This window comes from Conger conger, chromosome 17 (assembly GCF_963514075.1).
Source record: "Conger conger chromosome 17, fConCon1.1, whole genome shotgun sequence".
NCBI classification, from domain to species: Eukaryota; Metazoa; Chordata; class Actinopteri; order Anguilliformes; family Congridae; genus Conger; species Conger conger.
The window spans coordinates 19,738,915-19,860,810 of record NC_083776.1 but is presented as its reverse complement, the minus strand read 5'-3'; the positions used below and the strand labels follow the sequence as shown (position 1 = coordinate 19,860,810).

Genomic DNA, 121,896 nt, shown 5'->3' with positions numbered 1-121,896 from the left:
ACTGCTAGTGTACAAGGAGGCTCACCGTATCAGTGGCGTTGCTGTAAAAGCTTTAATAAATGAGTACTCTGCAGAGGTATTTGCCAGTGTGTGCGTGCGCGCATGTGTGTGTATGTTTAGTGAAGCTGCTGGGGCTTCTTGAGCAGCAAAAAACAAACAAACAATGTCTGGTAGGTTCTGGAGTAAGGTTGTAACATCATAATCATTCTTGTGCAGTGTTAACTAAGCTTCAACGTACACAATCATGTGATAGCCCTGTATCCAATAAGGGGTCGATGCATCACAATGGAAATAGGGTGATACTGTATATCTCAGCCAAACCACAAATCTCCACCACACCGGGCGAAACCGCTTCAAGGTACTTTTTCATTATTTTTTATTTTCATAATGCATTGATATTTAAAGTTCAGCGCAATGCAAAATGCGAAAACATCAAAGATATATGATGGCTGTTAAAAGGACACCCCGTCACTGCGTCATGCCACAATAAGATCCGCACAGCGGTTGGGCCATTGAGCCCTTAACCCTGCATTGCTCCAGGGGAGGATTGTCTCCTGCTTAGTCTAATCAACTGTAGCTCGCTTTGGATAAAAGTGTCAGCCAAATGACATGTAATGTAATGTAATGGTAATTTGCCCCAGCTGAACAAAGTATATTCTCTAAACAAAATGTGTTCTCTAAAACTTAACTGTCCTGAATTCAGGACTATATCAGTAACCGTGAATTTGCGGTAAATTCAAATGCTTTGTATTTGTGATGCTAGTACCATGGTAAGCACATGTGAGCACAAGTTCTAGTGAAGGACAGTGCCCATTATAAAGCGCTGCGTGACCGGGACCAACAAAATTGACCGCACTCTCCCCCGAGAAAGAACCATGACCGCGAACACTGATGCCTTCTGGGATTGACCATTGCACAAGCACCAGCGCAGCTGTCCATATTAAAAGTGAAAAGTAAATGTGAAAGATGAAAGGCAGAGTGGTGACTTGGAACAGAATACACCTGAATGTTTACAGTTACCGTAGAGATCAAGTTATGGCAGATTTGAGATTCCACTGCTCTGGCAGTTTATCAGTTGGTCTCTCAGAGTGTGTGACACCCTGAGTGTGTGTGTGTGTCCGTCCTGAGAGTATGTGAGTATAACACTGAGAGTGTGTAACACCCTGAGTGTGTGTGTATGTATGTGTATGTGTGTGTCACCCTGAGTGTGTGTGAAACCCTGAGAGTGTGTGAAACCCTGAGAGAGTGCGTGTCCTCTGTGGTGAAACCCATAGATCCTAGAGTTTCTGCTTTTCCACAAAGCTCACACACAGGTCACACTTTTCCATTGCAGCTTCCATGCTGGCTTTAGCAGCTCCGTCAGCACAATCTGTCTTTCTCTCTCTCCTCCCTCTCTCCCTTTTGTTTTTCTCCTATCCTCCCTGCCTCTCTTTCTCTCTCGCATCTTTGTGCGTGCTTATGCGTGTGCATGCCTGTGTCTGGGTCCGCATGTGTTTGTGAGCATGCGTCTGTGTGTCCGGACACATCTTACATGACTGTGTGCATTTGTTGTGCATTGTTTGCACGTGGGAAAAGTACACTGTAAGATTAACACAGGCATACAGCATTAACCAAATCATATAATCCCAAAAGTCCCATACATGGATTAAAAAACCCCAGCTGTAACGTTATGTACCCAAGACCTCAGAGTTTCAAATGAGTATACTGAGTCACAGTGGAGGCTAAAGCATTGTACAGCACTGCACACTGCACGCCCTGTGTGTGATGGAGGAGTTCCAGGCCTTCAGTCAGGGAAGCTTGTGCCATCCCCACGGATGAGCAGGTGTTCCTGGAGTCTGCCATCCTGGAGGCTCTCCATTAGAGTGCTTTCAGTACAGACATTCCACCATCTCTTCTGTGGACAAGGGCCTGGCTGCAGCTGGTATGAGGCCAAGCTACAACGCAAGTCTCACACACACACACACACACACACACACGTGCAGACACAAACACACACGCGCACACAAACACACACATATACACACGTGCATGCACGCACACACACGCGCATAGCTGGGCTGCTAAGTGGAACTATCTTGGTTATTCTTTAGCTTCACACAACTGCAAAATCATTATATTCCCTAAAATATAAAATGCTTGTGAAAAAAAGTTGCATGTCTTCTGAGATGGCTATTCCCAATTTCTGTTTACTTTACAGTATGAGGTGTAAATGCTATTCAGTGACATATTAAAGCCTTTTACAATTTTATGCCCATAATAATTTATTTTACTGTAGACTATTTAAAGGTAAGGAAACTCATTCTTCTTGACAGAGCACTATTAGTTAAATTGTGCAAATTACTACGTCTTGCATCAGCCATACATAACATTTTATCACTGTATTGCACCGCAAAAACCAAACTCTTAAGTCCAATCTCAACAACCATTTTAGTCTTATTTAGACTTTAAAGCTTATTTCTATAAAATTTTATTTTTGCAAAATAAGACAAACACATTATTGACTTCATTCAAAAGTAATCACAAGGCACAAGTTCATTTCCATCCATTTTATTTAGTGCTGACAGCAGATGGCGCCATCATCACATCTATCATGGGTGGTGGTTTCTCAGAAAAGTACTGCATCCTGACCCGGGTCAAATTGTTTTGGATTCAAGTACTTTTCTAGTCTTTACTGCGATGGTCAGGTGTATTGAAACCTACTAAATACTGTACTCTAAAAAGTCTAACCACCCACCTTCTAGTCTTCAGCTGCACCAAGCAAGATCACTCAACCACAGAAAAGTATTTTAATCCAAAACAATTGCGTATTTGACTCAGGTCTGAGGCGGCACGGATGGTGCAGTGGGTAGCACTGCCGCCTCACAGCAAGGAGGTCCTGGGTTCGAATCCCCGTCGGCCGGGGCCTCTGTGCGGAGTTTGCATGTTCTCCCCGTGTCTGCGTGGGTTTCCTCCGGGTACTCCGGTTTCCTCCCACAGTCCAAAGACATGCAGGTTAGGCTGATTGGAGAATCTAAAATTGCCCGTAGGTATGAGTGTGTGAGTGAATGGTGTGTGTGCCCTGAGATAGACTGGCGACCTGTCCAGGGTGTATTCCTGCCTTTCGCCCAATGTATGCTGGGATAGGCTCCAGCCCCCCTGCGACCCTGATCAGGATAAGCGGGTTCAGATAATGGATGGATGGATGGATGGATGGACTCAGGTCTGACTGCCCGTAGGGTAGAATTTACTTATACAATAAATGCCCATAGAGAGATGTGTAAAACAGCAATTCAGGCTAAAATAATTACACATTTTTATTTTGTAACACTTTAAAGGGATAAAAGTGACAAGTAAATAATACAATGCTTGATGGATGGATTTGCAACTTGAAGATTTTATTACTGTATTATTTAAATGTGTAATTGGTCTTTATCTCATATTGACCAAAGAAGCGCTGAAGCAGTAATTCCACATTTACAGTGAAAGAATAAATACACAATGAATTTGGTTTAAATTCATTTCACCAAAATGTTAAGACACATAATGCAACAGAATATAAATATAGTGCAAATTATTTGGACAGTGAACAAATTTCCTGAGCAACTGAACTTGAGCATGCAAGATGCTTCTGTACATTTCAGAAATCAGAACGCTAGTAATTGGCTCTGAAGGCAATCAAAAGCGTAGAATCAAGACCAGATACCAAAAGCTTCATGCCTGCAATAAGAAAGCGGCTGAGAATCCAATTGTCCAATTACTTTTGGTCACCCAAAAATTACCTCCGATTAAAGGCGACACTTTAACCTCCTTTTCATGGTTTTGTTTCACATCCAATGTGCAGGAGTACAGAGCCAAAAGAAGCTAAATTGTGTCACTGTCCAAATACTGTAATGCAGATGCTGTTCATATGCTCATCAAAACATGCATCCAAAAGACAGACAACTACAGAGCTTGTCCCTAAATATAGTTATTATTCAACTACTGTAGTCTAGAAGAAAGAGCTGTAGTATTGTTTTAACCCTCCCATTATGTTTTAGGTCAATCTGACCCCATTCAGTGTTTGACATCTCTTAAAAACCAATTAACCATTTTATCATCTTGATACAGTATGATTAAAAAACTATTTTTAAATAGTAAACATGCAATAAACATAATGCTAGGTTTTCAGATGTCCGGTACCAACTTTGCATGTGTTGTATGGATTTATTTTGGCCCTCTAACTGTATAAAAAGGTGCCAAACGTTCACTTCCTGTACCTCAGGCTCTGAAATGACAGGAATTGTTTTTTTCATATTTATGGATAAAAGGCTAGTCATTTGGGAGATAAGACAGAGTAAATTTTGTTTTACAATAATTTTGCATCAATTTGACCCCAAACATAATGGCGGTCATTAACTCTAACATAATAGAAGGGTTAATATCTAAATCAGTATTCATAGAAAATAGACGCTGAGCATCCCTTAAATGAATTTAGAAAATGTCTGGACTATAAATGAATATAAACATGTTGCATAAAATGAATAACACTAAGCAGTAATAAGACTAGTGAGATTAAATAAAATGCTGTATTTCATTCAAGATCTGCAAACTCAAATTCAACCTAGTACTATACATTCAGTGATCACTTTATTAGGTAGACCTGTACACCAGCTCACTAATGCAGATGTCTAATCAGCCAATCACGTGGCAGCAATTCAGTGCATAAAAGCATGCAGACATGGTCAAGAGGTTCAGTTGTTGTCCAGCCTAAACAATAGAATGGGCAAGAAGTGTGAGCGATTTTGACCATTGAATGATTGTTGGTGCCAGACAGGGTGGTTTGAGTATTTCAAATTTCAGAAACTGCCAATCTCCTGAGATTTTCCACACACAACACTGTCCAGAGTTTACTCAGAATGGTGTGAAAAACTAAATAAATTCAGTGAGCAGCTGTTCTGTGGGCAACGATGCCTTGTTGATAAGAGGTCAGAGGAAAAGGGCCACAGTCTTGCCATCTTCTGACCGCTACTTCCAGCAGGATAACCGCTCCAGATCACATACCACACATGCCACAAACATGACAATGCGTTCTCCCAGAGCCTCCAGTCACCAGATCTCAATCCAATAGGAGTACCTTTGGGATGTGGTGGAATGTGCAGCAACTACATGACGGATCATGTCAACATGGACCAGAGTCTCTAAAGAATGTTTCCAGCACCATGTCAAATCCACGCCACAAAGAATTAGGGCTTTTCTGAAGGCAATAATGAGGTCCAACCCATTACTAGAAAGGTGTACCTAATGAAGTGGTCACTGGATGTAACTTGACAATTTCTAGTACTTGCATCTATAAACCAATAGGAAGGAATGCACAGACCACATCAATGTCGATCAAGTTATTGTATAGATGGCAGTAGTTGATAAATAATTAGCCATTTCCACCCCACATTTCAAATCAGTGCGAATAAACACAAATAAAACATTCTACGTGAAGTCATGCATACAATAAAATAACATACAACATCCATGTACAAACACACGAGCTAAAGCTAAATCCAATTAGCACTTGTTCAACTGACAGCAGCAGCTGTAGAAACGTGTGATTAAGCGTGACATACTTGTGAATATGCGCCTTCAGTTTACTTCTGCTAAAAATACCTTGTTTTGGACACTTGTAGGGTGCCTTGTTGTCACATTCAAAAAAGAACCACACTTTTTAGCAAAAGAAAAAAAGCTACAACCCAAAAGATGTACCCTCCTGTAGGTTCACACCAATCCTAATTTGGCACACCCAATTCTACTTAGCTGTTGAGTGAGGAGCGTTGTTAAGAGTTGGAGTGAAGGAACAGGATTGAGCAGCCATGCTCTACCCATGTACCAACACCCCAGACCCAGATTAGCACTTCCTGTCCTGAGATTCCTGTAGCCCTCTCTCTTCACCGACATTAGCGAGCCATGGTCTCTGCTCAGAGCTGGGCCTTATCCTTTCACCACAGGCAGGGTCCTTCTGCCCCACGTCTCTCTTAATTTAAATAGGCATGATGCATTCTCTGCAGGTTTGAACCAAAACTATAAAGCTGAACTAATGTCAAATTGAAAAGTGAAATAAGTAACATTCAGGGGGTCCATTCAAGGGATTCAAAATCCAATTCAAAATAAATCTTTACCCAGGCCCAGGTATCTTAAAATAAAAAGTAATAATAATTTGAAGAATGAGGAGAACTGGAGTACACAGAGCTGGTCCTGATATTTAACACATTTAACCACCAAAACGAACAAGAGAAGACTGACATTTGTCATCTACAATGCCGGGTAGATAACTGATTTTATATATATATATATATATATATATATATATATATATATATATATATATATATATGAATGATCGATCTGTTGATCTGCCTGTTCAGCACCAGTCTACCCAGTATGATTGAAGTGTATCTGCTGCGATTTTTGGCCTTCAGCAGTTTTCCAGTGTCCCCTGGGAGCATGTCCTGCTGGGAGCAAATGCAGATATTATTTTACACATACAGTAATGAGACAATGGGCCCCAAGCGAGAACATTTTCATATTCTCATCTTAAATTTCTCTTACTCATATGTGCGTGCCAGATCAAACAAAATGAATGTGTCTGTAATAATACAGTATATACTGGTTCTGTAGCTGGGTTCCGTTGGATAGATGGCCCATAGGATTAACAGGAACAAGGGACGACTTGAGTGGGTAGACTGCGGTCATGTGTTTTTAGCAAAAGATAATATAAGATCAAATTTTTTTCGCTTCCAAAGCACTCCACTAAAATGTATTAAAATATTTGACGTGAAAAATAAGCAGTGCAGTTGCAGAATCTTGATTCATATTTGATCTGCAAGGCCTAGTTTGAAAGTTTGATTGGAGTTTGGTGTGCCAGGCGAGCTGCGCTGACATGCACTGCAAGGCTCTTGGTTACATGAGTTGTACGACAGGTATATAAATGTTGTTCCTACCCAAGAAAAAAAAAAATCTAAATGGTTCTCTTAAGAGATTTAAGCGTTTTAAGAACAAATCTGTTCTTAAAGAGTGGTTCTTGCAGGAGGCCCAATGATTTGGTCTTTACAAACATTCAAACTCAGCAATTGAAATGTTAGGCATCTTAAATGAAGCTAAAAAAAGTGATACACTTCTCTGAGGACCAGTCACAGGAGTGGATTATTAAGCAGCTTTCATATTCTACCAAAACTCTGCCTGGTTTCGATGGACTTCACTAGGAATTACTGTATAAACTTCAACATACTGTAGAATATTGCCATCCATTAATGTAATAATCCAACAGAAATAGCTGATCTAAAGACAATAAATAAAAAAACATATTCTTAGAATGTAAGATTATTACTTAGATTAAGATTTTGGCACCCAAAGTGAAGTTTAAGATAACCAGTTGTCCAATTAGCCTTTGTTAACCACAGCTGCATCCAGGTGCGATCCCTCACATGGATGCGGGAGAGTTCAGACGTCAGTGGATCTCCTCACAAACACATTGCGACCTCGCAATTATGAGGCTCTATCTGCGTTCTGAGTCGTTTTGTGATATAGAGCTTCAAAGCTTTCACATCCTAACACAGCAAAACTGAAATGCAGGGCAGTTCTTCATAAATCAAAATGGCAGACACCCAAAACGTATTCAGAATGGACAATTTCAAAATCCTATCAAATTGGCCTATAAACAACATATTTATGACACTAATATGTAATTATGTTATGACAATTATTAGTTAGATTTAACACCCGTAAGCAGCCATTGGTGCAATGACAAAGCTTTAGCATGAGCGATAAAAGTGTGTTCCTCATTCATGAGAAGATGTGTGGAGGGGAAGGAAGTCTTTATGTCTTCCGTAGAAAGATAGCAAATCGTACCAAAGTAACTGACTGGTAGAAAAGTAACAAATGATTCAGTATTTGATGGGTGATTTATAGCTTATCTGGGAAGATAAATCTGTGTCAGGTGAAATAAACTGCATTCACACTTCAGACATGAAATGTACTCATTTCTATCACTCCATGCAAACAGTGTTGCTCATTTTCTACTTGAAAATGCTGGATGACATTCTAATTTGTTGAAGTAGAGGAGAAAGTATAGTTTTACCTTGTTACTAGTTTTCATAGGGGTTATCTCCAGCATCAGCACCTAAAGGGTAAACCGGGTCATGATAATGTTCAATACATGTTTTTCTTCTGCAAGCTGTGAGAATATGCATGAGGTACAACTTGTCCACAGATCATTTCCCATTTACAGTAGTTCTGCCTTTTTTGCCAAATTCTTTATGATGTGTATAGGCTGCTCTGTCATAAAAGGTCAGGGGTGTTCGGTCTCAACCAAAAAGAGCCGGCTCGAGTGCAGGTTTGGTACAGGCCGGCACTACAATTCCTGATTATAATTATCAAGATATTGATTGAAGACCAGGATTAGAACCTGCATACATTACATTACATTACATGGCATTTAGCAGACGCTCTTATCCAGAGCGACGTACAACGAAGTGCAAATCAAACACAAGTATAGGTGTGAAGAGGACCTGAGAGGACAGTACAGTTCCCGAGTCCTAGTGTAAACATTCAGATAATCAGAACCCTTGAAGAGTACAATCAACTTCCAAACTAGCATACCACAGTTGGCAGCTAGAATACCCTGAGTACAACAATACAACAGCCAAAAAAAACCAAAAAAAAAACTATTGGCACAGTACTTACTACCACTACAGACTAACAATATCAGTCATTTACTACTTGATCAGTGCTGGATGACACTAGTTTCATGAGTTGATATACGTGTAAAAAGAAGACTTACCATTATTTGCTTTTTCAGGGTCAGCTTGATTATGAGGAGGATAAAGAGTAAAATGGGTCATGATCACACTTGCATGAAAGGTAACCACCAATTTACAGTAGTTCTGCCTTTTTAATGTTAATATAAAGTCATCTTATTCACATGAACAGTAAAAATAAAAATTTCACTTTCAGACTTTCATTTGCATTCTGAAAAATACATCGCAATATTTATTCATGTAAAATATTTCTTTTACAACTAGTCCACAAATAATCACCATATTTATAGTGAAATAAACAGCATTCTAATTTCAGACTTGCATTGTTTCAACTTGCTATCACCACAGACTAACAATATCAGTCAATTGCGACTTGAATAGTGCTGGATCACACTTATTTCTTTGGAATTTAAAAAGAGGATTTACCTTTTGACTCCTCTGCACGCCCATCTTTCGCTCCTGTATTTTCATCTAAAGAGTAAAAGGGTCATGATCATTTAAATATGACTTTGCCATTTTCCTTCTGCAAGCTGTCAGAACACTAGCATGAAAGGTACAACTAGTCCACAATCCAGTTTTGAATCTTGCCAAGCTGATTTACAGATTGGGCATTCATTACACATGCTATGGGACAAAGGTACAGTTAGCCTGCTATTGTGGGGTAAACATGGCTCTGTATGCTGCATCTGACTGGTGGAGATCAAAAGTAGTCATTTACTGTACAACTATAGCCAGAACAGTAAAATACTTATTCTGCATCATGAAACTGAAATGTCATATGAAACATGCCACTGATGCTTTCCCTGTAAAAATTGCATTCGTCTGTGACCGTTATCATTGTGGGTGTCTGCCTGAATACTCCAGGAGTATGAAGAGTACACTGAATAAATAATGATTTATCAATACATGAATCTGCACTGCATCATGCAGCCACTGTAATGTCTGGAGGGCTTTACCTCCAGTCTTCTTTATGCACGCTGCAGGAAAAAAATAACGTCATTACACGACAATGTCGATGCATGCATTTCATAAAATTTAAGCTGATCTCCCAAATGGGTTTCTAGGCAATTCAATTTGACCTTTCATGTTACAAATACAGTAAGATATGTAATGTATGCAAGTTTGAAGCCCCTCACCTAAAAGAAGTCACAGGGAACAATGTACAACTCACATACCCTTTCTGATAAGGTCTAGGAAACCGAAATCTATGAATTATTTGCTGATGTGTCGTTTTCTTTTTTTTTTTTTTTTACTTCATTTCTTATTTTCATAAATTTGTTTTCTGATTTTTTCCCTTTTTTCTCCCAAGTATTCTCCCAAGTATTCTCCCAAGTATTCTCCCAAGTATTCTCCCAAGTATTGGAATGGTCCAATACTTTTGCATTCATAAATATTTTTGTCATTATGGTCATAACTAACCGAGTTATTTGTTTAAACTAAAAGTAAAAGATGAAAGATGACATTCTCATAGAGAATTGTCACATCACACCAACAGCAGCAACAGAGAAACTGGCCAATACTCAATAAATTAGCACTTTGATCTAACATTCTAATATATCTTCTGACAGTACATACAGTGGGCTCAAAAATGATTGGCACCCCTGACAGAAAATGAACAAACAATACTCAAAAAAATTACAAATATATTTATAGACAAACTTGAAATACCAACATGTGATAGATACTGTGCTATATTAATGTTTCAATGGAACCAACAAAAATCATTTACTGATTTAATTAAAAATCAATTTCCTCCAAATAGGACGACTTTTCATTGGCAACAGTATTAAACCAACCAACAATATAAAATATTAAGAAGAGCTCTTTTATTTCAATGAGTTAAATTGAAACAATGTCTTCTAGTGCTCATGGACTGATAGCCCTACTGGTAGGCAATATTACCCCGGCTTGTATTTGGGGGCCGGCCTTTATTTGTCCGAATCGGCCACGCCCCCGGCTATTATCCGAGGCCCGGCTTCAAATAGAATCCCGGACACAATTTGAGGATTTACTGTATGTTGAAATAAACAACATTAGAATTTCAGACTTGCATTGTTTCTACTTGCTACCACCACATACTAACAATATCAGTCAATTGTGAGTTGAATAGTGCTGGATCACACTTATTTCTTTGGAATTTAAAAAGAGGATTTACCTTTTGACTCCTCTGCACGCCCATCTTTCGCTCCTGTATTTTCATCTAAAGAGTAAAAGGGTCATGATCATTTAAATATGACTTTGCCATTTTCCTTCTGCAAGCTGTCAGAACACTAGCATGAAAGGTACAACTAGTCCACAATCCAGTTTTGAATCTTGCCAAGCTGATTTACAGATTGGGCATTCATTACACATGCTATGGGACAAAGGTACAGTTAGCCTGCTATTGTGGGGTAAACATGGCTCTGTATGCTGCATCTGACTGGTGGAGATCAAAAGTAGTCATTTACTGTACAACTATAGCCAGAACAGTAAAATACTTATTCTGCATCATGAAACTGAAATGTCATATGAAACATGCCACTGATGCTTTCCCTGTAAAAATTGCATTCGTCTGTGACCGTTATCATTGTGGGTGTCTGCCTGAATACTCCAGGAGTATGAAGAGTACACTGAATAAATAATGATTTATCAATACATGAATCTGCACTGCATCATGCAGCCACTGTAATGTCTGGAGGGCTTTACCTCCAGTCTTCTTTATGCACGCTGCAGGAAAAAAATAACGTCATTACACGACAATGTCGATGCATGCATTTCATAAAATTTAAGCTGATCTCCCAAATGGGTTTCTAGGCAATTCAATTTGACCTTTCATGTTACAAATACAGTAAGATATGTAATGTATGCAAGTTTGAAGCCCCTCACCTAAAAGAAGTCACAGGGAACAATGTACAACTCACATACCCTTTCTGATAAGGTCTAGGAAACCGAAATCTATGAATTATTTGCTGATGTGTCGTTTTCTTTTTTTTTTTTTACTTCATTTCTTATTTTCATAAATTTGTTTTCTGATTTTTTCCCTTTTTTCTCCCAAGTATTCTCCCAAGTATTCTCCCAAGTATTCTCCCAAGTATTGGAATGGTCCAATACTTTTGCATTCATAAATATTTTTGTCATTATGGTCATAACTAACCGAGTTATTTGTTTAAACTAAAAGTAAAAGATGAAAGATGACATTCTCATAGAGAATTGTCACATCACACCAACAGCAGCAACAGAGAAACTGGCCAATACTCAATAAATTAGCACTTTGATCTAACATTCTAATATATCTTCTGACAGTACATACAGTGGGCTCAAAAATGATTGGCACCCCTGACAGAAAATGAACAAACAATACTCAAAAAAATTACAAATATATTTATAGACAAACTTGAAATACCAACATGTGATAGATACTGTGCTATATTAATGTTTCAATGGAACCAACAAAAATCATTTACTGATTTAATTAAAAATCAATTTCCTCCAAATAGGACGACTTTTCATTGGCAACAGTATTAAACCAACCAACAATATAAAATATTAAGAAGAGCTCTTTTATTTCAATGAGTTAAATCGAAACAATGTCTTCTAGTGCTCATGGACTGATAGCCCTACTGGTAGGCAATATTACCCCGGCTTGTATTTGGGGGCCGGCCTTTATTTGTCCGAATCGGCCACGCCCCCGGCTATTATCCGAGGCCCGGCTTCAAATAGAATCCCGGACACAATTTGAGGATTTACTGTATGTTGAAATAAACAACATTAGAATTTCAGACTTGCATTGTTTCTACTTGCTACCACCACATACTAACAATATCAGTCAATTGTGAGTTGAATAGTGCTGGATCACACTTATTTCTTTGGAATTTAAAAAGAGGATTTACCTTTTGACTCCTCTGCACGCCCATCTTTCGCTCCTGTATTTTCATCTAAAGAGTAAAAGGGTCATGATCATTTAAATATGACTTTGCCATTTTCCTTCTGCAAGCTGTCAGAACACTAGCATGAAAGGTACAACTAGTCCACAATCCAGTTTTGAATCTTGCCAAGCTGATTTACAGATTGGGCATTCATTACACATGCTATGGGACAAAGGTACAGTTAGCCTGCTATTGTGGGGTAAACATGGCTCTGTATGCTGCATCTGACTGGTGGAGATCAAAAGTAGTCATTTACTGTACAACTATAGCCAGAACAGTAAAATACTTATTCTGCATCATGAAACTGAAATGTCATATGAAACATGCCACTGATGCTTTCCCTGTAAAAATTGCATTCGTCTGTGACCGTTATCATTGTGGGTGTCTGCCTGAATACTCCAGGAGTATGAAGAGTACACTGAATAAATAATGATTTATCAATACATGAATCTGCACTGCATCATGCAGCCACTGTAATGTCTGGAGGGCTTTACCTCCAGTCTTCTTTATGCACGCTGCAGGAAAAAAATAACGTCATTACACGACAATGTCGATGCATGCATTTCATAAAATTTAAGCTGATCTCCCAAATGGGTTTTTAGGCAATTCAATTTGACCTTTCATGTTACAAATACAGTAAGATATGTAATGTATGCAAGTTTGAAGCCCCTCACCTAAAAGAAGTCACAGGGAACAATGTACAACTCACATACCCTTTCTGATAAGGTCTAGGAAACCGAAATCTATGAATTATTTGCTGATGTGTCGTTTTCTTTTTTTTTTTTTTACTTCATTTCTTATTTTCATAAATTTGTTTTCTGATTTTTTCCCTTTTTTCTCCCAAGTATTCTCCCAAGTATTCTCCCAAGTATTGGAATGGTCCAATACTTTTGCATTCATAAATATTTTTGTCATTATGGTCATAACTAACCGAGTTATTTGTTTAAACTAAAAGTAAAAGATGAAAGATGACATTCTCATAGAGAATTGTCACATCACACCAACAGCAGCAACAGAGAAACTGGCCAATACTCAATAAATTAGCACTTTGATCTAACATTCTAATATATCTTCTGACAGTACATACAGTGGGCTCAAAAATGATTGGCACCCCTGACAGAAAATGAACAAACAATACTCAAAAAAATTACAAATATATTTATAGACAAACTTGAAATACCAACATGTGATAGATACTGTGCTATATTAATGTTTCAATGGAACCAACAAAAATCATTTACTGATTTAATTAAAAATCAATTTCCTCCAAATAGGACGACTTTTCATTGGCAACAGTATTAAACCAACCAACAATATAAAATATTAAGAAGAGCTCTTTTATTTCAATGAGTTAAATCGAAACAATGTCTTCTAGTGCTCATGGACTGATAGCCCTACTGGTAGGCAATATTACCCCGGCTTGTATTTGGGGGCCGGCCTTTATTTGTCCGAATCGGCCACGCCCCCGGCTATTATCCGAGGCCCGGCTTCAAATAGAATCCCGGACACAATTTGAGGATTTACTGTATGTTGAAATAAACAACATTAGAATTTCAGACTTGCATTGTTTCTACTTGCTACCACCACATACTAACAATATCAGTCAATTGTGAGTTGAATAGTGCTGGATCACACTTATTTCTTTGGAATTTAAAAAGAGGATTTACCTTTTGACTCCTCTGCACGCCCATCTTTCGCTCCTGTATTTTCATCTAAAGAGTAAAAGGGTCATGATCATTTAAATATGACTTTGCCATTTTCCTTCTGCAAGCTGTCAGAACACTAGCATGAAAGGTACAACTAGTCCACAATCCAGTTTTGAATCTTGCCAAGCTGATTTACAGATTGGGCATTCATTACACATGCTATGGGACAAAGGTACAGTTAGCCTGCTATTGTGGGGTAAACATGGCTCTGTATGCTGCATCTGACTGGTGGAGATCAAAAGTAGTCATTTACTGTACAACTATAGCCAGAACAGTAAAATACTTATTCTGCATCATGAAACTGAAATGTCATATGAAACATGCCACTGATGCTTTCCCTGTAAAAATTGCATTCGTCTGTGACCGTTATCATTGTGGGTGTCTGCCTGAATACTCCAGGAGTATGAAGAGTACACTGAATAAATAATGATTTATCAATACATGAATCTGCACTGCATCATGCAGCCACTGTAATGTCTGGAGGGCTTTACCTCCAGTCTTCTTTATGCACGCTGCAGGAAAAAAATAACGTCATTACACGACAATGTCGATGCATGCATTTCATAAAATTTAAGCTGATCTCCCAAATGGGTTTCTAGGCAATTCAATTTGACCTTTCATGTTACAAATACAGTAAGATATGTAATGTATGCAAGTTTGAAGCCCCTCACCTAAAATAAGTCACAGGGAACAATGTACAACTCACATACCCTTTCTGATAAGGTCTAGGAAACCGAAATCTATGAATTACTTGCTGATGTGTCGTTTTCTTTTTTTTTTTTTTTACTTCATTTCTTATTTTCATAAATTTGTTTTCTGATTTTTTCCCTTTTTTCTCCCAAGTATTCTCCCAAGTATTCTCCCAAGTATTCTCCCAAGTATTCTCCCAAGTATTGGAATGGTCCAATACTTTTGCATTCATAAATATTTTTGTCATTATGGTCATAACTAACCGAGTTATTTGTTTAAACTAAAAGTAAAAGATGAAAGATGACATTCTCATAGAGAATTGTCACATCACACCAACAGCAGCAACAGAGAAACTGGCCAATACTCAATAAATTAGCACTTTGATCTAACATTCTAATATATCTTCTGACAGTACATACAGTGGGCTCAAAAATGATTGGCACCCCTGACAGAAAATGAACAAACAATACTCAAAAAAATTACAAATATATTTATAGACAAACTTGAAATACCAACATGTGATAGATACTGTGCTATATTAATGTTTCAATGGAACCAACAAAAATCATTTACTGATTTAATTAAAAATCAATTTCCTCCAAATAGGACGACTTTTCATTGGCAACAGTATTAAACCAACCAACAATATAAAATATTAAGAAGAGCTCTTTTATTTCAATGAGTTAAATCGAAACAATGTCTTCTAGTGCTCATGGACTGATAGCCCTACTGGTAGGCAATATTACCCCGGCTTGTATTTGGGGGCCGGCCTTTATTTGTCCGAATCGGCCACGCCCCCGGCTATTATCCGAGGCCCGGCTTCAAATAGAATCCCGGACACAATTTGAGGATTTACTGTATGTTGAAATAAACAACATTAGAATTTCAGACTTGCATTGTTTCTACTTGCTACCACCACATACTAACAATATCAGTCAATTGTGAGTTGAATAGTGCTGGATCACACTTATTTCTTTGGAATTTAAAAAGAGGATTTACCTTTTGACTCCTCTGCACGCCCATCTTTCGCTCCTGTATTTTCATCTAAAGAGTAAAAGGGTCATGATCATTTAAATATGACTTTGCCATTTTCCTTCTGCAAGCTGTCAGAACACTAGCATGAAAGGTACAACTAGTCCACAATCCAGTTTTGAATCTTGCCAAGCTGATTTACAGATTGGGCATTCATTACACATGCTATGGGACAAAGGTACAGTTAGCCTGCTATTGTGGGGTAAACATGGCTCTGTATGCTGCATCTGACTGGTGGAGATCAAAAGTAGTCATTTACTGTACAACTATAGCCAGAACAGTAAAATACTTATTCTTCATCATGAAACTGAAATGTCATATGAAACATGCCACTGATGCTTTCCCTGTAAAAATTGCATTCGTCTGTGACCGTTATCATTGTGGGTGTCTGCCTGAATACTCCAGGAGTATGAAGAGTACACTGAATAAATAATGATTTATCAATACATGAATCTGCACTGCATCATGCAGCCACTGTAATGTCTGGAGGGCTTTACCTCCAGTCTTCTTTATGCACGCTGCAGGAAAAAAATAACGTCATTACACGACAATGTCGATGCATGCATTTCATAAAATTTAAGCTGATCTCCCAAATGGGTTTCTAGGCAATTCAATTTGACCTTTCATGTTACAAATACAGTAAGATATGTAATGTATGCAAGTTTGAAGCCCCTCACCTAAAAGAAGTCACAGGGAACAATGTACAACTCACATACCCTTTCTGATAAGGTCTAGGAAACCGAAATCTATGAATTATTTGCTGATGTGTCGTTTTCTTTTTTTTTTTTTTACTTCATTTCTTATTTTCATAAATTTGTTTTCTGATTTTTTCCCTTTTTTCTCCCAAGTATTCTCCCAAGTATTCTCCCAAGTATTCTCCCAAGTATTGGAATGGTCCAATACTTTTGCATTCATAAATATTTTTGTCATTATGGTCATAACTAACCGAGTTATTTGTTTAAACTAAAAGTAAAAGATGAAAGATGACATTCTCATAGAGAATTGTCACATCACACCAACAGCAGCAACAGAGAAACTGGCCAATACTCAATAAATTAGCACTTTGATCTAACATTCTAATATATCTTCTGACAGTACATACAGTGGGCTCAAAAATGATTGGCACCCCTGACAGAAAATGAACAAACAATACTCAAAAAAATTACAAATATATTTATAGACAAACTTGAAATACCAACATGTGATAGATACTGTGCTATATTAATGTTTCAATGGAACCAACAAAAATCATTTACTGATTTAATTAAAAATCAATTTCCTCCAAATAGGACGACTTTTCATTGGCAACAGTATTAAACCAACCAACAATATAAAATATTAAGAAGAGCTCTTTTATTTCAATGAGTTAAATCGAAACAATGTCTTCTAGTGCTCATGGACTGATAGCCCTACTGGTAGGCAATATTACCCCGGCTTGTATTTGGGGGCCGGCCTTTATTTGTCCGAATCGGCCACGCCCCCGGCTATTATCCGAGGCCCGGCTTCAAATAGAATCCCGGACACAATTTGAGGATTTACTGTATGTTGAAATAAACAACATTAGAATTTCAGACTTGCATTGTTTCTACTTGCTACCACCACATACTAACAATATCAGTCAATTGTGAGTTGAATAGTGCTGGATCACACTTATTTCTTTGGAATTTAAAAAGAGGATTTACCTTTTGACTCCTCTGCACGCCCATCTTTCGCTCCTGTATTTTCATCTAAAGAGTAAAAGGGTCATGATCATTTAAATATGACTTTGCCATTTTCCTTCTGCAAGCTGTCAGAACACTAGCATGAAAGGTACAACTAGTCCACAATCCAGTTTTGAATCTTGCCAAGCTGATTTACAGATTGGGCATTCATTACACATGCTATGGGACAAAGGTACAGTTAGCCTGCTATTGTGGGGTAAACATGGCTCTGTATGCTGCATCTGACTGGTGGAGATCAAAAGTAGTCATTTACTGTACAACTATAGCCAGAACAGTAAAATACTTATTCTGCATCATGAAACTGAAATGTCATATGAAACATGCCACTGATGCTTTCCCTGTAAAAATTGCATTCGTCTGTGACCGTTATCATTGTGGGTGTCTGCCTGAATACTCCAGGAGTATGAAGAGTACACTGAATAAATAATGATTTATCAATACATGAATCTGCACTGCATCATGCAGCCACTGTAATGTCTGGAGGGCTTTACCTCCAGTCTTCTTTATGCACGCTGCAGGAAAAAAATAACGTCATTACACGACAATGTCGATGCATGCATTTCATAAAATTTAAGCTGATCTCCCAAATGGGTTTCTAGGCAATTCAATTTGACCTTTCATGTTACAAATACAGTAAGATATGTAATGTATGCAAGTTTGAAGCCCCTCACCTAAAAGAAGTCACAGGGAACAATGTACAACTCACATACCCTTTCTGATAAGGTCTAGGAAACCGAAATCTATGAATTATTTGCTGATGTGTCGTTTTCTTTTTTTTTTTTTTTTACTTCATTTCTTATTTTCATAAATTTGTTTTCTGATTTTTTCCCTTTTTTCTCCCAAGTATTCTCCCAAGTATTCTCCCAAGTATTCTCCCAAGTATTCTCCCAAGTATTGGAATGGTCCAATACTTTTGCATTCATAAATATTTTTGTCATTATGGTCATAACTAACCGAGTTATTTGTTTAAACTAAAAGTAAAAGATGAAAGATGACATTCTCATAGAGAATTGTCACATCACACCAACAGCAGCAACAGAGAAACTGGCCAATACTCAATAAATTAGCACTTTGATCTAACATTCTAATATATCTTCTGACAGTACATACAGTGGGCTCAAAAATGATTGGCACCCCTGACAGAAAATGAACAAACAATACTCAAAAAAATTACAAATATATTTATAGACAAACTTGAAATACCAACATGTGATAGATACTGTGCTATATTAATGTTTCAATGGAACCAACAAAAATCATTTACTGATTTAATTAAAAATCAATTTCCTCCAAATAGGACGACTTTTCATTGGCAACAGTATTAAACCAACCAACAATATAAAATATTAAGAAGAGCTCTTTTATTTCAATGAGTTAAATCGAAACAATGTCTTCTAGTGCTCATGGACTGATAGCCCTACTGGTAGGCAATATTACCCCGGCTTGTATTTGGGGGCCGGCCTTTATTTGTCCGAATCGGCCACGCCCCCGGCTATTATCCGAGGCCCGGCTTCAAATAGAATCCCGGACACAATTTGAGGATTTACTGTATGTTGAAATAAACAACATTAGAATTTCAGACTTGCATTGTTTCTACTTGCTACCACCACATACTAACAATATCAGTCAATTGTGAGTTGAATAGTGCTGGATCACACTTATTTCTTTGGAATTTAAAAAGAGGATTTACCTTTTGACTCCTCTGCACGCCCATCTTTCGCTCCTGTATTTTCATCTAAAGAGTAAAAGGGTCATGATCATTTAAATATGACTTTGCCATTTTCCTTCTGCAAGCTGTCAGAACACTAGCATGAAAGGTACAACTAGTCCACAATCCAGTTTTGAATCTTGCCAAGCTGATTTACAGATTGGGCATTCATTGCACATGCTATGGGACAAAGGTACAGTTAGCCTGCTATTGTGGGGTAAACATGGCTCTGTATGCTGCATCTGACTGGTGGAGATCAAAAGTAGTCATTTACTGTACAACTATAGCCAGAACAGTAAAATACTTATTCTGCATCATGAAACTGAAATGTCATATGAAACATGCCACTGATGCTTTCCCTGTAAAAATTGCATTCGTCTGTGACCGTTATCATTGTGGGTGTCTGCCTGAATACTCCAGGAGTATGAAGAGTACACTGAATAAATAATGATTTATCAATACATGAATCTGCACTGCATCATGCAGCCACTGTAATGTCTGGAGGGCTTTACCTCCAGTCTTCTTTATGCACGCTGCAGGAAAAAAATAACGTCATTACACGACAATGTCGATGCATGCATTTCATAAAATTTAAGCTGATCTCCCAAATGGGTTTCTAGGCAATTCAATTTGACCTTTCATGTTACAAATACAGTAAGATATGTAATGTATGCAAGTTTGAAGCCCCTCACCTAAAAGAAGTCACAGGGAACAATGTACAACTCACATACCCTTTCTGATAAGGTCTAGGAAACCGAAATCTATGAATTATTTGCTGATGTGTCGTTTTCTTTTTTTTTTTTTTACTTCATTTCTTATTTTCATAAATTTGTTTTCTGATTTTTTCCCTTTTTTCTCCCAAGTATTCTCCCAAGTATTCTCCCAAGTATTCTCCCAAGTATTCTCCCAAGTATTCTCCCAAGTATTGGAATGGTCCAATACTTTTGCATTCATAAATATTTTTGTCATTATGGTCATAACTAACCGAGTTATTTGTTTAAACTAAAAGTAAAAGATGAAAGATGACATTCTCATAGAGAATTGTCACATCACACCAACAGCAGCAACAGAGAAACTGGCCAATACTCAATAAATTAGCACTTTGATCTAACATTCTAATATATCTTCTGACAGTACATACAGTGGGCTCAAAAATGATTGGCACCCCTGACAGAAAATGAACAAACAATACTCAAAAAAATTACAAATATATTTATAGACAAACTTGAAATACCAACATGTGATAGATACTGTGCTATATTAATGTTTCAATGGAACCAACAAAAATCATTTACTGATTTAATTAAAAATCAATTTCCTCCAAATAGGACGACTTTTCATTGGCAACAGTATTAAACCAACCAACAATATAAAATATTAAGAAGAGCTCTTTTATTTCAATGAGTTAAATCGAAACAATGTCTTCTAGTGCTCATGGACTGATAGCCCTACTGGTAGGCAATATTACCCCGGCTTGTATTTGGGGGCCGGCCTTTATTTGTCCGAATCGGCCACGCCCCCGGCTATTATCCGAGGCCCGGCTTCAAATAGAATCCCGGACACAATTTGAGGATTTACTGTATGTTGAAATAAACAACATTAGAATTTCAGACTTGCATTGTTTCTACTTGCTACCACCACATACTAACAATATCAGTCAATTGTGAGTTGATTGGTGCTGGATCACACTTATTTCTTTGGAATTTAAAAAGAGGATTTACCTTTTGACTCCTCTGCACGCCCATCTTTCGCTCCTGTATTTTCATCTAAAGAGTAAAAGGGTCATGATCATTTAAATATGACTTTGCCATTTTCCTTCTGCAAGCTGTCAGAACACTAGCATGAAAGGTACAACTAGTCCACAATCCAGTTTTGAATCTTGCCAAGCTGATTTACAGATTGGGCATTCATTACACATGCTATGGGACAAAGGTACAGTTAGCCTGCTATTGTGGGGTAAACATGGCTCTGTATGCTGCATCTGACTGGTGGAGATCAAAAGTAGTCATTTACTGTACAACTATAGCCAGAACAGTAAAATACTTATTCTGCATCATGAAACTGAAATGTCATATGAAACATGCCACTGATGCTTTCCCTGTAAAAATTGCATTCGTCTGTGACCGTTATTATTGTGGGTGTCTGCCTGACTACTCCAGGAGTATGAAGAGTACACTGAATACATAATGATTTATCAATACATGAATCTGCACTGCATCATGCAGCCACTGTAATGTCTGGAGGGCTTTACCTCCAGTCTTCTTTATGCACGCTGCAGGAAAAAAATAACGTCATTACACGACAATGTCGATGCATGCATTTCATAAAATTTAAGCTGATCTCCCAAATGGGTTTCTAGGCAATTCAATTTGACCTTTCATGTTACAAATACAGTAAGATATGTAATGTATGCAAGTTTGAAGCCCCTCACCTAAAAGAAGTCACAGGGAACAATGTACAACTCACATACCCTTTCTGATAAGGTCTAGGAAACCGAAATCTATGAATTATTTGCTGATCGTTTTCTTTTTTTTTTTTCTACTTCATTTCTTATTTTCATAAATTTGTTTTCTGATTTTTTCCCTTTTTTCTCCCAAGTATTCTCCCAAGTATTCTCCCAAGTATTCTCCCAAGTATTGGAATGGTCCAATACTTTTGCATTCATAAATATTTTTGTCATTATGGTCATAACTAACCGAGTTATTTGTTTAAACTAAAAGTAAAAGATGAAAGATGACATTCTCATAGAGAATTGTCACATCACACCAACAGCAGCAACAGAGAAACTGGCCAATACTCAATACATTAGCACTTTGATCTAACATTCTAATATGTCTTCTGACAGTACATACAGTGGGCTCAAAAATGATTGGCACCCCTGACAGAAAATGAACAAACAATACTCAAAAAATATATATATATTTTTAAAGACAAACTTGAAATACCAACATGTGATAGATACTGTGCTATATTAATGTTTCAATGGAACCAACAAAAATCATTTACTGATTTAATTAAAAATCAATTTCCTCCAAATCAATGTTTCACAATTATTGGCACCCTTAAAGATTATTGTAAATAACACCTACCACAATTAAACCAGGTATTAAATTCCACTTATTTAAGTTTATCTATGTGTTAAGGAACTGTATTGAGTGATTACATCACTTCCTGTTTCACTAGGGTATAAAAATGAGGTAACACAAATGCAATATCCCTTTGTCATCCAACACCATGAAGAAAACTAAATAATTGGCAGTTCAAAAGAGGTGATGGTCGTAGACCTTCATAAACGTGGTAATGGCTACAAGAAAATTCACAAACGATTGAATATACCACTGAGCACTGTCAGAGCAATTATAAAAAAGTTCAAAAGATATGGAACTGTTGAAAATCTCATGCGTAGAGGATGCAACTGCATCTTGCCCCCCAGGATACTGAGGAGAATGGTGAGAGAAGCAACAAAATCCCCAAGGATCACAGTGAAAGAATTGCAGGCCTTGGTGACATCTTGGGGTGACCAGGTTTCAAAAAGCACCATCAGACGCCACCTCCATAACCACAGCCTCATTGGAAGGGTTGCCAGAAGAAAGCCTTTTCTGAGCACAAGACTCAGATGAAAGTGCTTGGAGTTTGCCAAACGTCATTTACATTATGACTGGAACAAGGTTCTCTGGTCAGATGAGACCAAAATTGAACGTTTTGGTCAGATACAGCATCGGTATGTTTGCGTAGGAACAGAGATGCATACAAGGAGAAGCACCTCATACCCACAGTGAAATATGGTCGTGGGTCAGTCATGTTTTGGGGCTGTTTTAATTCCAGAGGTCCAGGGGCACTGGTTAGGATTGATGGCATAATGAATTCCAGCAAGTATCAGGCAATTTTGGCTGAAAATCTGGTCCCCTCAAGATCCACACAGAAATGGTTCTGTGACAACAAAATCAACGTTCTGCAATGGCCATCTCAGTCACCAGACCTCAATCCAATCGAAAACCCGTGGGCTGAGTTGAAGACGTCAGTTGATAAGCACAAACCCAAGAATGTGAAGGATCTTGAAAGGATATTTAAAGAGGAATGGTCCAAAATCCGTCCAAATGTGTTCCTTAATCTTTTTTTTTTGATATTTTTTAGGCCTTTTTTCAGCTTTATTGGACAGTATAGTATAGAGAGACAGGAAGAATGGGAGCGAGAGAGAGGGGAAGACATGCGACAAATGTCAGACGGTCGGATTCGAACCGCCGACGTCGCAGCTCGCAATGAGCATGCGGTCAGTGCTCTACAGGCTGCGCCACCGAGACACCCATGTGTTCCTTAATCTTGTCAAAAATTACAGGAAGAGACTCCATGCTGTTATCCTTGCCAGAGGTGGTTGCACTAAGTACTGGGTGAAGGGTGCCAATAATTCTGAAACCTTGATTTTGTTGAAATTTATTTTTTATTAAATGATTGTTGTGATTTTGGTTGTTTCCATTGAAACATTAATAAAGTACAGTATTTGGCACATGTTGGTGTATTACCTTTCTCTATAATTACATTATTCTTTTTTTTTCTTTTTTTGTTTGTGCATTGCTGGTGAGGGGTGCCAATAATTCTTGAGCCCACTGTATCATTCCCACTGTGCATGTTGATTTATCGGGGGAGAAAAATACGTACGTGGTTTGTACTTCAATTTGTAAGCAAGTCCACCACACACAGCAGCAGCCAGCAGCAGTGCAGCACCACATATAATACCAGCTATAGTTCCAGGTGAATGTGTAGCTAAAAAATAAAAAAAATAATAAAAAAAACAATGTTCTGGGTACAATTCTCAATTATAAATAATCTAGTAGTAATCACAATGACTGATAGACAAAACGCATGATATTACTCCATATAAAAGCAAAAGGGGGGGGGGGTAAAAAATGGTATTTCATCTACTTACATGGAAATGGGATTAGTGGCTCACCCAGAGCAGAGGACACGGGGTTGCTATATTTACAGGTGTAACTGCTATCATACACTCCATCGAGCTGAACGGTCAGGCTGCTACTGGAGGACGGCAATTCAACAACATCCTTTATCCATGCATAACGACCATCAGTGGTGTTCTCACCCTTACAGTGCAAAGTGCACTCGGTTTTGGTATCGCACTCTTTAGCAGTGTTCGGTGGGGAAACACGTCCTGTTGGTCAAGCAAAGCACAATTTAATAGTGGATTATCAAAGTGATCGTCTTCACCCCATTACCTTTTATTGCGCTAATCCTTAGAAGGCTACCGATTTAAGCATGTACATATTCAGTGTATGAATTTTGTACTTGATTTACAGAGCTGACGTTGAATAGAATGATGATACGCAGGTTCAGAAGGTGTACTTACCGATTACGCGGAGCTCTGATGTCTTTGAAGCTTGTTTGCCATTTATTTCAGCCAAATATATTCCACTGAAACTTGCTGTTAAGTCTTTCAATGTCATTGTTCCGGTTCCTGTATCCAGTGTTGTGCGACCTTTGAATTCGCGATAACATTCAATGGGGCCCTCCTCCCATTCGGCTGCTTTGTCATCCCCCTGTTTCCATACGACCCGTTTGAGTGTCCCAGAGAATGGCTCTGGGAATAAAACTATTTCTCCTCCAAGCAGTGCATAGATCGTCTTATCTAAAGAAAGGGGTTATATCAGGTAACATTAAAAACATTTTGGTAACAGGAAATACATGTCGCTATACATTTGCAGCAGTCCTCCAATTTCTTTAAAGGTGAAGCGCTTCAAAACCTCATTGTCAAATCTTAATACTTTTCCTTTTCCACCGTGTGAAGAACTGTGTCATGGGAGACACTTCCACAAACAGATTAAGCTGTCAGAGAGTGAGTTCTTGTGTATAGCTGATTTTGGCTATATATTTTAAACAGACATTAATTAGTAGGCCTATTATCAGGATTCCAAAAAAAGTACCCCAACGTACCTCAAGTGATCTACAAGTGATACAACTCAATTTGAGGTAATATTAGATTCTAATTTCAGATTTTTCCTCCATCTTCCATCACAAGCCACACTCGCATGCAAGGGGTCAGACAAATATAATACAGCTAAATAAGACAACGGGTTATAGGCAAGCACATTTCATTAGGCCAATGGATCATTATAAAGCATACATGTACACAGGTGACTATCTTAATTGCACTAGCCCCAGAGTCCATGGCCACAATTCAATGGCACTGGATTTGCCCATGGCATAACCTGAGCCATTTTCGTTCAGCCGCTTTATAGACCGAGGAATGAATAATAAGTTCCACAGCCTGTTGCATCTAATCTGTGAGACCCAGCAAGTAGAACAAGCTCTGGCTAATGACGTATTAGGATATAGGTTGAGGATGTATGAGGGAAGGAGGCATAAGCTAGGCCTACATCGTGCCCAGATGAGCACAGAACACATCCTGTCATGAAGAACCAATGAACCTCAAAACTCAAGACACAATTCAGCATCAAATTAAAGCAAGGTCAAAAATGTATTTTAGGAATTGTGTCATATCGGGCAGCTATATTAAATGAAGCTCTAATCTTTCAATTCTAATCTTCTTACTATAAAGGACAGTTGCACGCTTATAAATTACCACCATTGTACTTTTTTGTCATGATACATGCACCATTGTAAGTAGGCTACTGTAGTTAAAGTGGCTGCTTATCCTGGTGCTGCTGTCACGAATTAAATGTGGTATTAAATATGTTTGGCTGTTTTTCAGATTGGCCCAGTTACCGCTATATGTCCGCACGAAACGGTCAAATCACTGGAGTGTTTGTACGTTATCGCAAAAACAACCCCAGTAGCCTAACCTAAACCATACCTCAAGCGACCTACGCTATGGTGTTTCCGATGAGAGATTCGCATGTCTCTCGTGGCACAACCCCGATATAATCCATTACTAGGGAGGACAACCGAAAAATGTATTTCCGGAAATCAACATGAATATTATGATTATCTCAGTTTAACCTTAAATTAACGTGTGGTGGACAATAATTCTGCTTAGGTTGAGACAAAATGACTGTTTTTGTGGCTTTTAAGCGCTCATTTTACCAGCATTCCATCAATGTTAAATGCTGGACCCCGACGGCACCGAAAAACAGGCAGATTTCACTGCCATTCCATTCTTTACGTATATGGAGCTCGAAAATGGTGACACAACAATAGCTTTTGCTGGTTTACTTCACGCGCTCATACATGGCAGTTGGTGGCAGTTCGAACTGTCAAAAGTGTGACTGGAGCCAGGTCAATATTTTTGCTGGGTACTCGGTATGTCCAGCCTTATAAGTCTAAAGTCCCTGGTTACTTTTTCATAGTTTCAATGGATTTTGACAATAGACATGTCAGACTTCAATCATGTTAACGCTCTCGAGCGTGCGTCAAAGTTTAGGTAGCAAATAACAGTGCTGTATCCTTCTGACGTCATTTACATAGCTACAGAACTGTCCGATCACGCCGAATCACTGATAGAAACAAGATGAATTAATGACGATTCAGAAAATGTATAACTTTTAAAGATTTAAATAAATCCTATGGTGGGACTCTTGCCAATTATGGACGGTACGACAGAAAATTCCGGTGCCGTCGAACTTAATCGAATGCTTTTATTTATATCGTTCGAATGACCAAGTGCCGTTAAAAAGCAAATTGTATGGCTTTGTGCTATTCGCGTATGCTAGCTACATCATGCTAACATCGTACAGGGACCAGTAAAGGCTTAGAACACACTAGCACTTAGTTATTGTAAGTTTGATCACCTCTACTGTAAAGTAAAAAAGTGGACAAATTACGTTTTCTGTGAGAAACCTATTGGCGAGCTCACGTGCACACACAGCGGTCTACATTCTAAAGCTCCACTTTGCCCTCCCTTACCATTACTGCTTAAGATAATGCGAAACCATTTCCCTGTGAATAATGAATTTGACTCGTTCCCCGTGCGAGGGAGAAGTACACTGGTGTGTTTTTCAAAACGTAGCCTATGTTTTGACATACTACAACCAAACAAATTAGCACATTATCAACTGCGAATTTAGCTAAATTAAAGAGCCTCGTTGCTCGATGGCTAGAAACAAGCAGGGAACGCCAGGATAGCTACCCAAACTCAAAGTTTGCCTCTATTGTTTGACTATTTTACATACAACAAGTTACAGTATGTCGGGAAAGGGAGTGTCCTCCATTGTCAACCTATTGCTAATTTAGCTAGCATTGCTACATAGTTATGCCTTACTGCATTACTTTACATTCTGCCTTATATCGTTTTAAAAGCTACAACATTACAGATGTGCTTTTTGTTCGCTGATATTTAAAAAATGTTTTAATTAAAAACGAGTGAACCTTGATGGTTATTCGCAGCATGAGCTACGTTCTGTAGCTTCAACACTAACGTTAGCTCGGCAAGCTACATTGGCAGTACAACTCACCTTCTGCTAGAATCGGTGATGTCAAAACACTCGTCAAGAGAACGACTTTCAGAAGTACATTAAACATCGCAGTTATTTCCCTCATTCACACTGCGAATTGATGTTATTATTAATACAATAAGCCAAGCCGATAGCCGTAGCTTTTCCACCCAGCGAACTAACTTCCTCTCAAGACCGATCGAGATCGAAACCGAAACTTAAAGCTTGCGGGGCTAAAAGTTGCCACGCAGTTAGAGCTAGGCAAATTGCTTCTTTATCTGTGAAAATTAAAATGAAAACTTTCGCTCGCTCAAATTGTTAAAGTTCCAGCTATTTAACATTGTATAAAAAGGATAAATTCTTCAATACGTGCCTAATTACATTCGGCGCAATCCCGCATTGCGAATAAACAAACGGTAGTTTTGAGTTCAGCCTATGTCACAGACATGCGTATTTTTAGGTAGAGGTACATCTCCTTCTTCTTGTTTTTTTGTAGGCTCTAACCCAATTTTATGTGCATACCGCCACCTACCGTACCGGAGTATGTGGAACAGGACTCCAGGTTTTTATTAAAAGCATACGGGGAGAACGTGTAAAGTCCACACAGAGAGGCCCCGGCCGACCGGGATTCGAACTCAGGCCTAAAAATCAAACCTCCATCTTAAAATTTCCGCGGAGGGGTAAATATCCTTTAAATATTTTGCGTTTAAAATGAAAAATGAATTTCCTTAGCCTTAGGAAAGACGGGGAAAAGCCACCTGTAAATCGGCTTTCTTTCATGTGGAGTGAGATGCTGTGACATCCTATGTTTTATTTAGATACATCATTTACTTAGCCTACTGTACATTTGTCTGAAAAAGCAAGCATATTTTCACAACCAACTTTTATTATGAATTCCAACTATCATTAACTGAGTTTCAAAATGATTTTGGAACAACCCTGGCAATGTTTATTGATAACAAAGCCACAGAACATGAATCCACTTCCCCCGTGCAGCCTGCCTCGAGCTGAGCTGATTGGTGGGATGCCACTGGAATGGATAGCACAAAGGGCGTTCCCTTTTAAATACATGCATCGTATAGCTGCATTTATGTAAGAAAGGCGCCTCTACTGATTACTGCAATGTCACAAGAACCTCCTAGTAACATACATTGGCATATGGTTATGTAACAGCTTTGTAAAAAAGGAAGGTTGACAAAATATTTGTTTACAGTCCCTTATCTGTTATTTACGTAAAAACAGCAATAACATGCAACTCACAACTCACCACCTTTTAATCCATTTTTGTATTATTAAAATAGACGATTCAAATTGGCCCAGTTTGGTTATTCCAAGGGAAAATTGACACTTTTAAACATTTTTGTTATTATACGCCCATAATGAAACCATAAAAATGTCAGAAAAAAACGTAATCCATTTTTAAGAAATTAAGGACAAAGTGTCTCCAGTCACCATATCTTGCTCTGATTGGCACAATACACTGACACGCTACAAATTCAGCCTATGTAACCTGGGGAGTGAATGGGTTGAAATAAAATGAGGGTAATGGCACAGTGACTGTACCGTCTTAGGCACTTAAGACATACCCAAAACCGTGTGATTTTTGCTGCATTCTTGTAACTTCTGAATAACCAGTCTGCTCAGCACAAGGTCTATTGTCACAGTTTGGTAGTCGGGATTTAGCTGCACTGAATCTGTGCAAAACGTCTGCTCTTCATCTGATGCGGATCACATCTGGGATGACCTCTCCAGGTGATTTCCAAGCTAGTGAATCTGTGTAGATCTGAGGCAAATTTGATCAATCAGGAAGTGATCCGTGTCTGACACTAGAATCTACACATAGGCCCGCATTGGGAGGCTTCTCAATAATATGAGAAATATGAGTAAAAATGGTCAATTTCACTTTCTCTTTAAAAAAATTCAGTTTTCATACATATTGCTTGAAGTTTGCCCACTTGGACCCAGAGATCAAGCAAAACCTCATTATTACACCCAAACTGTCCAAAGTCCATGTGACAATGACACAGCCAATTACTGACAGGTCCTCTTCCACGATTCTCTCCATCCACCTCCCGTCCAAGCACTGTGATCGGTATTGGTACAACAAGGCTTGATACATTGAAGAATTATGACAGGAGTAACATGGGATTTGTATAGCACAATTGTGTGTATAGACAATTTGTGATATCTACAAATTGTACAAATGTTAAATTACTGGTGTCATGTCTTCCCTCCTCCTGGGTGTTTAATTCAGATTGTTACCAGTTGCATGGCTTCTAGCTGAGGCTGCACACATGGTCTGACATAATTTACAAGGCTCTTCTTTTACCGCCATTGCTTTGTGTTAAATGAACATTTTGTCAAATTCACATTTAACCTACAGTAATTTATTTATCTGAATTACATTTCTGTGGAGTATAAGCAATAGCATAAGCAACAGCAGTTTGCAAAATTCATGAAAAAAAACCCAAAACATTCCAATACAAAGAATTGTAACAAGGAACTAGCAAGCATGGTAGTATGCTCCTCGTGATAATTCAAAGCATCGAACAGAACATGAAAGAAAGCTTCAATTCACACATACGCACAACTGGTTAAAACCATGTCCAGATTCCAAGGACATTGGGTTTGTTTGTTGCCTGCTTCAGAACACTGAGGAAGAGAAGATCATTTCACCTGATTGAGCTGCTCATGGGAAAGTGGGACCATTCCCACAGTAATACAGGTGATTCCAGGAATCTGTCTTCAGACAGCATCCAAAGAGGATAATATCAGGACGTAGCGCCACAGAACATTTGGGACCTGTTTCAAGGACGCAGATTAAGCTTTAGTCCTCGACGAAATTGAGCTTGTATCTAGAATCTCCATTCAAAAGATTATTTTGTCAAGGACCAGGCTTAATCGGTGTCTGCAAAACTCGCCCATCCTGCAAGAGCAGGCGACTTGCATATTGTACCATGATACCAAGTCACTTTAGATCAGAGCACCTGCTAAATAAATACAATAAACAATAACAATTATAAACATTATGGTGCCATTAACCCCTTATGGGCGGATGCGACCTGCACGTTTAACCCTTGTGTTGTCTTAAGGGTCAAAAATGACCCGCCACTATGTTTCACAGCAGAGTAAACCCCCTAAATAATCTTTTTTCAACTTGAAATTTGATGACAAAGTTTGTGATGAGTGACAGGTTGTCTCGTCAAGCAAAATAGATTTAAAATTCAATAAGTTGCTTTATTTTAGGGGTTTAGTGAAAGCTGGTCATACAAGGGGAGTATACAGAATGTTAAGACTAGACAAAGGTTAACAGACGGATGCAACAGCAGCATTGTATTTCATAATATGACCGCATTTCAAGACACATGACCAGTGATTCCTAGGCCTTTCTATGTGTTTTCTATAGGGTGCCTTATTCCATAATTGGTTAATGAATTGCCTCAGAGTAAGCTATTTAAGGCATGTTTACATCCCAATATTTCCTCAATGACCTTAAAGCTGTGGTGAGTATTCCTGTCGCAGTGTTGCTTTCCATAGCTTCTTCCACCATACTATAGTTTTGTGTAGTGTCTGTGTCATTTTCTGTGCTCTAGTCTCCAGAGCTTCTTCTGCCATAGTGTTGTTTTGTGTAGTGTCTGTGTCGTTAGTTGTGTTCTCCAGTCTCCATAGCTTCTATCTGTGGACTGTGGTGCTTTCCATAAGTTCTTGTGTTGTAGTGTTATTCCATTAAGTGTCTTTGCCGTCGGTGTGTCCTCGTGTAGTGTCTGTCATCATGCTATTTTGTGAAGAGTCTTTACTGTCAGGGGATTTTTGGTTATTTGTGTTATTTTTGGTACTGCCCTTGCTGTTACTGTTGCTTCCTGTAGTGGCTCTGACTCACCCTGCTTATGTACTGTCAACACGGAAACTGGGAGGAACTGGGTGTTTTTGTTTCTGAACACTTCAAGGTCTCAAGCATTCGACCTTGCCTGTGACCTCACTAGTCCCCCCTGGGCTAAGAGGAGGCTAGTGTAAGGCAGGACAATATTATATCGTTTTTTTAAATATTTTTTTGACAGAATCTTGACCCACAGTTTTTGGAGTTAAATTCTTACTCATTTTTTGCATTGTGGCTCTTTGCTTCACCGTTCAGGTTGTCCTCCATTTTGTCTGCCTCAGTCCCTGGGGTGTGAAACGTGATCATGCGATTCAGTGTTGGATTGTTCTTCCTGTACTTCGCTCCCTCTCCGTGCACTTTCAACCTCTCTCTCTCCCTCCTCTTCCTGCTCTGCCCCATCGAAGGTACTGGGGTTTTCCAGGGGGGTTTTGGCAGATTTCCCCCTTGGCATTTGGCTACCCCCTCTTTGACTTTTTCTTCCTCTTGTGCTCCTGCCTTATTGGTGAATTCCTGTCTAGTGAGAGATTTGTCCTCTTCATTTCCTGTCCCACTGGCAGCTTCTTCCTGCTCATTACCAACACCCCGCTGCTCATTATCGACACCCCCCTGCTCATTATCAACACCCCCCTGCTCATTATCGACATGCCCCTGCCCAGGAAGAGATGTAAATGGAAGAATTTAATTTGAATTGTCCTCCTGATTCTTCAGACTTCCTTTGTCCGGATTGTTTTTATCATGGACGAGCTCTGGTATTAAGAAAAGAAGAGAAAGAGAGGCAGAGATCAGATATAAATGGCCTGTGAAGGTTGAGCTGTCTGGGCTTGCAGTGAGGAACTCCTGAGTCTCCTGCTTGATCCACATTAAATTATTTGTTTCCTTGTCACACAGCCGTAACCAAGGATACATACATAGCTTGCACAGCTATTTTTTGCTTCAGATTTATATGGCTGTACTCACTGAGCACTTTATTAGGAACACATTAGCATGCATTAACGGTGCCAGTGGGGTTTATCACAACCGTAGTCACCGGGGAGGTCTATGTGGTACTGGCAGCCTGTGCAGGGTGTGTACTATTGTTTGGCAGTATCGTTGTTCAGTGCACTGCTGGGTTGGAGGATTAGTGTGTTGGCAGTGTACTGTTTTGGAGGTAGTTGGCAGGTTAGGCGGGTGGTTATTTAGAAACCCACACGGGACCGGTGGCACTGAGCATGCATCAACGGTGCCAGTGGGGTTATCACAACTTTAGTCACTGGGGCGGTCTGTGTGGTACTGTTGTTCTGTGCATGGGCAAGTGAAGGGTGCCTGATGGTAGTATGGAAAGGGGTGGGTCGGGGACGTTAGGCTTCACTGTTGAGCCTTCTGGAGGAGTCATGGGCCTAACTCAATGAAACACTGGTAAAGGAAGGTGCCCACTTGACAACCCCTGTGAAATATTCACATTCGGACCATTTTGGCTGATGTATAAAATGGTTGTTCACTGCCTGGTAGGTAGGACATCTGAGCTTGGCCTTAATGCACAGCCCCCTCCTCATTATAAGCACAAGGAAATTAACATATCCTGCATCATGTAAAATACGAATATAAATAATGCTTACAAACCTGCTTTCTCAAGAGATTGAACATTTTCATGCGGTGTCTCTAAAAAGAAATTATGTTTTTGTGAAAATGGATTCATAGAGCGACACATTTTCAGTTATTTCAGCTGACGATGATGTATTAATGTATTAAATGAGTATAAAAAAAGTGAAACCTTTTTAGTTTTATTTATTAGAATTATGTTTTGTTTTTTTACCGTTTTCTCTATCCCCCATTTCACATCTTGCTTGTTGACTTGCTGTGACTGTGTGAGAAAGCACATTAAAGCCTGATAAGAAACATACTAATCAAATAAAACATTTCTGTAACTCTGAAGTCTTTGTGTTCCTTCATTTTCGCATGAAAATAGGAAGGGATTTGGAATGAAGAGAATCTCTTCTTGAATGTCTAACGATACCCAGGATCAACGTCCAGCTAAAGGACCACGGGGGTTTTCTATCTCGTGTCTACTATATGGACTGCATCGTCTTGTAAAGGCGTTGGCTCACCTTTATATTTCTTGTAGTAGAACCATATTCCAAGAGCTCCCAAAAAAACGAAAAAAAGGACAGCAATAGCTATGACCAGGTTAGTAACCACACCTGAAAAACAATAAAACAATGATTACCTAAACCATCACCTGTAAAAGGAGCAAAGGAACGTACTTTGATATTAAGCTGGGTTTAGTTGATTTCAATTTACACTTTAAAAATCCTGAAATTATATTTTGCTGCCCATGACAGAAAGATTTGATATTGTTCATTTAGAAACTATGTTAAGGCGCTATATAAATGCCAACCATTTACATTATGGACAATTCTGTTATTTATATGTTCCCTATGTACTACGTTTTATTACATTACATTACATTATTGGCATTTGGCAGATGCTCTTATCCAGAGCGACGTACAGTTGATTAGACTAAGCGGGAGACAATCCTCCCCTCGAGCAATGCAGGGTTAAGGGCCTTGCTCAAGGGCCCAACGGCTGCGCAGATCTTACTGTGGCTACACTGGGATTCGAACCCCCAACCTTGCCTGTCCCAGTCATTTACCTTAACCACTACGCTACAGGCCACCCCATTATTGTTTTATTCACAAAGCCTGCATGTTTCTATACACCTGGGATTGTTGCATGAAAGGGAACCTGAAGGTGACATCAGTGACAAAGGCCTGGCCCCTTTAATCTGGCTGTTGGAAAAACTGACCTGTTTTCCTCTTATCTTTTGATGTGCATCAATCTGGAGGCTGAAATTAACTGCGGCACATGATCACAGGTTAAGAACTTAGTTGGACACACAGTTCTTATTTCTGAGGGATGAATTAAGCCTAGTCCAAGACCAAAATTTCAATGGAGATCTTCATTGGGCCAGTTTTACAGACGCAGATTAATCTTAGTCCTGGACAAATAATTTAGTCTAGAGCTAGGCTTAATCTGTATCTGTGAATCTGACCAATTGATTTTCTCAGTCTAGACTAGGCTTAATCGATGTATTGAAAACTGGCCCATGACTCTTGCAAACAAGGCTTATTTTCCAATGGTTGGTCTACCCAGCCAAGCGATTTGTGGGATTTATCTGTCCATGTGTCAGTTATGAAGTTTTGCCTGTTTCTTAAAAAGTGTATACTGAATACACCAATTTTCCAGACTCCCTGAAATGTTTTTGCAAAGCTTCATCACACCATTAAGAGTGCCATTACTCCGTGTGCCAGCTAGGCATGGTCATGGACAGCAAAGCTGATGCTATACATAAACCCATACAACCTGGTCAAAACTGCTTTTCCGGCATCACACTGCAAAAAAAGTTTGTCTGAAGTGGGAAGGGTTGTCTTGTCATGAGACTTAATCATATTTTTTCTGAAGTAAAAAATATTATCTTGTTTTAAGTTCACACGTTAAAATTCTAGCCCCATTGGAAAATCTTGAACTGCCATCAACCGTCTCACCTAATTGACTATGTATGCATGTTATTTTGCAAAAGTGTAATACAGATAAGATTGTAAGGTCAAAATCCAGACTAAAATACATGTTGGTTTTTGCAGTGCACTCGATGGTTGGAGATGTGGAGGCTATACCTCGGGCAGTATAGCAGTGCTGAAGAGTGAAGTTTGCTCTGAGCTCGCTCACTGGATTCTTCACCACGCAGGTATAGACGGAATCGCGGCTCTCCGTGATCTCCAGATGCAGCTCGGACCCTGAGGCTGGCATCGCCATGTTGGGTCCCTCCCAGCTGTAGGTGGTCGACAGGCTCAGGTCCGAAGCGCAGATCAGCGTTACTGCGCTGCCGCTCATCTCGCAGGTTACTATCGGATCTGCCACCGGATCTACGCAAGGAGAAACGTCTTATGGTAAATGTTAAATGGTTGGCATATATATAGCGCCTTACGCAAGGAGAAACGTCTTATGGTAAATGTTAAATGGTTGGCATATATATAGCGCCTTTATCCAAAGTGCTGTACAATTGATGCTTCTCATTCACCCATTCATACACACACTCACACACCGGTGTTTGGCTGCCATGCAAGGCGCCGGCCAGCTTGTCAGGAGCATTTGGGGGTTAGGTGTCTTGCTCAGGGGAATATTAAGGAATATTTTGGTTGCAAATAGCTTTGGTTTAAATTATTTTTCCATTGTGTCCTTATATGACCTCGTCAAATATCTGGCTAACCATTGGGAATATATCATATTTCAAAAAGGTTTGTTTAACCAATAAATATGTAAATACCCATAATATAAAGTAAATACCCATAATATAAACCAAAATGGCAATAATCTCTATATAGCTAACTATAAGCTGAACAATCATGGTTGCCTAGGTTTTGGTTTGTTCACTTGTATTGACTATACTATACCAACAAAATATCAGCATGTCAAATGTAGTGAAACACTGGGAAATTAAAATTCTGTGCATTATTACTACAGTGCATTTCAAAAGCAAAAGCCACAGATCACTCTTAACAGCCTGAGCATGTTAGTGCACCCAAACATACCTACCTATGACTTCCACACGATGCTGTGAGTATTGTAGCTTTTTTTCAACTTGTACTTCAGCTTTGTAATCTCCACTGTCACCTTCTGTGAGGCCTGTGATCGTAAGGTCTCCCGTACTAACGTTCACGTAGGCTCGCCCTTTGAACTGCATGTATACTTCACTTGAAATCTTGTCAACTTCAAGCACTTTATTGCCATTCCATTTCCAGAGGATTTCTTCAGGTATACCCCTGATATTAGCTTTAAGTGTGATATTCCCATTTGTACATCCATAGTTCACATCTTCACCTGCAAGGGCATGAAGAGGGTAGTTTCAACCGCAAAATACACATTGGCTAGTTTATTTGTGTTTTTGTGTTTACAGGGTTGGCATACTATTATAGGTAGACTATGAGAACAGAATATAAATAAACAGACATAAAAGTAAAACAAAAGTAAGTAAAGTAAAAACATTAAATGATTCAATATAACACAAAGATTATATACATCTAACTTATACATCAAGAAAATATACTGTACTGTGAAATGTTTTAGGCAGGTGTGAAATTTTTTTAAGTAAGAATGCTTTCAAATAAAGAAATGTTAATTGTTCTTCTTAATTGATAAAAATAAACTATCAAAATCAAAATCAATATTTAGTGTGACCACCTTTTGCCTTCAAACCAGCATCAGTTCTTCTAGGTAAGTTTGCACAAAGTCATTTTGAACTGTGTATTTGAACTGTGCTAGAGGGCAGAGGCTATTCTGACATTCGACAAATCGGTGGACTATTGCCACTACTGCTAATACTATGGAGTTTAAATACTTGAAGCTGGTGTACAGTTGTATCTAATAACGTGGTCACTGAGTGTATATGAACATTTTGATGCATAATATACGTATGTGGTGTAAAAATTGAGAGGGTAATGGTAGTTTAAAAAACGTAAAACAGTCACCACTGTAGAAACTGAATATTCCTCCATTCATTCCTTTGGACTTTTTACCCTGGAAAATTTTAAATATCTCGGAAATTATTTGGTTTATCGAAAAGCTATGAACAAGCACACAATTCTGGACCAAGGTGGCCATTTTCTTTTCTAAAACAATTAAACCAGGATCATACGTTTCATTTCTCGACTACGTGTCACCCTCGCAGCGAGTGCTTGCTATTCACCATTTCAATTTGTCAACACCACACCTATCCGGGCAAGGACGAAAAAAAAGTTTGAACAAGACTTGACTTTGAAATATTTTGCAGGACATTACGCTTGTTTTACCGTGCTGTAGAGGCTACCCGGTCTTCCTCCATAAATAAGCTTAGGCGTTTCGCCATTTGGCGGTTACATTCATATACAAATACATAGGCTACTAGTTAGGCCAGCACACAATGAAATCGTATGGCCTGAATTTTTATTCAAAACCACGTCTGTCTATAGCTATAAAAATAATTCCCACAAAGCACCTTTCGAATATGAAGGCGGTGGCATATAACGACGACAGTGTGATTTAAATGGACTACAACATAGCCTATATTAAACTGATTCTGTTTAAAACGAATTCACATTTGCAGAAAGGCGACACGACTGCGAACGATCTAGCTATGCGACGAGGCGACTAATTTTAACCACAACATTTCACGAAACGGAAGTATTGCTTCATAAGTACACTGCATAGCCTATGATATTCTTGCAGAAACAACCACAATTCGGAAGTTCCCCAGCACTTACCAAATGTGAATTTAGCTATAAGAAACGACAGTGTTGCGATAATGAAGTATTTCCCTGCCATCGCTTTGCGGAAACGTAGTTTCGATTTGCCTGTGACGCTTGACAGTCAAACGCAAAACCTAAACGAATACTTTCGCTTACAACACATTATGTCAGAAACAGTTGACATTTTTACTATTCGAGTAGCCTACATACATGAAAAAGGAAACAGGGCAGGCGATTTTATTTTTTAACGGAATTGTATCGCCATTTTCGGATGGGATATCGTGAATAATATTAGAGCACGGGGTTCTCGGAATCGGTTCTGGAATCCCCCATGTGTACTGGTTTTGCAATAGTAGTTAAGTTAGTCTATGGCACATTGCCAACTGTAACTAGTTGCTTTTAAATATAGCCTACTGACTAATTCACCCGTAGAAACGCTTACGCATTTACATCCACATAACGAGCCCAATTAACTGTAAGTGCACCAGTGGCTGAGCAGTCTATCCGACATGCCTATACATGGCAAGGTTGCATTTGAAAATAACATTTAAACTATAAAATACAAAGTGAAAATGCCCAAAAATACAACAGTTTGGAAGTTGATAATGGCATGATGTATGCCTATTTTTATTCGCCATTAACAGTTGAGCACAAAACGTCACCTTTACAATGAAATAATTTGTCTGTTGCTTGTGATACAAATTAATGCTTTTTTTCCAGCTATTTGAAAATAAAAAAGAGACTCAAACATTCCTAGCATGGGCCTATGGCGGTTTATATGCTACCACTGTAAAATTATTCTGCCACCAATGATCAAATCCATGTAAATAAATAAATGGGATTTCCCAACCACCCAACAACTCATGTGTGCAGTTTGTATGTTCTCCCTGTGTCTGTGAGGGTTTTCCTCCCAAGGTCCAAAGACCTAAAGTGTCATTAATAAATAATAAAAATAACAGTAGGTGGCGCTGCAAGCCCATTTTACGTTTTGAGCTGGCGTGTAAACCAACATGAGGCTGCAGTTTTTATGAAAATTGTATTTGACATTATTTTAAAATAAGTCATTTGTTTTTTTATTGTGAATTTGAAATATAAATGTATCTTACGCATGCAGAGACAGTCACACTATATATGTTTTTAAACAAGAGAATTCAGTAAGAAATTGTATATATAGCAATCAGACCCAAACAAGTTTTGGATGGATGAATTGCTGTTTCCAGTTGGTTTCAATGAGAGAGAGAAAAAAAAAAATCACATGACCAGAGATAGCAGGTATTTAGCTATAATAAGTTAATGTGGGTCTGGCTCACAGACTAGGCAGGTTTAAAAGTCATTCAGAATTAAGTCACCAAAGCAGGCAGGACTGAAAGATTGCAAGAATATACAGTGGGCTCCAGAATTATTGACGCCTTTAATAAAAATGGAGAAGAAAGGCTGCATATAATAAACAACATGGATAATGATCTATATTTTATGTTCAAACATACAGGAAAACTATATACTTTTATTTCAATACATTTATTCTCATGTTTAAATGCCTCTAATGTAGTAATCAAATTTTTTCAGAAAACCGCAGTTGCCAAAATTATTGGCACCCCTAACAATTATTGTAGATAAAATCAAAGTGAAATTGGCAAGACAATTTTACTTTCATTTAGTTCTCAGTGTAAAGGAACTTTATTGTGTCATTTCATCACTTTCCGTTTCAAAATAATGTAAGAAACATGCAAAATCAGATGCTAAGACGCAGATGTTAATTGACAATCATAATTTGGGTAATGGACACAAATAAAATACATAAACTGTTACACATACCACTTAGCACTGTAAGGGCAATAATAAAAAGGTATAAAACATATGGAATGGTTGCAAACTTGCCAGGAATAGGACATAAGAGCATATTATCCCCACAGACAGTAAGGAAGATTGTGAGGGAGGCCATCAGTAACCCAAAGATCGCAGTTTAAGAATTGCAGGGATTGGTTGTGTCTTGGGGTCACCAAGTCAAAAAAAACAAAATGGCAACAAACTTTGACGGGTGGCATGAAGACAGCCCTTACTGAGCAGAATAAACTAAATCAAGCATCTTGAGTTTGACAAACCTCATTGGAATTATGAGTGGAAGATGAGAGCAAAATTGAATGCTGTGGCCATACACACCATCGACGTGTTTGCTGGCAAAATGGAATGCAAGGAGAAGCACCTCATACTTACTGTCAAATATGGTGGTGGGTCAGTGATGTTTGGAGATGTTTTGCTGCCAGTGGTCCAGGGACACTATTGCAAATCAATGGCACAGTGAATTGAACAAAGTACTCTCGGCAGAAAGGAAGCTGAGTCTAGGCCATAGGTAGATTGTGCAGCAGGACAATGACACCAAACAGAAACGGATAAGTAAAAACAATGGCTATTTCAGTCCCCAGACTTAAGTCCAATGAAAAACCTGAACTGAAAAGGGGGGGCATGGAGGAATGGTCAAAAATCCTTCTAATGTTGTCTAACCATATCGCAAATTATCAGGAAAGACACATGACTGTCATTTTTTCCAGGGGTGTTTGCACAAAGTATACCAGGGGTGCCAATAATTGTGAAACTTGTTTTCTGGGGAACTTTCCTTTTTTTATTTTTATTAAGACTATTGTTGATTCAATTGAATAAATAATAAAGCGCACTACTTCACAATAAAGTCAATAGCTGATTTACATTATTTACACTTGCCCAGGGAAGGGGTGGTGGATTGGCACGGTGCAACTAGCCACACACCCCAGAAAGTGAAGGTGACATTGTCACTTGAAAATGTGAATGATTGTTTTATTACCTCAAATTTGGAAGGTTTCCAATTATAGCCACAAACCCAGGACCTGGTTTGAAATAAGAAATAAGTAATAATAATAATGAAGTGCAAGGCTTTGCAGTGGACATACAATCCAGCCTTTGTCTCCAACGTTCAGTTACAAATCAACCATCCACCTTCATATGGACACACGGGCAACAACTGCTACCAATTCCTGTGACTGGGAGAGAGCAGTTGACCTGCTGTTATTCCCCTCGCTTGAATTGGCTTCAGATGGGTCTTTGAGAGTGGACGTGACTCAGAGTGACGGCTAAATTCAGATTGCCGGCTAAATTCAGATTGCCATTTTCTCTATTGCTCCTGGAATTAGTTCCTATTTCTGGAATAAACCTCATTTCCAGAAGATTCTTCTTATATTGGGATGGGCATGAGCTTCCATTATCAGTCCCCCTGTCATAGTCTGCAGTGTCAATGGGTGTCGGTCTGAGCTTCAAACTGCAGCTGCGGAAGTAGTGAACACCACTGTGCAGAAGACGATATATGATTAGCCTGCTCAGTTAAGACCAAGGTCCCTGGCCAAGGGAATTAATTATACTCTTAATGCTTCTCCAGGGATGACGTTGCATTTAGCAGCGGATGTAAAGATTCTAACATGCAGCTTTGGACTCCAATACACCCTTCCTCTGTACATTTCTGCTGCACTAGAGAGATAGGTTTCAGTCATATTGTCTGAGTCACTGGCACCACTGCAATGAAGGTAGGTCTGCTGCCATTTTCACCCGAGGCCATCGCTGAGAACTTGCACGTTTCTCCCAAGCATCTCTCGGGTGGGAGGGGACAGGTATAGCTGTTAAAAACTGGCAGCAGGGCGCACGGAGGGCTACCAAATCACCCAAGGTGCATGCTCCTGCCGGTTACTTTCAGATTAAAAATGCACATCCCCAACACCCCCATTACAGTCCCCTGACCTCTTCTTCAGCTCTGCTCCAGGTGTGGTCTTCCTCACACAGCTCTGACTTCTCAGCCCCTGGCCTTTCTGTCTCCGGTACACTCTCAAACCTCATCTGCCCACAACAATCGATACAGAGCCGTGAATCCAACCCTAATCTTTATTCAACCGCTATGTGCAAGTGAAACTCAAGCTGGGTCATCGGTCATTGACTTGGGTGGAATCTATCTCCAACTTTTAGACCTAAAGCTGTTTTAGCTGTAAAATATGATGCAACACACAGGGTACTTCTTTTATCTGTTGTCAACTTTTAAGCTTTTAAAAACTTACTAATTCATTTTTTTTATTTTATTAGTTTGTTTTTTATTACAAAAATGGCAGTTGATGAAACTTGCTAAACTGACACATACTGTGGGTGAGTGTTAGTCTGTGTCTAGCCACATCACGGCACCCACCCTGACGGGAAATTCCATGAAAAGACGTTTCAACTGCCAGATATTTGTGTGATAATATCAGCTACATAATAGACTGATATGAGCTTCTATAACCATATGAGCAAATAACCCTGTCGGTCTTTTATGTAGCTTTTATGTAATGTTGGTTACCATGGAATTGTCCTGTCCTCCTCTTGACATCAGTGGAGTGGCCCCGTCAGCCCTATCACCAGGGAGGCTGTCCATTCAGTTGCCGTAAATTACATACCAAACGTTACCTATGGCTTCTTCTCCCAGAACTCAATGGGCAGCCGTCTCGTAGTTCTTGCAGAGCCCCACACATACCTTTCCTTGGGGATGATTTGTGTTTAGGTGAGCTGCTAGGATACGGCCATAGCTTCCTCATCGCATCACACAAGGCCAAGAACACTCTGAAGGAACTCACCTCAGAAAAACTTCTCACACTGCCTTACCTTTTGGCTGATGCCAGTTTTCCTGTCATAAACTAGAATGATATTCTGTAGGGTTTATTTTTCATAACCAGGTGTTATTCCCATATTCCACAATAGAGATTTATTTGTGGACTGTAGGGTGTGTCACTGCAGTAAGGGCTCTTGGCTGGACATGCCACCTCTCACTGTTCTGGTTACTTGAGAGAATGTGAATCCCTGCACACCTAGATGATGTTTAATGTTTACATGGATACACTCCTTTTTGTCCTCAGTCACTACTATTATTATGTGTCAATAATACGTTCATGTTTTCCAGCAAGAGTGATTGGTTAGCTTGTGCCTTTTTGAAGAAAAAAAAAATGCAGTTACAAGTGATAAACAAAACCTGTTAGTGTAAAACTTTCAAATCACTGCAAAATGTTTTTTTAAATATTGAAGCATACGAAGCACATTGTTTGACATCCTCAAAATCGGTCCTGCAAAAAATTACCTGCAAAGTAAAAGAAAGAATCAGATAAAAGGTTACAATCTCATTATGTCCAATTAATCACTGCTTAATTGCAGGAAGGTACCTTGCTCCATGTTCTTAGGAGAGTGGGCTTAAACTCAATTGCATGCTATACTCTAATAGTTCTGCTCAGGTCTCCAACAGAGGTCATTTTAGATCAGTCTTGGAAACAGCTAACTACAGCAATCCAAAGCTGTGTCAAGTTGTGGATTCCTGTCATAGCGATGTATAGACTGGAGCTAATGATAGGGTGTAAGTTGTAGGATATAAATGAATGGAACTCTTGGTGATGCTTGGCCTATATAGGCTAATAGCCTAATATCTTGTTGCTATGAACGGATCTAGGTACCAGCTCATCCTGGTGTAAAATCCAGCTACGACCAGCTTGAAATACCAGCTACCAGCCATTTCAAATCATAGCTTGAGCTAGTCAAACGAGGATGAGTATGGAGCTTGGCTAACTGGTTACCAGCGGTTTTAAAACCTAGCTTGAGCAGTTTTTTCCGCAAGACATCAAAACAAGCGATCACAGTCAGCCTACTGGGAGTAGTGGTGTTTGTTGTAGCCTGCCCAGCTAAAAGAGAACACGTTATGCATTCCGTTAAATATATAAAATGATCTTTTTATTCCCGTCGGCCTGTTATAGTTGTTGCTGCCACTAGCGATCTGACCGCCACATGGTTTCGATTGTCCTACCTGTAGAGATCATAGAGTTCGTGTCTCCTCCTCTGTCGTAAAAAGAAAAAAAAGAGCTTCCGGGCGCGACGCGGATGGTGCAATCCCCCTTGCCCTGTTCCAAACTCTGATTAGGTATTCAAAGTGAATCATGCGAGCGGTCCCGATTTCATCGGGACAGGCACGCTGCGTACATGCATTCAGTCGGATTAATACAATTCCTGATCCACGCTCAACTCAGGGAAAGTTTTTGATATTTATAAAACCGGCGGTGGTGATATAGACGGGAAACACACCAAACGGGATTGTTTCATTTCAATCCTGTGATTGGTTTTGTTTGACAGAAAATCTTGGGAGCAAAAAGACGCGGCGAAATGGAAAACGCTTTCTTCACATACTTCATTTTGTTTTTAACGTTTGGTAAGTTTTTTCTTTAACCAACTTTGATTTCAGCCATACAATCATCATTATACACAGAGTCTTTGTTATGCTTAGCTTTAGGGTAGGCTACTTATACCATGCATTTATAGTATTTAATTGGCAGTAGGCTGTATATTTTAAAAGCATGCGTGCATTTTAGTGATTGTAGTCTATCATTCAGCATGCGTTGTTCTTTCTTGGTCTATGTTTTTAATAAAGGTATGTTTTTTTTTTTGTATGTTTTAAACCATCGCACATAGCGTTATCAAAACGCGGGCCAGCTCAAATCGATTCGTGTGCGTAGTCGATAGCTAGTCAGTGGAATTTGTTATGTTCATATGCTATGTTCATTTTTCGTTTAATTTGCCACGACGTATGTGTTTCAATTATGTGTTCCCTGTTTACTTGGGACCCTTGTTATTTCATTTATAGTCAAAAGTAGCCTATATGCTATGTCGATCACAATCATGTAGTCCGTCGGATATAAACTGCATTCCAAGGGCTCTTTCAGTAAGCGAATAGCCGACTCACTCGTACCAGGTAGGCGGGCCTACTGGACCGTTCAGGTGAAGCGAACGGAACATTTAATTAAGGTGGCCAAGTGGAACTGCCCACACCCAATACTTCTGAAACGAATTCTGCCAAAATGTTTGTGTTCAACTCAAAGTTCAAATCAGCTCTTGAATCCAATTAGTTTTCCAAGAGGCAACGCTAGCCTCATTCAAATGTCAGAATATTAGCCTACAAACGAGATGTTGGGCAAATTAGGTTAATTATGATTCATTTACTGAGGTGACTGCTTGAAAATTCCTGTTCAAATATTACATATTTAAACTCACAATATTTTATGTCAGGGTGTATTCATTTACAAAATTGAATCGTCAATTTCCCTGTCTCTTACAAAATTTGACCACCCTCAGACCAAAATGAGGTCCCTTACGAGCCTTTGGGTTGCAGAAACGGTCTTTGTCAGTTTTGGGGAAAGGTGTGATTTCCACAGCCTGTGAACTGCAAAAACTGTTGGTCTCTGGTGGTGGTTGTAAAAATGTTGTCAAATACAGGGAGTGTAATATATTGATTCAGTTTTTTAAAACTCTTTGCAAAAACAGTTATGACACACTCACATGTCATGGTGTTTTTTTTTAGATATTGTACACCTCCTGTTTTATTTGATCTATTCATTTGCAAGGTTCTGCATATTTTTGCTTGTGTCTTGTGATCTGGTGCTGTAGCTTGCTCCATTGGCTTCTCTCCCAAGTCTGTTTCTGCATGTTTATCAGTGTGAGGATCTCAGTGGTGGAAAGTACAGTCTGATGGCTGTTACAGCCGCTACAGTGTCGAGACTTTTCTGGGCTTCAGGAAGTGGCTCCCCCTTGCCAGGGTTTATATTAGGACAGGGTGGTATGATCAAATGTCTGAGCTGCAAGACGCATCTGCCGATTTACTGGAGGGGGGGTGGTGGTGGTGGTGTCTTCTCATTTCACAAGCTGGTTGAGGGGTGGGTGAGTGGGTTCAACATCACAGTACATATTCCGTGACTGTTAAAAGAGATTTAGCATTTGTACTGGTGGTATGAAGTCACCCTTCCTGAGAAAGTCACAGCTCACGTTTAGTGAACAAGCCTGAGTGGTTTATATCCAGTCTGAAGTCTGTTCACCTCTTTGGGCCTTCACACTGGGCATGGAGGAGGCCTGGCTCCTCTTTGAAGAATTATCCGTCAGCTTTGCGTTGTTACTAAAATATTCCCTTCTATCAGCTGCTCTGTCACCAGGTCCGTGGATTATACAGCAACACGTTCAGCAGTATTTCAAGATTAGAGGGCGCTGCTGCTTGAACCCAGAGGACAGGAAGAAAGGGCGAATGTCCTGAGAAATGAAATGTATTTTCTGTTTATCTCTGATCTCTGTGGAGCCTTTCAGTGCAGAACACTTATTTATGTATATTGTTTATGGTTACAGGTCTTTGTTTGTGGTTAATGGTTGTTGAATAGTTTATAAATTGTAGTACTACTTCTTGCATGTGGCCACTGTTTCTTGAGGGATGATTATATAACAAAAATGTTCCACTGCAGGGTTTTTGTCATGAGTTCAGGCATGCCTCAGTTGAGTTTGAGCCTCATCTCCCTGATCTCTTCCTGATATTCAGCTATAACTGTAGGTGGTCAAATTGAGCCAAAAGGAAGTATGAATGTTTGCAGTGAGATTGTAGGATGACTAATGGGGGCATTTTGTCCTTCTACACATACAGTGGTGTGCAAAAATTTGGGCACGTCTGGTCAAAAAGCCTTTTACAATTATCTCAGTGAATAGAAGCGAACCTCACCTCCAAATGGTATAAAGTTAAACATTACCCATTTCTTCAAATTTTAAAGCATGATTTCAAAATGGGGGAAAAGGCCATGTGCAAAAGTTTGTGAACCCTATCAGTTAGTACTTTGTAACTGTAACCAGCTAAGAGTCTATCAGTCTCTCACTTTTGGAATCTCTCTCCATTCTTCCTAGCACAACACCTCTAGCTCAGAAATATTATTTGGCCTCCTTGCATGTCTGGCATGTTTGAGATCTGACTTTGCATTTTGTTAATGGATAAAAATAAACTATTAACATTTCTATTTTTGAAAGCATTCTTACTTTACAGCATTTTTTCACACCTGCCTAAACCTTTTGCACAGTACTGGTGTAAGTTGTAGGATAAAGTTAGATTTTTTTGGCCACAATTTTGTGAAAAGCACATTGTTTTCTTTTGCATACTTCAGATGCTTCATTTTGTCGTTTCTTTCTGGCAACTGCCATATAGGTGTTTGTTGTTTAAAGTTTGTTGTATTGTTGTCCTGTGAAACTCTTCTGCAGTGACGTGTGGGTTCTTCTGAGCATTTCTCCCCAGGTCTCGGGCCATTCTCTCTTGGTCTTCCAGGCCTTGCCTTGACTTAAACTGTTCCATTTATCTTCCATTTTCTAGTAATGTTTTTCACAGTAGAAATAGGTAGTTTGAAACATTGAGAGAGAGTTTTTGTGGCCTTCTTCTTGGTGTAAATAAATTCTGAAACTCATTCATTTAGAAGGCATGGAGTTACTTCAGAATTAAAAGTACAGCCCTGGAATTATACTGACCTGACTCATTGAAGCCCTAAGAAGTAAATCACCTGGGCCTTAGTCGTCATCTTTTTAAAAAGGAACAAAGAGTAATCCTTTTATAAACAGTAAAAAACAAAAAACACTCTTGCTTTAAGATTTGCAGAAAGGTCTCATGCTTAACACTGTACCATTTGGAGTTCACGTTTGCCCACATTTTTGCACCCCACTGTAACTTGCATTCCAATTTCGGCACCTTTTCACTTTCTAACATTGCTGATAACATTATGACAACAAAAAATGGTTGTTTTGTCAGAAGAGCAGGAGAAGATGGCTTGCTGGCTGTAGTAACATTGTCATTGTCTTCTTCAGCTTGAGTTGTTTCCTTGCATTCGGATTTGCTTGCACATAGATGACTGCAAATGGTGCAAAAGGCACACACTTTTTGTTGACAGTTCGCACATGGGGGCAGGGATTGGGGTTGGTGACCTCTGTCATTGCGGTTGTGTTATTGGGCCCAGGATAGGTGCACAGCGTTTGATCAAACGAGGGGTTTTACTGTCCTCTACTTTGCAGAAACACTTCCTAGCTATTTCTTTTGTTTAGTCTCAGGATGTCAAACGATCATAAAATAAGTTCAGTCAAGTATCAGCCTGTAGAGCCAGATTTTTTAATTTGCTGGACCTAAATGTAAGTGCAGGATCTGAGTTTTATAGGGCATTACCATGTCTGTCCTATTGTCCTGTACAATCCCAAACTGTTCCAATGTTCCCAGCTGTTTGCAAAACACTTTCTCCGTCCTGTTTTTTACATTCTGATCCAATTCTCAAGTTGAATGGATTTGTTTAACTCTTTCATAGCAACGTGGTCAGTTTTGGAATATACTACAGATATCTTGTTGAATCTAAAACCCCTTTCACATCAAGTGATTCAAAACCTTCTGATTCCACACTTACTGAAATATGGCTTTGGCTTCTTGTCAGATTTTATTAGACTGGTGTTGCTTAGGCAATGTCTAATTGCACAAATCTTCCTTTTACCCTTTAGTGGAGTTTGAAATTTCTATTTTCTTTGTCTGCCAAGATTAGACTATACGTCAGAGTTTTATAGACTATTGAATGGAGTTGAATTGCTAACCCAATGTGTAATTATATTAATGGTTTCCTAATTCTTATCCTGATCAGCCTTTCTCTTTGAAGCCACCTACAATGGTTTCAGCCCTTATCTCTGTCACAGCGCTTGGCAGTCTGCTCCTGCAAACAGCTAGGGGGTCGGCTGGTAGGGTGTTAAAATATGTGCCCATTCACTACACGAGGAGCACCCAGGAGGCCACATCCACCCAGAAAAGGCAGTAGCTCACAACGAGCGACTCCTTTCATGGTGGTCCGGGCAGTATCTGTAGTTGTGAAAGGGAACATTGAATGGTGCTGCCTGCTTGGTGCCTAGTTTGAAGATGTCCCGGAACATTGTGGGTTAAGAGTTTAGGCTTAGGCTGACCAGGGGGTGGATCCAGTGGCCACGCTTTAGTTTGGAACTAATTGCAAATTCATGTTAGGTTTTTTTTGGGTTCTGCAGGACAAAATTAGTTGATTTGGCAACAGAAATTAGGAGCAGAACATGCACAGTGGTGTCCTCTGGAATTGTGCCGGTGCCGTATGCCAGCCGGGAGAAGCAAGATGCTGGAGGGACGGTTAGCACATAGTGCTAATCCTGACAGGAAAGGCCGGCTTGGATTTATTGCGGTACTGTGGCTCCTTTTAGAAGCATATTGAGGTAGTAGTATAAAAACTATATTCACCCCTTAAGCCCTTGAGGGTTTTTTTTGTTGTTGCATTTATTCCTTTTTTTCAGCCTGAAAATTTTCAATCACTCTGGTAACAGGATATACCGTTTGAAAGTGTTAAAACTCATGGTTCTACCTGTATTAAGCCATTTTAACATGCCATTGCTTTAGGGACAGTTCCTTATTTTGCAACATATGGCTGCCTGAGATCAGTGCTGCCCAATCATGTACCATTGAGGGCCGAGAGTATGCAAGTTCTTATTCCAACCAATCGCAAAATTATCTGATTCCACTAATTAACACACATTTACCCAGAGATGAGAGAACTAATTTGTGAAATCAGCAGGTGTGGTGATTGGTTGGAATGAAAACCTCCATGGTACATGATTGGGCACCACTGCCGAAGATGAATAAGGCAACATGCTCACATGATTCATAACCAGGGCTATTCAGAGAAATATATTTGATGTAGCTTACAAAAGTCTTACATGCATTTTTATGCATATTAATTAAAAATACCTGACTGGTTTTGGATATTTGGAGGTTTTGCATTGTTAATGCTCATGTGGAAATATGAAGTTAACTCCAGGAGCTATTTTTGTCAACATAACATGGGGCCATAGTACATTTACAACAAATACAATAAAAAAGGTAATGAAATTCGGCTTTGAGTTCTTCATGTATGCAATAGCTTACTGTTGGACTCAACTGTTGACAATCCTATGTGGGCTTAATGGCCTGTTTGTGGCTTCCGAATTTTCTTAAAAATGGGCAGTAAAAATGAGGTATTTCATTATGATTTGCTGATACTGTAGTACAGTACTGACTCTGTACTAAATGGGTACACAAGTCCTTGCCTGTAGTCAGGTCGACTGCACAGTATTGGGAGATGTTGAAACAGTTGGACAGAGTAGTCACACGCATTCCTCTTGCAGCTACGTTGGTCTGTTGTTGTGATGTTCAAACCCCCCTATCTCCCTGTGTGCTGTGCTCCCTGATATCTGTTCAGACAAGCCAAACTCCCCCCACCCTCTCCCAAGCAGGTGTGCCCTCACCGTTTTCATTCTCATTCTCCTATAACACAGCGTACTTTTGAAATCCTAGGCTTTTACAGCTATGGTTGTGGCCGTATTCCTCCCACCACTTCAAAAACCACACTAAGTTCCCAGGACGCAGGGAAAAACATCCTTGTAAATATTATATTAATAAAACAGCCTGAGGTAACAGAAAATTCATTTGGGCTCACATATGTTTCTAGACCTCATATTCACTTTCTCATAGCCCCTCATTGACCCCAGTTAAAACATTTTTTAATTATGACCAGCTCTACAGTGTCTTTCTCTGTTTTACCCACCCAGACTCCATTGAATACCCCACAAAATTCCCCAGTGACAGATAATTTGCATACCTAGCAGGACAACATCCATAGTCACACTATTCACAATATTTTTATTTTCAGTTTCACGGTGCGTAGGATGCTAAGCCAGTAAACATCAGGCCGATAATACTTAATTTGATATATTGCTGCAACTTTAAAACTTTGACCGAAGTACTAAACTAAGTACCAAACCTGCCCACAAACACTCTCCCTCTTTCGGGGCTAGTTGACACTGTCTAAAGTCGATACACAAGTCTGTGGATGGTGGTATGTGGGAACTATGTGACACTTGTTTATAAGAATGGCCGCAGGCGGTGGAAGACCCAGGAACTCTGTGGTTAAGAGTGTGTAGCCTGCACCTAACGGCTAGCCCAGGCAGCAGAGGGGACACTAATTGAGAAATGCACGCACCGGCAGTCCGTTGGGCAATCATTCTCTTTTTCCTTGATTTGGTGAAGGTACATGTCCATCTTATCACAAATATTTGGTAATGCCTGGCAGTGAAACATTGGTCATGTACAGTACATGCAGGCCTGATTAATAGCATGAAACTAACTCCCAAACTCCTGCAAAAATGTTCAGATATTTATAAATGAAACTTGGGGAAATTCAATGTACTAAGCAGGCCTGTATCAAATACTTAATTGTTTTGGGTTCAAGTGCTTTTCCATGTTTTACTGAGCTTGTCTGGTGTATTGGAACCCATGAAATGTTCTCAAAGTTCAAACCCTCTGTCGGCTCAGTGGCACCTGGAAAGATTAATTGAGCACAGAGAAGTAATTTAATCCAAAACAATTACGTTTTTGACCCTGGTCTGGTACAGGTTTTCAACACTGCTTTTTTGATATGCTTCCGTATGGAGAAATGCATTCGGTTGGTGACAGAAATGTTGTGACTGGTTTCTGCTCATTGATATGCCACCCCATGGCGGCAGTAGTCAGCCTGTTGTGTGTCGGTGTCTGTTCCGCAGAATGGGGCCAAGGAAGAGTGGTCAAGGTTTCCGAGGGCCCTTTGGTGCGTGTGGAGGGGCAGGAGGTGTTCATCCGCTGCACCGTGTCCAGCTACGAGGGTCCGAGGGAGCAGGACTTTGATTGGATGGTGGTGCAGGGTGACAAGAAGATCCATCTCATCTCGACCTTTGAGCTCCGCTACACGGACCCCTCTGTACAGGACCGCGTGGACAGCGGCGACATCAGCATGGTGCGGCAGGCCGACGACACCATGGACCTCCGGATCCGCAACCTGAAGGCTACGGACAGCGCCATCTACCGCTGCAGCACCCCAAGCACCGACGCCGTCATGCAAGGGAACTACAATGCTGACGTCGAGCTGAAGGGTAGGTCCTTACACATGCACACACATTCAGTGAGAAACTAAAAGCTAGTAAGCCTATTAGATGTTTTTTGTGTGGACAATATTCAGTATTCATAACTGCCATATCACCCTGTTCCTGCACCCTGTTTATTTTATTAGCACAGTGACAACACTGCTGCCTAACATTCCAGAATGTGCTCTCTGAATTGTGGGAAGTTTTATTGTGCACTGTGTGAACCCAACTTCAAAAGCAAAAGAGGCCGTTGCAGGATCCCGTTTGCTTAGCGTTTATCACTCGTAATCAGAGGTTCTGATCTATCACTGAGCAGCAAAAAGTGTGAGGAATTTGATTGGTTTAACATTGGTTAAAATGTGTCTGTCCTTCAGCCCTAGAAAACCGTCAGGGTATCTACGGAACTCACCAGCATGCAAGTGCCCTGCTCATAATCATAGAGTTCAGACAAATGTGATGGCGCGTGACCTAGGGGGTAGCATCGCGCAGTTCTCAGTTTCGGGGGTGAAGCAGTTTAAGTATTCCGTAATGTTGGATGTCGCCCTGCTAGTGCCAGCACAGGGGAAATGCATCGACCGCCAGTCGCAGTCTTTATAAAAACTCTAAGTCGTAAAAGGTGGCTTGCATTTAACTCTGATATTTTAGTTGTACCTAACAAAAATTATTACCCCTTTGTGCTGTGATTATACTTGCAGTATTTGCTTTAAGTCGTAATTATTTTATTATACCCATTTCCAAGATAATATCACAGAAATGTGTCCAAATTCACTAGTCTAAGCCAGTGGCACTCAAATTTAGATATTTTGTTTTTGTTTGATAACTGCATGATATTTCATCTCATTTTTACAGTGAATCAGCGCTGCCGCTTCATCAGGGCTGGCCTTTATATCACCGCTAACACTGCTGCTCATATGTGAATAATGTATTGCCATCTGGGTGTGATGGAATATTGTGTAAGAGCAGAACCAGTAATACAGTCCAGTCACAAGCCAGACAAAGAAACCACACGCTCATTAAGTGCTTTTTACCTCACGCTTTTGTTAACTGGTATGTGTGGAAAAACCAGTATTTTGAATCACTTGGAACACATGATGGAAAATTTGACTATATTTTAGCATGCTAGTCATCAGGTATTTGAATTGTTGTTGATGAAAAATCTTTTAAAAATGTTATGTTCAAGAAGTTGTGGGAAGATTATTTTTAGGTTGGGAGCTGATAACTATTTTACTCAAGCAGGGTGTATTTTCTTGGAAGAAGCCCAGGATTTAGGACTGAGGAAAAGAGTGTGATTGGCTCTTGTTCTGACTGAGCTCTCTGTGAGAGGGTGTGTCTGCTAATTACGGCTAATACACCAGATGTGCCTGTTGTTGATGAGGACAGTAGAGAGGTCACCATTTTGGTGTACTTTTGACTACAGTTTGGACGAAGCATTCCTTCTCAAATTACCAACCACTCAAGGTTTTAAAGTACCAACCACTCAAGGATGCTGTCTTACATCTTGGGTACATGTGTAAACCATTTGTGTTTATATTTGGAAGCCTCGATTATTGGTTGTTTGGTTGTGAGGGGTCTGCAGATAACATGAATGACCAAGTCAAAAGCTAAGGCATTGGCAAGATTCTGCTCTGCATCTGCTGTAATTGGCAGTTGGCACATTTTGGGGAGACGTTGTTTTCTGTATCCATAGATGGACTCTTACTAGATGCATGCTCTGGATTATCCACCATTTATGCATCTACAACTATTTATGTTCAAGAATACTAGAATTATATGGGAACATAAGAGTATTAAAATGTGTGCGTGAGTGTGAGAGATTTTCTAGGTGAGCAGGTTTTGTGAGATGTGATACCACCCCTCTGTTCTTCTAACAGGAAGAGAGACAGTAATTCCCTCCATCCAGGCTTCATATTCCTAGCTGTGCCTAATTGTCCCCGCAGCCCTCATTAGGTGCGTAAGTGGAGAGCCGGGATGCTAACATCTCCCTGAAAAATAATCTATGTGCAGATTTCTATATTACGCGCTCTCCAAATCTGCTGCTCAAGTCATACTCACGCCCCCTGTTTTTGGTGCGAAGCAACTCTGGAGTACACGCAGTACTTCGTTTAACCCTAAATTTAGTGTCCTTACAAAACACTCTTCCTCTGCAGATGTGTGCAGCTGTCTGTCCCCAGAGTTTGGCTTCGCTTGTTTGACGCTCACGTTTCCTGACGAGGAAGCACTGTGTGTGTGTGTGTGTGTGTGTGTGTGTGTGTGTGTGTGTGTGTGTGTGTGTGTGTGTGTGTGTGTGTGTGTGTGTGTGTGTGTGTGTGTGTGTGTGTGTGTGTGTGTGTGTGTGTGTGTGTGTGTGTGTGGTTTTTGCTGGGACATTAGCAGCTGGCTTCTGAGTGTGTGGAATGGCTTTGAGGTGTAAAGTTTATACAAAAGGCAGCAGGCACAATAATACACTAGACTTACACATTAGACTTGTTTTTTATTTTTACTTCTGCTGCTGTAGCCTGTCCACTTCAAGGTTCAATATTTTGTGTGTTCAGAGATGCTCTTCTTCCAACCACTGTTGTAAATAGTTGCTGTCACCTTTAACTGTGACCTTAAACCTGGCCATTCTCCTCTGACCTCTCTCATTAAGGAGGTGTTTTCACCCACAGAAGGTGTTTTGCACCATTCTCTGTAAACTGTGTTGTCTGTTAAAGTCCCAAGACGTATCGCAGTTTCTGAGGTACCCAAACCTCATTCCACAGTCAGTCACAATGCATTTCTTCTCCATTCTGGCATTTGGTCTGAACAACAACTGAACCTCTTGACCATATCTGCATGTTTTTATGCATTGAGTTGCCGCTGGCTGATATATTTATATTTATATTTGTATATATTTGCATTAACAAGCTGGTGTACTGGTCTACCTACAAATGTTGTCACTGAGTTTGCATGTTCTCCCCGTGTCTGTATGGGTTTCCTCTGGATGCTGTGGTGCAGGGTGAGGAGTGCGTGAGTTCATTATGTGTGTGCGATGGATAGGCGACCTGTCCAGGGTGTAGTCCTGCTTCTCAATGCATGCTGGGATAGGCTTCAGCACCCCCTGCGACCCTGACCAGGAATCTGCAGATTAGATAATGGGTTGATGGATGGATGGATGGATGGATGGATGGATGGATGAGGCTGACAGACACTATACTTGTACAGCTCTCTCTCTCTCTCTCTTTATGTTTCGTGTTAGAACCATGAATCATTCATGACAAAGGAGTGGTATCCACACTAAAGGTGCCAGAAACCTTTCAGCCTGCTTTGTATACCATCCAAGTCATGGCTCATCCCAGTCTGTTGAAGGCGAAGAGGTTCTCCCTCTCTGTTCTGCGTTTGCAGTGTAACCATCTGTGTAGCCAGCGAGGAAGAACATTAACCTTGTTTTGGGAATGGCCGGTGTGCGCTTGAGCTTGTGCGCTTGTGACGACACTGTAGTTAGCATTTTTGCATTTTACGAGCGCTTATCCAGTGTAGGGAGGCAATACTGGTGGAAATGGAAATGCGTGTGTCACACCGAATTCAGCCTGGCAGGTCTTTGGATTCAAGTGAGCTCTTTTTAGTTCATGTATGCGTTACGTTAACGTCCGATGTTTGTAGCCTAATTGTGTGTGAAATACAGAAGGCAGGCTCATCAAGGTGTTAGCTAATGGCGATCTTTTTAATAAACAAATAAACACAAATATAAAGCTGTAACCTGCAGCTAAAATGTGCTCCATTTTGTTCTTTTGGTTATGTTGTTGAAAACTGTAGATGTGCTCAAATTGCTATTATGAGCAATGCAATATTTTGGGTGTGCAGACCAAATTGTTTATTGTTTGTGCTTATGTGCGAACCAATCAAGAGGGAGTAAAAGGGCACTAGTGTACAGTGCAGTGGTAATGGTACAGAGCTGGTGATTATCCATGTTGGCAGCACTCCTCTGATGTGAAGGGAAAGGTTTTGGGTAAAAGCAAGACCACCTCTGCTGGTGGAGATTTGGCATCATAGTAATCATTTGTCATTTAGCTGAAGCTTTCAGCTAAAGCGACTTACTGTTGATTAAACTAAGCAGGGGGCAATGCAGGGTTAAGGGCTAAGTTGCTCAAGGGCTCATCAGATCTTGTTGTGGCTACACCAATGAACCACCAACCTCCCAGGTCCCAGTCATGTACCGTCGCCACTAGGCTAAGCTATGCCCTGATTTGGTCTGATTTGACGTGCGACGGTTGTGTTCTCTGCAGTCATCGCTGACACCCTGAAGGTGACACCGGTGGTTCCCCCGGCGACGGTCCACGAGGGCGGACCCATCGATCTCCGCTGCAGCGTGACCCTGGAACGCGTGGAGAACACCTACCTGTCAGTCGCCTGGTCCGTCAGGAATGGCTCCTCCTCCCGAGACGTCCTGACCTTGGAGCCCGAGCCGGGTGTCACCGTGGAGAGCAACTACCGCCAGCGTCACGCGGATGGGGGCCTGCGCCTGGACCTCCCGGGGGGCGGGGTCTACGGCCTCCGGCTGACCGAGGCAGTGCCTGCGGACCAGGGTGTTTACGAGTGCACCGCCACGCAGTGGGTCCGGGAGCAGGGGCAGGTCTGGACCGCAATCCTCCAGAAGAAGGTGGTCTTGGGGGAGGTTCGGATCACGCCTATATGTGAGTTCTGTTTGTCCAATCTTCCTCTTATTAATCAGCTTCTTGCTTTCTGCCTTCTCGAACGCTTAACTATGTGCGAAATTACTTAACAAACCATAAGCAGCTTAATGTGCTTTCCATTATATTTATTAGCTGACTCATTTATCCAAAGCGGCTTGAAGTTGATTAGACTGATCAGGGGACAATCCCCCCCCTGGGGCAATGTGGGGTTCAGGGCCTTGCTCAAGCTGTGTGGATCTTATTGTGGCTACACAGGGGCTTGAACCACCAACCTGCTGGGTCCTAGTCGTGTACCCTAGCCACTAGGCTGTCTGTTCCCCTGATTATGGACAGAATTGGTGTGATTGCTTTGTGGGGATTCTAAAGCGGAATGTCCGATGACCGTCCAATACACATTTTGCAAATATATTCCGTGCCAGAGCACCAGTAAAACGAATTATGTCCAGGAAACTACGGTTTTACTCCTACCCCATAGTTCACCCAGTTGCTACATGGTACAGACTTATCAAGAAAGTGAATAACATATTTTAAGTCAACAAATACATTAAGACTAAAAAAATAACTCTGTATATTCCCGTGATTATAATGCCGTGATAATTATATGGGGCTTTTTAGTGTAGGGCAGCATAGCTTTGTGATGACTGCCTATTGTGTGGCTTCAGATTGTCTAGGCTTTCCCTCCTTCATAACCCTTAACAATGACGTGTCAGTTCAACAACAACAACAGCACCGAAACAAATGCACCAGAGAAAAATGCATTTAACTCAACTGGCCTATTGTATTTTCAACTGTATGTAGGCCACAGGTTGAACTTGAATACACCCCTCTTTAAAAAGGAAGCACTTTTTTTTTATACTGCAATATACTTTCAATAATGCGATCATACAGGATATGGGCTATCTACTAGAGGTTAGATGTAGTACTCTTAACTGGATGGAGCATTGTAGTAGTGGTTGGGGCATAAAAGCATTGAGATGAGTCGGCCTTGATTTGTTGGAAATTGTTTTGTTGGAAATAAAATATTAATATCCTCAGATCTCAGTCGGCTTTTCTGGTTTCTTACGCTGAACTGGTTCAGGGAATTAAACTGGTTCAGGAAAATAATAATAATAATAATTTGCCTCGTCAATGTAGCACAACAAAAAAAATTCATGAATTATGCTTTAAACAATTATACTGCAGCGCTGCACTTATATACTGTGTGCAATTGCTGATTAATTCTATGTATAATCAGAATGAATCCGTATTGAATGAATGAAGTGACAGAACAGGGTGCTCGTGTTATGATCTAGAGGAATGTTGGCAACCCGAGATATGAATTTTGATTCCATGAGATTAGTATTAAACATCAGTGAGCTTTGCTGTGGCGTCTTGCTTCTTGAAGAACTCACTCGGTTTGTGGTAAATGTAAATGGTAGACTTGGAGCCGGAGCAGAAACGTGCAGAATGTTTGCAGCTTGGGCGAAATTGGCCTCAGGGGCTGACGACTGCAGCTTTCCTTGCTCCGGCTTGGGAAGTTTTTTTTTTTTTCCCGAGTTATCAGTCGTGCATTACCAGGGCATTCCCCTACTGTGCTGGGCAGAATTGCTTGACAAATTAAAAGCGAAGGTGGAATGCATGTGATTGCTGGGCGCTTACGTCAGATCAGATATCAGCAGAATCTGGCACGTCCCCGTGTCTCTCCTCATTTCGGGTTTCATATTACACGGAATCAGTTCAAAATTCAAAGCAGTCCAATTGGCTTTCGTAAATTGGGACGGGTTTGAAATAATGAAGTATGGCAGAGGCGCTGCTCTTTAAAATGTTTTTTTTTTTTTTTTATAAAAACTTTTTTTTCAAGTAATGTCTAGTCTGTGTTCTAGAACTTGCTTTCAATTACCAGTTGTGATTGCTACACCAGCCTTAAATGTTCAGTTAAAGGTCCCATATTGTACACCTTTCCAGGGCTTTATATTAGGTCCCGATATCCATAAGAAGATGTTTGTGTTGTTTTTGGTACTTACCATCTATCTAGTTTTACATGTCCATTTCCCCAATATGGAACCTTTAAGAAGATAACCTTAAAGAACATACTAGTCACATATTTGTACCTGACAGCTGAAAAGGGTTAAAGAAGCCTGATTGAGCCTGTGGTTAAGGTTGGGCCTCCCGTTTGCCTGTGCAGCAGAAAATTGCTGCGTTCAAATTCCTGTTGCCTTGACTACACGTACCGTGCTGCTGCGGAACTTTTTCCCTTCACTCAACTTCTAATGAATACTCAAAGAAAGAAGGGAAAGAGCAGCTGAGACAAAAAAACAATGTGTGTGAGAAGAGGTTAGGACCTGTTAACTGAATCCTGCTTGCCTCAGGCAGTGAAGCAGTCGAGCAGCAGCACGGAGGATGACTAAAAATCTTGAAAATATTCAGCTCTAATGCTGACCTTTTGAAGCCTGTTTGCATATAGATACAAATCCAGTGCTCTCATTTCAAAGCTTCTGAGATGGATGAATTTTGCCTTGATATCTTTGCTGTTATGTTGACATAATGAATTTGGGTTGTTAAAGGAAAAATCTGTAGCAATTAATATCATGTATATAAATGTACTGTAGCTTCTTTAATTTATGTAGGCTTAGTCATTGGCAATGAACCGTTGTAGTTTCAGGCAAGGGAAATGCAAATATGGTTGTGTGTACACAGTCAAGATAAAATGTACCAGATAGAAACATAGTTTTGAAATGCCAAATTGCTTCACTGACAAAGGAACTCTCAGATGTACTGACATATTTGTATAACTCCTACAATAGCTTTGTCTTCATTGCCTTTAGTGTGTTGGGTCATTGGGAAGCCTTTATTATCTAAACTGCTAACCGAGGAATGGGGTGACACACTCCAGCCCATAAGGGCTGGCCTCTTGTGATTATCTCATATTTTCCCTCTGAAATTGGCTATGACTATGAAATCGGCATCAGGCTCGCCACGCCCTGCACAACTCAGCGGGACGTCTCACTCCCACGCAGGAAGTGGCTCCAAACTCGACGGGCATTTTTCACACCGTACGTCACAGAGTTTGCAAACTGAGTCACTCGGAATCACCTATTACTCCAAGGAACCCTGACTGATTTCAGCCGACCTGTTACCTTAGTGAGCCAGTCCGGTCTTTCCCCCCCTGCAGCCTACCTGTGGTAGCCCACGTACTGTATGTGTTGGCCAAGTACTGTATGTGGTAGCCCACATACTGTATGTGGTAGCCCACGTACTGTATGTCGTAGCCCACGTACTGTGTCATAGCCCACGTACTGTATGTCGTAGCCCGCATGCAAGCTGAAGGTGTCCAGGCCATTGGACTTGACCTGTTTTTGGAGTGCTTGGACCTCAATCAGCTTCGTGTCCAAACAACCTTAGAGTTATGTGTCAAATTTATATAAGTTCATCGTAATGAAACCGTCCGTTAAGAGTTATGGAAAATCATCACTGTCACACAAAAGGACCAGACCTTCGCCAAAATCCTAGACCTTGTGTTCTGCTGATGGTCTCAGAAATGCCACTGCAGTAAAATTTATCCCAAGGGATTAGCTTGTCTTATTTAAAAAAAGTTTGCTTCATTTGTTTATTTATTTTTGTTTTGAAACCTTTTTCTCAACTTGGTGTAATGTCTTGTGAGTAACACAATGAATAATTCAGAGACCTCAGGGAATGTGGGTCCTGTGAATTAATGAGAAGTCTGTCTTATGTAGAAACTGCTGAATGCGGGCAAAACGAGCGCATAAGAAATGAAATGAGAGAAATGGGCTCTTTGATTTGAGCTTTGTAAATGATAGAAATCTTCCATTCTAGGGGGATACTGCTCCTCTTCAACAGCTGACAAATGATATTGATTTGTGTTAACCATGAGTACAATAGTGACAAAAATAATGTTGTTGATTCATGAAAGTAATGAAGTCATATTATGAGTTCATCATAAAATAATAAAACTGGTAGCCTTTGATTTTGGAGAATGAAATGTCCTCAAAGACTCTAAATAATATGAAGTTGCAGCTTGTTTCCAATGTTTTAAATATCAGAAGTGTCATGAAATATGCTGTTTGATTACTTGGGATATGATAATGAAACCGGTCAACAAAATAATTGTGATTTTATTCGAACAAAAATGTAGTCTAAGTGTCCTCTATCTAAAGTGGGTGGGTTTGGTTATTTTTTGCCAAAAATGCAAAAGAAAGGTTGAGGGCATGGTGAATGTACCGATAGATGACTGAACGAAAGATTTGTAATGCATACCACAAGAACAATTGCCCGAGACAGGACTTAGTTGCTCTGTGCTGCAAACCATTGGTTAGCTTTTTGAAAGGGAAAGTATACCCTAATCTATTTTTACAATGTGTAAACGAGGGTCTTGGCACACCTGAACCACACCTGGAATGTGGTCAAAGGTAGGGATGGGCTGGTGAATACAGTGTACCCTGAATGAAGTCACTTTGCAAAACTGCTAAACAAACATCTTCAGTGCTCCTGTAGATATTAGGAAAACCACAATGTGAGCTGACATTGTTCCCATCTCAATAGCTAACTTTCTTGTGTTTTTACAGCATGCTTAAAAAATGTTTGAGTGAAATGTTTCAGTGCAACCTCTTTTTTCCTTAGCCTGAGACACTTGATAATGCTTAGGGTTTTTAGTTTGTGTTGAAAGTCTTAAAAGTTATGGAGTAAGTCAATCATCTGCTTACATTAGTTCCTGAAGTGTTGCGTTTCCATAAAATCATTCAGATGCGTTGGCTTAACTGGCTAGATACAGGAAGATTCTGTTCACATTTAAGTCGAAACGAATGCTTTTTACAAATAGTCGTCAAGTTGCATATTTTTTCGCTATCATGACCTCAATTGCATGCTCAGGGTACATCTTTTTTATTTAATTAATTTTCAATTTTAGCTAGCTAATAATCTCTTCCTCTTATTCTCCCATATGGTGTAATCATAATCATGAATTCAGTTCACAACCATAAGCCTGATTGCTCTTTTGTCTTTTAGGAATATCCTATGTGAATAGAAATATAAATGGTTTGTTGATTATTGCAAGTCATAATAAAGTACAAGTTTATGTGATTTGCATTTTTGCCCATTTCAAATCATGTCATCAAAATTATTTTTGCCTCTCTTGGTACCAAATTTCCTTTTCTTTATTATATAACATACTATAGTGTACTTTGTAATTTTCAGCAATTTTCCCCTGCCTCTATTAGGCTTAAATTCCAATTGCCTAATTGTCTGTATCCAGCCTGTGCATAAAGATATACATTATATTACTGTTATTCAGCCGACTCGTTTTATCCAAAGCAACGCACAGCTGATTAGGGAGGGAGGGTACAATCCCCTGGGGCAATGTGGGGTTAAGGGCCTTGCTCAAGGGCCCAACGGCTGTGCGGGTCTTATCGTGGTTCCCCCAGTGCTTGATGCATCAACCTTCCAGGTCCCAGTAATGTACCTCCGGCACTATGCTAACGGCTAATTGTTGGGGCTTCTCAGTGTCTCCGGTTCTTAATTTAAGGCCAGTGCGTTTGTTCCTGGTTGCAGCTCAGTCACTAATGGTCACGATGGAAGGTGACCGCACCCTCAGTTTGGACGACGTCCTCAAGCTGACCTGCACCGTCGCTGCTGATAACCTCGATGACCTCGGCCTGGTGGTCACCTGGTCTGTCAGCGGCCCCACCGACTCGCGGATTCTGGCCCGTGTGAACCAGTTTGGGGTGGTAGCCGACCCGTCGGACCTGGTGGGAGTCAGCCGGGTGAGCACGGGGGAGTTCCAGCTGCTCATCCGCGGTGTGGGGCAGTCCGATGCGGGGCAGCACTCCTGCTCTGTTGCGGCCTGGATCCAAGAGACCGGCGGGAACTGGTACCTGGCTGCAGAGAAGACCTCCAACTCGGCCACTGTACTCGTCACGGTGTTAGGTGAGTGTTTAAATCTTTATTACTTAGTTCAGTGACATTAACCTGTGGCTGGTCGCTCTAATAGGACTACACTACGAGCTTTAGTACCCCCAACGCACTGCTTTATCTTAGTGACTCTAATCTGGGCCTTGATGCTCTGATAGGTAAGTTAATAGTGTTACTTACCTGACAGAATGACTAGGTAAGTAATCTCTGTGCTACAGTCTGTTGTTGGTAGTTGGTACGGGCTTTGAACAACCCTGAGCCTGGACTGAGCTCAAAAGCACAGTGGCTGTGTTCAAAACCGCAAATGTAGTACGAGTCATGTGCTAAGTGTGTGGTTTCGAACGCAGCCAGTCTTTTTACTGCATTTACAGTGCAGTTGAGGTTGTTGAGAACGCTCAACTTGCAGTGCAGTTCAGTGGCCCTGTGCCATGTTGATAGAGGCACATTCCTGCGTAACTGAACGCTGGTATTTGAGCCAGGATTAACGTGGTGTGGCGAAATGTTTAGTGATGCCTGTTAAACACTTTGTGTCTCGTTACTGCAGCCTCGTTACTCCAGCATTGGTTAAAGCCATAGATCCCAGGCTGGCACGTTGTGGGAAAAGATCCACAGGTGCTGTTACTGTGACTGTACTCTAAGGAACTTCTCTACAGAAGCTCCAGTAATGTTTAAAGGACAGAGTGGGTACTCAATAGTACAATGGTGAGGCCTCAGCATTCCTGTCTATGGATGAAGTTCTCTACACCTAAAAATATTAACATAGGGAAACAACAAATTGAGCCGAAAATGTATTTGAACTATTGAATTCTAATATCCAGTTTCCTGTACACGGATTAAGCTAAATAGACCGTATACCTTATCAACAATTTTGATTGGTTGATCAGGTATCTGGTCGTGAGTGCCATATGGCTCTCTTGGGACTGAAAAGGTTTCGATCAGTGTCTGTGTCTGGTCAGTGGACTGAGTGTGAAGCACTGTGCCCGAAGGGGAGAGCAGACTTAATTGCTGAGATGGTTTATAAATTCCATTCTCCAAGGACCAAGCGTGCTCCAGTTTGTGTCAGTTTGTGCAGCCATGTTTGTGTCTTCTTCCCCTGTTCCGCTGTTCCTAACCAGCAGTGTCGTTAACACAGATATCGCTCTCTTTCCGTGTCACGGGGGAGGATGCCGGATCTGCCTGTATGATACCTTGATTCGCTCAACTGTAACAAATGATCAAACTCTCCCACACTCCGCTCTTAAATACATGCTAGAGGCGGCCGCCTTATTGATGGGATTGAATGGGATCTTTGTTCAAATCAGAGTAATTATACATGGCTGATAGTGTAATTTCTTTCCGTTCTGTAAGGGAAGCTGCTGAGATCCCAGCCCCGCGTTAGAAATGGGTCTCTGGTAATTGTATGGTGTCAGTTCCTTCCAGCGTTCCCCACACAGTGTCATGGACCCACACTAATGGGCTATTATTCTCCCGCCTCTTCTATCCCACAACCCCCTACTGTGTGAGCATCACCTCCCTTATTGGTTATTCTTCTGCCCGAGTGCACATCTGTTTCCTTTTCCATTAGCGTGTGATTTCTGCTCCAACACCAACACGTAGTTCTGCACTGTATATCCAGGATTCGGTTATAAGTGGAGGGAATGTAAAGCACCTGGATTAAGTTGTTGGGGAACCATATTGTAAACCATCTCCATATGGTATTTGGATGAGATTTTTGTCACTTGATTTATGGGTTATGGACATGGATGTTCTGCGGAAATGAGAATTTTGATAACCCGGTTCATGTGGAGTTTTCACTCATTTTAACAGAACCAGCATTTTAATATGAGTAACGGTTTACCTCATCACTCTGGAATGGAAAGCAATATTTATGAAGACATCTGTTGCATGTATAATGACTGATGAGATAAATTATTACCCATTTTCAAATGCTGCCCCTTTTGAAATGAGTGAAAATTCTACATTAACCAGGTTATCACAATGGTTATTTCTGACAAAAAAATCTGTTGCATGCATAATGGCTGATAACCCTAAATTGTTTACAGCGACATTCAGGAGTCTTTAGAAGAGAGAAAAATATACACACGCACGCCTACACACACGGTGAATATGTTGGAAAATATGCCTTTTTCCAAGGAATACTGGACCCACAGCAACATCTCTCCATCATGAGTTTCCCTTTGCTGTGAAATGGGGGAGATCGGGGTCTGTTGAGACATGGGGTCTGAGCACGAAATCAACACGAAACTGGTCCGTTGAAATCCGCTGTGAAAGAGGACGTGTATGGGGGTGTGCAATGTCATTTACAGCAGGCTGGCTTGTTTCTGATCAGGCTAAAAGAATGGACCCCATGTCACAACAGACCTGCATCTCCCCTAGTACAGGCTCACATTTGTTTTTATATTTGTATTTTGGACATTTTCTGATAAAGGATAAAATGTCTTAATTGATCGCAGTTAAAGCGACCCTCTGTGTGTGCCGGGTCTATCAGCAGAAGCAGCTGACTGTCTGGGGGGTGGGTTGTATGGAGATGGGGGGGGGGGGGGGTGAGAATTGAACAGCTGTTGTGAAGCGTAGCGCTCTCATAAGTGGAGGGGGAGGGGGTGGGGGTTCAGTTTCTGGGCTCTTGAGGCGAATCGCAGGGCAGATAGCGCTCTCTCCTCCGCCGTGTTCCCAGGGCTCTCCCGCGGGGATCACAATGGCCAAGGTAAAGGGGAGGGCGATAAGCCCTGTCCTCTGAGCCTCTCTCGTTCCGGCTTTGTGTGGGAGACAATGCGTCGTTCTGTGGCACCAGCGCTGCACTTATCACCCACTGTTCCCGCGCTGGTTACTCTCAGCTTTACGGCCTCCATGCAGCTCCGGTGCTTTAGTGTCCTTTCTCTGTGGCGTTACGTCTGCATTTCATTCGCGTTTGAGGTGTGCCTTCGTGTCCAGAGGATGTATGTATGTTGGTATCGAGGCAACCTTTACCTCTCACACCACACAAACCCAGCCCATTACCCACTTACGTACAGATACAGTTCTTGGGTGCCACTGCCTTTAAAAAAAAATCATATATGAGATTATACAGCGCTTATAATAACTGCATGTATACTGGGAGTAGCTGAGCGCTTGTACATTTTTTATGTGACATCTGTGAATTTCTCACCTGAGTAGCTCTCTCACAGCCTGTGGTTTGCGAGTCTGTGCGCTAGGTTAGACATGGCTCTGTAAAGATGTGATATAATGTGCGGTATGTCACCGTTTCGGGATTGTCACTTTCCCTCGTGTTTCGGGATGAATGAGTCGGCCAGCTCACGGATATTTACGTCGGCCCTCCTGTCTCCCGGAAAGCATTCCTGGTTGGAGGGGGCGACCGGCTCTCTCTCCCCTGGCTCAGAGGTCTCCCTGCGAGCGTTCTGCTCTGAACAGGCATCGCTCCAGATCACACTGGCGCGAGTTCAAGAATGCAAACGTATCGGCCGATTTAAAGTGAAAGGCTGCAAGAACTGGCGTGTGTACATACAGACTGCAGCACAAGAGCAGTGCAGACTGTATACCCGTGAACTCGACCTGTGCACACACTATACCTGTGCAGACTCTATACCCATGAATTGTACCAGTGCCCATACTATACCTGTGAACTCTACCTGTGCAGACTCTATACCCGTGAATACTGTACCAGTGCCCATGAACTCCACCAGTGCGCACACGATACCCGTGAACTCTACCCCCTTTGTTGCACAAGATTTATAGCCAAATAACCGTGTGTGTTCAACGAGAGACTGAAAGTGGTACTGAGTTAATGTGTAATTGGAGTGACCCGCGGTAACCATGGCAGCTCCTTGGTAACAGAGTTTGGGTGATCGTACTGGCACACAGGAAGTGGGCACAGGGGAAGTGGGCGGGGCCCTCTTGGCATGCAGCAGATGGTGAAGGCGTTCTGCCCTGGTGTAGAGACGTCCGTAATAAACCCTCGTTTCTCAGTTGGGCTGAATCCAGATCCTCTCCGCTCTTCTCTCCACAGGTCAGCTATGTGTTGGTCTGCTGCTTAAGATGGCTGCCTCAGGTCCTCCATATAAGGGTGTTGATGACTGCATTGTGCAGTCATTTATTGCCAGTTTAAGAGCAAAAACAAAGGGGAAGAATGAATAAGGAGTAAAAAAAAAAAAAAAACTGCCGTTTTTAAGGAGGGAATATTTGCTTGGTTGGTTGGTAGGGCTTTTGAGGAGGATTTGTTTTGCGTTTGTTGCCATGGATATTATCGCCTGTGCATCCTCATCAGGTTATTTCCGGGTGATTTTTAATGGGCTGTGCGCGTGTGTGTGTATTTTTGTGTGTGTGTGTCTGAGTCAGTGTGTGTCTGTATATTTTTGTGTGCGTGTGTGTGGCTGACTACAGATCTTTTTTTTGCCTGACTGCTTTTAGACATGGCCTAGATTTAAGGTTTACTAATGAAATTGATAAAGATTATGTCATAAGAACAATTTATCTCCCAATTGTCAAAACCCCTGGTTAGCTACTTTTCTAATCAAGCTGGCTACTCAAAAATGTGGGGAACGCCCTGCATATCTGCTTAGGTATTAGAACGTACCAATATCCCACAACAACCCAGCATGCAGAGAGAACCACCCGCAAAGTCACAAATGCTAATTATGTCCCAACAGTCCGTTGTACTATGGAATGGCTCAAGTGAAGTGACATGTATACAAGATACTTATGGCTTCTCTCTCTCTCTCTCTCTGCCTGTAGAGCCGGAGTTTGAGGTTACCCTCGCTGAGGTCGTGCCCCCCCAGGCCTCGGGGGACCCCACGGAGCTGGAGTGCAGGGTGTCGGCGGTGCAGCGGCTTCAGGACGGACTCCTGGGCGTGGCCTGGGACTACACCGAGGCCTCACCCGCCGACCAGCCCACCATCTCTCGACCAATCGTGGCGCTGGACGCGCAGGGCAACCTGCAGCCGGGGAGCGAGTACCGCAAGCGCGCGGAGAACGGGTTCCTGGTGCTGACCCGGGCCGAACCCGACACCTTCAGACTGCGCCTCCTCCACACGCAGGAGTCCGACCGGGGACTGTACTCCTGCACCGCCTCCGCGTGGACCCAGCTGCGGAACGGGAGCTGGGCCAAGGGCAAGGAGGTGCCATCCAGCCCTGTCAGCATCTCCTGGATCCGCAAGGGTACGTATCCCATCATCCCTCCGGCAGGCACTGGGGCGGGAGGTGGCGTTTGTGTTTGTCTCTGTGCTGTAGTTTCTGACCTTATTACTTCCGGACTTAGTTCATTTGTCATGTGTACTAGAATTGATGTTCATGGCTGTAGACAACTGTTTCTTTGTGTGAATTGCACCTTATCCGACCTCTTCTGTAGTTGTTCTAATGATCTTCGGTATGCGGTTATTGGACATCGCTCGGGATAAAAGCGTAGGCTAAATAAATGTAATGTAATATAACCCGTTTGGCACCCCCTCGGACAGACGGCCCTCAGGACAGCCAGCCAACTCAACACTCAGGATTACGCCCTTGATACGGTTTCCTATTAACCTAATAACCCAATTTCCTACTTCTCCTAATAACCTTGACAGCCACGGATTATACTGTACAGACGCGAAGGGACATGTTCCACTAAATGGGCCACCCCTCTCCTGACAAATTCCGTCGGCAAACTCTCGAAAAGGGGGGGAATATTCTCATTTTCCATATGTGGAGTTTTTGTCCTCTCCATTCTGGTATTTGTGTTGAATGCATCAGTCTCATATTTATCGTATATGAATAGGTATGGGGATCAATGCCTTGTGTAGCCGGCTGTCCTAACAGCTGGCTGTGGGTTTTCCCCATGTGCTTTTGCCGTGACATCATGCGCCGGGGTCAGGGATGTGTGGGGCTCATTGTGGCGGGCCGCGGCGGTCGCCATAGAGACCAGACCATGCGGCTCTTTGTTTTGGAGGGTCTGGGGGTCTGGGGAACACAGCCCCCAGCCCTACTGACCAGAGCTTTGAACCCTGAGCAGGCTCCGTATTCAGGACCAGATATCAAAGGAGGACGGCGCGCAAATCTTCAGACTCGGGGCCGTTTTGTCCGTTTCTTAGAATCGGCTTTAAATTAATTTCCTTTATTAAGTTTGCGATCCCCACGTCGGGCGCATGAGCATCACAGAGGACGCTATTGTGAGGAACCCGTCACGGGAAGTGCCAGAGCGCTAAACAGAATGCCCACAAACACTCGCTGCTCAGTTCCTAACTCTGTATTCCTTCCAAAGCTAATTAAGTTAGACTTGCGTTGCATCATTGGGGGAGGAGGGGGTATGGTGTCAATTTTGAGGACAGAAAAATGGCAGTGTTTCCTGTTTTGAGAATGAGCAAAGTGTGGAGCTTAATTGTGCAGGGACAAGAACAAGGCTGGTAGTATTGTCACTTTCACTCGTAAACATTGTTTGTCTCATCCATGGTTCACTGTAGTGTTTCTGGTACTTATTTATTTTCATTTCTCATTGACTGCAGAGTGCAGACCAGTTACATTAGTTAGCGGATGCCTTTATCCAAAGCAAATAACAGTTAATTAGTCTAACCAGGGGCCCATCCCCCCTGGAGCAATGTGGGGTTAAGGGCCTTGCTCAATGGCCCAACAGCTCCATGGATCTTATCATGGCTACACCGGGGCTTGGACCACTAACCTTCCGGGTCCCAGTCATGTACCTTAGCCACTAGACTACAGGCTGCATTTGAGCCTGCAAGGAAGAGCAAATGGCTTGGGTTTACGCTTTTGGAATCATCTCATTTGTTCAAATACACCAGACAAGCTTAGTTGCAGAAATGTCTCTGCGTGTCTCTCTATCTCTCTGCGTGTCTCTCTGCGTGCGTCTCTGCGTCTCTCTGCGTCTCTCTCTGTGTGTCTCTGCGTCTCTCTGTGTGTCTCTGCGTGTCTCTATCTCTCTGCGTGTCTCTGCGTGTCTCTCTGCGTGTCTCTCTGCGTGTCTCTCTGCATGTCTCTCTGCGTGTCTCTCTGCGTGTGTCTCCGCTTGACGCTGTGTCTGGTTGTCCCCCTGCAGTCCCGTCTCTCACGGTGAAGGCCACCCCTCTCCGAGAGGCGTCGTCGGGCGGCTCGACGTTCGAGATGGGCTGCACAGCGACCCCAGAGAACCTGCAGGACCCGGGATACTCCGTCCTGATCCGCGTGGCGGAGACGGCCGGCGGAGAGGCCCGGAAGATCCTCTCCCTGAGCTCGGACTCGGTTGTGAAGCTGGAGGAGTGGGACGAGCTGGGCCGCGCGGACAGCGTGGTTCTGGAGAAGACCGGAATGTCAGAATTCCGGTTCCGGCTGTACGGAGCGCAGGTGACCGACCGGGGGTTCTACTCCTGTGAGGTCACCGCCTGGACCGCTGGTGTGGGGAAGCCCAGGACCGAGGCCGTCAGCGCCGTGTCCAACGCCGTTCAGATCAGCTTCGCAGACACAGGTGAGCCCGTCCGCCATTAAACACACCAAACCCAGCCCACACCCCTCTTACAGCTACAGTTCAGTGTCCTGTACTGTTGGGGTAGCCAAATCCGGCACTGGTTCTCTTTCCTTCTGGATAATTAACTGAAAAGTGTGACTGATTCTCCTTAATACCTGACTCCCAGGTAAAGGGAGGGTGTAAAGCAGCAGTTGTTGGCCCTCCAGGATGGTGATTTGAGGAACAGGGCTGTGTTGTAGTGTGTGTGGGGGACTTCGCTTCTCTCTTGGTCTGGAGCTTTTTCTCTGTGTGTTTTCTGCATGCGTGCACCTGAACTTCCTCAATGTGCGATGATGTGCTCTTGTTAAAGCACAATGGTGTCAGCAGTGACCCGTGTGTGTTTGTTCGTGCGTGTGTGCGCATCTGTGTGGCCGTGCATGCTTTTATGTGGGTCAGTCTGTGTGTGTGTGTGTGTGTGTGTGTGTGGGTCAGTCTGTGTGTGTGTGTGTGTGTGGGTCAGTCTGTGTGTGTGTGTGTGTGTGGGTCAGTCTGTGTCTGTGTGTGTGTGTGTGTGTGTGTGTGTGTGTGTGTGTGTGTGTGTGTGTGTGTACATTTTTGGATGCTGTCCCCTCTCCCTCAGGCGTGTGGTTGCAGGGTTAGCTCTTTAGCATTAGTAGCTTTAGCACTGACCCCTGTGTGTGGGGGAGAGGAGGCTGGGAGCAGGTGGCCTCAACCTTAAAACTGGGCCACTTCCTTATTTCAGACCACTCAACAAAGGGACCCATGTTTTCAAATGTCACACACGCACACACACACACACACACGGTGATACACTAGCTTATCGCACACCCTGTTAAAGCGAAGTGCCCAGCGTTCAATCCCTGCCTTCTCTTCTCAGAGTATGGCGGTTCCTACAACAGCAGTAACTCAGGAATGCTCCGTCACTTTTTCTTTTTCACGTGCTCCCTCCCTCCCTCCCTCCCTCCCTCCCTCCCTCTCAAGCAGTACATACAGCCTGGGGGCAGAGAACTCCAGCTCTGAGTGCGCCCTACCCTCATTTCTCCTCTTTAACCCTGTGTAAATAGGCCTCGCTGCCGATGCACTGATCCATGGGTTAAAAACCACTGTGCTGCAGGGCCCAGATGAATGTATTTGACCACATTTTTTCCCCTGTTGCCCCACCGAGCAGAAACACAAGTCCGTCCTGTCCGTGAAAGGCTTTGAGGCTGAGTGCCATGTAGAGAGAGAGTTTAGCCCTCTGATATGACCTCTGTCTTCCCTGGGAGCTCCTGCCCCTTTCCCCCCACCCTGCGGTCAAAGTTCATTCTCGTCTTGACCCTCCTGCTTCAAGCCCCCATGTTTTGATTCAACCTGGAGGCTAAGATGCATCACCCTGCCCCTCTCAACTGCAAATGCTTTTCTTGGACTGTTTCACCAGCTAGTTTAATACCTACAATGTACCCAATATGCCCTACAACAACATTTAATTGCTCTGAGAAAGTATCTCCAAACGACCCTTTGGCCTAGCTTTCATTGCTGATGCTGGGCTGGCCAGCAAAGGATGACTTCCCTTTCTTTCACTGGGCTTCTCCTGAGCCTTCACCTCAGTTGTTTTACTGGGGTGGGTGATAGTGTACTGTATGTAATGAGCTATCCAGATAAAATTGAATCTAATTGAATGTGTGTTCCCTATACAGGTCCGGTTTTCAATGTGTCCATTCAGCCAGCCCTCACAAGTATTCTTCCAGGCGGGACCGCAAAGATCGAATGCATCCTGACTGCTGTTGGAGTCTCACCCAAAGCAGGTAAATACACCAAACTACACCCCCAGCCCTTACACCCCACTACGCCCCCAGTCCTTACACCCCCAGTCCTTACACCCCACTACGCCCCCAGTCCTTACACCCCCAGTCCTTACACCCCACTACACCCCCAGTCCTGACTGCTCTCTGGGTGTGACCCAACACAGGTAAATTCACCCCCCCCCCCCCGCACACCCCCTCATTCACAGCTATTTACGGACATTCCTGAAGACCAGTCAGCTCTGCAATAACTGTATGAGGTCTTTAGCAAGAAATGCACTTCAAGTCCAACGCTGCTTCTACAGAGACGTCAGGTCTCCAGGTTTTACGTGCGTGCAAGCATCAAAAAAAAATTTAACGCTTAATTTTGGTTGGAACCATTTCCTATAATACATGCACTGGGTTCACGAGGACATTGTGCCTTGGCTTGTGACAGTGCATCACCTTTACTAAACCAGGTCTTGTGCGTTTTATAACGAAGAAGGAAAGTAGTATCTCTGGAAACAACATGTCTGCACAAGCAGTTTTTTTGGGAGTTACTTGAAATGTATTTGTCACTGTAAACCGTGATGCTTGAATGCCCAGTATCCACCACTGTGAAGCCATCTGGTTGTCACATACTTATTAAAGTATTAATCATCACCATTGTTGCACATAAAGGCTGTCTGGGCCCATACACTAAAACTGACATAATATTAAAAAGACGCCACTTTCTTAGTTTTAGTTTATCGAGGAAAGAGGTTAACACAAAATGTTTTACACCAAGTGTCTAAAATACACATTTCCAGCCCTGTCCTCGATGTACCTCCGTTGTCTTGCAGAAACTGGTGTCCCATTCTCCCTGAAACTATTGTACTATGCGATGGGGAAAAGTGCCAGTCTCATATTTGAGACATAATGTGAGGTCTGAGTATTTGGACAGTAACACATTTTTTAAAGGACTGAAATTCCTACACAGTACACTTATTTGGCTGTACCTACCATCAAATTCAGCTGACAGTCTGCCCTTTGATATGTACAGTACTTACTTATGGAGTGAATTGTGCAGGGAATTACAGCCCTTTACATTTTTGTCGCTGTCCAAATACTTATGGACATCGCTGTACATAGGAGGAGTGCTAATCTAGGATTATAATGGAAGAGGTTACTCTGCGGATACAGAAAACCTGATCCTGGATTCACACTTCTCCTTTCTGAATTTGAGCTTGGGGCTCTACGTCCATGTTGTAATACTTGGGCTGTGCCAAATTTCATGTGCTTATTTATCCATGTTTTTAAGTAAAGGAATTATCCCAGAAAAGTATAATCAGCCTGTGCATGGTATGGTGTGTTGGCATGTTAAGGTGCTAGAACACAAATGTGTGATTAGAATGTTCTTAACTGAACATTCTAATTCTGTAGAATGTTCTTAACTGAACATTCTAATGCTGATGTAACAATCAAGACTGGTAATCTAAAGCAGTGGAGTTCTAGAACTTTGGGAAAATACATTCCAATAAAAGCTTCTCTTCAAATGGTTAAATTCCTTTCCATTTATACGTCAGCGAGGCTGAGGATGTCTCACTGCAGTGGTATTTTGAGGAGGTGAGCCTTCTCACTTCATGATTTCTCTCCACTGCTTCACAAAGCCTTTCCCTTCTCACGCCGCGTACCCTGTAGGCCTAATTTAGTGAAGCATTGCAGTCATCAGTCATTGGCTTCAGTGTGTTAGCGTGGTACAGTACAGTAGCTTGTATCCCTGTTTAAATCCACCCGGTGGAAGCTGGCCTTGGGTTGGAGCTGAGGTGGACAGGCACAGTGGTGCTATGGCTGTTTTGGGGAAGCTGTGCTATTAATGAATTGCGTGGGTGTTGTGGTTTCCTGTAGTTCGGTGGAGCCCCATCCTCCGCCGGTTTTTAATTGCGTCTCGTTTCCTGGGTCTAATTCACCCTCGCTCGTGTTAATAATACGAAAGGCTGCTGCCTCCTCCTCATTGGCTGTTTCCATGGGGACTCCCGCTGTTCCGCTGGTCAGAGGTTCGTGTTATTTCTCTCCTGCTAGGATTACATTTTCCATGCCAAAAAAAGCTATCATTACTGTACGGAAGATGTGTTTATCCCGTCTTCGTTAGTGTTTATTGGCGTGACACAGCTTGCTGTCGGGGTTTATTCAGAGGGCTGTTGATGATGTGCAGAGTGCTGAGGAAAAGCTGGCGGTAATGTAGCAGATAGCGTGGCAGCTGAACTCCGCTGTGGGGACTTGAGGACCCAAGAATGTCATGGGTAGAGTAGGCCTGGATAGGCTTGTCATATAGAGTACGTGCACGAGTGTGTCATTGTGCATGGTTGTGTGTGTGCATGTGCGCATGCCCCGGATGTGTGTGTGTGTTTGTGTGTGTGTGTGTGCTTGCTTTTGTCTGTGTGCGCACACGTGAGTGTGAATGCCTGCCTTCTTGTGTGCATGTGCATGCACTAGTGTGCTTGTGCGAATGTGTGCAAACGTGTCTGCATGCACTAGTATGTGTATATATACACTAGCGTGTGTGTATACACACTAGTGTGCGCACCCGTGTGTGTGCGTGCATGTGCCTGCACTAGCGTGCGTGTGTGTGTGTTCGCGCACGCATAAATGTGCACACACTAGCCTGTGCGTGCGCGTCTGCGGTGTGTGTGGTGTGTGTGGTGTGTGTGGTGTGTGTGGTGTGTGTGGTGTGTGTGGTGTGTGTGTGCGCTCACGCGCGCATAAATGTGAACACACTAGCGTGTGTGTGTGCACATGTCTGTGCGTGTGTGTGTGTGGTGTGTGCACTAGCGTGTGTTTGCGGGTGACGGACAGTGAGAGTGGTTAAACGTGGGAGACAGCAGGAATGCCGTCTTGCATGGCAGCTGTTGCCATCGCTCTGTATCCGGGCGGATGACATCACAGCTCTGTGCAGTGCTGAAGGAGGGAGACATGGGAATAACACAGAATGTGCAACATCCATCCGGAGCTCTTGTCAGCCACAGGGCATTAATTTTAGCAGGAAATGTAACTCGCATAAAACCCGCTGTTCCAATTAATACGTTTCATATTCTCAGTGAGAGGCTGGTTTATGCCTGTAATCTTAATTATTCCGGTGTGGATCTGCACCGTAAACTTAAGTGTCCGTTAAGTTCAGATTTAAAACCTCCACTGCTTATTCCATCTAACCAGCCTATTACCAGAGGGGGTAATAGTCACTATCAATCTTTCATTTTCATAGTGTGCCATTTTTTTTTGTCTGTTTTTGATTGATGAATAAAGGGGAACATTATGTTCTTGTTTTCAAAAGACTGACGTAAGAATATTATTCTCTATTTTGCTTCATGAAGCATCATTATATTTGTTTTAACCTGGCAATCAAATGTACTGCTTTGATTCTCTTTCTCATTTCTGTGGCGAAGATGAGACCTGTTATATTAGCTGCCTGCAGAATTCTCTAAACATAATTTGACATCTAATGTTCTCCCCATTGTAATGGCAGTTGTTGGAGCTCTGTAGAAAGCCTCCATTTTGTCAGTCACATATCCCAACCCTGCTTCTGGTACTTGGGGCATAACACTGTTCGTAAGGCGAGGTAGCTGATCACAAGGTTATGACTCTTCTGGTGACGAGTACCCTGGTGTTCCAGACAGAGGAAATGGCTTCCGTCAACAGTCATTGGGACTGCTGGCACGTTGCGTGCCCTCGAGTGTAACTGAGCGAAACTCGTCATGCGAGTCGTTAAATGCGATTAGCATTTGCCGGTTTTGGTGTGGTTCGGGCGCGATGTTTTTTCCGAGCCGTGACGTGTGGGAGTGCGGTTTGGCGTGCTCCTCGGATGAGTCACGGGGGCCACGTTCCCGCTCGTCTGCGCGGCGATCCTCTGGGAGACGCGTGCCGTCAGGACAGGCCTGTGCAGGAGCGCCGCTTGCCTGTGCGTAGCCAGAGAGAACGTCTGTGTGTCACTGTGTGTGTGTGTCACTGTGTGTGTGTGTCACTGTGTGTGTCACTGTGTGTGTCTGTCTGTCTGTCTGTCTGTCTGTCTGTCTGTCTGTCTGTCTGCCTGCCTGCCTGCCTGCGTCCCTCTGTCTGTGTGTGTCTCTCTGTGTCTCCTTCTGTCTGTGTGTCTCTCTCTGTCTGTCCTTCTGTCTGTGTGTCTGTCCCTCTGTCCCTCTGTTTGTCTGTCTGTCTGTGTATATCTCTGTCTCTGTCTGTCCCTCTGTCTGTGTATGTGTCACTGTGTGTGTGTGTGTGTGTGTGTGTGTGTGTGTGTGTGTGTGTGTGTGTGTGTGTGTGTGTGTGTGTGTGTGTCTCTCTGTCTCTGTGTCTCTGTCAAATTCAAATTCAAATTTGCTTTATTGGCATGAAAGAAAAAAATACCAATGTTGCCAAAGCAATACAATAAATATAATAAACATTGACAAATATCAGTAAATAAATAATGACCTGTGAATATCAACATAGTTAGTATATAATGAAATAATTGAATCCAAATGTATAATGAGTTATATATAACAATTAATTAGTAACATACAAAGTAATATACAATATAAATTTATTCCTGGTATTTCTCTCTTGATTGTGGCATGCGTGTGTGTCTGCGTGTGTGTCTGCGTATGTGCAGGGGTGTCGAGTAGTTGCGTAAGAGGTTGGTGGGTGACAGAGGTAGAGATGTACTTTGGCTGAGGGGGGTAGTGTAGTTCTCTCCAGAGCATGTACAGTTTTTTGGCTGGTTAGGTGTGACTGTGCCTTTCGCTTCTTTGACAAACTTCACAAAATGAGAAAAAAAATAAAAATATATATATATATACAGTTGTGGCTAACATTATTGTGCACACGATCACACTGCTCTGTAGGGTGCGGCTTTCACTCTTTTTAAGTTGGCTACTCAAATATAGCCTTCAGAATAAATGACTGTTACGCAAATAATCACTAGACATTCAGGTTCATTTGAATGGTAGAAAAAAACACTTGATGAAAGCATGTCTGGAATATTCCTCCCGCATAAAGCTTGTTCTTTCTTCTCTCCTCTCGCCTGCTTCCTGTGCATTTTACTCGGTCTTAACACGCTAAAAGAATCGAGTCCCAACTTTTTTTTTGCCGAGCTTTGATGAGAAAAGTCTTTGACTAACTGCCTTAAACGGGATATTCAGTTCGGGGAGATATGAGCGAGCAGCGTTCCGTTCAATCGCCTCGAGTGCGGGTTGAGACACGCCGCCTCTCTCCTCTGGATGTGCCGTTTTATCTGCAGAAACGAGCACGGCCTGTCCCCGGAAACTGTCCCCAGAGGCTCCATAAATACCGCAGTCCGGTCGCTCTTCATCATCGTCACCGTCACCTAAAAACTCTGCGGCAGCGTTGTGATGAATAATGAACTGGAAAGTGATGGTGAAACTGTCCGTGAGAATATATGCCAATGAGTAGATGCTTATTTATTTCCGCTTGGGCAGAGTATCGGGAGAGTCCAGCATGGCTGCGGCCTACGTACACGATCCCTCACGTAAGGCGCGCTACTCCTTCACATAATCTGGATTACGCAACGGTTCCGACTTCGCATTGCGATTGGCCCGAGAGACATTCAAAGGAGTGACGTTATCTCACCATAAGTTTATGTTTGGTCGATTCATTGTATCAACGTTATGTAACCTAGCAACACTTCTAAAGAGCTAACGTTGTGCCATGGAAATTAGTTGCTGTATCGTTCTTTGTTTGTTTTTTTTCTACATGCATAAATGTGTTGGTAAAACTGTTGTATAATTGCAATAAAACACTCGAAGTTGTGACTTGCCATGAGTTATTGTCACTGCTCTGAGTGTTCATGTACAGCCCTCAGATAATACAAATAATAGACTTGGACTCAATAATAAAAGCAGTGGGTGCTTTTGGAAACGAGTTTAAACACATGCTGGTCTCCCGGAGTGTTGCGCAGACGTGGGGCTGAGTTTCTGGGATTGTGGCGCTCTACTTTGGCTCAGAGAGTCTTCGAGACGGAGCTTGCCGTGATGATGGATGAATCAGATGGAGTCTGAGTGGTGAGCTAATGGGCAGAATGGCGCGGTGTCTTTGCTGAGCTCTCTTCGGTCCTGGCCGGCGGTTTGTGGACGTTGGAGAGAGGGGTGAAAAGCTGACTCAGTAGGTGTGTGTGGTGGGCGGGGTGGTAAAAGGGCTGTGTGCAGTCATTTAGCGGTAAGGTAGCTCTGCCTCACCTCTTGGCCTTTCTGTAGATTCCTGACATAACGACTGGGGCTGCGTGTTCTGGCCCGTCTCTGAGTCTCTCACTTCTTCTTTCACTTCTGTCTCTCTCTGTCGGTGTGTGTGTGTGTCTGTGCACGTGGATTTGAGTGTATGTGCGTCACTCTCCCCCTCTCTCTCTCTCTCCCTCTTTCTCCCCATCTCTCCCTCTCTCTCCCTCTCTTTCCCCCTCTCCATCGCTCTCCCCTCTCCTTCCTTCTCCCCCTCACTCACTGTCCCTCTTTCTCATTCTCTCCCTCTCTCCCCCTCTCTCTCCCTTTCTCTCCTTCCTTCTCCCCCTCTCTCTCTCACTGTCCCTCTTTCTCATTCTCTCCCTCTCTCTCTCCCCCTCTCCCTCCCAATCCACGCCTCACCCAGATCCTCCCCCCCCCCCCCCCCGCAGCAGAGTAGCTCTTCACTTAAGGCCCTGTATTCCTTATATGTGCTGTTCTACATACACCTCAAACACACAGCATGCTTCCCTTAACACCGCAGTGTACAGTCAGTGAGTCTGTGAAAAACTCCCTCTCAGCCCAGCTCCACACCCAGCTCTCCTGAAGACTGTTCTGTACGTGTAGGCCAGCTCATATCCCTCATTACTTCTGCCTCCTGGCTGAAGGATTTTGCTAATTTGCTAAAAAATATTGGGGAGGACTTTAACTTTCTGAACCCCCCACTCTCCCTAAAAACCCCAAGGGAGATTGTCCCGTGCTCAGTCTAATCAACTGAAAGTCGTTTTGGATAAAAGAGTCTGCTAAATAACTAATATAATACTCTTTCATATTATGTACTGGCTCATAATGCTCGTGCCGTGTTCGGTCTCCCAGGTGACGTCTCGTACGAGGTGCGGTGGTACTGGAACAGGGTCCGCAGTGCGGCAAGCCCCTCCCTGTTGGCCAGTATGGACCGCCTGGGCGTGGTCAGGAGGGCGGGGCTGAACGGCAGCAGCGACTGCAGCGTGGAGCAGACGGACGGGCAGGTCTTCGCCCTGCGTATCCACAGCGCCCGGGATGGCGACGGCGGGGAGTATCTCTGCGTGGCCACGCCCTGGATCCGCTCCCCCGCCGGGACCTGGACCAGCGGCCAGGAGCTCACCTCATCCAGGGTGTTCCTCTCTGTCACCTTCTCACGTCAGTACCGCCGAGACGCTCGCTTCTGCAGTGCACTGCAGTGTCTGTGTGTGCCTACGTCTGTGTGTCTGTCTGCTTAGGACAGGGGATAAAAACTGAATTCCCACGGGACGGGGCTGTGGGCTTTTGTGGTTTCCTGTGTACATTTCACCGTGTCCAGCCCTTTGTCAGATTTGTTAATTAGAAGTGTGTACGTAAAAGGAAACTCAGTTGTCGTAAAGTTGTCTTTGTGACAACGGTGTATATTTGTGGCAAACATTGTCTTTGTTGGTCACATTGTAGTTTTTCCTCAACTGAAATCTATAGGTTATCTATAACTTGTAATGGGGTTTCAGAGCGATAAAATAGATAAGTGGAATGGTGGTTAAAGAACTGGGCTTATACGAGGTTCGTGGTTCCAAACTAGGCCGGCACAGTGCTGCTTTTAGTTGGAATAATGCTGTATATGCTTCATGTAATATTGAGCAGTTCAGAACTGAATGGCTGAAGTATTTGGCTAAAGGTATGGGATAATTGTGTACTTTAGCCCCATATAGTTTTTGATTGGCCTAATTGGTTGTAATTTATGTGCAGCGAATGCTTGCCATCAATTATTCATCAGTCCTTAGCCCAGGATGTGCTGCTGGAGTAGTCTCTTCAGTGGGACAGGGAATCTGCCTCTTCCATTTGCTTCACAGCTATTTCAACTGCCTAATTTATTGTGTTTGAACGGTTAGGATAATGGTTTTTCTGTGCGTGTGTTTCTGTGTGTGTGTCTGTGCGCTCGCATGTGTGGGCGCAAATGCGTGTGTGCCTTTCTCTCTCTGTGTGTTTGTGTGTGTATGCGCTTGCATGTGCGTACACGTGTGTGTGTGTCTGTGTATATGTATATATATATATATATATGTGTGTATGCGTGTGTGTATGTGTATATGTAAACGTTTGTGTGTATTTTTATGTGTATACGTGTGTATATACGCGTCTATATATATATATGTGTGTGTGTATGTGTGTGTGTGTGTGTGTGTGTGTGTGTGTGTGTGTGTGTATATACATATATGTCTGTATATATATGTGTGTGTGTGTGTGTATATTTGTATATATGTGTATGCGTGTGTATATACGTGTCTATATGTGTGTGTGCTTGTGTGTATGCGTGTGTGTATATACGTGTGTGTGTGCTTGTGTGTATACGTGTGTATATACATGTGTGTGTGTGTTTGCAGTGTCGGACAGTCTGAAGCTCCCGCTGCTGTACGGGGCGGGGGCCTCCCTGGCCGTGGGCCTCCTCTCCATCCTCCTGGGCTTCATCTGCACCAAGTTCTGCTGCCGGAACGCCAAACACACCCCCCGCTCCCGGAACGGCCTCATGGACCTGGAGATGGACTGACCTTATGGGCACTGACCGGGCGCCATGGCAACCAGCCGGGCCTAGGACAGGTGGGCAGCCCTGCCACCTTGTGACTGAATGGGATTCGGATGGAATTTAGGAGGGGCTGTGACTCCATGGACAAGACCACTCGCGCTGATTTTAACTCGCTACCCGCTGGCTTGTTGCACTGAACTCAGGAAAGTCTCTCCGGCAGAAGGAACAGTTACTTTATTACCTGTTTTAAAATGGAGGCCTCTTCTTACATTAACCCAAGTAGTATTTTTTGTCTAATTTTTTTTAACGGAGCTGTTTTATATCACTATCTGTGCGGAGAGAGAGAGAGAGAGAGAGGAGTGCTGGCCGCCTATGCAGTCTTTTGAGCCCAGATTTTGGACTGATTCCTGGCTCCATTACCAGCTCAGATTCCAGTCCTACCCCCAGCATGGTCCCAGACCTTCTCCCAGCATCCTCTACCAGGCTCTGCCCGTCAGCGGTCCACTGCCAAGAGGCCCACTCAGGACAGTCTCCTTTTCCAAGGTGCAGTAACGACACGTAGCGTTGGTGACTGCGTTCCCTCTAGCTCCGCGTGTGTCCGCCTACTGTCAGCCAATCGCCTTTTCCCATCCCGACTCCCTCTCAGACGTGATTCGCCTTCGTTCTGATTGATAGGTGCTACTGACCAATGCGGTGCCTTGAGCCCTGCGTGCAGTGCTGGACCTCGTCAAACGGCCTGGCTAGCCACGCCCATCTTTATCCCAGCAGGAAGTGGAACAGAGACTCCTTAATAATGATAAATAATGATGTTATTTAGCTGTTCCTCGGTTCCCTTGTCCGGAGCCTCACTGTGTTACAGTATAAGGGCTATCGGGTGACCGTCTTAAGCTCTGGGACAAAGAGCGCCCCGGCCTTTTGGCAAGGCTTTCTGAGGGGGTGTTAACTGATATGCTGCACACAATGCCCCTCCCCCCCGACACTTTACCCAACCACCCCCCACCGAATACCGCACCGCACACGCACGCACACCGACCAAGAGCCCAGCGGGAGCACAACAGCTGCCAGGTGGCCCGCTTCGGAGGGCCGCGGCGAGAATCCGGTTTTGGGGGAGGGTCATGTGACCCACGCGGAGGCGTGAGGATTAAGAAGGCATTCCCATGGACACCGATCCCCGACCGTGCCAACGGACTGCTTCCACCTTTAATGCACACGAGCCAAAGGCTCTTTTTTATTGTTATTTCCAATTTGGTCATTGTATTCTGTCGTTTTTAAGCATTTTATAAATGTGTCTGATACACTGTTCCTTGATTTGAATTGTATTATTTTGTTTAAGCCGTATTTTATTGTCGATAATTTTATGTTTCACGAACAATGTGGTGTGATTGGGATTCAGTATGCTATGTGTGAAAATCCTGAACAACAGTCAGGAGATACATTTCCCAGCTCTCTGACAAAACTCTGGACACAATGGACACAATAAATGTTTTGCAGCCTGATGTTGACTGACCATACTTGTTTCACTCGGAGAATCCCCATCCATCCCTGCCAAAAAAACCCCTCTTATTCCTGATGTGTGTTTGTGTGAGGTATTTGTAATTGAAATCTGTCCAAGCAGGTTGTGCTGTTAACACGCTGATGTTGAAACGCCATTGGCTGTGGCAATTAGAACCAATTTTTAACCAATGCGCTTGAATTATTGTACAGTTATACAATTCTTTGGTACAGGCCGTCAACTGTATATTTTGAAACCTGCGTTTAAGGACTACGAACACAGGCAGATAATAATATTGTCAGTCCAGCCATGCAGGGTTTCTGCCATTTCTACTTGAAATTGGGATTAAAGTTGAAAACCTGCCACAGACTCCCATTAACCGATACAGTGAACTTGCATCTGAGTGAATGTGGTGGTGTTTAGTTCACAAGGCTGTGTGTTTGTCTCTCCTCTGTCTTCTGCCAGCTCTGTTTCTCTCTGTGACGGCCCCCCCGTCAGGTAGCAGGGCGGAGGTGAGACGAGTGCGCTTAGTAATTGGATGAAAGGCCTCCTGATATCTCCACACTGCTAGTGGTGGTGGGTTTGGCCGGTTGAAGTTTAAAAACAAAACCGAAAACATCGATGCCCCGGTGCGGTGATGTGGACCTTTCTCTGTAGGGGGTGTCATCCTTTTAATGAGAAGCTGAGTCAAAGTCGAGTCTCCGGTTCCACGTTCCCTGGTGTCATCGCCCACATTTTCCCCTCGAGCTCGATATGTTCTGGTCAGCTAATCAACACTCAGTTAAAGTGACTAAATAGTCCCTTGCCTCTCCACTTCACTCGGTGTATAGTGAGCATGGTGGTACAAAATGGCTGCAGTGTATCACCCAGGTGTTAGATGTTGAGGCGAGTCGACCATTATCCAGAATGTAATTCAGTTGTAGTGCTGGTTGTAACCTCATTGCGGTTGTGTGCCATAGACTGTAGAAAAATATGGGCCAGGTGTCTGTGACATCATCCATTTACTTATTTACCATTTACTTTTGCATAGACTGGCAAAAAGCATTTTGACTTTGCGGAAGTGGAGTTTTCGGATGCTGCCATGTTTTACAAAGCAGTTTGGAGAAGGGGGACCAATATCTGGGCTTGAACTTATGCCGATTCGTTCACTAAGCTCGTGGGATACAGTGACTCAGTAGTGATGCCACTGAATGTCCACTAATATATCCATATTGTCCAGAAAACAATGGCTTGCATTGAAACTGGTGGCTGAAATGCCTTTATTGAAGACAACCCCCAGCTAGCCAATGAGACCAAGGAATGACTACTTGTGTGCACACAGTCATTATTGCAGGTCATGTGTAGCTTTCCTTCCCTGCTCTGTGTGTGTGTGTGTGTGTGTGTGTGTGTGTGAGCTGCTGGGGTTATGTACCTCACACCTGTGTGGGCTCTTCATGCATGTTGTCCTCCTGGTACCAACGTGTCGCGGGTCGTGTTTAAGCTCCCGGCTGTCCCTTTGTCCTGCTTAATGCCTGGTCTCCGGTTGCAATTGAAGGATTCGGCTGCAATCGAAGTCTCGTGGCGCCCCGTCTCCTCTTTCACACGTCTGTGCGTCTCTCCGCCCGCTCTTCCCGGGCGCAGGAAGAGACAGAGAGAGAGAGAGGGTGATGTTGTTTTTCTCGTCGTTTATGTTGTGCTGAAAGTGAGGAGGTGGGGGAAGGTCTGTGAAAGCAGGATGTTCAACACGACACCGCTTGAACCCGGCAAAAAGGAACAATCCCAACCTTGGTCAAATATGTCATTCTTTTGGATTCAAATACTTTTCTGTGCTCGATTGATCTTGCCTTGTTGCAGTTGAGCCAACCAACAAGACCAGAAGGTAGTTGTTGAGAGCGCTGTTTGAGAGTATTTCATAGGTTCCCACACTCCAGACAAGCTCAGTCAAGTGGACAAAAGCGTTTGAATCCAAAATAATTGTGTACGTGTCCCAGGTCTGGAACATTCTGCTAACTGAGCAAAAAGAACATTCCGGTAACTGAACCCCCCCCTCCACTCCCCTAGCCCAGAGTCTGTCCTTCGGTAACTGCAGCTCTGTGTCCTCCTCTTGCACAATCGAGTATGGAGCAGATCCGCCACGGGAATGTCACGTCCTTTTACTTCATACTGTATCACTGGAGAGGAAATATGGACCAAGTGCCTCTGACTCACCTACTATCCACGGGCTTGTGAAAGGCGCTTTGAAGCCATGGAGGTGAAGTTTTTGGGTCCCGCCATATTGCACAATTTGGAGCCAGAGACTGTGCAGGGTCAAATTCATAATTGTTTTTGATTCAAATACTTTTCTGTGCTTGATTAACCTTGCATGGTGCAATTGAGCCAATACAGAGGACCAGGTTTTAACTTTTTGATAGTATTTCATTGGTACCAATACACTAGGCAAGCTCAGTAGAATGTAGACTGTAATGGTATCCAGGAAATAGTTGTCACATGACCCACAGTGATGATGTCGCAGTCCTGATATTATAGCACTCAAACAGTGGGCTTTAACACTGTGCATTGATGTGCATATATTGATTTGCATATTATCTCTATTGATGAAGTGAAATGACTGTGCCACCAGCCGGTTACCGACATTGCACCTGTCCAAGCAGCAGTGGCTTTCACTGTATCCTGTGTTTCGCTGTTCAATATTCGCAGCCTGTGCTGGATGACAGGTTTGTAATTTTCTTTTGTTATCTCTTCATTCCAAATATTCAAATGTAGTTTTTCTTTTTCTGTGCTTCAGGCTTCGCCAGAATAGATGGCGGGTACGCCACTGCCTTTTAAACCAGGCGTCTGGAATCCCAAGCCACCGACAGGCTTGTAGAAATTTGCCCGGAGTGATTTTTTATTTTATTTTTTTTATTCTCCAGAGGGTTATTGAGCGATGGGGCCAGGAATGCTGTTGGGACTTGTCAACACTGTTCTCGCTATGGCAACCGTGTAAACGGATGGAGGCGGCGAGTGGAAGTGTGGATAGGGTGTCAGTGTGACAGCGTAGCCGGGCTGTGCGTTAGCACCGGGGAGCGTCTCATGTCCTTATATAGCGCTTTGTTTTACAGAGCCGAGGGACGTGGGTAACGGCAGGTCAGCTCACACATCGCTCATAGCCTTTGGACCGTCAGACACTTTACCGCACACACTCCCTGTCCTGAAACAGGCTATATCACACACACGCTCCATCTCAAACAGGCTCTATCACACACACCATCCTCAAACAGGCTATATCACACGCACGCTCCATCTCAAACAGGCTATATCACACACAAGCAGGCTATATAACACGCACTATCCTCAACAAGATAGAATGGCACGCACACCATCCTCAAACAGGCTGAACAACACACACCATCCTCAAACAGGATATGTAACACACACTATCCTCAAACAGGCTGTACAACACACACCATCCTCAAACAGGCTGTACAACACACACTATCCTCAAACAGGCTGTACTACACACACTATCCTCAAACAGGCTGTACAACACACACCATCCTCAAACAGGATGTGTAACACACACTATCCTCAAACAGGCTATACAACACGCAGTATCCTCAAACAGGATATGTAACACACGCTATCCTCAAACAGGCTGTACAACACACACCATCCTCAAACAGGATATGTAACGCATACTATCCTCAAACAGGCTGTACAACACACACTATCCTCAAACAGGCATCCGCCTGTCTGCTCTTCTCCAAATTGCCGTTATGCTCCTGGGACGGGCCTGCAAATGTGTTGACTCTGGTGTCACTGTAATTTTGCACTGTCAAAGTTAGAACATGAAAAGGACGTGCTGGGTCAAAGGTTCATATCCAGGCCTGTTTTTTTTAATCAAACATCTACATATTCCAATTTGGGAGAGAGCTTTATAAAAATAGTCTGTAAAATGGCTTTCATAGATGGCTTATGTGACTGGTTTGGTGCCTCTTTGTTCTGATATGATTCTGAAATGGTTCTATTGTACGATTTGACAGGTACACTTGCCGTAAGCAGTGCGTGTCAGGGTGTCATGCAGTGCCACATTACCACATCTGAATGTAGCGTTAATCTAAATGTGTTCACATTAAATTTCCTCCAATGCTCATGCATTTCATTGTGTCGGCCGTAGCCACACGACCGCACGTCCCTGTCTAGTTCTATGCCGCTGTAGCACAATATTTATCGATTTCTTTCTCTGATATTTTCCCCCGCCCCCTGAGAATCGTGGGCGAGATGACTTCATTGACATGTTGGAATGTGATTTGCCTCTTGATAAGCAGCGCTATTTGGCATTCTTTAGGCCGCTTCTTTCGGGAGGGAGTTTCCAATAAACGGAGTGCAGTGTGCTCTCTGTCAACAGCGGTCCGAGGCGGTGTTTGGACAGGCGGTAATATTGGTGCCGGGTTTCTAGAGGTTGGACGGAGGGCAAGACGAACCGAATAAAGGATGAGGCCTGTGCAATAACCGGCTTGTGATGAAGCGCTGTTGGCACCAGTGCCTCTCCCTGATCTTCTGTCTGCTCAAACTGTTCCCTGCTGCATGTGGTGTCCACAAATTACCCCAATTTTATTATTATTAGTTTTAAATCTCATGACCGCTGGTGTTATCAGTCACAGTGGAAAGCGGTTATATTAGTATTTGTTTGAATGGCAGGCTATTCATGGATTTCCTCAGTGTTTTGGAGTATAAAGTGGTAAAGAGATTTACAGTCTGTTCGAATGCACAGCAACATGTGACCCCCCAAAGCTTGGCTGTAGACATTATTAAATAGCTCATGGTAGACTATGGGGTTACACATACCTTCATGAACAGACTGGTTGTGGCTTTTGTGGTGGACAGCAGTCTAATGAAGTTTGCTTTGCTTTGATGGAGCTTTCTATTAATAATTCTGCTCAACTTGTCTGGGTTTCAGACTCCGACCGTAGTGTGTTCAGCTGTCCCCCTCCCCTTTCTGGAAGGCCCCAACCCAACCACTATGTCACGGTCTCAAAGGGTCTGTAACTTACTGCAATGTCACCGCGCAGACATAGCGTTACATAAACACTATAAAAACCATCCAGTGGTCTGGTCAGTTCAGTGGCCTGGTGTTTAAAAAGATTGATAGGAGGAGGCTTGTAGGTTACCGTGTAGGTTTCTTGGTAAATTTTATTCTAAAAACAACCCTGAGTGCACTTAAAATGTCCTGTTTTAGTGAGTAACAGTTCTTATCGATTGTTATCAGAATGTGTTTGAGGATGAAATGAGTTGTGGCTTCGCTGAGAGGCGCTGAACACCCACCTGCTGTCGCAGCGGTTGAAATAGCCTGGTGGCACACAAGGAACTAAATGGACAATAACAAACAATAGTTTATTTTTCTCTCCCAAAGCCCCTCGGTCTCAGCTGGTGAACCTGGCTAAAACAAGTCGAGTCACACAAGGACCTGAGCTGGTGTTATCAGTCACAGTGGAAAGCGGTTATATTAGTATTTGTTTGAATGGCAGGCTATTCATGGATTTCCTCAGTGTTTTGGAGTATAAAGTGGTAAAGAGATTTACAGTCTGTTCGAATGCACAGCAACATGTGACCCCCCAAAGCTTGGCTGTAGACATTATTAAATAGCTCATGGTAGACTATGGGGTTACACATACCTTCATGAACAGACTGGTTGTGGCTTTTGTGGTGGACAGCAGTCTAATGAAGTTTGCTTTGCTTTGATGGAGCTTTCTATTAATAATTCTGCTCAACTTGTCTGGGTTTCAGACTCCGACCGTAGTGTGTTCAGCTGTCCCCCTCCCCTTTCTGGAAGGCCCCAACCCAACCACTATGTCACGGTCTCAAAGGGTCTGTAACTTACTGCAATGTCACCGCGCAGACATAGCGTTACATAAACACTATAAAAACCATCCAGTGGTCTGGTCAGTTCAGTGGCCTGGTGTTTAAAAAGATTGATAGGAGGAGGCTTGTAGGTTACCGTGTAGGTTTCTTGGTAAATTTTATTCTAAAAACAACCCTGAGTGCACTTAAAATGTCCTGTTTTAGTGAGTAACAGTTCTTATCGATTGTTATCAGAATGTGTTTGAGGATGAAATGAGTTGTGGCTTCGCTGAGAGGCGCTGAACACCCACCTGCTGTCGCAGCGGTTGAAATAGCCTGGTGGCACACAAGGAACTAAATGGACAATAACAAACAATAGTTTATTTTTCTCTCCCAAAGCCCCTCGGTCTCAGCTGGTGAACCTGGCTAAAACAAGTCGAGTCACACAAGGACCTGAGCCAATGGCTATGTAAAGGAGTAGTGAACCTATGAGGTTTTTATTTCTTTATTTTATTTTTTCCCCCACCCCTCTCCGTCTCACCTTAACAGAAGGGCTTTACAAGCAGGTCATCAGGGCGCATTGTCTGGGGTGTCTCGGTGGCGCAGCCTGTAGAGCACTGACCACATGCTCATTGCGAGCTGCGACGTCGGCGGTTTGAGTCTGACCGTCCGACATTTGTTGCATGTCTTCCCCTCTCTCTCGCTCCCATTCGTCCTGTCCCTCTATACTATATACTGTCCAATAAAGCTGAAAAAGGCCTAAAAAATATCTAAAAAAATAAAATAAAATTTAAATCAGTGCGCATTGTCTTGTGAACAGACCTGAGTCAAAATGTCATTATTTTATTATTTTCCCACGCTTTTCTGAGCTTGTCCGGTATATTAGAACCAATTAAAAACTCTCAAAAAGTGCAAACCTCTGGTCCTCTGGGTGGGCTCAGTTGCGGCAGGCAATATCAATCCAGCACTGAAAAGTATTTTAATCCAAAGCAATTACATATTTGACCCAGGTGTGTCTGTGCCCAAAGCCTCACTCTGGGAGTGGTTGTGCAGAAACGCTGCCTGAGAACCTTCCCTTACCACCGGCTTTTGTGTTTGACGCACCCAGCGGGGGAGAAAGAGGTGGAGGCGAGAATTAGGGATTAAACCTATTCAGCAAGCCACTCTGAAACCCTCGGCAGTAGTCAGAATGTTACAGGGAGATCTGACACGCTCACAAAATGTCTTCTGCTCGACGGGTTAATGACGGGTGGTGACCCCCCTTATCGGATTTCACCCAATTAAAAAACCCTGACCTTAAAGAATCTCGATACGCGACCGCGAGCTGGTCCCAGCTACAGTTACAGGCATGGAGGCGGTTGGCAGGGATTTCCTGAAGCCAGGGTCAGGTGCCCAAAGCAGGAAGAGGAGTGGGTCTGCAGCTCTGCAGAAGGGCTGAGGAGGGCCGGACCGGTAAGCCCAGCCGGCAGTGTGAATGCACCCAGTCTTACAAGAGGAGGCCTTCACCTTTACCATGAGGCTCCGGGGGCCGACACCCAAACCGGGAGGTGAGTGCGTGTGCGTGAGTGCGTGTGTGCGTGTGTGTGAGAGCGTGTGTGTGTGTGCGTGCGTGCGTGCGTGCGAGCGTGCGTGCGTGCGTGCGCGCGCGCGTGTGTGTGTCTGCGAGGATCAGCTGAACCCCCGTCCTGCTGACGGACAGGTCAGGAGGCGGGACTCTAAATGCCACTTGACCCAGAGGCGTGGCACGAGAGTTAACCAGGCCTAATGTGACCCATGCCAAGTAGATTTCAAGTCGACATTTCCATGGGGCAGATGTAGTGGAATTGTGTTAATGTTGAATACACAAAGGAATTGAGTGCTGTTCTTTTTATCGTTTTAAAGTATACATTCTGGAGAGGAAAATTTCAGCGGGGGGAATGACAGTCCTACAGTGCATGAATCAGACATGAGTGCTCTGTACAATCCATTATATCCAGGTCCATTGTGCTGGTCTTAGTTTAATGGTACCTCTTTAATGGAACCGCCAGCTCACTTGTACGCTAAATCCAAAAATAGTTTCGCACAGAACCGTTCTTTCTCCAGCTGCAAGCCTTCAGCGGTTCCCAGCCGGCGGTTTCAGCTGAAATCCCGTCTCCACTGTGGCAGTGTGGGCTCGAGTCAGCAGGTCAACAACTTAAATGAACACAGCCATGACGGTTTTTAACTCATTTAACTGTCTAACTTGCCTCAAGGATACGGTTCAGGACAGGCAGGGGGACGCGTCAGTCCTTCTGTGACCTTTTTTTCTGATGCCCTCTCTGTTAACTGGAGCTCTGGGGTGGAGTCCTGACTGTTAAACTCCCAAGTTTTTACTGAGGGAGCCAAGTAGTGCTGCCAAACACAGGATGTGTGCTATGACTGATTCAGTAACTGAGGCCCAACACTTACTGACCTCTCATAATATCTCTCTCACAATCCACCCTGTTCTAATATTAACAACCCACGCTTCTCTGGGGAAATACCCAAATCTTGAGTTGACCCGTGGTAATATCTACACTAAACACTCCCTTGGGGAAGTACCTTTGTCCAAAATTCTGTTTATTTCTCCTCCGTATTATCTTCTTTAATTACAAAGTTAATCTCTGTTTTGTACATTGCCATGGTGATGGAAATCCCAGGGTACTATTATCCCATGCTGGGAGTCTGTACGGGCAAACACCTTAGAAATTGTCATGCCTACGCAATGCGTGTAGTTCTGTGAGGCAGCTTGGAGCTAATAAAGGGATCTGTGAGCAGTGTTGGACTTCTGCCCCACACCCTCAACCCTATTTAGTGCTTTCTTATCCCTGTGTTATTTTAACTGAATGTTGTGTGTGTGTGTGTCTGTGTCTCTCTGTGTGTGCGCGTGTATGCGTCTGTGTGTGTGTTTGAGAAACAGATTTTGGAAAGCATCTGAACACTTTTCTTCTGGTCTTCGAATGTACCTCTGTTTCAACACTAGATGGCGCTGAAGGATATTTTAAAGGAAGGATTTACAGTGCATCTCCACTATTGAAATCTGTCTGTGTCAAATGCCTTTGCTTTGTATTTTGACGCAGAATTCAATCACACGGTTCCTTACATTACACATTTTGACCAATAAAGCTACGTACTGTACCTATTGCAGGCAGCGAGATCATTTGACAGTGAAACAAACTGGCTGTGTTGAAGAAATCCCCTGGTTTGACCTGTTCGATCGGCTCACCCTGTGACCATTGTTTCATTTCAGTTTCCTCTGTCAGCTACTTTATGTGCAGTCTCATTGTGTCACGGACCGTCGTTGTCCTGTGTCATGTGGCCCATGAAGTCTGGTAAGGGGAATTTTAACCCACTGTCCGTATAATCTGGAAAAGCCTGATTTTGTTTCTGTCCTCCATGCAGGTTTGTTCTGTGTGGGACGATTCAGTGCATACTCTTGGCTCTCTTTATCATACTGTGCTTCCTCCTGTGTCTTGAATAGTCTTTTCTTTCTTAATGGTTCTATGCACGGTTTACTTTTCCACTGGTTTCTAATATTACCTCCATGCAGTAGTGTGGGTGTATAAACTGGTGATGGGTTTCTCCCCGTGAGGTGTGAAGGTTCTATTAAAGTTCATTCCTTTCTCACCAAAGTCTCACTTTCCTCTTTGCTAATATGCTGCTCCTTTGTGTATTTACACTGAAAATGCTGTGTAGTCTAAGCAATGTGATGCCGTTGTGGTGTGAGCTAGCTGGGCTGTCAGAGATATCGATCGACATGTTGACGTTTCCCCCCCCCCCCCCAACAGGCTGTGCTGAGGATGGCGTGTGATGTTTCTGTGCACGTTTGTCTGTGCGTAATTACATGTGCTGTAAGGCATCAGTTCGTCTTTAAACATTAGAAACGTGAGATCTCAACAAAATATTATTTGGGTGACTCCAGTGTGTTCCATTCACAGGTATTGGTTGATAACTTTTGGAGCAAACGGAAGAGGACCCCAATGGCCCTGAACATTTCTAATATGAGAGGATATTTTTATCCAGTGCGCCAGGAGGTTCAGCTTGCTGCTGGACCGAGTTGAAACCAGTGCCCTACAAGCCGTAAGCAAACTTAAGTGGGGCAGAACACTAGAGTACAGGATGAGATGGAACAAGTGTCCATTTTTATTTCATATTGAAATCACATGAAATATCCATGTTGTAAATAGTGTGAGCTTTATGTAGGGTAATGGTTTGGTATGGTTATGTGGGGTGGGGGGCGGGGGCTGTTGTAGCAGTTTCCTGTGCCCTTTACTTTTCAAGAGAATATCTTGAGAGCACTACAGAGTGCAAGAGTGCACTGCAAGCCCTTACCAAAACGACTAATCTGTCATATCCCCTGCCTCTCCACTCCTCACAGAGGAGGATATTAACCCTGTGTTGTGACTCACAATGTGAGTTTATATATTTAATTTAAAAAAGTATTTATTTATTTATTTTTAAGAGGTGTTCACTTTATAAGGAGTACAGAGGCACATACAGGTACTGCACATTCTGATGGGATCCTGTCAGATGCTGGTCTGCTTTGTTGAGGTTGAAAAAAAAAATGAAAAATAAGAAGGTCACTTTTTCGCATGACAGTTTGGCTGTCTGATGTTTGGTTTCTGTGAGACGGCAGGAAAACCACATCCTCTCCGTCTTGCTGATTTGCAGAACAGCGTCTGCACGCGAGACCACACGCCTGCAAGAGGCCACCAAAGACAGGCTTGTGTCTGGAGGCAGAGAGCCGCGATGACCCAGCTCCGGGGGACCACGCTGCTGTTCAGCCTGCTTAGTGCACTCCTTCCCTGGGGTAAGAGCACCTCCGTACACCCCCCCTCAGATCCAACCTGGAGCAAGGACACTGATGTAAAAAGTGGGGTAACGCTTGGACCCCTCGTCATAAGGCTGTCATAACCCATGCCATAACAGCTGTAACGATATGGCTTAACCGATAATGTCAGCTTATGTCAAATGACATAAGTGTCATACGTTTATCAGTAAATTTTATGACTAACGTGTCATAACATTTACAGATAAGTGTGACAGTTTTCTATCATTTCATATCAACTGACATCTGTTATGCCATCTTGTGACTGTCTGTGCATGACAGTGTTATGTCAGCCCTTATGGTGAGGGGTTCAAGTAAAGTGTTACCAAGGAGTGTTTAGCAAAACAAATGTTACTTGGTCCAGTTAATTAGCTGAATTGCAGTGAGATGTGACATAAGCTCTGGGCTCTGTTGACTAATTGCTTGCATTCTGCCCTCTTTGCAGGGCACACACTAGAGTGTCTCGTTAGTCCGGTCACAGATGATACCATCATCTGCAGGCTGTTTCTCTCTAGTGCAGTGCAGTGCAGTAAAACTGCAGTGAATTATGTTAACATGCATATGCATACGTGTCGAATGTTCAATGTGTCGAAAAACGCATTCGATGTGTGTGGACATCATGCTCCATCTATCTTCACAGATGTGTGTGTTGGTGAACGGGTTGTTCACATTGACAAGGGCCCCCTGTATCGGGCGATGGGGTACCCTATCTCCATCTCCTGCAACGTGACTGGGTTCAGCGGCCCTTCGGTCCAGATGTTTCAGTTCTCAATCTACAAGCCAGAAAACCCAGGCTCGGAGATCAAAATCATCAGCACCGCCGACCCCAATATTGCTTACACCAAGTATCAGAAGAGAGTGAGTGGCGGAGATATAGAAATCGAGCGGTTGGCCGGAGCCTCTGTGCTGCTGCGAATAAGGGAGCTTCTGGAAGACGATAGCGGGGAGTACGAATGCTTCACACCCATCTCCGACGGGTCGTATCTGGGAAGTTACAGCGCCAAAACCACAGTTCACGGTAAGGTTCTTCTTCAAGGCGTAGCCCGTATGTGCTAAATAACGTCATTAATATTAATTCACTGAGGGACACCTACTTTGGTTCTGCGTTGCATGACTTTTGGTTTAAAATATTTGATCGGTTATAAAAAAAACTTCAAGGTAAACATCCAGCCAGACCATAATGTGAAAACGTTTTGATGCTCTGATGTAAAAGCCAGTCTTCCCTTGGCTCAACAGGCCCGGATGGTGGGCATGATTGCAGCCAAAGAGATAATACCTTTAAGCTGGAGATCTCCAAATGTTTCATGGTTTTATGTGGCGTTCTTTATTATACAAATGGAGCGGATATGTTCTCGTGAGCCTAAACTACAAAAACTATTTTTGAGCATGTGATGACCTTTCCTAAAAAAAGAAAGAGGCTTAACTTCATATCTTTCTTGGCATCTGCTGTAATCTTTTTTCTTTCTATCCCTTAGTACTGAAAGCACTTATTGAATATATAGATGTGAGACTTAAAAAAAATAAAATTAAATTTTTGTTGTTGTCTTTCCTTTTTTTTTTTTCCTTTTATTGTTCTTTATAACTGTCTTTGTGTCAAAATAAAATATGAAGAAAAAATAGATATAGATGAATTCCTTAATATTCTTACCTGTCGGTGACAATGGCCATAGTGCTACATAGATAAATGCTTTTTGTGTGTGAAAGAATGTGTCTGAAATTGCATAGTAGTTGCTACACACTATACATGTATACTAACATTCAGCATACATAAGGCGACTTTCGTATATGAGTAAAAACTAAGATGGGTTTCCATACATGCTACGTTGCCAATTTAAGCAGTGTGCATTGATGATGGTAGTTAGTTGATATGACTTTGTTTAAGAAAAACCCCCCAAAAAACATTCAAAATGTAAAGATAACCATTGAGTTTAACTACTTCCTGCTAAGACTAGTGGAAATCTACAGTAATACATTTAAATGGTTCAACTTGCTGCTTTGGTTTAGACAGTGCCATGCTAGTTGCTTAGGTTGTGACCTGTCGAAATGGGTTCTGGGATACTCATGCCAACATTGTGTTCAGTGTTCGATATTTCCTTGCATGTAGTAGCTTTAGCTTATATTATTTTATATGACTATGGACATACTAATACTATTTTGACATACTAAGTAGTAAGCTAGTATGCAATTTTGGATGCGGCCTGAATGACCCACCTGCATTACACTCTCTCCTTCCCCCACCTCTGATTGGCTCTCTCTGCAGTAATCCCGGACACCCTCAGTGCCTCAACCAATCCTGCCACCCTCAGTAAGACTGAAGGGCAGTCCCTGCAGCTGGAGTGTGAAGTATCCAGTCAGACCTACCAGCACACCCACCTGTCTGTCACCTGGTTCCTGCTGGGCAAAGACGACAGTGCGCCCCGTCCCATAATCTCCCTGAGCCGGGACCTCACGCTGGATCCCGGGGAAGGGTTCCAGGAGCGCTATCGCGCCGGCTCCGTAAGCCTCGATAAAGTGCAGGACACCACGTACAGGCTGAGTGTGTCTCGGCTGCAGCTGACCGACCAGGGTAAAGTGCACTGCCAGGCCAGCGAGTGGATTCAGGATGCGGACCGGTCCTGGTACAGAATCGCTTACAAAGACTCGGAGGCCTTCACTCTTCAAGTCCAACCCATAGGTGAGCTCCATGCAGTTAAAGTATTGGAGAGGATGTGCAGGAGCTACATGGCTACACAGTAAAATGTGCACTGTAAAGGGTTCTTGTAAATAATATTAATCTGGACAATTAACAGTTGGTTAATAACACTTATAACAGGGAAAGGTCTGGAAATTTATATGACCAGGCATCAGCAAAGTATCACCAAACCAAAATGATTGTTTACATAAGAGGTCTGTTTGGGATCCGTTTGTGCTCGGTTTCAGATGTTGTCAGCGATTCGTTCAGTGCCGGCATTGAGGCCCCTGAGGGAGAACTACGAGAAGGAGACGCCCTGGAGATCCAGTGCTCCATAGAGGCGCAGAACATTCAGGAAGGGTACTTCTCTGTGGCCTGGCTGAAAAATGACAAGGAGGTAGCCGGGTTTGGGCCTACTGGCATACCGTCCGTTGGGCTGGACTACTCTTCGAGAGAACGCGAGGGCGCGGTGAAGATGGTCAAGAAGAGCGACAAGGACTACCTGCTGGCTGTCAGACCGGTCAGAACTGAGGATGCTGGGAAATATCTTTGCAGAGTGTGGAGGGAGGAGAAGACGGCCGGGTCCTTCTCACGAGGCCAGAGCCAGGACTCAGGTGCTAAACATGTGGCCGTCACCGCTATAGGTGAGTCTGATGCAAAATGGACTGTGATATTTGGGTAATGAAGCCATGGAAGATACAAATATGTTCTCAAAATCACAAGGAGAGATGCTTTTGCTATTGGTTGTGTTCATTTGTCCAGGGCTGCTCCTGTTTTCTGATGGCACCCAAACGCATTTACTCCAGCGATTTAATCAGCTTTTGATTTCTAAATATATATATATATATATATATATATATATCTATCTTTCCTGGGTATAGTCCACTAGTTTTTACAGCATTTCAGCTTTCCATCTGCTAATGTGACAACTGGAGCTTGTTTAGAGAGTCTGACAGAGGTATGTGTGTGTGTGTGCCTGTGTGCGCGTGCGCGTGTGTGCGCGTGTGTGCGCGCGTGTGCGCGCGTGTGCGCGTGTGCATGATCTCGACAGTGCTTCATCCACTTGTTAGACTTCTTTTCTCTTCTCTCCTTTCAAAGAACAAATTGATGGTACCACAGTAATGAACCAAACCATAATAACACATTGAACCTCTACTTTCCATGCACTGTGGCCTCACGGATATATTAAAAAAGACATTTGGCTGGGTCCCTGCTGAACCTAATGGTGACGCGTTCTAGCCAGGACATTAATCTCACACTAACTAACATAGACATTCCCTTCACAGAGCGTAAACTGGCAGTGACCACTCTGCACTCCACCCTGAAGGTGAATGAGGGGGACGTTTTGCGTTTAACCTGCGGCGTGTCAGGTAGCAGCGGGCAGCTGTCTGTCACCTGGCAACACAGGGTCGGGCATGGCGACTTTGGTGATGTCATCAGCCTGAGCCGCTACGGCGTTATGGAGGCAGGAGTGCAGTACCGCCAGCGGACGGTAGGGGGCGACGTTCGGGCACTCCGCACTACACCAGAGTCCTTCACCCTGGAGATCGCCAACGCCCTGCCCACAGACAACGGCACCTACAAGTGCACTGTGTCCGAGTGGGGGCCCGAGGCCATGGGCGGCGGGGAGGTGGATAAAAACTCTCAGGAAGTGAATACTGAAGTCCTTTCTCTGGGTAAGAATTCATAACAATGCATAACATGACAGAACATGCAACATAACATAATGCATAGCATAGCAGATAACATAACGTGTTATAGAATCATGTTAACTTTGCCACCTGTTCAAATGGGGTAATTTTATTCTCGTTTTGTTTCAGATTCTCTAATACACGCCCAGTTGAAAAGCCGCACGGTGCGTGTGAGGGAAAATGAGGAAATAGAGTTGTTCTGCAAGGTGAAAGGGCCAAGGTTCCCCCTGTCAGTGACCTGGAATTTCAAGCACTCGGCGTCGGCAGCCCGGGAGGAGATCGTTTCTCTCTCCCACGATGGCGGCATCTCCTGGCGGAAGACCCGGCGGAACTATCAGCTCAGGACGGAGGTGCAGCCGGACGAGGTCAGCTTTGTCCTCAAGGTGTTCGGGGCGAGCTCGCAGGAAGGTGGGAAGTACCAGTGTGTCGTTGATGCCTTTCTGCGCCAGACCCGGAGGGCATCGAAATCCTCCAACGAGGTGGCCGTGCAGGTCCTAAAGCCAAGTAAGCCAAAATGGAGATAGATGGATAAATGGTTTGATGGATGGATGGATGGATGGATAGATGGATGTAAACTGATATGGAGAGATATTGATGGGTGGATGAAAGAATTGTGGGTGTGAAAATGGGATCTGCATAGATGGATAGCGGCAATTCTACGGTAACAGACATTACAACTGCCAGATATTTGTGTGATAAAATTTGATCCAGCTACATAAGAGACACCGTTAATCTTCCCATTAATAATGCTGGCATCAAGGAGTTTTTAATGGATCTTTTTTTTGCCTGCACAAATTAATGGACCATTAAGGGTTTCCTTTTAAAGGGGTACTTAATTTCAATTAAGGGGGTAGGAATGGTTTCAGGGGTAAATAAATGTATAAGGAATAATAATGATGTGTAATTAATGTGGTTTTAAGGGATTTGTTTGTTGTTGTGCACGCAGACAGCCGCTTGTCCATCTCAGTCGGGCCCCGGTCTCTGCTCCAGCAGTCGGCAGGATCCGACGTGCAGCTGGAATGCACCGTTCTCGCCGCCACCACCGCCAATGCCTCCCGCTTCGCCGTGTCCTGGGTGTTCCGGCCGGAGGGCGGGCAGAACCGCACGCTCCTCAGCGCGGACCGCGACTCGGTTCTGGAGGCGGAGGCAGGGCAGAGGTACAGCCTCATCAGGCGTAAGGCGCGGTCCTATGAGCTCCTCCTGCGACAGGCGGGGCCCGGGGACAGCGGGAGCTACTACTGCCGTGTGGAGGAGTGGCTGCAGGACCCCCACGGAGCCTGGGGCCCACTGGCGTCCACTTCTGCCGTCATACAGCTCCTCGTAAGCCCGCGAGGTACGGGAGCGGCCATTTTGTTTTTCAAATTCAGTTCTTCCTTCATTTTTCCCAGTCGTACTAAAAAAAAAAGTTTTCCCAGAGTACTAATTTTGAATGACAATTAGAAATTTGATTTATATCTACCTTAAATTACAGAATTTAATTACAGAAATGGCTATCAAATTTTTGTTAAGATTTTTTTATTTTTTTTTTACATTTTTTTTTTATTTGGGTTGTTTTAAGGGTTTTGGTTCAGTTTGAACACTTTTGTTGAAAAAAAAAAAAAACATTAACAGAAAATGGTGTGAAGACAGTCTGGCCAATCAGTAACACGAATTGTTCAGTTAATTGCCTAATTAATTGGGAAAAAAGAAAACCAAGGCTGGATTTAAATTCAAGGGCCAGATTTGATGATCCTCGTTCTAATAAACATATGTAATATTACAGAAACTATTTTATATGGTCTCTGCTGTCATAAGTCATCAAGGCCTTGAATTCTTAGAGCGCTGCTATTAATAGTTTCATTTTAGCAATTTGTCTGAATGTGATTTACAGGTCATCTGACACAATTATTATCTGGTAGCTAATTGAGCAATAGCTCTATAGCACTGTCCCTGCACGTTTATCGATGTAAATATTCTCTCGTTTGCCCGACAGAGAGTAATTTCAGCGTGACGAAAGGCAAATCGAAGGTCACGGTTCACGAGAGCCATCAGGTGGACCTCCGCTGCACTCTGGGCCCCGGCAGCCTCACGCCCACGTCTCACTACGCCATCACCTGGTCCTTCGTCCCGGCGAACTCCTCAGAGAAGGTGATGCTGATGCAGTTCAGCCATGACGGTCTGCTGGATTACAGGGGCGTGAACGCAGAGCTGATGAAGAGGATGGTTTTCTCCAGGCCCTCCCAGGGCTCCTTCGGCCTCTCCATTCAGAACATGGACGCCGGCGACAGCGGCCGCTACTCCTGCCAGGTGGACGAGTACCAGCTGGACTGCGAGGGGAAGTGGCAGCAGAGGGCCACCGACCGGTCAGGAGTCACCAGCGTCAACGTCCTTCAGACGGGTACGTCCTGCTTTTTTGGTTGATTTGACTGATTTATAGATTCATCTGTTCTCCGACACCCTTGCTTGATTGACTGCGTCTTCACAATAGGTGATGGTGGCATGGCCGCATTAATCGTTTCTTCTTATCAAGAAGCAGTGTCCATCCCAGATTATACTAACAAACCATTTTACAGCTTTATGCATCTTTGTATGGCAGCTGACTGAATGTTGTGTGGTTACTAGGCTGCGATTTTATTGCTGAACCGCATGAAAGTCTAACATCGCAGCTTTTTTTGAATGTCTCACGAACAGAGAGTAACCTGCATGTTCAGAAAGATAACGTCAATGTTACCATGGGCAACCAGCAGGGCAGCTTCACGATCAACTGCAACATCACCTCGTATTCGAGCGCCGCCTCAGTTTTCGAGGTCACCTGGTGGCGTCGGCCAGGGTACGGGGCAGAGGAGCCCCACCCCATTTTCAGAGCTGCGCGAAACTTCACCTTGCAGCACCTGGACAAGAGCAGGAAGCGTCTTCTCTTCGGTCGACCCCGAGCCACTCTGTACACCCTCACAGTCCCTGACGCCCAGCCATCTGATGGAGGCCAGTACTACTGCCGTGTGGAGGAGTGGCTGTTGTCTCCCAGAAACTCCTGGAGGAAGATTGCAGAGGACACATCTGGATATCTGAATGTTTTGTTCCAAGCACAAGGTAGATGTCCATTCACCTGAAATGCTGTTGCCTTTTAAGGGTTAATTACAGGGGTATGTATACTCACCATTGTTATTAGCGGTCCAAGCAGTGAAGCCCCTCGAACCCTGTTGTTTTTACCTCACATAACCATGAGCTGGAATGGCCCAGAATCACTAAACTTGGTAGGCTTTTTTGGGTGGCTGTACACTTTGACTGTTGGATCCATTACATTATGGCGCAGATTGACCACCTGCTGGCACTGCACAGCAGGTTGACATTCACAAACCCAGCCCCCTGCCCCATTTGTCCTAAAGTCACAAAATTTGGTCTACAGACTCCTCTCCTAATAAGGAACACATTTGCCTCAAAGACCCATTAAGTCTGATATACTGGACTTTGGGATTTACATAACATTTGGTATTTTGACTCACCTGACATTCCGTTATATGACTATTACCTTTTTAGTGGTGTCAAAACATGCCTGAATGCCAAACCTATGAAATTTCCATCGCCTTAGCTTTTGGAAAATGGTCCGCATTTATATTGCGCCTTTATCCAAAGCGCTGCACAATTGATGCTTCTCATTTACCCATTCACACGCACTCACACATCAATGGCGATCGGCTCCCATGCAGGGCACCAACTAGCTTGTCAGGAGCAATTAGGGGTTGGGGGTCTTGCTCAGGGACACTTCGACACACCCAGGGTGGGATCGAACCTGTTGACAGCCAGATGACTGCTCTTACCTCCTGAGCCCCACTTTTCACAAAAACACAAATAATTCCAAAATCTTTTGACATAAAAGTTTTAATAATTCTAAAATGAATTAAATAATCACTGTTCCTTCGCAGACATTTCAAACTTGCTGCAATGACAAAATCCCTCATTATGAACACGAATAGTATATGAGTGGGCGCCATCTTAAATTGGCCACCATTTTGTATTACAGTTTGTCATATATTACTTTTCTGGATTATTCCTTAACCACTTGGCTGATTCTTATAAAATTTTGTGTATTGCCCAAGGGTGGAATCCAACAACCCAAATTGTCTTCATGATTGGCCAAATGGTCGTCCTAAAATAGTCAGTTGAAATCACAATTATTCAACAAGCGTAACTCCTCTTCTGTTTAACTGAGAGAGTTGAACATTTTTCAACTAATTTAATGATGTCAGTCTGTACTCTTCACACGGACCAAATTTCCCTCAAAGAACCATAAGACTGACATATTATATTTATGACTTCTGGGGGTAGGGTGGAGATTGTTCACCTTGAAGTTTTGGGGGGTTGATGTTACAATTTGACCATGACATTCTGTGTTGTAATTGCTGTTTTAAGGCAAATCAAATATGAATTGCAAACAAATGAAGAAAAATAATAATAATTCCAAAACAGGTTGGCATATGGTTATAAATTGGTCAAAATATATCAAAATATATTAAAAAGAATATTCAATAAGTCCCTAAAAATCACTGTTGCATCAGGTCCCTAAATTGATGGCATGGTCCAACATCTGTTAGAACATCTCGGTCTCTGTCATTGTAAGCTGTATGAATGCTATTTGGACCCCAAGACCCGCTGCTTGCTACTATATTTATTATTGTTGTTTTCATTATGATTATTATTATAAATTCATCGGTTGCTCAGTCCTAAGCATGCTCAGAACTCCTTATTTCTCTGCAGCAGGGAGTAATTTCAGTGTGCAGAAGCTTGACATTGACCTCAGCATTCAGGAGGGAGATATGGTGGACCTCCGCTGCACTCTGGGCCCTGGCAGCCTCACGCCCACGTCTCACTACGCCATCACCTGGTCCTTCGTCCCGGCGAACTCCTCAGAGAAGGTGATGCTGATGCAGTTCAGCCATGACGGTCTGCTGGATTACAGGGGCGTGAACGCAGAGCTGATGAAGAGGATGGTTTTCTCCAGGCCCTCCCGGGGCTCCTTCGGCCTCTCCATTCAGAACATGGACGCCGGCGACAGCGGCCGCTACTCCTGCCAGGTGGACGAGTACCAGCTGGACTGCAAGGGGAAGTGGCAGCAGAGGGCCACCGACCGGTCAGGAGTCACCAGCGTCAACGTCCGCCAGACAGGTACATTCCAGTTCATTCAGTGGTCAACCCAGCAGCATTTGCCTGCCAATAAATAAATGTTAGACCGGTGAGGTAGGGATTGTCATACCTTTGGAGGGCCTTTTGGGAAAATGAAAGTTGCTTTTGGAATGAGTGCTGGTTGGTGATTTGTTTGGCCTGGATCAAAGAGTCAATAATAGTAGAATTATTGAAACCTTCTGTTTGTTTGAAAGGTCCCACAGATAAAGACTGGATTGCTACTGTATATATCTGCTGTATCTTGACTAAGGCCTTGCTACCTGGTTTCTCCTGCTCATTATTCATTATTACCTCAAGCTGTTGGCCTACACATCAACATCCCATTCCATCCTCGCCCCTCCAAGGCTGTCACCTTATGTATGAATTTGATTTTAGCAAAACTGAATTGTAATAATGTCTTGTTTGAATCAATGGTATTAACTTAACTGCATGATGATGATGATGTTATGAATATCTTGCATACAGAGAGCACCCTGCATGTTCTGAAGCATGACGACAATGTTACCGTGAGCGACCAGCAGGACAGCTTTGTGATCGTCTGCAACATCACCTCGTATTCGAGCGCCGCTTCTGTTTTTGAAGTCACCTGGTGGTGTCGGCAGGCGGATGGGAAAGGGGAGTCCCGCCCCATTTTCAGAGCCAGGCGAAACTTCACTCTAGAGCACCTGGACAAGAAGAAAGATGGTCTTCTCTTTGGTCGACCCCGAGCCACTCTGTACACCCTCACAGTCCCTGACGCCCAGTCGTCTGATGGAGGCCAATACTACTGCCGTGTGGAGGAGTGGCTGCTGTCTCCCAGAAACTCCTGGAGGAAGATTGCAGAGGACACATCTGGATATCTGAATGTTTCGTTCCAAGAACAAGGTAAATGGTATTTCCAGTGCAAATGTTTACTTCCTAGCCAATCACCAGACGGTGGCAGTGAGTTGTTGGCTGCATGATCATCTGCATTTCATTGTGTTCTCTGGGTTTTGACTCATGCTAACAGGCATCATGCGCTGCTGTGAGCGTTTTTTTGTACTTCTATGGCCTGTGAACAGAAGTTCCTCATAACTGGAAGGGTGACTTCCTGTTACAGCCCTTTTTGAATAGCCTGCCAGAACATATTTGGAAAGGTAGCTTCTGTGCATTGAAAAAGGTCAATAGCAGAGGTAGCAGTTTGAGTTCTGGAGGTGTCACCGCTTTTAAAGGTTGGCCACAGCCGCGTTACCAAGTTAGCGTACCAGTGATGCTCTTCAGTGCAGAACATCGGAAGGGATGGGATAATAACAGGGTACAGAGCTGCCTCCAGCATCCAGACCAGATGTGGCCAACCCAGGTCCTGGAGAGCCGCAGGGTCTGCTGGTTTTTGTTGTTACACAGCACAAAATTGGTGAAATAAAACAGTCACCTCACCTGGTTTGGTGGGTCAAAAGTGGTTGTTGTGTTTAAGGTCGGCCTGTAGTTAAGGTAAATGACTGGGAAATGTTGGTGGTTCTAATCCCAGTGTAGCCACAATATGATCCGCACAGCCGTTGGGCCCTTGAGCAAAGCCCTTAACCCTGCATTGCTCCAGGGGAGGATTGTCTCCTGCTTAGTCGAATCAACTGTACGTCGCTCTGGATAAGAGCGTCTGCCAAATGGCAATAATGTAATGTAATGTAAGGTGTAAACAAAACCAGCGCACCCTGCGGCTCCCCGCGGCTCCCCAGGACCAGGATTGGCCACTCCTGATCCAGTCTGAGTAGCGTTGTAATGTTTACTTCCTCATCCTCTTCCAAAGGTTCCGTCAGAGTGCTGGAAGCCGCATGTGCCTACGGCCCGATACCGATTGTGCTGTCCCTCCTCATCGCTCTCCTGGTCCTGGTGGTCGGCGCCCTGTCGTACAAACTCTGGAAGGCGGGGGGGCGGTCTGCGAAGAGGAAATCGGATGATTCGTTCTGGGAGAGCAACCCGCTGAAGCCCAAGCCCTAACGGGGGGGAGAGCCCCTGCACAAACCAGTAAAGCTGTGGTAAGAAAACTACGCTTGAACCCATAATGTTGTGGACATAATCACGGGTGTTTGGAGGCTAACACACTTCCATATACAGTGACGTGCGCACAAGTCATATGCTACTGACATCTGTACCACTGGGATTAGTGGATGTGCCATTCATTTGTAGGCCTAGCCAAGCCCACTGAGGTTTGGCTTATCAAACTAAGTCTGCTGCCATCTTGTGTTCAGTGTTCATTTCCTATCTTGGGCTGAACACGTCATGATGCCTGATCTACAGTAAATCCTCAAATTGTGTCCGGGATTCTATTTGAAGCCGGGCCTCGGATAATAGCCGGGGGCGTGGTCGATTCGGACAAATAAAGGCCGGCCCCCAAATACAAGCCGGGGTAATATTGCCTACCAGTAGGGCTATCAGTCCATGAGCACTAGAAGACATTGTTTTGATTTAACTCAATGAAATAAAAGAGCTCTTCTTAATATTTTATATTGTTGGTTGGTTTAATACTGTTGCCAATGAAAAGTCGTTGTCCTACACCATGGGTCTCCAGCACGTTGCTCTCTAGCTACCAGTCACTTGCCGTCCCCTTCTGAGTAGCTTGCCAAAAGCTGAAGCAGTATACATTTAAACACAATTGTTGCCGCGAGGCATTCCAGCCTACGAATTTAATAAAAAGTAGTAAATCAGGCAAAATGAAAAATTAACTCAATTTAGGCTACTTGGCTACGCAATAAGGTTTCCATGTATTTACAGCACAGCGCACGTTCAATGAATGAATGAAACGGGTGGAAATCCCGACACTCTTTCAACTACATAAAACTTAACAGTGAACCACCAAATACCCCCCAGATTTCAGTGCCCATCAGTCCCAACATTTAGCAATTGAATCAAACAGTCCAAAAGTAAATTAAATCCCAAACCAAAGCGAAAATCTTTTGATAGCCTACCGGTATGCTGCTCCAAACGAAACGCATGTCTCACAATAAAACGCACTTTAGGAAAAAAAGATCCTTAACTTGCTAATTTGTTATTGGTCATGAAGGCGTGTCTGGCAAGTTGGTATTTTATGAAGACGCATCTGTTTTGGCTTTCATTCATGGTTTAGCTACTCAAGTTGCGTTTCTGAACGGTTACAGGAAGTGTTGGCCCACTTTAAGTGTAGCCTTTTACTTTATTTCTAAGAATAAAATTCTACAACAGAAGCCTAATAAGAAATAAAGGCCTGCCTCGAATACAAGCCTGCCCCAAATAAAGGCCTGTGCTTTGTGCAGCCTAAGTAAATAAAAGACCCCGGCCACAATTTGAGGATTTACGGTAGTCATAAATATGCTTAAATAATTGAGGGAATTTTAATTATCATACATAAAATTATGATAATTTGCTGTTATAGTAACTTAATGTGCAAAGTTCCAGTATGAAAATGTCACTTGGGGTAGGGTTGTTACGAAACCATACTATTCTTACTTTCTTCCAGCATTAATGTCGAGGTTTAAACAAATGATTTTCTGCATTTCTAATTGTATTTATGGCGCTTCAAATGTTGATGACTGCTTCATCATGATGACTCTTATTATGATGACTGCTTTGTGATGTTGCCTGCCATAGCCTAACACAATGGGTAAATCACTGCTGGACTGCTAAATTCATGGTTTTTAAGCTGGATTTTCCTTTCTTCAAAATGCCTTGACATGAAATAAGAATAGTCTTAATCATTTTAATGAAAGCCTCCAAAATATTTTGCAGTCATAGCTGAATACAATAAAAGCATTTGTACCATGTCAAATTTGGCACTTTTTTAAATATGGAAAGCACAGGTGTAATGCACACACAGTTTTGTTTTATAGTGTTTACAGGTATGGACTGACAGAGTGTGAATGTTCGGCTAAATGAATCTGAATGAACAGGGTAGAAACGCTTCAGAAGATGTCCTTTTCAGAAAGCATCTCTGTTTGGACAGTGTTCTGTTTATAATTGATGTCTCAGGAATTTAATGAACTCGTTTTGTGCTGGGAGAAGGTTTCTTTGAAATATTATTTTAATTGCGCTGTTAAATTAGTTTTTTTTATTTTTTCCAGAGTTTTTTTCTTTGTATTTCTTTGTATTTCATTCTATTCATTCTATTTTACACTGATTCGCATGTTAATTATCAGCTGAAATTTATTTTTTCCATAAAGGTGAAACTTCGAAAAGAAGCTCAAAAGAAATTTGCTAAATGTGCTTTATTGATTTGTACAGTATGTTCTCTAGTGTGAGATTTGTTCAGCAACTTACTTTTTGAAAAAAATAAAATAAAATTGTGCCATACTGAAACTAAACAAGCTACAGTATGTCTGTTGAATATTACCATGCTATAAATATCATATCATAGAGAATAAACATCTTCTATTTTTGAGTCTAGAGTCTTTTTAACATTTCGAGAGCATGGAAACTGTTAATCTCTCCAAAAAATGTAGCTTACAAGGTCACATGGGGTGTTCAGTGCAGCAATAAAATGCACCATTTTCAATAATATGAAATGCAATCCTTTATTCATTGCAGATGTTAAAGTAATATTATTATTATTATTATTATTATTATTATTGTTGTTGTTGTTGTTGTTGTTGTTGTTGTTGTTGAAATAGGCTGTTTTAAAGCAGCAGGATATAATTTATTCTTATGTTAGCTTTCTGAATGATACCATTCTTTAAGAACAGTGCAATAGTCTGTTTGCAAGGCTGAGAAATGGTGACTATGAAACCTGAAACATATACAAAGACCCCCAATTCCCTTTCTTTACACACTCAAAATATCAGCTAATAGAGGTGCAGATAATTAAATGAACAACATGTAGTTGTGTTAATTCATGACTACATAGTTAATAGTAATGAATACCATACTAAATGGAAACTGTGCTCCCAATTGTTGTGCTTTTGACTTTAGAATTTTTCTTCTTCTTTTTTGTCAATAAAGTAATTATCTGTTTAATACAGTTATGTCCTCTATGTGTCTCTCTGGTCTGTTTATATAAATACAAACTATAGTAACTCACTACTAAATGCCCATGTATGTAGCAATGTGTGTGTGTGTGTGTGTGTGTGTGTATATATGTATGTATATATATACATATATATATATATATATATATATATATATAATATAAACACAGGCTTATGTGGTTGCATAGCAGCTAGCTATATATAGTATCATAACATTAGTTTTTGCCATGTTAAAAATTTGTTTTACATGGACTGAAATGAAATGAAATAGATGTTTTTGCTTATTCCCCCTCTTGATATCTTGTCAGGTGTGTATATGAAATGGAAAGTAATCAGCCTCAAATGCACTGAAAGTAAGACCAAGTAATGAAGTGCGTCTGACGCTGATCTGTGTCAACACTGGGAAATATCCAAGTGCTATGAAATAGAAGAATTGTCCTCAGTTGTGATTACGTCAACAGACAGTCCTGACAATGATTCTCTGCTGAGTCATGGCACAGTGGACTAATCTGACCGTGTTCAGTGTCTTACTTCACCCATGACTGCCACATATTGCTGAAGTTGTTGATGTAACTTATGAAGGAAATACTTCTTTACAAAATGACACCTTCCTATTTCACTGAAGTCTCCTCTGTCAGCAGGTTAAATGTTATATCTTGACAGAAAAGAAAGCAGAGAAAAACTGAATTTGAAGTTCAAGGTGAAACCAGTGCTGTCCTACCCTTTCATAAAATATGAAAAATACCTTCTCAGATAGCTCCTATCCCCGATACAAATCCAAATATGCCATCGTTTTTCGGCAAAATAAAGACTTTCTGGAGGAAAAATAGACCAAACTATATATTAATGCTTGTGAAGAAATGCAGTTTACATATCAAGAGATGAACTCGTTGATATAGATACAATGGAGGACGTAAGTAAAATTAATTTATGTAATATACATTTTAACGCTGTTTTCATCAAACTGCTCTTGGTCTCAACTTTTCATTCACAGTGAAACTAGCGCCACGTGGTTAAGGCTAGCTCTTTAAAGTTATAAATAACACTGGTATCATGACAATATGAAGTCTCAAATCTGTTTGAAACAGAACTCGTTTCAAATGTCAAATTCTTGTAGAATACCAGTAATCTGCATTGATGCGTTTCTTTGAAACAACTAAACAATCAGTTGCAATACATTAAAAATAAATGTTTTTCATACAATTATTTATTTTTTCATACAAATTTGAATGCGGAACTGGGTGCACGAAAGCAGAAATGAAAAAGAACGAAGATCAGAGGTATACGAGCAGCTCATGTCTGGCGGGAGCCTGTCGTGTTGAGGAAGCGAAAGCGTTCCCACCTCAAACTGCACTGATGAAAAGTTCCCTGAAAAAAAACTCATCGAAGCATCTTACAATTATAATTTTGGCGTGTGAATAAATATAACCTATTTTGTGCAATGCAAAAAATGAATGCAGAAACACGGAAAATGTTTGGAATAATAAGATCCCAGTTGTCAAGCACACGACATGAACAAACAGCTTTTTGAATGGTATTTGATGAATATGTGCTAGATAAAACCGAAGCCTTTTTACGGGTTTATACAGGGTAACCATCCCCTTTAACAGAGCCTTAAAGTTTTTGCTCCAAGTCCAGGTTTCTGCTCAATATTCTGCTCAAAATTAAATTATTTCACATAAAAAGATGAAAGATCTAAGATTTCCATGTGTTTATAAAAGCTGTCGCAGATTTATATAAAAGCTGAATTAAATGCGCAACCGAAACTCCGGTGATTACGTTTCTGGGGCCTCCAGCAGTCAGATTTTATCCTGGGCCAGATGTGCGATCCGTTTGGTATTTTAATTTCCAATAAAACCTGGGTTGCCATGGAAACCTGGAATGTATGTCGAGTGGTGGGTGGCACGCACTTGATGAGGAGAGCGCCGTTTCTGTGCAGAGGGGAAGTGCATGCATCTGCGTGGCGGTTTTCATCTCTGCCATTTTCACGCGGTGTCACTCGTTTGCCTTTCCGTGATACGAACAAGGCTTTGTTCCGGTGCGTTCTCTGTTGAGGGAGCGCGAAGTCTCTGTTCTCTCCCGATCCGTATTACATAATCATTCATACGCTCCACAGTGAGGGAAAGTGGATATGTGATTTATTCAAGTTTGTTCAGCAAAGATGAGACGGTGAACTCTAAAGCCCTTCCAAATTACCAGCTGCCGGTCTCCATGACAGTACACATTGTTCAATCTGCCTTGTGGCATATGCGGCATATCGGTGATTTATTGTAATTGACACGGCCCATGCTATTGCAATTGTGTTGTTTATGCTCTTCTATGTATCAGAGCATAGAGTGGGGTTCTGTTGTTTTTCATATGCTTGCAATAAGGGGTAAAAGGTTAGAGCATTCAGGAAGCCAGTAAGCCTTACACTCTGAAGAAGCATCTAACTGCAAATGGAGAGTGATTGACTGCAGGACATGCCAAAATGGCAGCCCCCCAAGGCATAGATCTTAGCAATTTCCCTATGACTGAACAAGAGAACAAATGTACACACGTTTTCAACAAATGAACTCATTGTGCAGGTAAGCATAATAAACTCACTATGCCTTTATTTGCATGTACAAAATATTTGCTGTGTGTAGGAATCCTGTCCAACTCTTCCTGGGTGATTCAAATGGCTTTAAATAATGGAAAAAATGTGGCAAATAGACCAAACACAATAAGTGACACTGGGTCTTGTCACTGCATCTCCCACGCAAAGATGTTCAATGTATGTTGCCAAGTCCTTACAGTTCAGCTGTGCCTGCCTTGCATATAGTATCAAGGGCAGTAACGTCATCTTGAGAAGATAAAGGATCTTTTTTTGCATTCCAGGGTGCATTAAAACATGCGCTTTCTGTTCTTTTTTTTTTCATGCCGACATCAGAAATGAAAACGTGTTTCTGCTGCCAGTCAAGCCACGAAGAATTTTGCTTCACGTGTGGTTGAAATGTTGTGCACGCACACTGCAAAAGTATATGCGATGGCAAAATATGATGAGTTGGAACCGCAGGTGTGACATTAATTAGTTCAATTAATTAAATTGTTCATTCCAGAAGCTATGGTTGTGACCTTGTAAGGAAGAAACCATCCATCCATCCATTATCTTAACCCGCTTATCCTGAACAGGGTCGCAGGGGGGCTGGAGCCTATCCCAGCATACATTGGGCGAAAGGCAGGAATACACCCTGGACAGGTCGCCAGTCCACCACAGGGCACACACACCATTCACTCACACTCATACCTATGGGCAATTTAGACTCTCCAATCAGCCTAACCTGCATGTCTTTGGACTGTGGGAGGAAACCCACGCAGACACGGGGAGAACATGCAAACTCCGCACAGAGAGGCCCCGGCCGACGGGGATTCGAACCCAGGACCTCCTTGCTGTGAGGCGGCAGTGCTACCCACTGCACCATCCGTGCCGCCATTAAAGAAGGAACCTCCCAAAAAAAAAAAATCTTAATAAAGTAATCATTAGTATTTCAAAATGTACTTTTCTGTGTCAATCAAAGAAGTGTGAAGAAACTTGTCTTAGCTGTGTTTAGTCAGAGGAGATCTGTGGATCAGGCATCCCAACATCAACGAGGGACCGCAATCAATTGAAGATCCTGTTCAATCAATGCCTCCCATTAAGAAGCTAAGATCTGAACAGGAAGGGAGACCGGCAGCCACTGAAAGGCCCCAGCAGGTCTGCTGTCAGTGGGCGCGAATTTGACCGGAGTAGGGCACCTGTAAGAAACCCTTCTATCATGCAGGCCTCACAAAGCCGTGGCTTCTCACGGAGGTCTAATTATGGTTGTGAAAATACCGCAACCCCAGTCCCACCAAAAGGTTTTGTGTGCTCAAATTTGTCAAGGAGTTTAGATTATTTAGAGCGGGGGTGCACAACTCCAGTCCTCGAGGGCCTGTCTACATACTGGTTTCTGTTCCAACCAATTGCCTTGCTTTACATTGGCTGACATCTCTATAAATAACTGTGGTTCAAGTCTGTACCTGAGCACAGTAAAATCATTAGGACACACTTGCAGTCTGCAGCTGTAGCCAGTACTCATACACATGCGAGATAAGATATGATTCAATCAATTAAATAGTGAAGACCAGAAGTTGGCACAAAATCCTGAAACGCCCCTGATTTAGATTGAAGTTTAGAGTCATTATTTAAAACAAAAATGGCAATGGGGAAGTGGCAATCCATGTCACAGTAACTGAGCAGCAGGGGGTTTTTCACTGACTTGAACATTTTAGAGAAAAGAAAGTTTATTCTCTAAATTTGGTAAGATACATGAATTTGCATTTGCTAATGGAGTTGTTAACATGAATTAAGTGATGTACCAATACATTAATTAAGCATGAAATTCACTTTTCAGCAGTTCGTGTATTTAACTATTTACTAATGTATTTGTTACAGGACTTGAATATTTATACATAAGCAAACCACTGGCTAGACTTATGAGTTAACCATTCAGAGATAAATTAATTGTTATCCATTCCAATATGACTTGGCATTAATTAATGTAGTTAATGAATTAGTGATGTACAAATGCATAAACAAAGCTGAACAGCTTAACATTTCAGTAATTGGTGAACTACATTACATTACATTAATGGCATTTGGCAGACGCTCTCATCCAGAGCAAAGTACAACAAAGTGCAGAGTGCATACCCATACCAGGGATAAGTGTGCTAAAAGACCCTAGACGGAAGTACAATTTCGATTGCTACCTGTATAATAAAGATAAGGACCAGTGCCTATTTGATCATCAAATTTTTTTTTTTTTTTTTTTAATGGTAATATGGCAACACGCAAAAATAAACTGCTTACCTACCCAAACAAAACTAGCAAAGGTATCATCCTAATACACAAACAAAAAAAACAGGTCAAAACAGCAGTTAATGTCTACAGGGAGGTAGGGAGGGTCGAGGAGAGGTGCAGCTTGAAGAGGTGCGTCTTCAGTTTGTGCTTGAAGGTGGGAAGAGATTCTGCTGTTCTGAGTGTTTGGGAAGGTTGAAGACCAGACAAGCTGCTGCATTCTGGATAAGTTGGAGGGGTCTGATGGCCGATGCTGATAGGCCAGCCAGGAGAGCGTTGCAGTAGTCCAGGCGGGACAAAACCATCGCTTGGACCAGGAGCTTGGTTGAGTCGGGGGTGAGAAAGGGGCGGATTCTCTGGATGTTTTATAGGAGGAACCTGCATGACCAGGTCGCCGCTGCAATGTTCTTGTAGAGGGACAGTCTGTTGTCCATCACCACGCCGAGGTTCCTTGCACTGGGTGATGGCGTGAGTGTGGTATCCCTGAGGGAAATGGAGAGATCCAGGTGGGGAGAGGTATTAGCAGGGATGAATATCATTTCAGTCTTGCCTGGGTTGAGCTTTAGATAGTGGTTATCCATCCAGCTCTGGATGTCACTCAGGCAAGCAGAGATACGGGCAGAAACCTGTGTATGAGATGGTGGGAACGAGATGAGGAGTTGGGTATCATCCGCATAGCAGTGGTAGGATAGCCCATGTGCAGTGATCACAGGGCCAAGGGAACGAGTGTAAAGAGAAAAAAGAAGCGGGCCTAGGAACTCCTGTGGCAAGGGGCCGAGGTGTCGATGCTGTACCAGCCCAGGCAACCTGGAAGGGGCGACCAGAGAGGTAGGACTCAATCCAGTTCATTAGGTCATGCAAATTCAGTTAACCTTATTGTAGCATTACTGTAAATGTAAAAGAATAATAAATTAATTGAAAATAATTTTTGAAGTCTGAAGTTCTACAAACTTTTATTTGATTTAGGAAATGCAACACCGGAAGAGTAAGAGTTTTACATGAGCTGCTTTTACTGATTAACTGTAATAGGGAGTACTTGCCAGCGATTGTAAGTTAATTTTAAAAACTAAAATTAATATTTTAAGTTTAGTTATATATAGTGCTTCCATCATTTAATTAGCAATCAGTTATTTTGTGTGGGTCTGAGGCAGATTTTTCCTAGTTCTACTGAATCGTTTCTCCCTCCTCTCGCATCTTTGCTTTTAATCTTAATTGCAAACAAAGTGCTGACCTAATTGCCTCAGTTAGTTGATATTCAAGGGTTTGGTTTCCTTTTCTGTGCGATATGGCCACAGGTTTTACAGGAAAACAAACAGTATATTGCCTTATGTGATAGTGAAAGGAAGAGCCTTCATATCATAGACCCCTCGCTCATAGACCAGAATCCCTTGTCTGCTGCAGCCATCTGCCTGGCACAAGAAAATGTGCTTGTACCAGTAGAAACTGTCCTTTGTCAGATTGAAATCATTTATCATTCATTATCTGGCTGAAATATGCCTGTTATTCACAATTCACATTGATTAGAAATATATATTTGTATTATTATTTGCATAATTGCTTATGTTAATAACAATAGTGTTAATTGCAAAAAGGTAAATGCAAAGTATTTGGACAGTGACACAATCTTTGTTGTTTGTTCTGTACTCTAATTTTGAAATAAAACTATTTATTAAGCTGCAGACTGGCAGCTTTAATTTGAGGGTATTCACATCTATATCTGATCTGCATAGGAACACCATTTTTATACATACTCCCTTCATTTTAGGGGACTAAAAATGATGGGACAATTGGCTGCTCGGCTGTTTCTGGACCAGCTGTGTGTCTTTGCATCATTAGTTAACGCACAAGAAAGCAATACGTCTTGTCTCTCAATGAGTGTCAATGCCTGTGAAGCAGGCCATCGTGGGGGTGAAAAATCTGAAATCTGAAATCAGTCGGCATAGCCAAAATAATTAGTTTGTATAAATCAACTGTTTCATAGGTTGTTAGGAAGCAAGAAGCTGGTAGACCGACAAAGACCCCTGAAGTGGAGGACTGAATGCTTTCCATTGTGAAGGACAAAAAACATTTTTGTGTCAAAGACGACCGCTACGAGAAGACTGCAGCAGCATAACCTCAGAGGGGTCACCGCAAGATGCAAACACTGGTAAGCCTCAAGAACAGAACAGCCATCTTAGAGTTTGCAACATAAAAAAAGAGTCCTTTTAAAAAAAACGTGTTCTGGAACAAAGTCTTATGGACAGATGAGACCAGTCTTAACCTGCATCAAAGTGATGGGAAGGGGAAAGTGTGGAGAAATTAAGTATAGTATCAGTGTTGCTATACGCTTTGCATTTCTGCTGTAAAGCCTTCAGCCTATTTCTGCTGTTGAGATTAATGTTATAGCTTTTACCACAAATTCATCATTCAGTGTTTTGTTTTGTGTTCCAGAATCCATGTCTGTAATCTACTGTATACTCAGGTGAATCATATGTATTTTCAGCATTATGCTGTCATCTGATGCAGATAAATATTTAATAGGTTTCAATAAACTCATAGGAAAGAAACTGTGAAGTTTTCTGCTAGTTTAGTTTCAGTGTGAACGTTTCATTTCAAAGGCTGAAAGCAGATGTGTGGCATTTTATCAGTGTGACCTGTGTCCGCCTGTGTCTCTTTGCTGGTTAACCTGTTTCCTGAAATACAGACACCACCTGCATTCAATAAACATGTTTTTATTTTTATCCTATAGGTGTGGAAATGGTAAGAGAAGGATTAGAAGCTCTGCACTCATTAAAGTGGCAGTTACTGGCATAAGAATGTGAATCGATTGGCTTTGTCTGCAGGTTTCTGGGAGTGAGGTGTCGCAATCCAGAGGGAGCTGCCGAACTCCCCATCAGCCCAGCCTGCTTAAAACACTTCCTGTTTCGATCAAAACGCCACCGCTTGTGTGAGCTGCACACCCATCTGTTTATTTATTTATTTTGCCAACTCTCCTGCCATTTTTTCATTTATTTGTTTATTTTTCTCGTAAATAACCTATGTTATATACAGTTTTTTCACGGATTATATTATGCCACGGCAGAAAAATCTAAGTGGTTGTATGTCTAAATGGAAGTTATATTGGCATTTGCAACCATGTGCAATAAAAAAAACCTTGCCATCGTTTAGAGATTTGATTAAATTTCTTGTGAATTTTGTCTGTTGCTGTGTTTGTGGTCATTAAATAGCAGATGGTCAATTTCAGAGCAGATGCTCAGTGTTGCAAGTCAGAGCCCTTTTGCTGTTATGGGTGTGGTGGCTGGATCGCCTGTGGGAGAGTCACTGATATGTGCAACGTCACCCTCTGGTGGTAGCATGGTGCAGGAGGACCAAAATTGTCTTGACTTTATTGGCAAAACGCCCTGCATTCAGATGCATTGCAATTATTTTGGTAGCACTAAAAGTTCCCACGAATAATAAAACATTTAAAATGTGATGCTTTTGGAGTTTCATTTTCCTGAAGTTGAGAATGTAACCCTAAAGAATGTTTGGCTTAATTAAATATGTCAGAACAGTGGATCAGCTTGCAGTTACTGACCTAGTCCAGTAATTCAGTGTTTGGAACAGACCTGCTTTGCAGTATTTCTTAATGAAGAAACTCATTTTGGTTTCCTTTAATGGAGGGCGCTAAAAGAGGCTGACATTGCTTTGTTAGTATGCAAAGTACTGTCCAGCATGCCGTAGTATATAGATCCTACATTTTTTAAAGCCACTACGGTGAAGTACCAGCTTGGCTGTAAAGTTACAGTTCTAAACTTTCTCTGGTTATAGCGTTGTGAGAGTACACTGTAAATATTTAAGATATTGTGAAACATGTTACAGAAGATCAAAACTTTGTAGACTATGTAGTTCAGCATAGATCATTTTGTACAATGGGCCTTGGATTGCACTTAAAGCACTCAGATTTCACAATATCCACAAGATATTGAATCATGTGTGAGCTGCATTGCAGTATAGCCCCACAGCTCTTGTGTATTTATTAGAGATTATGTCATGCTGATACTCAGCACAATGTCATTTACTGGAAATATGTTGTTCAATAATAATACTAATAATTCAAGGACAGTGTTTTAGAGGAGAGAATCAACGTGCTTGTGGCTCGAGTACGGGTGTCCAGTCTCATCCGAAAAGGGCCAGTGTGGGTGAAGGTTTCTGTTTTAGCCCAGACCTGAGACTTCTGATTCTACTTATCCAGGTGATTGAAGACGAGGATTAGCCAATTAGTTGATTTAGGTGTCATGGTGTTGAAATAAAACCCGTGCCCTTTTCGGATCATATCAGTCATCCCTGTGCTACAGGATGTTGGCTGGTGTCCGGTGGTTTTGTTGGTGTGAGGTCGTCATGAGCTGCGCAAGCTGAAGTGAGTCATGTTGCCACATGACCCAGGAAAAGTATATACTCATTTCATTTCCAGGAAGAGGAGGCTGTATTCTGAGAAATGTGACCTTTCATACCTCTGCGGTATCGTAACGTAACGTAATGTCCTGTGCTTTGTGGACAGACTACGAGTGAAAATGTCAGGAAATATGAAACCCTCTAAGGCTGTGTCTGCAGGCATTCATTTCAACTATCCGCTATTCCAATTGATTTCACTAACTGGCCTATTACCTGGATCAAGCAGGTAAAATAATTAGTGAAATCAGGTGGTGTAGCGCACGGTCGGAGCAAAAACCTGCAGACACTGTGGCCCGCAGGACGTGGAGTTGAGTTGCACTGCTCTAAGGTGTGAGATCACAGGTCTGTGCTTAGAATGTTCTGAATTGAACATTCTACTGCTGGTAGTTGAAAGCAGTGGAGTTCTAGAACACTGATGCTGATTTTTGTTTTTAGAAAAAATTATAATTCAAAAGAACCTACTCTTTAAAGGGTTAATAACTTGTGTGTGGAAGAACAGCAGGTAATCAAAACAATTCACTGAAATCTTCAGTCTCTCTTTTGGAATAGCAGGTCCTGAAATTAAGCTGGAGATATTAATGTAATTTATGCAAAAAACAAGCAGGCACCCAAATGTGATATTGAACGCATCAATATCCACATTCTTTTTTTGAATAGCAGCAATTAATTTCAGACCAACCTTACAATAAAAAAAATATATATATATTCCCCTTTTTTTTCCCTCCTTCTTAACATTTTTAAGCCTCTGTGAGCTTTCAATGACCTCGCCAGCTAACTTGCTTGCCATTATGTATTGTCATACCTCACATAGCCACTTTTCTGTGATGTCTACCAGCCTTCAAAGTGCATCTCATTACATACTGCCCAAGCCCCTCCAAAGACTCCTTTGAAGGACAGTGACTAATTAGGCAACACGGCATCAAGGCATCAAGGCATCAAGGCATCAAGGCAACTGCCTTCGGTGTGAGCCGTAATCAGAGCTGTGCTATGATGTCATTGTTACGTCCCCAGCCCTTTCCCCGCTGCCCTGATTGGGCCAAGTGGAAGCAAATGGGACGGACGGGATCCGAAGTTTCAGGCAGAGGCACTCCCACATTCACCTCTCCCCTGTGACTGCAGCACACCACCTTCACTTCACCGCCAGACTGCAGAGCTGAACATTAACCTCCCTCTTCATCTCAGGCACTTCTCCAGCTGCTGTGTGTAGCCTCTCCAGAAGAGCAGGGCATTCAGCAGCCCAGCGCTTGCCTGTGCTAACCTGCTCCATCTGACAGTGGCGCTAATGCAGGGATACAGGGAAGCGCAGAACTCTGAATTACCTCAAAACAAATGAGGCAAAATCACCATCAATTGAAGAAGAGAGACCATAATATGCCCCTTCAGGAGCAACCATCACACGGTTCCTGTCCCAGCTGCCACTGTCCAACTTTCCTACCTGGAACAACACTATTAGAATCACCGGCTCTGAACGGAAGGCTTACTCGCCAGGCAAAGCAGTGTGCAATAGTAGCAGAACCAGAACCCGAAACTGCAGGGAACATTTACACTTCCTAGGCAAAAATGAAACCTTGCGTGACTCCCAAGCTTTACCACGAAGTGAAAGCCATGCATAGGCAACAGACACACTCCTGCTGGCAATCCAATTGTGTAACTCCATCCGCTACAGTATATTATATTACCAACACCAAATGATCCTGTAAATTATCACACTATCCTTCCCCCGCCACCATTTTGTGATGTCCGTCTGTAAGTTGTGACAAAAGGGAGTCGAGACAGCAAGACATATTTAAACAAAGTCATCTTTATCAAAGTAAAATCTTGTCACAAGCATATGCAAGTCTAGCGCATTAATAAGAAAATGTTCTGGATGCGTGAATAAAAACGGGATGTGAGTGTAAAGTGCAAAACCCACAGGGCATCCATGCACCCAAACCCGGAGCGAGAGCCCCCAGAATGCCCTGGGGCTCCCGAATATAGGCTTCTAGCCCAGCGTTCCCATTTTAAAAGACTTCACAGCCACCCCCTGGTCGACACCTGCAACTACAAAGGTAAGCACAGCAAACAAAATAAGAACCAAAGTCGTCACAGACATACACGGAAAAACTATTCAGCATTGTTTCATTCATGCACTGATTGTTACCCAGTCCAACAATCTACACAATTGGGTATTTAACCTTTTCACATTTGTAGTGTTGATGCCATCAGACTCTTCATCTTGTCTTTGTGTCTCTTGTTTGCAGAGGGCAGCGATAGCAGCATGTTTTTACACTCTTCTTCTGTGGTCGCATGCACTTTCCGCCCACTGCACCATGTTCCTCTTTTCAAGGAATTGGTAGCGGTGCAGATGGAGGGCAAGAGGACTGCGAACAGCTTGGAGACTGTGCCCACATCCTGCCTGTGTCTGCCCGCATTCGCAGCACCAGTGGACTGAGCTGACAAGAGTAAAGAATGGTCAAAGAATAATGAAAACCTACCTGAGAACTAAGTTTGTCTCAATTAACATCATGAGTCCCTACCTGAGAACTAAGTTTGTCTCAATTAACACCACGGGGTCCCTTTTTATTGCCCTCCCCCCTGCCCCCCAACTTTTTGTTGCTTTTACTTTTGTGCATTTGTGCATATACGCACACATGCACATTATCTCTCTCACTCACCAACTCTGTAACTGGCTCACTGACTTGCTAACTAACTCACAAATTAACTCACTCACTAACTAGCTAACTCGCTAACTTCCTAACTAATTCACAAATGAACTCACTCGCTAACTCTGTAACTAACTCACTAACTTGCTAGCTAACTCACAAATGAACTCACTCACTCATGTTTCATTTTGTTTTTTCCAGCAGACTGTCTGCCTGAGACAGTCTCAAGCTGTGGAAGAAGAGTCATTCATACAGAAGAAATTATCCGTAAGAATAAGTAATTTATAGATACCAGTCTTTGAATTTAAACTGCAATTTAAATATTTCTCCAAGGTTCATGCATGGACTTTAGCAGATAGACTATGTAGATTGTGTACTGGACAGTTTGAGTTATTTTGAGCCTGTTTATGGGGAAATGCCATTGTGGAAATTCTCACTGCATTTGCAAAATGGGGCATAACTTAAGGATATCCCTAGTCACCTCAAAGGTAGACGCAGACACAATTTGAATGAAAATGATCATAGTGTTTTTTGATGGGCTGTTTTAGCTGGCAAGTCTTTTAAGATGCAGCAGTGCACTTATGACTCAACGGTAAGTGGCTTAGTAAGCGAGTCTCGACCATAACACCAGCTATCTATCAACTGCTGAACAAATCAATCTCAATTCAATGGCAAGTTTTCAACTTTCCACATTACTTTCACAAAAACAACCTAAACTCAGACGTAAAAATGAGCTGCGGCAAACTGACAAAATATTCATGTCCTCATTTATTTAGTCGTCATATTTATTTGATTTCAATAATCTGTCATCAGTGGAGAGGCATGAGGCTTTTTCTGTCTGAGACTGTCAATGGCAGTCTCACACAGTCAAATACAGTCTCAGACTACTTGTCTCAGTGTGTGTCTCATGGGCACATAGCTGCATAAATCTTATTGTGGTTAGACTGCAGTTTGAACCACCAACCTTCTGGGGCCCAGTCAAACACCTTAGCCATAGGTTATACGCTGCCCCTCAGAGTATTGTGTGTGTGTATGCTTGTTTCAATCATGGTGTCAGTTGATTTATGTCTGATGTACAGCTTGGCCTGCCTGTTGTTCCTTTGAAGACTGTGCTTTGTCCACTTGAGAAAACACTGAGGGATATTCTGTACAGTAGGGGAAACTGTAACAGCAAGTACTGTAAAATCAACACTAATGTACAGTAAGCAGTGTATCTCATGCTGAATGAAACGGTGAATACTCGTACAATAGTGAAGGCTAACATCAAACATAAAGGATCTGGTGTATTCAGCAGATTGTGTTTTGTCTGTAACCTTGTGTGACAACGTTAAAAACTAAACAAAGCCAGCAGATCAACTCTTTCTCACCTGACGATGGGAACTAAGTAGGACTTAGTTCATGCTTTGACAGTGGTCTTGGGAAAACGAATTTGCTGTGGACGTTTTGTTGGTGAGCCAGCAGGGGGCAGGCTTCCCTCTGGACGCAGGAGAATAAAAAAACAGCTCTGTGTCAGTTACATTGTGCTGAAAGAGGTTGTCTTTTGGACTGGATGTTAAATTGGGGGCCTGACTCACTGCAATCATTAAAAAGCTTCATAGCTCCAGTGTGTTTATGCATCTGTGCTGTTCTGTAATGCTTGTGTTTACGCCAGGCAGAGCTGGGATTTTATTAGCTCTGCCTTTTGTCTGTCAGAATGGGACACAATGGGTTTCCTTTTCAGATCACCTGGCTCATGTCATGAAGCTGTCAGACCAAAAACATCAGTTTACACAAGCCATATATTTTCATATTTTATGTGGGCTTGTAATAAATGTATTGTGCACGTACAATTTCATACCAATCTGAACCCCTAGGGATTGTGTAATATTACCTGTGAATTTATTCCCATCTCAAAACTTGGAGAACTTCAGAGAGATTTAATGTTTCCCCTAGAGACAAGTCGTATTAAAAGGATTATTTTAATAATACAGGTGATTACAGTTATTTATATCCATCCATCCATCCATCCATCCATTATCTGAACCCGCTTATCCTGAACAGGGTCGCAGGGGGGCTGGAGCCTATCCCAGCATACATTGGGCGAAAGGCAGGAATACACCCTGGATGGGTCGCCAGTCCATCACAGGGCACACACACCATTCACTCACACACTCATACCTATGGGCAATTTAGACTCTCCAATCAGCCTAACATGCATGTCTTTGGACTGTGGGAGGAAACCGGAGTACCCGGAGGAAACCCACGCAGACACGGGGAGAACATGCAAACTCCAGTTATTTATATATAAAGTTATTTATAGATAAGCCATTTATTCAAAACACGGATTTTGGCAATTGTTATTACTGAGAAAGATAAAAGGATGCGCACTCCCAAATAAAAAAATAAAAATAAAAACACCATCTGTGGACGATTAAGAGTTGTGTGTGTGAGGTATAAAGCAAAGTTACACTTTATAAAGAGACTGTACTTGGCCCGATACCTGGCAATTTTAAAAGCGATTAGCACTATTAGCGTTTCATGCTGCGTATCTGATGTTATATTTCAGTGTTATCGGGGTAATGAGTGGAGTCTGTTGTATCGTCTCTGCGGAAGCCCTATTTGCAGTTAAACTTTGCTGGGAAAGTATTTTGCTGGGCTTCAGGAGCGCCGCCCATTGTGACCGATAGTATGTGGAGCTCACTCCGTTTCCAGATGAGATTGCAGCGAGTAATTAGTCTTTTGGGAAAGGTGCTTAAAGCTGTTGGCTGAAAGCTGAAACGGTGGACTGAGTCTAGAGTCTTGAGGTTTTTTTTGGTGTTTTTTTTAGGGGGGGCATTATCTTGGCTCTCCTAAAGTGCTGAAAGGTAATTCAAAAAAGAAAGGCAGCATTATCTGAAGTTTGTACACTTGGGCTGATAGATTAGCGCAGATAAGCTCTTAGTCATTGTTGAAGAGCTTTTCCGTTATTTCGGGGAAAGAGGTGTCACTGGTGCCAGCTGATGGGTGCAGGGCGACGCCAGGAATGTGACCTCTGTGTCCACTGAGTCATTGGCCTTACAGCTAGCCTGTAACATTCAGCCATTTTATGGGAATTTCTCTCCGATACTCAGCCTTAATGGACTCTTTTTGGTCAAAATGTGGTGAAACA

At 42.6% G+C, this 121,896-nt stretch overlaps 4 protein-coding genes across 18 annotated transcripts; 2 read left to right on the top strand and 2 right to left on the bottom strand.

Annotated features, from left to right (window-relative positions):
• Positions 1-6,319: 6,319 nt before the first annotated feature.
• LOC133116637 (lymphocyte function-associated antigen 3-like) lies at positions 6,320-28,383 on the bottom strand. 8 transcript variants are annotated; one of them, XM_061226444.1, is made up of 15 exons: positions 27,945-28,383; positions 24,884-25,162; positions 24,449-24,688; positions 24,181-24,285; positions 21,776-21,796; positions 21,246-21,290; positions 20,037-20,057; positions 19,507-19,551; positions 16,593-16,613; positions 10,918-10,962; positions 9,719-9,739; positions 9,189-9,233; positions 8,786-8,809; positions 8,084-8,125; positions 6,320-6,458 (listed from the first exon to the last, which is right to left on the bottom strand). In XM_061226444.1, the coding sequence occupies exons 1-14, from the start codon at positions 28,027-28,029 to the stop codon at positions 8,091-8,093; spliced, it is 1,032 nt and encodes a 343-aa protein (XP_061082428.1). In that variant the 5' UTR covers positions 28,030-28,383; the 3' UTR covers positions 6,320-6,458; positions 8,084-8,090. The 8 variants fall into 8 exon arrangements, with proteins under 8 accessions (XP_061082428.1, XP_061082424.1, XP_061082425.1 ...); XM_061226440.1 differs by having other exon boundaries at positions 6,320-6,455; XM_061226441.1 differs by lacking the exons at positions 16,593-16,613; positions 19,507-19,551 and adding exons at positions 11,448-11,468; positions 14,335-14,379 and having other exon boundaries at positions 6,320-6,455.
• Positions 28,384-30,288: 1,905 nt separating this feature from the next.
• Positions 30,289-43,973, bottom strand: LOC133116434 (lymphocyte function-associated antigen 3-like). Of its 6 annotated transcripts, none has more exons than XM_061225951.1 (7): positions 43,891-43,973; positions 36,370-36,654; positions 35,451-35,699; positions 33,885-33,977; positions 33,593-33,640; positions 33,400-33,438; positions 30,289-32,546 (listed from the first exon to the last, which is right to left on the bottom strand). In XM_061225951.1, exons 1-7 carry the CDS (start codon positions 43,901-43,903, stop codon positions 32,479-32,481), a joined length of 795 nt encoding a protein of 264 aa, XP_061081935.1. In that variant the 5' UTR covers positions 43,904-43,973; the 3' UTR covers positions 30,289-32,478. The 6 variants fall into 6 exon arrangements, with proteins under 6 accessions (XP_061081935.1, XP_061081933.1, XP_061081934.1 ...); XM_061225949.1 differs by lacking the exon at positions 43,891-43,973 and adding an exon at positions 38,073-38,381; XM_061225950.1 differs by lacking the exon at positions 43,891-43,973 and adding an exon at positions 37,808-38,045.
• A 2-nt stretch (positions 43,974-43,975) lies between these two features.
• On the top strand, positions 43,976-81,786 carry LOC133116433 (prostaglandin F2 receptor negative regulator-like). Its single transcript, XM_061225948.1, has 9 exons — positions 43,976-44,289; positions 51,492-51,857; positions 56,090-56,497; positions 62,042-62,416; positions 67,130-67,552; positions 69,420-69,824; positions 71,501-71,608; positions 78,643-78,945; positions 80,151-81,786. The coding sequence occupies exons 1-9, from the start codon at positions 44,244-44,246 to the stop codon at positions 80,312-80,314; spliced, it is 2,598 nt and encodes an 865-aa protein (XP_061081932.1). The 5' UTR covers positions 43,976-44,243; the 3' UTR covers positions 80,315-81,786.
• A 9,752-nt stretch (positions 81,787-91,538) lies between these two features.
• Positions 91,539-106,879, top strand: LOC133116172 (immunoglobulin superfamily member 3-like). 3 transcript variants are annotated; one of them, XM_061225451.1, is made up of 13 exons: positions 91,539-91,658; positions 92,250-92,388; positions 93,047-93,424; positions 94,667-95,080; positions 95,326-95,721; positions 96,364-96,753; positions 96,898-97,272; positions 97,715-98,101; positions 98,741-99,145; positions 99,439-99,837; positions 101,506-101,910; positions 102,394-102,792; positions 103,691-106,879. In XM_061225451.1, the coding sequence occupies exons 2-13, from the start codon at positions 92,328-92,330 to the stop codon at positions 103,879-103,881; spliced, it is 4,200 nt and encodes a 1,399-aa protein (XP_061081435.1). In that variant the 5' UTR covers positions 91,539-91,658; positions 92,250-92,327; the 3' UTR covers positions 103,882-106,879. The 3 variants fall into 3 exon arrangements, with proteins under 3 accessions (XP_061081435.1, XP_061081432.1, XP_061081433.1); XM_061225448.1 differs by having other exon boundaries at positions 101,503-101,910; XM_061225449.1 differs by lacking the exon at positions 91,539-91,658 and adding an exon at positions 91,914-91,990 and having other exon boundaries at positions 101,503-101,910.
• Positions 106,880-121,896: the final 15,017 nt, after the last annotated feature.

Bases quoted from the DNA above. Each gene is read 5' to 3' on its own strand.
- LOC133116637 (XM_061226444.1), bottom strand. From the start codon at position 28,029: ATGAGGGAAATAACTGCGATGTTTAATGTACTTCTGAAAGTCGTTCTC. The intron at 9,740-10,917 runs GTAAATCCTCTT...TTTTTCCTGCAG, and splicing joins GCGTGCAGAGGAGTCAAAAG to CGTGCATAAAGAAGACTGGA. The intron at 8,810-9,188 runs GTAAATCCTCTT...CTCATAATCAAG, and splicing joins GCGTGCAGAGGAGTCAAAAG to CTGACCCTGAAAAAGCAAAT.
- LOC133116433 (XM_061225948.1), top strand. From the start codon at position 44,244: ATGGAAAACGCTTTCTTCACATACTTCATTTTGTTTTTAACGTTTG. The intron at 56,498-62,041 runs GTGAGTTCTGTT...TCCTGGTTGCAG, and splicing joins GGTTCGGATCACGCCTATAT to CTCAGTCACTAATGGTCACG. The intron at 67,553-69,419 runs GTACGTATCCCA...GTCCCCCTGCAG, and splicing joins CATCTCCTGGATCCGCAAGG to TCCCGTCTCTCACGGTGAAG.
- LOC133116172 (XM_061225448.1), top strand. From the start codon at position 92,328: ATGACCCAGCTCCGGGGGACCACGCTGCTGTTCAGCCTGCTTAGTGCA. The intron at 93,425-94,666 runs GTAAGGTTCTTC...CTCTCTCTGCAG, and splicing joins CGCCAAAACCACAGTTCACG to TAATCCCGGACACCCTCAGT. The intron at 98,102-98,740 runs GTACGGGAGCGG...TTTGCCCGACAG, and splicing joins GCTCCTCGTAAGCCCGCGAG to AGAGTAATTTCAGCGTGACG.
- LOC133116434 (XM_061225949.1), bottom strand. From the start codon at position 38,133: ATGGCAGGGAAATACTTCATTATCGCAACACTGTCGTTTCTTATAGCT. The intron at 33,641-33,884 runs GTGAGCCAACGC...TTTCTCACACAG, and splicing joins CTACTACAAGAAATATAAAG to TCACAGCAAGTCAACAAGCA. The intron at 33,439-33,592 runs GTAAAAAAACAA...ATTTCTTTTTAG, and splicing joins AATGGGGGATAGAGAAAACG to AGACACCGCATGAAAATGTT.